The 141,269-nt window shown below is 53.3% G+C and overlaps 1 protein-coding gene across 2 annotated transcripts; it reads left to right on the top strand.

Annotated features, from left to right (window-relative positions):
• The first annotated feature begins 243 nt into the window (after positions 1 to 243).
• On the top strand, positions 244 to 75,055 carry SMAD6 (SMAD family member 6). 2 transcript variants are annotated; one of them, XM_027568785.2, is made up of 4 exons: positions 244 to 2,045; positions 9,567 to 9,623; positions 13,392 to 13,469; positions 74,024 to 75,050. In XM_027568785.2, the coding sequence occupies exons 1-4, from the start codon at positions 1,235 to 1,237 to the stop codon at positions 74,563 to 74,565; spliced, it is 1,488 nt and encodes a 495-aa protein (XP_027424586.1). In that variant the 5' UTR covers positions 244 to 1,234; the 3' UTR covers positions 74,566 to 75,050. The 2 variants fall into 2 exon arrangements, with proteins under 2 accessions (XP_027424586.1, XP_027424587.1); XM_027568786.2 differs by lacking the exon at positions 13,392 to 13,469 and having other exon boundaries at positions 74,024 to 75,055.
• The last annotated feature ends 66,214 nt before the right edge of the window (positions 75,056 to 141,269 follow it).

Raw genomic sequence — 141,269 nt, forward strand, 5'->3', positions numbered from 1 at the left:
CGCAACGCGGGCCAGAAAGCGGGCGGTGGGCGCTGTCAGGCTCGGGGCGGGAGTGCCGGGGCGAGCGTGGGGCGGGAGCCCGGGCTCGGCCCGCCCCGGGAGCCGGCCCCTCGGAGCCTCGGGCCCTGCAATGGGACGTGTTCTCCTTTAAGAGTTAAGAAACTTGAAACCTTGTTTGCGCAACAATCAGCGCCGCGGAGCCGCCAAAGTGTCTAGACTGGCATATGATGGGAGGCAGCCAATGACTCCGCGGCGCTCCTCCGGGGGCCCTCAGTGTGCGTTTGAGGAGAACAAAAAAGAGAGAGAGCCGAGCGGGGGAGCGAGCGAGGGAGCCGAGCCGAGAGAAAGAGCCGCCGGGCGCTGCCTCGCCAGACCTCGCAGGGACCGCGGGGCCACCGGGAGGCACTTTTTGTGGAGGGGGGAGGGGGACGACCTCTGCAGCCGCGGCGCCCCGGGCGTCCGAGCGCAGCGTGGGGCGGGCTGCGACCTCTGCCTCGGTGGATTGCATTTTTAATTAAGGATTCCCAACAGCTCTTTGGGATTTTTACAGTTTCCACTCATGTGTTGACACCCGCGTTCAGGAGAAACTTGCTCCAAGTGCATCTAGCGCCTGGGACCTGAGACGGAGTTGGCTTTTCGTGCATGCAATTCCAGGATTTTGGTTTTGTTTGGGGTTTCTTTTTCTTTCTTTCCTTTTTTTTTTTTTTTTTCTTTTTGCAGGGAGTAAGGAGGAAGCTGAGGGTATCAACAAACCTGCGTTTCGGATCCTGCAGGAAAAGCCCATGTAGTTAAGCGCTTGGGTTTTAAAAGCAGGGCTGCCCCGACACCTGGGGGGTTCGGCGCGAGCGCTTTGTGCTCATGGACCAGCCGCGCAACTTTTGAAGGCTCGCCGGCCCATGCGGGGTCTTTCTGGCGGGGCGCCGCCTGCAGTCCCCCTCCGGCGCCGGGGCTGGAGTTGCTGAGTAGCCGGGCCGCCGGGGTCCATGTAGCCGCTGGCCCCGCGCGGACTGCGGCTCGGCGCGCGCGTGTTCCCCGCCGTCCCGGCCCGGCGAGCTCCCTCATGTTGCAGCCCTGCGGCGCCCCTTCGACGACAGGCTGTGCGCGATCTGCACGGCGCCCGGCGGCGGAGCTTCATGTGGGGCTGCGGCCCGCGCAGCCGGCGCCTCGCTGAGGGAACGGACCCCCGGTAACCGGAGACCGCCTCCCTCCCACCCCTGGCGCCAAAGGATATCGTATGTTCAGGTCCAAACGCTCGGGGCTGGTGCGGCGACTTTGGCGAAGTCGTGTGGTCCCCGACCGGGAGGAAGGCGGCGGCGGCGGCGGCGACGACGAGGATGGGAGCTTGGGCAGCCGAGCTGAGCCGGCCCCGCGGGCACGAGAAGGCGGAGACTGCGGCCGCTCCGAAGTCTGCCCGGTAGCCCCGCGGCGGCCCCGGGACGCGGTGGGACAGCGAGGCGCCCAGGGCGCGGGGAGGCGCCGGCGTGCAGGGGGCCCCCCGAGGCCCATGTCGGAGCCGGGGGCCGGCGCCGGGGGCTCCCCGCTGGACGTGGCGGGGCCGGGAGGCCCGGGCTGGCTGCCCGAAAGTGACTGCGAGACGGTGACCTGCTGTCTCTTCTCGGAGCGGGACGCCGCGGGCGCGCCGCGGGACGCCGGCGACCCCCTGGCCGGGGCGGCCCTGGAGGCGGCGGGCGGCGGGCGGAGTCGCGAAGCCCGCTCGCGGCTGCTGCTGCTCGAGCAGGAACTCAAGACGGTCACGTACTCGCTGCTGAAGCGGCTCAAGGAGCGCTCGCTAGACACGCTGCTGGAGGCGGTGGAGTCCCGCGGCGGCGTGCCGGGCGGCTGCGTGCTGGTGCCGCGCGCCGACCTCCGCCTGGGCGGCCAGCCCGCGCCGCCGCAGCTGCTGCTCGGCCGCCTCTTCCGCTGGCCCGACCTGCAGCACGCCGTGGAGCTGAAGCCCCTGTGCGGCTGCCACAGCTTCGCCGCCGCCGCCGACGGTCCCACCGTGTGCTGCAATCCCTACCACTTCAGCCGGCTCTGCGGGCCAGGTGAGCGCGCGCGCCGGCGGGGGCTGGGGGTTCCCCTCCCCGCCCCGTTCCGAGGCCTTTCGGTCCGGGGCACCGCGGGCGGGCGGAGCTGCGGCTGCACCCGCCGGTGCCCCTGGAGGCAGGACAGCCCGGGAAGTGGGTATCAGGGCACACGTGTCCAATGGCACCTTCTTCTTAAGACTCGGGCAAACCTGCAAGGGTATGCATTCGAGTTTTCTCTGCAGCTTCAGGGACCAGTGTAGGCTGCAACTTCATAGACGGTGAAAGAGGAGGGCAGGCCTAGGAGAAGCCGAACACGAGTGTCGTCCAGTCCCCCGCCTCTTTTCCCCCCAGTCTGTGCCCAGGCCTGTAGCATTTGTGTACCTATGCTTATCCCTATGCTGTACTTTCCTATATCCAGGTAGATACAAGTTGTGAAATTGGGCGTAGACAATTCATGTCTAGAGACAAAAGTGTTCATAAATTGTCACACTGGTTCCTTTGTATAGTTTGGAGCAAAGCTCTCTCAAAGTGGAGACCACCTTCTTGCCCTGATTGCTCCCGGCATCCCTTGGGTGTCAAATATCAGGGCCCCCGCCCACCTCATCATTGTCAGTTCTGTGTCCAGTTTTTCTAGAGTTGAGGGTCTAGAGGTGGAGGAGGCGAGGAAGCCAGATATTAATTTTATTTACCTCTGCGAACTGCCTCCCTTCTTTGTTCTCTTCCTGGGATTTCCCCGCACACACCCCACCCCCAGCCCTGCTTACCTGAGCAGGCCCTGGGTTCTGGAGCAGAGGTGAGGACAGGTGGAGGCTTCTGGCAGGCCAGAAGCTTGCAGTTCCCCTGCTCTGACCTCTGCACTGCAGGGCTCACACATTTCAGCCCATAGCATCTTAGGGGTCTATGCATCAGGTGGCATTGGGGGTCCTGTGGGGGTGGGACTGCTGGAAGATTAAAGGCTGTTGGACCTGGGAGGGCTCTGAGCTCCTCCAGTCTCTGTGCCCTCTGCAGAGTCAGCATCTAGCCTGGGAGCACATAGACGGTCAGATCACAGATCTCCGGACTCCCAGTGTGGGAGGGGAAGGTGGGCCCAGGACTTGTCCCAGATGTCTTACTCACATGTAGGGTAGTGGCTGGAGGGGAAAAGCAGGTGTCTCCGTGGTTCCTGAAGAGAGAGCACTAATGGGGAGGGAGGGAGAAGGAGCATTGACCTGGCTGCCCTGATCCCCACACGGTCACTCCAAGCGGGACTCAAGGGCTTTTGGCAGTTCCGGACCTGTGGCCCATGGTAGGCTTTGTGTGCCCCTTGTTCCTCTTCTGGACAGCTTTTCCTGGAAGTGGCTTCGTCCTCTCTGCCACCCTGTCTCCTCCCTAACTCTGGGGAGGGGGGCCCTGTTTGTGGTTGCCCTGTCCCCAGTCATTTTTGTTGCGTGGGAGATAATTGGTGGGGCCTGCTCTGTGCTTTTAGCAGGCCTTGGCAACTACTTTCTCTCTTACCAGGTCAGTCTGCGCACAGATATTTGTTGAGCACTTCCTCTGTGCCAGGCATGGTGCTGGGTGCTATAGCAGGGAGAGTGGAAATATGAGTAGGATCCATGCCCTTAAAGAAACATAATCTTCCCCGTGGAGGTGGGGCAGAGACGAGGGAAGAAGGGCCAGGTCATTGGGTCTGAACTATCAGAGCGCTGTGGGATGTGTAGGTAAACAGGATCCCCTCCAGGAGCTCCATAATTCTATCTGGAGATGGGTAGGGGAGGTGGGCAGAGAGGAGGAGGAGGAGAGGGCCAGCTGAGAGTCAAGGTGCCAGGCAGGCTCAGGTGTGTGAGCCGGAAGGGATGCACACCCCTCCCTCCCTGGATTAGAAGTCAACTTAGGTGGTGGCTCGGGTTTGGCCGACTTGGGCGGGTACAGCTGCGGTGGAACAGTTCTTCCCAAAGCCCTGGTCCCAGGGTCTCTAGTAAGCTTGACCTTGGATGAGTAACCTCCTCTCACAGTCTCCCTACTGGTGAGTGGGTGGCTCTAGGAATATTCTCCGCATCTAATTCTGGACTGAGCATTGGTACTTGACTCCCTCCCTCATCCCCAAAGGAGGCACTGTTGCGTCTGTTCCGTGCCTCTTTGCCAGCCCTCCCTGCTCCCCCCATTCAGGCCACCCTGGGGGCAGTTGGGAGGACTGATGGTCTGGGAAGAGTTTTCAGTAGGCGCCAGGTTGACCCTCTCGCTTCATCCCCTGCCTGATGGCTTGGGCCGCTGGGACTGAGAACTAGGGAGCCCTTTGCTGCCCACCCCACCCCTGCTGCCTGGCCGCCAGCCTGGCTCCTAGAGCTGGGCGGGTGCATAGCTGGAGCTCAGCCGTGCGCATCCTGATAAGGAGACTGCTCCTTCCAGGGCTCTGGGGGAAGAGGGCTGGGGCAGTGGGGCGGACAGGCAGGCAGATAGACGGATGGACAGACACACTCAGGGAGGGCAGGCACGTAGCTGGAGGGTACACCCGAACACCCAGCAGGCCAACTGAGGGGCACCCCACCAGTCACCCCAGTGCCCCCCAGACCCCCACAGGGAGCCCAGGTGGCCAGGAGGCCCCTTTCTGGGCAGTGCTGATCCCTGCTGCTCAGAGCGAACCCTGCTCCCATCCATCAGCTTGCTTTGGGACACTGGGGCCAGTGCCCCTCTTTGGGCCTCTTTTCCCACGTGTAAAGTGAGGCGGTGGACAGAATCCCTGGGGTCTGATGGGCGGTTCCAGGGGACCCAGGCCTGCCTCCCCTGCCCTGCCCTCTCCCCCATGCTTGTCTCAGAAAGTGGGCGTCCTCCCTCTGTGCCCGGCTCTGTCCAGCACCTCCATCCCCGTGGGAGTCAGGCCCTGGCTCCCCTGCCCTCTTGTGTGTCTTTCTGTCCCGGGAAAAGCCAGTTCGCTGAGCTCGGTGCCTATGTGGACGGAAATGTGGAGAAATACTTTAATCACAGTTCTAACCTGTGTTTATACAGCTCCTTTCTCCTGAAAGTATCCATTAACTTTGGAATAAATCTCCTGCTCTTTGCTCCACCACTTTTTTTTTTTCTGTAATTATATTGAGTAAATTACTATTATCCAAATTGCGCCAGGGAAAGAGACGGAGCGAGAGGGAACTTCTAAACGACTGGAGGAGGCCGCCTAGGAAAACACAGGGTTCCCAGGCCAGGACTATAGGAATTAGAATGGGCTAAAAAGTTTTCCTTTTATTTGGCCTGGCATTATCCCTTTGAAATGAGATCAATTTCAAGTTGGGCTTCCAAGCCCCTGCCCCGCCCCTCTGGCGGCCCCTCGGCCTGCCCGCCCTGCTCCTCGGAGCTCCTCCTTGGAGGTGAGGAAGGGGTGATAATGTGCAGTTTGCCTCTTGCTGGCGCCAGCCGGCTGCGCTGTTTATCTGGCTGCCGGGGGAATCTGGGCAATTAGGCTCTGCCGGCCTTAAAGCGCCAGGAGCTCCTTTTCTGAGGCTCCCAACCCGGGCTTGGGGGTTGAGCCTTCAGGTTCTGGGGGTGGAGGGGACGGTTGCTCGGGAGGCCCCCTGCCCACCCACAGCCACCCCTGGGAGGCCCCGGGATGCGTGTGGATCCTTTCCTAAGGGAGATGCTGGGCTGCAGAGATGGGGGTGGAAGGCACTGTCCCAAACTGAAACATTACCAGGCGCTGGGAGAGGCTGAGAACTCTCCTGGCTTTAGAGTTATGGTCTAGATCCCAAAAGGCTAAGTACCCCCTGGGGGCTAACCAGAGGCTAGTCTGGGCTGAGCTGAGCCGAGCACTAACCTTCTGGTACGCTCAGCCCCTGGCTGATTGCTTACTTCTGAAGGAAGTTGGAGGAGATTCCTGAAGTTGATGCCTGAGGCTGGAGTGTCTGATTCTCTCTCTCTCTCTCTCTCTCAAGTCCATTTCTTTTAGAGGGGCCCTCAGGGTTCTAGGAGCTCTCCCCTTCAAGTTTAGAGCATCTAAGTTACTACTGAAAAATCAATACAACTTCTGTAAGTGCTGAGGTAGCTCCGAAGAGGGGACTGGGTAGAGGGCCTGGAGGCAGCCCACACTTACTCTTCTGACCTTTTGTCTCCTACCTGAGTACCCGCCTTGCGCACCCGAGTTAATGACCTGGGACTCCCCTCACCCAGATCCGTGGGGCCGGGAAGTGTTGGGAGTGAAGTGGCGGTGGCCAGTTAAAAGTCGCCCAGGACTGTTCTTGGAGCATTATTATTATTCCTAGTAGTCAAAAAATGGAAAAAGTCTAAACATCCATTAGCTGAGGAATGGCTAACCAGATGTGGTATAGCCATACGATGGACTGCCGTTCAGCCATAAAAGAGTTCATAGATGCTACAGCATGGGCGAGCCTGGAAAGCATACGCCGAGGGGAAGAAGCCAGACACAAAGGGCCACATACTATGTGATCCTGTTAGTGTGAGATGTCCAGAATAAGCAGATCCATAGGGACCGGAAGTAGATTTGTGGTTGCCTAGGGTTTGGGGGTTGGAATAGGGACCGACTGCTAACGGGACAGGGCTTCTCTGGGGTGAGGAAAATGTCCAGTAATTACATGGCGGTGTTGGTCTCACAACTCTCAATATACTAAAAACCACTGAATTATACACTTTAAAAGAGTGAACCTTAGGGTATGTGAATGAGAACTCAATTGTTTGAAGAAAAAAAAAAAGGTAACTCGGTATTGGGTCCCCACCTGGCCTTCTGCTTTGCTTTGCAGAAGTAAAATAACATCTCCTGCCTTACTGTGTGGCCTTGGATAGGTCCTTTACCTGGCTGGACCCCAGGTGCCCGAACCAGTTAAAAGGAGCAGTTGAGCTGGGTGAACATGTGACATTATAAATCCCTGTGTCTTGGGGTGGAGTCCATAAGCCTTCATACTTTTTAACTTGCCCAGGATGGAATTTAGCATTCAGCTTCCAGCCTCCAAAGTTGTTCAGCAGTTCTGTGTGAACCATTTTGCTGGAGCAAATGGGGGCCTGGTCAAGTCCCTCCTAAAAGCTTTGCAGTTCCTCACAAGCTGGTGTGAGGGACATTTCAAATTTATAGATTTGCTTTCTGCCTCATTCACATTAGGACACACCCAGCCTGGGAGTGGCCGTGGGTGGTAGGAGTCTCGGGTGGCTCCTTCAAGAAGGGACTTCGATAGCCCTTCTTCCCTCCACATTGTGGGTCCCAGAGAAACAGCCCCTGGGAGAAATGCTGGGGTTGGTGACAGTGGCTTGACTCCAGCTGCCACTGCCCATTGCTGCCAAGTTTCACTTTTGGGGGACAGATCTGGGAGGCCAGTTGTCCAGAGCACCCCACCATGTGTGGCCTGAGCCTCAGCCAATCAGATTTTTGCAGAAGCAACCCTAACACAGGAATTACAGGCCTTCCGATAAGTGAGTGGGGGAGTGGACGGGGCATGAGGCCGGGGAGCAGGAGCCCTGGCTTCTGGCTGTGGCTCTGGTTGTCCCACCGGTTTGCTGTGTGTCCCCGGGGGAGTCACCTCGCCCCGCCAGGCCTCTGTGTTCACTGTACAGTGGGCGCGCCTGCCTCGGTTCTCTTTCCCTGTGGAGCTGTAGCCCCACTTGCATTTTGCCTCTTGTCCTGAGAGGCCGGTCCTCACTCAGGTCTGGTCTCTTGCCCCTCCAAGGCCCTGAGGACCAGTGGGCCAAGTGGCTCCTACTGAAGGCAAATAGTTCCCTTCCTGGAGTCTTGTTGGGGGGCTCCTTTGGGTCAACCCTTTCAGCCTCTAGGTCTTCGTTCTCCACACCTTTGTCTGCAGAGGCCCCCACCTGTCCATTATCCTGGTCACCATCGTCTTTGCCTGCACATGTTCATCGAGCGCTTTCTGTGCACGTGATGGACTGATGACTGGGGTGAAGGGGTGTAATACGGGGTGCCTCCTGTTGCCTGTGTCCTTGGGATGTAGAGCAGAGTCAGGGCCTGGACCCCGAATCCAGTTCCACCATGATTGGCTGGGGGGCGGGGTGGGGAAACTGGGTTAAGTCAGTCTTCTCATCTGTAAAATGGGGATGAGAATGGCCACCTTATTTATTTTTGAGAAAGGACGAAATAAGAAGTGCCCAGAAGTGTGATTAACCACGCTGTACCTAAGATCCAAAAGAATGCAGTTACTTACAATAAATGAAGTTGAAAATGCCCGGTGTGGAGAAAGACACAGGGTAGGCATTCAGCAAATGTTTGCTTCTCTCCCGGTGGCTCTTCCATGATTCACTTTTCCTTCTCCCAAACGCCTGTCCACAAAAGATTCCCTGTTTCTAGACCTCAGAGCCTTGACTTTGTTGAAGTAATTTCAGGCTGGAAAAGCCGGGTGGGGAAGAAGTGAAGCTGCATTGGGTGTGCAGAGGAAAACAAACGCTCCTACAACGAATTGTGCCTTATTATAATTGCGAAGAACACTTATTACCCCTTGTGTCATTACTGATACCTGCCTAATAATAGTTATTACCGCTTTACTACCACTGAGAGTTTGTTTTCGTTTGCGATTTGATGGTGTTTAGTTTCATTTAGGGAAAATGAAGGGTCATTTCATTCATGCAAATTGTTACTTAGTTTAGCAAATTGTTACTTCCCCTAAAGCAAGAGGCTAAGGAATTCTTCTGAAGACAAAATATATGTTGTTAGGGAGGAGTATTTTAGGCAAATGAAAGGAAACCAAAAGAAAAATACCATAGACAATAAGGAATCACAGAGGGTCTGAGCCGGGAGGCCATGGAGAGCTTGGGGTGCACCCCTTCTCTTTACAAAGGGGGAGATTGAGGCTGAGAGCTCGCTGGAAGTGACTGGCTTAAGGTCTCCCATCTGCGAAGCTGGGCTGCCTTCCTGGGCTCTAGCCCGTCTTGCCCTTCTCCCTGCCCCCGAAGAATGTCAGTTGTAATGCAGCTTATTTGGAAGGAAAGGAGCTTCTGTGTCTCTCACACTCAGTTCTGATTAGAGTTGCCAAATTTAGCCAATAAAAGGACAGAATGCCTAGCTGAATTTGAATTTCTGATAAAAACAGCGCGTAATCTTTTAGTGTACATACGTCCCAAACAGGGCGAGGGACATACGTATACTAGAAATTATGCCACATACATCCAAACTTGAAATTTAACAGAGCATCTTGCGTTTTTTCAGGCAGGTATCCTAACTCTGACTCTCTCTGCACCCAGGTTTCATTTGTTGTAACGACAACTGTTAGTGTTTGTACAGGCACTTTTCCAGAGTACCAAGAGCTGTTTTACGTATATTATCTTCGTTTGCCCTCCTGGCAAACCTGGCAGGTCTTTATGATTATAATCCCTATTTCAGAGCTGAGGAGACAGGCTCAGAGAGGGGAAGTAACTTGCCTGAGGTCACACAGCCAAAGGAGGCAGATGAGGGCTTGAGTCTGGGTCTGTACCCCAAGCCTGTGGCCTTCCCCGTTGGGAAAGAGTTTCCTGGGGGCTGGGCTTATTATTTGAGGACACCAATCATCAAAAGCCAGGTCGAACCCCCAGGTGTGACCTCCCCTGCCGCAGCCGTGACGTGTTGTGTCTCCTGTCTTCCAGAATCACCACCACCCCCCTATTCTCGGCTGTCTCCTCGCGACGAGTACAAGCCACTGGGTAAGTGTGTCCTCCTTCCCACCCAGCTCCCTTTCAGTCCGGGATCGGGGTGGCGGGGGGGGGGGGGGGGGTGGGGGTGGGGGGGTGGGGGCGGGGAGGGACGGGCAGCCTCAGTGCCGAAGGGCTGGAGGGAAGGAGGGGGCGCAAAGCAGGCCTGGCTGCCTTTGCGATGGGGCAAAGTTTTACAAACACACCTACACTTGGGCCAAAGCAGACCCAGGCTCTGCAGCGGGCTATTTACATCTTGAAATTCCTCCGCTCATCATTAACCTCTCTGTGACCTTTAAACATGGGCCTGTGGGAGATGAATGGGTTTTGGCTTAAGCACCTCATTCGAGATGGGTTGGTGTTTCTCCCTTTTCCTCTCTCCCTCCCCCAGCCCTCGGTTGCTCTCCTTTTAGTTTGCGGTAATTAGCCCTATGACAGATAGGTAGAGCATGAAGTCACCGTGGAGAGGAGTGGTGTGCTTCTCCCCGTGTTAAGCCAAGAAGTTCACCTGGGCAGAAACAACAGTTGGACCGTGGAGACAGCTTGTGTATCAGTGCAGGAAGTCGCTGGCATGGTCCGTCCCCTCCGTTAGCTCAGTGGAGGTGGTCATCGTTTTAGGCAGGTCCCATTTGGAGGTAGGACGGGTTTTCTGGAAAACCTTGGGGCTAGACGAGCAGCTCAGATTCTGGAGTAGAGGCATGTGGTTTTGAAAGTGGTGATGGCTTGTTTTCTGGCCCTGCTGTACCCTCCAGTGGAGGATCCCAGGGGTGGGGCCAGTTAGTTTGGCTTTACCAGTACCAGGAGAGCAAGTTTGTTTCCCAGGCAGTTCCCGTGGGATTCAGGCTCTCAAAGCCAGCTAGCACGCAGTGATGCTAATACATTCCACCAAGTGGCCACAAGAAGTGGGTTCGGTTTTGTTTTTGGTAAAAGCCTCTTCCCAAGTAGCCTGTGTCAGCATCGTCTGGGAGGTCACTCCTAAGTGTCACAGACTCTCAGGCATCCAGGCCAGTTTGCTTTCCAGGCCCCCCTGTGGAGTCAGAAGCGCCCCCCAGGTCCGCTCAGGAGTTTGACCTCTTCGGTCGAGGGGGACAGAGGCTGTCCCATGACGGTGTGTGAGTCAGTGGTTTAATGATGGCAACTTCCTCATTGTTTCTCCCCATGTCTGGTCATCCCGTGGATGGAGGAGCTTTTTTTAGTTCTCCGGGGAACCGAAGAGGTCATCTGGTGGGACCCTGTCACTTCACAGATGACGAATCTGGCTGAGGGATGGAGAGGGCCCCCCAGCTAATGAGCAGCAGGGCTGAGGCGGAAACCCACGAAGCAGCCCCCTATTCAGCTCGGCCGTTCTCCATCCCTCCCTCATGGGCCTGTCTTAGCATTTCCCGAGTCAACATAATTGCACTAGTCGCTTAGAAGATCCCTAGTTCCACTAGAGGAGGAAAAAAAAAAAGCAAACAACCCAAATGTTCTCAGTAAATGTAGCCCCTCTGTTTGAATGTCAAGAATCGTTGCCCTGAGGAATTGCGGGTCAGCCTGTGATAAAGCAGCAAAAATCAGGACAGCGCCTGGCCCTGCAGAGTGACCATTTGGAAATCAACAGGTGTCGTGGTTATTTTACAAATGGGACAACTGAGGCCTAGAAAGAGGAAGCGACACCCGCTGGTGGTTACACAGCTCAGGAGTCTGCAAACTACGGCCTACCATCTGTTTTTGTATGGCTTGTGAGCTAAGGATGGTTGGCACTTTTTTAGATGGTTAAAAAAAAAAATTCAGAAGAGTACTATTTCCTGACGCGTGAAGATGACATGAAATTCAAAGTCTAGCATCCATACAAAAAGTCCTGCTGGAACATGGCCGTGTTCCCCCATTCCCACATCGTCTTTGGCTGCTTCTATACTCCAGCGACACAGTTGAGTTGCTGTAACAGAGATCCTCTGGCTCACAAGGCTGAAAGTTTTATTTATGACGGGGGCCCTTTGCAGAAAATGTTGGTGAGCCCTGATTTTTCTGACTGGTGGCAGAGGTGGGACTCAAACCTGGGACCCCGGCTTCCAGACAGGGTCCCTCCATGGGGCTTGAGCAGTGATCAAGGTGGGGAGTGTTCTTTTCTCCACCAGCCACTGCCCTGCTTCCGATGTCAGGGGTCACTAGAAGCAGTAAACGGCAATGCACAATAAGGCCTCAAGAGCCTTGAAAGGTGGAAACCATTCCCACTCCGGGGACCCTCACTCACAAAGCTGTCCACGTGGGCTCCCTAGCGGCTCCCTTAGAAATAGGGTTCAGCCTGCAATGATGTTACTTCAGACAAGAAGTGGCAGCAAGACTCAGGGCGCTGAACACTTCGGGACCAATAGATATGAAAAGCAAAACTCTCTCAAGAAGTTCCTGCTTGGGCATTGTGGGCCTTATTTTTATTTTAAAGAGATTTTCCATCTGTCCTTGTTTCCCTCCTAACACGTTTTACCAGCAGATAACTTTTTCGTGCCCCGATAAATAGTCTGAGCTATTTTTTGTATTATTTTCTTTTCCTTGCATTGTTGCTTTTTCATAAACAAAAAGTCAGTTCACTTCTAAGCCTCTGTGATCACATGAGACCAAAAAAACAAAATAAAACCCAGAACACCCAGTCAGCATCTGGCAAGTGGGAAACAAACAAAACAAAACAAAACAAAAACCCCAAATTGGTTAATGTTTCATCTTCCCGTTCCCTAAACCTTGTGGTAAAAGGGGGGAAAAAGATCCTACGGGATCGAATGGAGTTCTAGCTAGCCAGGGTTTCAGTCTCAGGAATCCCCAGCTTGGAGTGGCTCTCTTGAGCCAGGTGGGACCAGCTGAGCCAGACCTGGGTTGAGCTGGGTAAGAAGGTGACGAGCTGTCAGCCTCACCGACCATGCCTTATGACTCCTTCACACGGACAACACCTCGTGCCTGGGAGTGGAGGAAAAATTTTGCGAGTCGGCCTGCCCAAAAAGGCACCGGCTTGTCTGGGTAGCAGCTCAGTGTTCCAGAGAGAACGTGCAAAAGATTGTCCTCTCCCCATCTCACTCACTGCACTGCAGACAGAAAACAAATAATGCGCACCATGTGAAGTACTTAAAATTACTTAAAAAAAAAAAAAAAAAGAATGCCTTAAAAAAACAAAACAAAACAAATCAAAAACACAGTCCAGGCATTGAAAGTTGCTCTGTGAGCAGGTTTGGATATTAAGGAATGGAGGAGGGAAGAGGGAAAAAAAGTTAATCTGGGAGCAAATGCTTGAGCCCTTAATTAGAGGGGTGCGAGTGCGACAGAGTGAGGGTGGCTGGTAACTTGTTAAAACAGAGCTTGCCCAGCTCCAGCAGGAGGAAGGAAGGAAGGAAGGAAGGAAGCAAGCAAGAAGGAACAACTTGGAGAATTTTAATGGTGGTAATTAAGTGCAGCAACTATGAATTGTTTAGGGGCTTAATTTAACCTTACCCACGGAGCCTCCAAGTTGCTACTTGCTCAGTCCCCTTAACTTGGGTTATTTCTGTGGTCAGAGTAGTTGAGACTTTTTCAGGTGCCAAGACTGCAAGAGTCAGCATTTTCCAGAGGAGTTCCAGGGCTGGCTGGCCTGGTCTCGTGTGGTCATGGGACGAGGTTACAGAGTGGCATCAGAAAGCTGGGAGGGACACGGTGCCCTTTGCAAGCACTTGCGTGCACACACACACGCACACGCACAACACACACGGATGCGTGAGAGAGAAGAAGAGAGAGGAGCACTCCACCGCCGACTAAGTTGTCTTTCTCTTTCCTCCGTAGATCTATCTGATTCCACATTGTCTTACACTGAAATGGATTCCACCAACTCCCTCATCACCGTCCCGGGTGAATTCTCAGGTTGGCGTTTCTGTCCTTGCACGGTGCTGTTGTGTTGAACTTCACAGAAGGGGACAGGTGGGGGCGGGGAGCTTGATGGAGGCCTTTTTGATTTCCTCTCTCCTCTTCTTTTCCCATTTCCTCCCACCTCTTGGATTGGAAGACTCACTGTCTTCGTTGCCGGCGTCCTTGGGGTTAAGAACGATCTGCACGAGTGAGATCTAAAGTCGGTCACTTGGAAAGTGCCTGCTGGGCCACGTGCCCACCAGTTGTCTCCACCTTGTCTCTCGTGGGACTGGTGAAAGCCCAGCACGGCCCTCCATCCCTCTGTTGAGCAGGGGAGCCTCTTGTCCCAGCTGCTGAGAGGCCCCAAAACGCATGTGTTTGTATACCTTTATCTTTGTGGCTTTTTCCTCCTGTCCACACTCTGGGGAAGGACAGACATGGGAGGTCAGAAGAGGGGGAAGTCGAGTGGGTAGAACGAGCTTGGGGGAGGGTCTGGCAAGCGAGGAGTTTGCCGAAGGCTGGTGGTTTCCATGTCTCTCCCTGAGCGGTGGATGCTGGGCTAGGAAGCAGAGAGAACCCCAGTTTGGAGTCCCCCAAGCCCCTGCAATGAAGAGTTGGCCACAGGGATCCTCCCATTCCTGAGAATAGCTAAACCTAGCTTTCCTTAAGAAACGGGAGGCTGGCCGTGACCTGGGGTCATCGGGGGCCAGGAGGGACTCTGGTGCGGAGGTCTGTGGGACCCTTTGGGAGCATGGCGGGTGGGTGTGCTAGGAAGACAGCTGGGGCCTGCGGCCTGGGTCTGTGCTGCGTGGCGTGACAGCCACTCAGGCTGGTGCTGCTTCCCAAGTGGGCATGGCTGGCTCCCCGGGTGAGCGCCTCTGTTTGTGTGCCTCTGAGCTGTCCTCTCCCTGCCCCACCCCCCGAGGCGTAATGGCCACAGCAGTGACCATAGCTGTTTATGGAGTGTTTCCTTCTGACCATGTCTGCTGCTCCGGCCCTGTACATGCATCGTCTCAGAACAGCAGTAGAGTAGGGGCCCCGGGTCACATAGTGGCAGAGTCATTCGCCACCATGCCCCTGTGCTCCTGACTGCTGTCCCGTTCCCCCTTTTCTGCCAGGGCTGAGTGTACCTCCAAAGCTTCCGTTCCCCCGTGTGTAGTTCTGGCTGTCATTCTGGCCATCCTCTTGCCGTGAGTCTAAGGGGGGCACGGTGCTGGCTGCGCATGGCTGCCTGGCCATTTCCCAGGTCTGAGCCCTTCCCCATTCATTCCGTATTCCATCAAAACCGTGGGAGGTCAAAGAGGTACGCCTGTATCAAAGATGGGAAAACGAGAAGCTGGAGCAGGAAGTGACTTGCCCAGGGTCCTATAGTGGGTCCCCTTGCCTTCTGGTCTCTGGTAGCCCCTCTGATTGGGGTTTTCTTCTGTGCCTTTTGGCCCCTACTCGGTTATAATGCCTTTCCTTGAACGACCGTACCAAATGAGCACAAGAAGTTAATATTTTAATCCATTCTTTTTCTTCTGTGCCTATAATTTTGAAGCAAGAGGCTTAACAGTATTTCTGAATGCATGATTCTGTGCCCCTGCCAGCCCTCAGAATGTATTTAATTTAGGTGGATTGCATTGGCATGGGTCGTCTAGATGGATGGGTAATTTTTCCACATTCTCTGCTTCCACCCCCACCCCCCGGTTAATGGTGGAAACTCCCATTTGCGGAGATGCTTTAGAGTTCCACAGTCGGGGTCCGTTTGCAGGTATAGTCTCTTTGGATCTCTGTCCTCCCAGAGCTGGCTGGGTGTGTGGCTCAGTCAGGAAGGAGCAGACCGCAGAGCATCTGCAAGAACCAGGAGAGAGTGCCTTCTGGAGGGCCATGTCCAGAGACCCTGGGGGCTGTTAGATTTGGCGGCCTTTGGGGCCCCGGGGGCCCCCCACGTCTGGGATGACCACCCAGTCATTCTAGAGCACTGGGTGGTACTGGCCAGTGAGCAGATCCCTGCTGCTCTTTACTGTGGACAAGGCCTGCCTGGTTTGCATGAGAAAATTTGGCGTCCAGTGGCTTGGAATTCTGAGGGGCTGAGGGAACTGGGGAGAAAGTTTGGGGTTTCAGGTGTGGGGGTGGGGAGAATCAAATGGGGTCTGCTGGGCTTTGGTCTGAGGTCGAGATTGTCTCAGGAGGTGGGTGGAGCATTCTCCATGTGGTCACCCGGGCACCTTCCAGGAATGTCACTCATCTCCTCCCGTTCTGGGGGCTCGCTGGTCAGCTTTTCCAGCTTACTTGTGCTGTGGGGTTCAGAGGACCAGTGGGTTGGCACTGCCCTCGCCTCCTGGGAGCTCCTAGGCTTGGGGCTGTGGGAGCTGTCACCCTGAGGACAGGCTCAGGGAGGGAGGCGCTGCAGGGTGAGGGCAAGGCCCAGAGGGGTGACAGGTCTCAGTGGATGAAGGCGGGAGTCATCGGCTGGGATGGAATGCGGGGCCTGCCCAAGGGCAGGGCGGGAGGTGAGGTCAGAAAGCTGACGGGCAGAATGTGTTGGGCCAGGCCAGGGTGTTTGATGTTTTAAGGACAGGTAATAACCGCTGCTACTGACAACAGTTGACCTTATTGACACTCAGTACTTAGCGCTTTGCTAAGAGCTGGTCATTCTCCATCTCATTGACTCCTCATGGCAACCCAGTGAGATGGATGTGATTCGCCCTATTTTTATAGGGAAACTGAGGCTCCCTGCTGGGCCAGCTGCCCAAATTCCTGAATTGTAAGTGGCAGGCTCCAGCTGGGAGCCTGAGCGGTGTGACTGCCCAGCCCTCCTGCCCTGAGGGTCCTGCCTGGCATTCCGCAGCTAGGGTTCCCATCCCCCTCCCAGAGACACACCCTGGTGGGGGATGGGGGCAAGGGAGCTTGATCAAAAGAGGCTGGGGACAGCCTGGCCCTGTTTAAGAACCGGGGATGGGGTGCACAGAGCTCAGTGCTCATCCTTGTCACCACCGGGCAGGGTGGTGCAGACCACCCCTGAGCCCACACCGGCCAGCTTCCCCAGCCCCTTCTGTCTCCCTGAGTCCCGAGGGGCCCCTGTTCCTGAGAGCCTGGCCCCTCTCTTGAGCAGAATGTCTGCAGCCCCGGGACAGAGCCCACTCGGTTGCCTGGCACTGTCAGCCTATTTTTATCCAGCTCCAAGGTCTCTGCTTCACTTTCCTGTCCTGTTGTTGAGGCCACTTTAGGGGGATGGTGGGCATTCTGAGGCGCAGTCACGGCTGGGGCAGGCAAGGACGCTTGGGTAGGAGGACAGGAGGGGGTCTGGTTGCAGCGCTCTGCCGCGTGGTTGACAGGACACTCATCTGCTCTGTTGAGCAGCTCCTAGGTGCATGATCCCTGCTACACACAAGACTGAAGCGCCGAGGGGACAGATGACTCCACCAAGATTGCTCAGTGAGGGGCAGAACACAGAGCTTCTACTAGATCTAAAGACTCTGACGCCCAGAGTCTTGAAAGCCCGGAAGTCCCTTTTGGGGTGCCTTCAGAAGTTTGACACTCTGGATTCCTGGCCTAACTCAGGGCCTGGGGTGCTGCCTGCCCTTGACTATCTAAAGTCCCCTCAGGCTCTTCCCCCCGCCCCCCCCCATGGCAATACTTCTGTCTTTCTCCTTTGATTTCAATCTAGTTTGGGGAGGACAACAAGGTTAGCTAGTTAAATTCACACTAAGGTGTGAGTGGCTGGGAGACAACCCTTCTTGGCAGTGTGAAGGTAGACTATGCCATAATTCATGGAATTGAGGGACGAAGGGCCACATAGGCATGGGCATTCTGAGGAGGGTTGAGGGAGGAGGGCAGGGTTCTCTTGGCTCTCGGCTGCTCTAGGCTAGAACAGAATGAGCGCCACACAAGGAGCATTAGGCCCCGGGTGAGGAGCAGCCAGATCAGGCTCCGTGCTGGGTGCTGAGTGAGCGTTGGGCCGTTAAATGAGAGCCTGAGGTGCTGTGTTGCTTTAGAAGCCAGGCTTGCTTCACTCGCATGCCATGGGGCTGGGGGGTGCAGCACTGCGCCGGCTCTTTCAGGAACCAGTGACTCCCCTCTGGTATCCTATTCTAGTGCCTATTGGATAACTGAGCGCTTTATTAAGCACCCACTGTATGCAAGGTGTGGTGTAAGCTGCCAGTCATAGGGACTGAGCTGTCCCTCTGGCTGACCTTGGATGTGCGTACTGGTATCTCAGTCGTCAGCGCATGCTGTTTCTTTAGAGCTGTGCCAGTGAGGGTGAGCCCCTCGTTTTTATTTTTTATTTTTATTTTTTTTTTTTAAAGATTTTATTTATTTGACAAAGAGAGAGAGACAGTGAGAGAGGGAACACAAGCAGGGGGAGTGGGAGAGGGAGAAGCGGACCTCCTGCGGAGCAGGGAGCCCGATGTGGGGCTCGATCCCAGGACCCTGGGATCATGACCTGAGCCGAAGGCAGTCGCTTAACCGACTGAGCCACCCAGGCGCCCCGAGCCCCTCGTTTTTAGAGGGAAAGGTCCAGTAAAGGCAGGGAGCTACATAGGCTCACATAGGGGGGTTGGGAGCTCAGCTGCATGTGGGTGTCTTTCCTCGACCAGTCAGACTGTAAGCTTCTCGAGAGCACAGTCCATTCTCTAGGATTCCTGCATTCTGTACACGGGCAGAGTTTGGGAACGGAGGCTCAGAGAGGGTAGGAGAGTGGCCAAGGGCCACACAGCAGGCATAAGCAAGTGGAGCCAGGTCACAACCTCGGCGGGTCCACACTGCCCGGACACCTGCCTCCTTTCATCTCTGTGCTCTCTGAGCAGGCACCCTCTGGGGTTGGTGCTGTCTGGTGTTCATCGTCAGCGCCTACAGAAGCTGGGAGACGGGCACTGGTGTACTGTGTCCTGCTGCTTCCTCCTTCTAGGGATGTTAGATGCTCTCCTCAGACTCTCCCGTCTAAGAGACCCTAGTGCTCCTTGTTCTCCAAGGTGCTCAGTTCAGTTCAGTTCAGTCAGCGTGTGCTGAGCCTCTTTAGCAAAATCGGCTGAAGAGCACGGGCTGTGCACCATAGGCCCTGGGTTCAAGTCCCAGCCGTGCCCTTTCCTGGCTTTGGGACTTTGGGGCAGGCCCTTAACCACTGTGGGATCAGCCACGGCTTGGCACACGGCATATGGTAGATGTGGCCACGACGGCGTGGCAGCCGCTCTGCTTACAGCTGGGAGCTCAGAGACACAAATTACATGATCTCTATCCTCGTGGTACTCACAGACAGGGGAAGACACGGTGATAATGAGAAGTAGTAGAAGAGGCAGTCTAGAGGAGGAGGAGGTTAGTGATTGACTCTTGGTGTGGTAGGGAGGCAGCCCAGAAAGACTTCCTGGAGGAGGTGATGTCCAAGTTGGGTTTTATGGGATAAATAGGAGCCTACAAAAGAGACAAGGTTTGGGGGTGGGTCGATGTGTTCCGGGTAGAAGAAATAGCAGGTGCCAAGGTCTGGAGGTGTGAAAACAGCCTGAGGCTGAAAAAGCAAAGGAATTTAGAAGGGTTAGGAAGCAAAGCACCAGGTGTTGGTGGGAGATGAGGCACGGGGAGGCCAGGGCCTGGGTAATATTTTTAAAAACTTTTTATTATGATATAGAGTGTATAGGTTAGTGTCCAGCTCAGTTTTTACAAACTGATCATACCTGGGTGACAGAGCCTGGGTGACCGGCAGAGCCTGGATAACATTGCTGTCACATGACAGTGCTCATGGCCTGTAGGTCTGGGGTGCTGCATGCCAAGTGGGTGGTTTAGGAGGGAGCATGGGAGGGAGGGCGGGGGGGGCGGGGGAGTTTTAGCTGCAAAGAGGGTTTCACTCGGTTTTAGAGAGCAGAAAGGAAGTCTTACCTGGGGTTCGAGGCAGATGGTACCCTGGCATAAATAGACTTGAACCCAGATCCGTCCCCATGGATTCAGAGCTGGCTTTTGGGTGTGGCCCACACTTGCTCTGCCTACCCCCCAGGTCAGGCTCCGGCCTGGAGATGGTGGGCCAGGACTGACGCTGAGCTCCCGGGTCAGGAGCAGCTCGCCATGTCCAGTTCAGAAGCGGCCCCAGACTCCTTGCCCTCTAGTTCCAACATGGGCAGCATTTGGAACTTGCATCAAGCTTCTCCCATGTGTTTTTTTTTTTTTTAGCTTTGACCAACCAAGGGGAGGAAAAAAAAAAAAGCCTTCTCTCCTTAAAAACTCCAGGGCAGGTCACACAAGGACCCATTCTTCCTGGGCTGGTTGTGTGAGGCTGGAGTAGAGGTGGTGGGGGGCGAAAGGCAGCAGTGACTGGGGACTGCAGCAGTCCCGGGAGGACCAGGCAGTTGTGGGGAGGGGTGGGTTCTGGCCAACCTGGTTTGCCAGGAAGCAGTGTAGGATGGCAGGCAGCACGCTGGAGTGGCTTCCAGGCTTGGCTTGGAGCTTTACCCTGTGGTATGACCTCGGGCAAGCACCTCACCTCCCCAGTCTCAGTTTGCTCAGCTGTATATTGGGCCACTGATCTCAGGGGCTCCTTGGTAATGCTATGTTCTGGGCAGAGGGTACCGGCTCCTGGGCCTCGGAGTTGTGCACGGAGCTGGGGCTTCTGGCCTTCAGTATCTGAGGTTCCCATCATTGTCCCAAAGCAAAACTATGCCTGGGACAAGGCCATGCAGAGGGAGGAGCTCGGTGTCCTGAACCCCCCCCCCCACCTCCACCCCCGGAGCACTAAAGCTTGGGGACTGGAGTAGGGGTACACTTGGGTGATGAAGAATCCAAGGCCCAGAGAGGGCAACTGATGTGCCCGAGATCACACAGCCTTATACCCTCTTGGGTCCCTGACAAAGGAACCCAGGGCTGGTGTGTTTCCTGATGGTAGGCTTTGGGATGACAAGTCCATGTATTGATCATTTATTAAGAACCTACTGCATGCCAGTGGCAGGTGATATAAAGTGAAGAAAGCCTGGACCTTCCCATGTGGGAGCTAATGGTCTAGAAGGAAAGGTAGGTAGCAAGCAAAGCATGGTGAATGATTGCTTATGCTCAAGTGCTGTGGAGATACGGGTGAGGCTCAGCACCAGCACAGAAACATCAAGAGCAGGGGATGCTGTTGGGGTGGGAATGGGCCGTTCAGGGAAAGCATCAAGGAGAAAGTGATTCTGGGTTGGGTTTTGTAGGATGACTAGGAGTTTACCAAGAAGACAACAGGATAGAGACAGCATGTTGGATAGAAGGAACAGCTCGTGCAGAAGCAGGGAGGTGTGCTGCAGCTGTGTGTTCTGAACTCATTTGTGGCTAGAAGGTTAATATGTGAGAGATGGGGGAATAGGGAAAGATGAATCCAGAGAGATTGTCCTGAATCTGGAAGAATGGAGTGGAACAGATGGACTGTGGTCATCGGGGCCAGAGGAACTCCGGGATATACTTGACTCTGGACCTTGCCTGGCATCCAGCATGGGGCCTAGTCCATAGCCATGGGTCACTGTAGAATAAATGAATGAAGGAATAAATGAGTTTTTTTTTTTTTTTTTTTTTTTTTTTTTTTTGCCTAGGACAAAGGGATCCAGAGTGAGAGAGAACACATAAGATCATAACACATGTTTGAGAATCACAGTTAATGCAGAGCTCTGTGTCAGGCTCTCTCTAAGTACCATGCCTGTATTCATTCATGGAATCCTCCCAACAGCGCTGTGAGGTCGCTGCTTTTAGTAGCCAAATTAAAGGAGAAGTAACAGGCTCAGAGAGGTTGAATAATATACCCAAGGTCATCGCGCTAGAAAACAGTAGAAGTGGGATCAGAACTCAGGCCGTCTGGGGGATTTCCCGTGTCTGGCACGGTGCCCTTTCTGCCCCCTGGAAGATGCAGGACTGACATGGTTCTTGCTCCTCGTGCTGCCTCTGTGCCCCCGGGAACCCAGGATCTGGCATGAACAATGCTCACCAGGTCCTTGGATGGCTGCTGGCTGAATACATGAATGACCGGTGGCATGGCGGGGGTGGGGGGGCAGGTTTCCGAGAGGGGCTGTTGGGCCAAGGAGGAGTCCCGTTCCTGTCACGGGTCGTTTGGCTCGACCTGGAGACAGCCAGTGCCTACCCCTCTCTACACCTCGGGCAGCCTCTATCTCCGGGAGAACCAGCAGGTTTTCTGAGGAGACCTGAAATTCCAGAAAATGCACTTGGTTGCCTCCAGCCTAATCACAACCATCTGTCTGCCGGGCTCTGTGGCTCGCCTTCCCCCTGTCCCCGGTGGCACGCTTTCCCTGGGCGTCTCTAACAATCAGGAGCCGCACTCGAAAGTTTCCTTGTCAGGGTAGAGTGGCTGTTGCCAAGAGCTCCTTCTTTGATGCAGAAAATATATCCTGAAGGTACTCTGTCAGATGTTTTTATACTAAACATTCTCCCTCCATGGCCCTTGGCTGCCAGGGGAAGCAGAGATGCATCGCTTTCCCAGTTGCCCTTTGTGGAAAGAATTCTTGGTGTTTATGGGCCCTTTCCCCCACACCACCCCTGTCAGGGCCTGGCAGCCTCAGCCGAAGAGGGGAAGGCCTTGCGGGTGGCATCCCTGCAAAGCAGGGGCTGCTCTGGCCTGAGGGAGGGACACTACGCTTACCCTGTGGTAGAAGCTTCTGGGTTTGGAAAAACAGAGGTCTCATGTCTGGAGCAGACCTCAAAGCCGCTGCCCCAGACTGCAAGGTGAATCATTGCCAGGACTTTAATTGACCTTTCAAAGGAGAGGTAGGAGCTCAGAGATAGGAGCCTGGAAACCATTTTAATCTCTCGGAGTTGTCCAGGGTTGTGCCAGCACGGGACAGAATTGGGAGCTGCTGGGCTGTTGGGCCTTCCGTGCCAGGTGGGGGAGAAGGTGGGGAGGTGGGCTCCAGCACACAGCCTGGCATTGGGGGCGGGCGTGGGCAGCTGTGGGCAGCAGGAGTGTTAGGACGGGGGTGGGGGCCGAGTACACCTGTTCTGGCTCTGGCCCTGGCCTCTTGGGCTGAACGGGCTGAAATGGGGGCACCCAGAGGCACCTCTGTAGACAGGCTGTCCGCGTCAGCCCATCAGGACCGTGTGTAGCCCAGGAAGTCCCAGACCGTGTCTCTCCCCACCCCTCCGCCTGTCTCTACTCACGTTCCTCGATCCTCTCGTCCGCTGCCTTATGTCTGGCGCTGAGGAGATATGCTCCCCAGCCGCCGTGTGGGGGCCCAGCCTTACACTCAGTGGCTGTGTGGGCTTCTGCAAAGTGCACATCTGCCCCGGGCCTCAGGTTCTGCCCTGCTGGGCCGAGGGATATGGAGGGTCGCTCCAGCTAGGCAGGAGGGGAGGGGACGCTTTACAAAGCAAGGGACTCCAGGCTGCTCTCAGGGGAGCAGGGGTTTGGAGGCCCAGAGAGCTCAGGGCCTGGTGTGCAGTAGATACTGGGATTGTGTCTGTGATTCACCGAAGGGCCCCACCCCCCAGGGTTTAAAACAAAACAGATTTCACGGGGATATGGCTTCTTCGCACCCCTGGACTCTCTCAGCTCATGTTGTCTGTCTCAGGCTCAAGGAAACCCTGATTTGGGTTGGGGGAGCCCTGCCTCTGGGGCCCCCCACTGCTGTTTGACCTGAGAGAGGAGCCGAGGATGGCAGAGAGGGCCCATCTCCTTCTACCAGGCTGCCTAGCTGTGTCTTAGCTGCCTTGCCCTCACAGGGCAGAGGCCGGACAGAGCCCCAGGGGCTTCCTTCTGAGTGTAAGCCTGGGGGTAGGCTGGAGTGACCCTCCATATCCCTCGGCCCAGCAGGGCAGAACCTGAGGCCCGGGGCAGATGTGCACTTTGCAGAAGCCCACACAGCCACTGAGTGTAAGGCTGGGCCCCCACACGGCGGCTGGGGAGCATATCTCCTCAGCGCCAGACATAAGGCAGCGGACAAGAGGATCGAGGAACGTGAGTAGAGACAGGCGGAGGGGTGGGGAGAGACACGGTCTGGGACTTCCTGGGCTACACACGGTCCTGATGGGCTGACGCGGACAGCCTGTCTACAGAGGTGCCTCTGGGTGCCCCCATTTCAGCCCGTTCAGCCCAAGAGGCCAGGGCCAGAGCCAGGTAGTGCCCTACCTGGCCGGGGGCCAGGAGCCCCAGCTCCCACTCCTGGCTCTGTCCCACATCTCTTGGTGAAACTGCTTCTGTTCTGCTTCTCCATCTGTAAGATGAGTCAGTTGGTCTAACTCATTGGTTCTCAACCCTCTTTGCGCATTAGGGTTCCCAGAAGAGTTTTCCAAAAGCTCAGACTGCATTCTGGAATGGTCGGGGAGGGACAGGCCATCAGGATTTTTAAAAAATCCCCAGGTGATTCTAATATGCCGCCAGGTCTAAGAACCCAGATCTAGAGGGACCTAGAGCATCCAGGCCATCTTCCCCTCAAGGCAGGAGCCTTTTCTGTAGCTGGGCCGCCAGCCTATACTTGATCACTTCTGGGGCTGGGTGCACAAGGCATCTTAAAACAGGTGTTTTAACTTCCAGTTTTTGAGTAAGAAAACTGAGTGTGGGAGGTGGTTAAAGTGACTTGCTCAAAGTCACTCAGCTAGAGGTGAGCAGACGTCTGATCAGCTTCTCCACGAGGCGGGTGTAGCTTTCATCTTCTGTAGCAAGGCGGATTCTCTGATGGCTGGAGGCAGCCCCACCTGAGCCCTTCTGCCCTCCTTGTTGCCCTGACGCCTCCTTGGTGTGAGTGAGTAGCTTTACTAAAAAGTAAAATGTGCCAGTCAGCTCTGCCCAGGCCTGCTTCTGGACCTTGAAGTAGGGCGTACAGTCAGGTGTATCGATGGTGGGCTGCTCGGGGACCCAGCAGGGCAGGGGTGGAAAACCCAGGCTTTGGGGCCAGACAGACCTGCAGTGTACATCACTTTAGCCTCCCTTTTGCAGCCTTATTCCACTTCTCACAGTGGGCCTGGCAACACTTCATGGACGCCACGGAGGTCCCACATGTGGGGTACCTGGTGTGCATTTGATTTTCTGTAAATGGTGATGAGGTGACTTGGTAACCAAGTATCGGCATGCTGGATAGGATTGCACGAAGGACAAGGTCCCCAAGGTGGGGCCTTCTCAGGAAACTTAGAATCTAATTGGAAAGATTGGGGGAAAAAAAACCACTTCCTAGAGAGGCAGTTACGGTAAATGCTGTTTCCTAAGGGAAGAGTGTAGGCTCGGAGACCACAGCTGCCCAGGGTGGCTGCAGGGGATGCTGGGAGTGGAGCTGGGGCAAAGGTCAGATGGAGGGTTTCACCAGGCCACAGGGGAAAGGGCACCCCAGGTTGCGGGGCCTGCTGGGCAAAGGCAAGGCCATGTGAAGATGCTTCTCTGGGAATGGGAGTGACTCTGGCAGGGCAGTAAGAAGTGAGGCCCATGGCAGGGCCTTGAATGCCACTTTGGGGACGGCCGGACTTTTCTCTGTGGTGGGCCATGGCTGGGTGCCCCAGAAATACTTTTGGTTGATGGATGCATTGACTGTATCCTTAGAGGATGGGTTTGTATGGCCCAAGAGTATAGAGTTTTGTTTGTGTAATGTAAACTTTTTATTGATGTATATAATATGTCTGCAGAAAACCACATATATCACAAGTGAACGGTTTTTCCAAACTGAGCATATTTGTGTTACTATTGCCCAGATCAAGAAATGTAATGTGACCTCAAAAGCCCCCTTTCATGTCCCTTTCCAGTCATTTCCCACCCAACCGCCCCCTCCGCATGGGTAACTGAGCTCTGTTCTGACTTGGAATACCATAGGCTCATTTTCCTGTTTCTTGAAGCTGGTTACAAATGGAAACCTATACTCTGGGCTCTTCTTTTTTCCTTTGTCTAATTGAGGTATAATTGACATATGCCGTTGTATTAATTTGAGGTGTGCAGTATGACTTGGTGTATGTATATATTACAAAATCATTACCACATAAATTTGGTTAACATTCATAACCACCTAGGGACAGATTTTTTCTTGTGATGAGAACTTTTAAGATCTACTCCCTTAGCGACTCTGTGAAACATACAATCCGGTACTGTTAACAACGTTGTACATCATATCCCCAGGAATATTTATCTCAGGGCTGGAATTTTGTACCCTTCGACCACCATCCTCCATCCCCTGCTTCTGGCAGTCACCAGCCCACAGAGCCTGTGGGCTCTTTAACGTAGCAGAATGTTCATGAGGCTCATCCGTATTGTTGTGAATACCTGAGGTCGCTCATTCATTGTTGGATAGTATTCCATGGGCACACACCATGGTTCTCCTAGGCTGACGTATCCATCTGACTACTGATAGGCACCTGGGCAGTCCCAGTTTTGGGCTCCTACCCATGACACGACAATGAGGATTCTTGGATGAGCTTTTCTGGGGACATAAGGACATCTAGCTGGGAGTGGAATTGCTGGGCTGTGGATTACATGGGTGGTCAGCTTTATTCCAGGTGTTGCCGGGCTGGTTGTACCCTTGTAGGATGAACACTTGGTTCATCCCACCCATTTTACAGATGAGACCGGAGAGGGGCGGTGCCGGGCCTGACCTTGGCCCCACAGCTCCCAATGGATTCGGGTTCACAGCCTACCTCCCCGCTTCACCACTAGGGTAGGATTTTTAGCTCTGTGCCCTTTCCGAAGGGCCTGGGTGGTGCACTCTGGGAAAAACAAAAAGGAGAAAAGAGTGAAAGGAAACCAAACATTGGAAAAGAAGTGTGTTTCCAATAAACCGGGCCTTTCACCGGTAGCCAAACTATTACATTCCTGTGCCCCGGGAGCCGCCGGGCGGGTTTGCTGCTCTGGGCTGTAAATCTTGCTGGGCGTCGGGCTGGGACTCTCGCATCGTCCCGGGGACACACAGACAGGCAGTGTCCTTCGGGGCCTGGGCTCCTCGGGCGTCGGGGTGACCTGTCGTTGTTTGGGCGGGCTGGCTCTGCCCTAGCGGGGCCTCTGACAACAGCGCAGCCGAGCCCTTCTGAGGGAGCAGTGTGTGAGTTACCGTAAGAGACTTTTCTCTGCCCGCCCACCCCCTCCCTTTCTTGGGTGCTTTGATGGGTTTGAGGTGTTTATAGGCTTGATTCATGACCGAGTTACCAGGGTTTTCCACGGAAATAACTTATTAAAGGGGCCGTGCACACAGCGACATTGAAGTCTGCAGAGGGGCGCGCATCAAAGGCGGCCCTCCCGAGCCAGGCAGTTCCACTGGCCACTGCTCAGCTGCGGCCCAGGAGGGGCAGGAGGGGGGCGGGCCTCGGCTGCAGGAAAAACACTCGGGCTTATGAAAACACTCCCCAGACAAACCCAAATTCAGGTCTACGGGGGGAAAAAGAAAAAAAAAGAGGGGAAAGTGAAAGCCCAGCATTCCGGGCCAGCCTTCCGTTGGACCCTCCTGCCCAGATGTGGGGACACATGTGGGTACCCGGCTGACACATGGTGCCCAGACCTTCTGCTGTCATGCCTGCACCTCCCCTTGGCCCAAGGCTGTTGCTTGGAAGGCAGTGCCGAGGCTGTGGGCTACCTGCTGCTTTTTGCCAGGGATTGGCTGGGGGAGACGTGAAGGCTGGAGGGATCTTTTGGTTCTCCCCTTCCGGAGGGCTCCTTTCCTTTGATTTAATCACATCTCATTTGCCCGTTGAGGCTGACTGAAAGCCTTCCTTTTCCAGGAAGCCTTCAGGGATTGCGCAGCCCACAGTGGCTTCACTTTTTTCCCCTCAACCTTCGGTGGTTTTCTCCTCCATACCGTTCCCTTGCCGGGAGTCGACTTGGCTTTGAGTTTATCCCCTGTCCCCGACCAGACTGTGTGAATGCCTTCTGGACAGGACCTGGGTCTGCCTCTGTCCGTCAGGGGTGTGACCAGGAAACTGTAGCCCTGGCCCCTGGCATAGCCCATCTCGTGCAGGAAGACATGGTTTGGAGCCATTCCCTGAAACTCAGTCCTGGCTCTTTCACAGAAATAACAATTGTCGTAGAAATAGTAATAATAATGGCCAAAATTTGAGGGTGAAACATGTGGCAGACATGGTACATGTTTCGTGTTCCTTATGCCCTTTCAGTAAGGTAGGTTGTGTTACTATGTATCCCATTTTATAGATGAGCAAACTGAGGCTCACAGGGGCGAAGTCATTTGCCCCGGGGGACAGCAAGCTAATTAGTGGCAGAAGTGGGGTTTGAACCCAGATCTGGCTGACTCCAGAGCTTGTGTCCTTGGACAAGCCGCTACCCTTCTCCGGGTGGAACCACTCCCTCCGAGTTCACCGACTTGTTGGAGAAACAAGACAAGCCCTCATGGGGCTGCATAGGGTTTAGTGTTTGTTTTGGTTTATGAAGATGTAATCTGTATACAGTAAAACTTTTTGAAAGTGTACTGTTCTAGGAATTTTGACAGTTAATGTAACTGCTGCCACACAGTGAAATGATATAGAACATTTCCATCACCCTGAAAAGTTCCTTGATGTCCCTCTGTGGTCAGCCCTTATTCCCTATCCCCAGCTGCTGGAAACCCCTGATCTGATTTCTGTCTCTTTAGTTTTGCCTTTTCCAGAATGCCCTACGAATTTAATCATACAGCAAAGCAAGTAGCCTTTTGTACTTTCTTCTTTAACTCAGAAAAATGCTTTGAGATTCAACCATGTTGTTTCATGGATGGACATTTGGGTTACTTCCAGTATTTCTCTCTATAAACATGTGTGTTAGGGTTTCTGTGTGAGTGTAAGTTTTCATTTCACTTGGGTAAATACTGAGGAGTGGGATTGCTGGGTGTATGGTTAAAGGAGTATTAACTCTATAAAAAACGGCTCCACTGTTTTCCCAAGTGGTTGCACCATTTTGCAATCTTACTAGCAGCATAGGAGAGTTCCAGTTACTCTGTCCTCACCAGTGCTTGGTGGGGTCAGTCGATTTTTACTTGAGTTATTCTAATAGATGTGCAGTGGTGTCTCATTGCAGTATTAATTCACATCCTTCTATGATGTTGAACATCTTTTCATATACTTATCTTCTATCTATATATCTTTGGTGAAGTGTCAGTTCAGATCTTTGCACATTTTTTTCTATTTGGTTGATGGCTTTCTTATCGAATTTTGAGAGTTCTTTATATGTTACGGTTCTCTGTCCTTTAAAAGATACGTGTTTTGTAAATACTTTCTCCTAATCTGTGGCTTGTCTTTTCATTTTCATAATGGAATCTTTTGAGGAACAGAAGTTTTTCATTGTGCTGAAGTCCAATTTATTGTTTCTTTTCGTGCTTTTTGTGTTGTATAAAGAACTCTGCCAAACCCATGGTCATAAAGGTTTTCTCCTATGTTTTCTTCCAAAAGTTTTGTAGTTTTAGGTTTTATATTTAGGTTTATAATCCATGATAAATAAATTTTTGTATAAGGTGTGAGATAAGGGCCTAGGTTCTGTGTACGTGTGTGTGTGTGTGTATGTATGTGTATGGAAGTCCAATTATTCTAGTACCATTTGTTGAAAAGACTGCCCTTTCTCTTTTGAGTCATGTTGGCCCCTTTGTCAAAGATCGGGTGATTTTACATGTGTTCTCTTTCTGGACTCTGTTGTGTTTCATTTTCTGCCTGTCTTTCCTTTTTCCAATACCACACTGTCTTGATTACTGTGGCTTCATAGTAAGTTTTGAAAGCGGTTAGCATGAATCCTCTGGCTTCGTTCTTTTTCAGAGTTTTGGCTATTCTAAGCATTTGCATTTTTCTATTAATTGTACCATCAGTTGTTGATTTCTACAAAAAGGCCTGCTGGGATTTTGATTGGGATTGTATTGAATCTATACATCAGTTTGGGCAGTATTGACATCTCGACAAAATTGAGTCTATCAATGAGTATGGTGTACCTCTACGTATATTTAGGTCTTTGATTTCTCTCACCAGAGAATACAGATCTTGCACATCATTGTTAAATTTTTACCAGGGTAGTTCACATTTCTTGGTACTTTTATAAATTGTAAATCATTTTCCAATATTACTAATATATATAAACATAGTTTTTTTAAATATTATCTTTATAAGCACAGGATTTTAATGGCTTCGGTGCTTGGTATTGGGTGCCATGTTTCTGAGGAAGAGCCGCAAAATGGAGATTTTTTTTTTTTTTCCCCTGGACTCTCAGGATTATCACTTCTGCCCCATGACATTCCCTAAGATGGTCAAGTGTGAGTTTATCCTACTAGGACATGTGGCATCTTGGGTGAGTTGCCACAGCCTCAGTCTGTGAAATGGAAAGCAGTGGAGAGAACTGGATCAGATGACCTGGTGAGATCCCTTCCAGCTCTGAGCTTGACGTTCACACAAACTACAGGGTGGGAGCTTTGGAAGGGAGCTGAGTCCTGAGCCGAGGGAACCCTGTCCTTATTGCACAGAACTGAGAGGGAAGGGTTCTTTGCCTGGGGTCGCACAGGGGCTGACCCTGACCAGAGGATGGGTCTCCTGTTCCCAAATCCAGTCCCTCTCCCCTGGTACGGATGGGGAAAGGCAGCCCAGCAAGACAGCCCAGCAGGAGGTGACTCCACAGCTGGGAGGGAGGGAGAGGCTGGGGCGGCGGCCATCAGTGATGGCAGCCACGAGGCTGCCAGGCGCTGTGACCCTCAGAAGTGGCCAGTTCACGTTTGGCTGTTTTCAAAGTATAAAAGCACCGTGCTTGGAAATGCGGGTTTTGGCTGACCTCACCGCAAGTGTGGAGTTTAAAGGCCTTTGTAACTCTTTGGTTTGGAACCGGGTCTGGGCATGGCTGAGGAAAACACTAGAACCCATTAGTGCTCGTTCCAGTTGCTCTGCCTCGAGGAGAGGGAAGCAGCCTCCTTTCCCCCTTAGCACTGCGGACAGCCCAGGAACCTGAAGGGTACAAGCAGGTGTCAGAGGGGAAGGGAGTGGAGGTGAGTCCTCCGCCATCAGGGACCCAGCCTGGCCTGGGTTGGATGGTGCCCGGAGCAGCTCGGCGTTTAATGCCTGTTTGCTTCCTGGCCCCTCTCTGAGTCATCCCATTTTACAGATGAAGAAACTGAGGCTCAGAGAGGTTTCATTTCTCTCCCAGAGTCACACGCGGAGCAAGTGAAGGAGCTGGGACTTGGACTCAAGTTTTCTCTGAACTCAAAAGCTGGTGGGACGGGGAGGAGCTGCTGATGGGCACAGGCTTTCTGTTGGGGGGAGAAAAATGGCCTGAGTGTACTCAGTGCCACCGAACTGTACATTTAAAAATGGTTAAATGGTGGTTAATTTCATATTATGTATTTTACCACCATTAAAAAAGAAAAAAAGCTGGTGTGCCCCCACCCATCCATGCTGCCTCCCTCCAAGCAGCCTCCTCGGCCTGGGCGAGTGTGGGCCATCGCACCTGGGCCTCCTGGTCGGTGGGCCTGCCCGGGCTCCAGGCAGAAGGGCAGGCAGGGGCTTTGGCCAGTGGGGAGCACAGCTGGGTTGGCTGTTGCACGCCATCCTCCCCTTTAAGGATAGAGAGAAACTTAGACCCTGGCAGCATCCCCAAGAGGATGCTGGGACACTGTCCCAGAGCTCTCGATCTGCACAAAAGAGGTGGGACCCGGGGTGACCATGGCTTGCTGGCCACCAAAACCATGCCGTAGTCCAGGGCTGGGCTGGAGCCAGAGCGGCTGCCCTGGTGCCCGCCTGGTTGGCCTCTGGTCTCTGTCCCTTGGCACTGCTGACAGTTAAGGCTCTTTCCCCCACAAGAGCCTTCCCCCTTTGGGAGGGAAGTCAGGGAAGGAAGTCAAAACCTAACTGCCCCTATTTTTTAGAAGTGCATAATGAAGGATGTAGGGGAAATAATATGAGGTACTTCAGCCAAAACAAACAAGCAAATAACTAAATAAAAGGGGCTGAATGAAGCCATCTTCATCATTGTTGAATCTGAGAGCTAGCTTAGGTCCGGCTCTTAGAAGCAGAACTTGCGAGGGGGATGTGGACAGACGTGGCTTATGGGGGGGGCGTGTTTTCAGGAGAAGTGGGTGAGGGAGGCAGGATGGGGCAGCAAGGATGTGGCCTCAGCTGGAGGCTAGCCTCAGCCTCACCCATCAGGAGCTCTGGAGCTGGAACTGCGCTGTGAGCCAAGGGGTTAGCCTTCTGTTCCCGGGTCTGTCATTGGCCTTCAGCATGCACATGTGTGTAAACACACGCACCCCCCCCATGTTGGGGGGCTATAAACGCCTGACCAGGACGATCCTACCCATAAGGGGCAGCTGGGAGCCATTAGCGGCCCCGACCTCCCAGTAGCCGGGGATAAAGCAGAACCGGGGTAGGACAAGCAGTGGCACCCACTACATGGGTATAGATGGGAGTCTCTCGTTACCTTGGGTGTATGGTTGAAAACTTTCATAATGGGAAAAAAAAAAAGGGAACTCCCACCTACTGCATGCTGGCTTTATGCCAAGCACCTCACTGCCTTCCTTCACCTGGGTGACTTCCCTGATCTGAATGGGGTAGTCGAGACTCAGAGACATTGAGTAGCCCTAGGTCTAGGGGTTGCCAGAGTGAGCAAATAAAAATACAGGATTTCCGGGGCGCCTGGGTGGCTCAGTCGTTAAGCGTCTGCCTTCGGCTCAGGTCACGATCCCAGGGTCCTGGGATCGAGCCCCGCATCGGGCTCCCTGCTCGGCGGGAAGCCTGCGTCTCCCTCTCCCATGCCCCCTGCTTGTGTTCCCTCTCTCTCACTGTGTCTCTCTCTGTCAAATAAATAAATAAAATCTTAAAAAAAAAAAAAATTACAGGATTTCCAGTGAGAGTTGAATTTCAGATCAACAGCAGCAACAAGTTATAGTGGAAGCATGTCCCACGTTGTATCTGGGGGAAAAGTTATTTGTTGTGTACCTGAAATTCAAATTCTAACGGGCATCTTGCGTTCTACCTGATGCCGCTGTCTAGGTCATGTATCCCATAAGGTGGGGAGCTAAGATTTACACTCCAAGTGGGGCCGACACAGAACGCTTACATTTTTCAACCCCAATGGGCACAGCACTCACAAAAGGTGTTTGGAGGCAGCATCTTTCCAGGGCCTCATAAGGGTGCCATCGACAGCAGAGCCCGTTAGAATCATGTGGTCGGCTCTGGAAAATTCTGATGCCTGGGCCCCGCTCCAGACGAATGCAGTCCGAGTCTCTGTTGGACCCCTCCGCCTCCGGTACTTATTTAAAGCACCCCAGGTGAATGGAAGATGCAACCAGGGCCAAGACTTATTGGCCTGTACCCCCAGCTCTCCACGTGCATGGACGTGGAAAGGAATACACCAGAGGCCAAGAGGGGGCCCTCTCGTGACCTGGAACATACCCCGGAGCCCCTGGCCCGTGTTGGGCCCAGGAATGTGTTTGGGAGAGGCAGGGAGCCCGGCCCTGTTCGTCACCTTCCCCAGTTCAGCATCCTTCCACGGCTCCCTGCCACCCGCCGGCCGAAGTTCGGCTCCAGACTGCCTGCACGCCGGGCTCTTTCATGGCCCCCTTGCCTTGCTGTTCCCTCTGCTTGGAACGCCCTGCCGGTCTGTTTTTGTCCACCTGACCAATTCCTCCTCTTCCTTCCCGAGGTCCAGCTCACATGCCACCGCCTCTCTGGAGCCTGCTCTGGCCCCCACAGCAGAACCGGTCGCCCCGTCCTCCATCACCTCATGGCAAAGACTCAGGGATAGCAGTCCACTTCTGCACAAGAACAAGCGCGGGGTCTGCTTGCCCCTCTCACTGCTAGCTTGGTACTTGTCCATTTCCGATGGTTGTGCTTGGCACGGCGAGGCACTTGGTAAATGGGTGTTGAATTGGAGGGAGAAGGAAGGATTTTGTTGAGGGAGTGGGGTCCCATCTTTCCTCTTGACTCCGTCGCCCCCAGGAGGGTCCCCTCTTTCCTGCTGCTCATCTTGGCTGACACTTAAGATCATTTGCCTGGAGCCTAGGCCCTGTGCAGCCCAAAGGTAAACAGGTTTATGATGACTTGAGGGGAAAAAAAGCAAGTGAGCCAGGAAGTTGGGCAGTGCCAGCTGGGGGCCTGGGTAGGTGGAAAAAGGCCCCTATGGCAGGCGCTGAGCCTTGGAGCTGGGCCCCAGCGGCCTGGGCTGAGCCTCGGCTTCCCAGAACTCCTATGGATAAACACGGAAGGAAGTGAGGGGGGCAGCCTCCCCCTTTCTGAAACAGGCCCTGGCTCAGGAGGAGGCTGAGTGGCTGGGGAGGCGGGAGGGGGCCAGGACCCCACTTAGGAGAGGCTTAGGGCTCTTGCTCTTTTGGTATTAAAAGAATGGCTTTTAAAAAAATTGTGGTAAAGTACACATAGCATAAAACATCGTTTTAACCGTTTTTAAGTTTTAAGTGTCCAGTTCAGTGGCTTCAAGTACATTCACGTTGTTGTATAATCACCAGCGCCATCCATCCATGCACAGAACTCTTCGTCTTACAAAAGGAGGATGGGTCTTTGAAGCCTCCTCTTCAATTCTGTTGAAAATGTAACTGAGGGATGATTTTTTACATCACCAGCTAGGGGCATGTATAAATAAAACAGCCTCCCTGCCCCCTGGGAGCTCTTATTCTTGGGGGGCAGAGAGAACCACAGAGCCAGGGGAAGTCAGGCAGGAGAGGTTGGTGAGGACACAGCTGAACGTGTGTGGCAGGGGGACGTGGCTGGGCTCGGGCTCCGAGCGTGACACCAGGTGATGGCCCATGGGCCACTCTTAGCATTCTATCGGTTCATGTGAACACTGGGGGTGGTGAGGCATGAATCAGGTGTCCCAGCCATCCAGGAAGTTTGGAAGGAGAACAACACAGCCACCTTGCAGAGCTCCCTCTGTGCTCGGGCTCCTGCCTCGTGTGTGTATGTCCGTGCTGTGGTGACACCGTGCCGTAGAGGGTGACACTTGGTGACACGTCCTCTGCCGCCTTCCTCGGGGACCGTCAGATTAGAATCGCTTTTCCACGTTGCACCCCCACGCTTCCAAACATTTTCTGGCAGCCTTGCCTTGCCCAGGGAGCAGTTCTGTGTGGGGCTTTGTCTGCCTGTCGGTGCAGAGGACAGGCTCTGAGGAGGGACCGAAGAGCGGAGGGAGCAGGCCCCTTCTTTTTGAGCAAGGTGGTGGACGGTGGCCGCCAGGCATACTTAGGCGGCGTCTTGGAGGCCACGTGGGTGTTCCCGCGGGAACCGCAGGCCCTCACTTGGTTGCAGACGGAACCCAGGTGTGGATCACTCGACCTGGCAGCCTTGAGGACACTAGAGGTGGCCGGTGGATGTCTGGCATCATGTGTCCATCTTCCCGGGGTCTCACATGGCCACTCGCAGGGCCTCCTGCAGAGAGAGCCTTACCCCAGCCATTGGTGTCCCAGAGTGGCTCCCTGGTCATTCGCCTGGAGGCAGGTGGCGCTGCTCGGGGACGCGGGCGTGCCACGCGGAGGGCCCTTGGTGAGGGAGGGGGCCGGGGAGGGCTGCCAGCGACATCATTTTGGTTAGCTTAAAACTCGTGGCTTTTGTTTTCCTGAGAAACATATGGCTCATTATGGAAACTCTGGAAAGCATAGAAAAGTGCCAAGAGACGCAGGGAAGGGAACCATGATCCTACCCTCCAGAGATAATCTCTGTTAATATTTGGCTTATTCTGTTTAAATTTTTTTTTCTGTTAAAAAAAATACAATTTTGGGGCGCCTGGGTGGCTTAGTCGTTAGGCGTCTGCCTTCGGCTCGGGTCATGATCCCAGGGTCCTGGGATCGAGCCCCGCATCGGGCTCCCTGCTCTGCGGGAAGCCTGCTTCTCCCTCTCCCACTCCCCCTGCCTGTGTTCCCTCTCTCGCTGTCTCTCTCTCTCTCTCTCTCTCTCTCTCTGTCAAATAAATAAAATCTTAAAAAAAAATACCATTTTGTGTCCTGCCTTCCCCCACAGCATTATATAAATATTTTCCCGTGTCATTAACACTCTTCATAAACGTTCTTTTTCATGGCTGCGTTCTATTCCAGCCTAGGCTTCTATCAGCGCTGACTTAGCAGCTGGTAAGTCGGACACCTGGCGCCCCCCCAGGTGGGAAGATGAACTCCAGCTGTGAGGAGCACCCTGCCCACGGGGTGGGCTGGGGCTCTGGATCCTTGGGTCCTCTCTTGGGTTCTTGCCATTCCTCTGGGCTGCATTGCTCCTGGCCTGCGCCCGGCCCCAGGGAGGTGGACATCCAGCCTGGGTAGCGTGAGTCACTGCCTCCTTTGAGCTTCCGAAGCCCTGGGCATGAATGGTGGGGCTCTCCCAGGAAGCCTTCCCTGGTCACCCCACCCTGGGGTGACAAGTGAGTGTTTGCCCGCCTCTTTGAACTCCCTGTAGGGAGGAGCCTTCACGCACCCTGCTCAGATTGTGTGTTTACGGGGTGAGCGTCCTCCCTGCCATGCTTGGCCTCTTCTTGCTTCACAGAGTATTGGCTTTAGAGGAAGGCCTTGCCATTCTCTAGCTGTATGACTTTGGGCACGTTCCATAATCTCTCTGAGTCTTGGTTTCTTCATCTGTAAAATGAGAGTGATAATGCCCTGTTTGCCTGGTTGTTGAGTAAATGAAAAGAGAATATATCCCAGGGGCCCAGTGCTGTCTTAGGGAACGTGGTGGGTGCTTGGTTAAGTGGTGAGGGTCAGCAGTGAGATTGTATTGACCCCTCATCTCCCCTTTCACCTGCAGGAATGAGCGGCCCTGTGGTGGTGGTCGGGGGCGGGGGGCGCGGAATGGTTGACCTGAACTGCAGCTGACCTAGCTACAGTTGAATGAACTATCTTTGCTCCCTTTTCTTCTGCCCACACTTTGGTTGGGGAAACTGAGGCCACCCTGAAGTTCTGCCTACACTCCATGACTCTTAGCAGATCCCTTGAGGGTGGCTTAGGAAACATCTTTAGGGATTCAGGAACACACTGGATACATCAGTTGGGGAGCCAGGGAAATTAGCAGTAACGAGCTCATTTCGATAGCAGTGAGCTGAGTCTCTCTCCAGCTGCCAGACATTTATGAGGCTGGCTGGGTGCCGGCGGCCTGAGGCCTCTAACGGCCCTCATCCCTCTGCCTTCCGGCTGGAAATAATTCGTATTTAAAAAATAACAATAATAAAAAAAAATCTCCATCTCCTCTGGCTTTCTGATTCCTTCAGGCCCAGGTGGGGAGATGGTGGAGGTCTTTGCTCTGTGAACTCTGTGCGGGGCAGCAGACAGGAAAGGTCCCCCAGCTTCCCCTCCCTTATCTGCCAAACGGTAGGGTCACTCCACCCATCTGAGCAGAACTGTGAAGGGACTTTGCCTCACAGTGACCCTCACTGTAGTGGACCCTGCTCTTAGTGAGGGAAGGATTGTTAGAATTCCAGTAGGATCCTGCAAGGGCTTTGGCTCTTCTTCCTGCTCCCGGCCTCAGTTTCCCCATCTGTCAAATGAAGAAGAGATCGACAGGAGGATGTTTAACTTTCAGGCCCAGCATTATATGGAAACCAGGGTCCCGGGGTTGAGAGTTTCCAGTCCTGTCCGGGAACTGTAATTACCTGGGGCATGTGTTAAATGCAGATTGCCAGGCCTACTGAGTCAGAATCTCCAGGGTAGGGCCCAGCAGTGAATATTTCTGGGGTAATTTTAAAAACTGATATTAAGTTAACCTAACATACAAGTCACTATGGTAAAGTGTGCAGTTCATTGGTTCTTGGTATATTTTCAGTGTTACACAACATCACCCCTATGGAATTCCAGAAGGAATGTCCATTTTGAGTAAGGGCCCCCAAGACGTTCTGTTGCCACCCATCCCTCTGGGGACCTCTGAAAGCCAGTGTCCCTAAGGGGTTGAGTTGGACCCTTGGGTACCAGGCAGTGAGGCCACTCCCTACTGAGGGAAGCAGGTGTTCAGGACCTCCGTGAGCTAAGGGGAGGGGTCTCTGAGAGGAGGGGGCCAGGTTGGGGGAGAGGAGTCCTGTTTCCCCCCAACTTCTGAGGGGAGCAGAGGCTCTTCCCCCATCTCTGTCCAGTGCACGTCATACCTTGTAAGCCAGTGAGTCCTCCCTTACTCAGATCTTGTGACCCTTTAACTCCAAGCTTGGGATTCTGAGGGTGGCTTGGGGCGGCTTTTTGGGCTCCCAGCCAGGACCTTTGCGCAGTGATGGCCTACGGGGCTCCTTCCACCCCAGGGACACCCTTTCCTCTTTCTCAGCCCACCTCTGTGGGTGTCAGCATCCTCTCACTGCCCTGATCACACACCCCTGCTCCAGACACTGTGACCCACCCACACCATGCCCACCCTCTGTGAATTCCCCTCCAAGCAACTTGGGGCCCCTGGGAGCTTCGCCCCCAGCAGACAGGACTTTGTCACGGGGGTCAGGGGCCAAGCTCTTTCCCTGGGTGCCCTCAGCTTCCCGTAGATGGCACAGGAGGCTCCGCCCTGGCCAAGGATGTATCTGGTGGTCTCGGGCAGGCCACACCCCCTCAGGCAGCGAGATCCTGCACAAGCTTCTCTGCAGCCCTGATGTTTGTGGCCTCGAGGCTCCATGGGGTGTCCAGCTAGCCCCTCGGACAGAATGGGATTCAGCCTCTAGCACTCTTGGCTAGGTGACCCTTCCCCTGGGGAAGGGGTGGCCAGATGGCTCTGTGCCCCTTGCCCGGGGTACCTCATGGCTCTCAGGGTCATCGTGGGTGTTTCTGACCCTGTCCACAGTCAGTGTCTCTTTCTGAGCCCCCAGCCTGACTTAAGGAAGCCCCATAGATCAGTAGACATAGCCTTTGCCTCTGCAAAGACCTGGCTGTGCCTCTGGGCTTGGGTGCTTTTACTGAGATCTTGCCTGAATCGTCTTCTCCAAAATTCTTTTCCTGGGAGCTCTGGCGGGTCTGGCAGTCCCTAGCAGCCACCCCTCCGTCGTTCACATGTGGTGGGCCACACACCTGCTTACCCTTTCTCTCCGTGGGCCTCAGTTTTTACATAGGACATCCCTGTTCCTTTTTAGCCCCGCCCTTCCATGAGTCACCACTGCCCTGGATGTGGCAGCTCCCCAGGGAAGGCTGAGTGGATGGGTGGACCCACCTGCAGGGCCTTATTCCCGCGGGATTCCCAGAGTCCCCTGCAGTTTGCAGTGAGAACGGAGCAGCTGAGAGTTCACTTTCTTAGAAGGGTTGGGGGCTCCGTGGTGGGGCAGTTTTCTCCCAGGGTGCCACCCAAACCCCCACTCCCAGCCAATCCCACAAGGTTGACTTGGGTGGCATTCTCTTGGGGTGGCTGGCGGTAGGGCTTGGAGGGTGCGCAGAGGCCTCTGGGCTGGCATGGAGTCAGTTTCTGCATCTGTAAAATGGGTCTCTACCTGAAAGGGGTTTTGTGAGTGTGAAATGAGATGATGCATGCGAAGACCTGAGCAGATACTGTCTTCCTGGTGGTCAACAGCACTGATGTCCTCGTTATACAGATGAGTGAAGGAGGCTCCCAAAGACATCCCGTGGCTTGTTCATACAGCCCCTAGGTGAAGGAGCCAGGCCCAAGTTCTACCCATTGCAATAGCACTTCCTCTTTCTTGCCCCCCCCTTTTTAAAGTAACACATGATCAATGCAGAACATTTAGAAAACAAGCACGAAGGAAACACAAGTTATCCTTAACTCTGCCACCCTGAAAGGAAATCATTATTATTTTTTAATTAGCTTGCAATATTATTTTTCTTGTTCTCTTTCTTAGCAAAGACAGGCAGCAGAAATCTGCTCTATACAATGTGTTGCCAAATGAAAAGAAGGAAGCCACACAGAGTGCATATAGCTGGACGCCTGGCAACATCGAGAACATTTCCTTAATTCGGCAAATATTCTGTGTGACTTTTAATGGGTGCTTAGTATTCCATCTCATGGCTGTGCAGTATTTACTCACCAATCCCCCGGGCCTGGACATGGAGGTTGTCACAGCGATTTTTTTTTTTTTTTTTTTTTTTTTTACAATCATAAATACGGTGGCTTGGCGAGCATCCTTGTGCATATGTCTCTGTGCATCGCTGGTTACTTCCTTAGGATAAGTTCCTAGAAGTGGGACTGCTAGGTCAAAGGCCATGCACATTTAAGGTCAGAGTGTCCTCCGGAAAGGCCGTATCCGTTTTCTACCCCAGCAGGCGTGGAAGAGAGAGGGCCCGGATCTTGTAACTCACAACCCTTTGCTATTTCCAAACCGTGAGCCCAGAAAGAGTTGGAAAAAAAAAAAAAAAAAAACCCACTGCGCTGGGAGCGACTTCCTGCCAGAGGAAGGGAGGCATTTGGTAAATAGTCCACTCCCAGTTTTTGAGTGGATGCTCTGAGGCCTGCCTTCGGGCCAGGCCACTCTGGAACATGCAGAAAAGCCGAGAGCTGGTCCGTGGTCCCATCCACCGGGACAGGGAAGGCGGTGAACACCTAAAAGGCCACCAGAGGATGAGCCCCGGGCAGAGGACAAGTTCAGGCTGAGGGCAGGGCCACAGCCGCCTGGGCCATCTCCATCCCTAGCATCTGGTTCAGTGCTTGGAAGGACGAGACGTGCAGTGAATATTTGTCGAATAACAAAAAGCAGCTTGTTACCAACGGAAGCCGGCGTGAGCTCTTTGAAGTAGGGTTTGAGTCTTGTTCACAGCTGGCTCTACCCCGAGCCTAGAGTAGTGGCCGTTCTCCATAAATACTGGCCGGGCAAACCAAGGCTCCGCGGGACGGACAAGTCCAAGAAGTGGCGAAGGGGCGGTCCAGATCTCTGCAAGGAAGTGGGATGAGCCATCATTGGGGTGCTGATTTTGTGCCCCCACTTCTGTGTAAGCGGGGTAGTTGCCCCCCTGTCTGAGCCTCGATTTTCTTAAGGGCCTAGACTTTGTTCTCAGGGCCCCCTCTGGCTCTCTGGCCGAGAATCTGGATGTCTGTGAACAGGACAGAGGCAGGGAAGGGTGTCGTGTGGCAAGACTTTTGCCCCATACATCCAGTAAGATGGGGACCTCGAGGGTGACGTCTGCCCAGCCCTGGTCCTGCCCCAGCCCTCAGCGGGGCTCTCTCAGGTGGCTGGTGGCACTCCTCTAAGGAGGGGATCTGGAAATAAGGTGATCCAGCGCTCTCCATCGGTGCACACCGATGTTTTGAATAAGGTGGTGGATTGTTTGTTTGAGAGAGGAGAGGCCCCAGCGATACATCCTGCTTTTCAAGTCCTGAGCACCAGCCCCTCCACTCCTCACCCCTGCCCCCCATCCTCCCCCAACCCGGGAGGCTCCTCTGGCAGTCCCAGGCGGGCATGCCTCTGCTCCTCAGCTTGACTTCCCCACTGCCACCCTGCTCCACTCCCCTCCAGGGCCCCACAGTCAGACTGCTCTTGGTGGCTCCCTTCTCCCTCCTGGCCTGTTCCCCTCCACTTGATTCCCCACACTCCCCCTCTGCTTAAGCTAAGAGAAGCTCTTTCTCCTGGAGGAAGGCGCATTCACTTTGGCAAAACACTTTGCCATCTTGGACTTGTAGCCTCAAGATCTGAGCGCCGAGCCCATTTTGTCGGTGAGGGCACTAAGGGCCAGAAAAATGAAGTTTCTTGCTCGGAGCCCCTGGGGTGGCGGCGGCCTAGCACAGGGCAGAGAATTAGCCTGAGGCTGCTGGGGCTCAGGCCCAGCCTCTGCCTCCCGCTTGCTGTGGGACCTTGGACAAGTCCCCTTTCCTCTCTGGGGTCTCAGCTCGCTCATCCACAGAGTGAGTGGGTGCGTGGGAGACGATCTCTTGAGCTCCTTTGCACCCTCTGCTTCTCTGTCTCCAGGTGAGGATCACGTGGCATCTGGTGGGGAGGCCCCTTGCAGTGCCTCCGGGGCCTCGTGGCACCCCCACCCTCCCTTGCTCCCCACTTCCTGCAGCCAGTTTGGAGCCAGAGACAAAGGCCTGCGCCGGGTGGAAGGTGCGGCCAGTGGGGATGTGTGCTGGTGCCTGGCTGGCGGGTCCTGATAAGAGGCCGAGGCTCCCTGTGAATCAGCGGGAGGTGCTGGGAGCCAGGGGAAGATAGGGTGCACTGGCGCCTGGCTCACCAGCCTCTGCCCCCCACCCTCCCCCCTGGGACTTCCCCAAGCACCCTCATACAGTGAGAGGTTTCGTGGCAAATGCTGGACCTGCAGAGAGAAAGGGACACAGCAGCTGTGTAACTTTGGTGACTCCTGTTCTATTACGTGTCTGCAAGGCTGGGGGTTCTCTGGCCCCAGCAAACCTGGGATTCAGGAGGCCCCGTGACCCTGGGGTTCTCTCCTGGCATGTGGGACAATGTATAGGATGGGACGTGTGTGGTTTCTGGAAGCTAAAGGTCTCCCTTCCCGGTGAGCTGTTTCTTCCACATCCTCAAGGACCCTGACTTCACCCTATTGTTCGTGCCGCTGACACAGGGGCTCCGAGCTCCTCTCTGGGTTTGTGCTGGGATGGGGGGTTCCTGGGGTTGGCAGTGGGGGGCCGGGGGTTGGGACTGGTGTGTACCTGCCGATGAAGAGGCATCTGCTCGCTCGCTCATTCAGGGACGATGTCGTTTTGGGGACACCCTCTTGCTACGTGGGAGGCTGAGATGGTGACTGCTCGTGCTTTTGTATCTTGAGTTTTGTCAAACTGAGGCTCGGCCATTTCTGGCTGCGGCTGACTTCATGCCCTTGGTGGGCATGGTGATTAAACTGTCCCATCAGCGATGGGCTTCAATCTGACAGCAGCGGAGGGAGGAAGCGCAGAGGGGCCTGGCCTCCAGACATAAACCATGACGGTGACCCTCTAGTGAATCCAGTGTCTCCCCACTGGGGATTCATGGGACAGTTGAGTCAGAGTTAAGTGTGAAGAATTGAATTCCCCAGAGTTGGGTGGGGGGGGTGACCCCAGAATTCGAAGGCACTGGCTCTGAAGGGTTAATCTTGTTTTTAAAGCATAAATAAGGGAAGGTTATATTCAGGCTACTTTCCGGGAGATGCAAATGCATTTGGATGTTTTGTGTGTCAGTTATTGGTATGACAATAATAATAATGCAAAATTCCTTTGGCCTGGTTTTCAGTTTACAAAGAACAATTCAAGGATCCAGTTGATATTCTATGAGAGGCTCCGGCCAGGAAGACAAAATTCTTAGCTCCACTTGGCAAGTGGGGAGACTGAGGCTTGGCAGAGGGTGCATGGTTTGCTGAGGTCATGTAGCCAGCCAGTGGCGTGTAGATGGGCTTTGGGCCTCTGGCTTTCAAGGCCTGGCCCCTTGCTGTCACTCCCCCCCGCCTCCCCTGCCGGGGTCTCATCTGCCCCTGCTAACGAGCCCATCCTTATTTTCGGCCCCCTTGGTGAGCAGGAAGCTCTGACCAGACTCCTCAGCAACCCCATGGAGGGCCCAGCCTGCCCATCCCAGCAGCGGGGCTTTGAGGGTCCCTGGCCCTGTCCTCTGGGGCGTTCCCCAGTGCTTGAGGGACTTCATGGCCAGGGGGCTGGAGATGCTGTTTACAGAGCCCACTGGGCCACTCGCACCCTCCCATCCGTCTGCTAGCTTTGCTTTTTCACCTGAAGATTATTCACAGCAGGTTCTTCATTCTGGGTTTTTTTCCTGACACCTGGTTTTCCCCTTTAGTCACGTATACTTATTAAAAAGTTGAAAAGTGAGTGGCGTGCATTTGATAGAGGTTGAACAGAACACCCCACCTTGGAATGCAGGGCAAACGCAGGTGACGCGGGCGTCATCAGACAGCGGAGGTTATCCCCGTGGTCACTTCTGCTCCAGCCACCATTTCCTCAGAAGCTTGACTGTAGCCATCTGTCTTGTGTGGGAGCCACTCACCCACCCTTCTCACCCCTGCAGACATGGCCGAAAGTGCCCCCTCCAGAGCCTTTTGGGTACCCCCTTCCCTCTGCCCCAGCACTAGGCCGTGTTTGGAGAGCACACACAGCCACCCCCAGACCCTGACTTGCCCTCCTGCATCCAGACCTCTCCCCACATCATGAATCCCGCCCGGGTTCCATAAATCACCCTAAGAGCACATTCCTTGGGGGATTTGTAAAATAATCAAAATATTTGGGGAAAAGACCTTAAGATTACTTATGGCTATTAGTGGGATCCATATATTTTGGCACCAAGCATGGCTTAATTGAAAAAATATGTGTGCTTGGTGATTTCTTTCTTTCCTTTTTTTTTTTTTTTTTTAATAAGGAGTAAGCCCAGAGAGAAGGGTGGTTAGGGAAAAAAACAGGGAGGAATTGAATATCAAAAGGGTTTGTGTGGAGGAGCTGTTTACAGAATTGTGGAAAATATAATGCTAAATGGAAAGTAAGCCCTGCCTATATAGTCCGGGATTATTAATAGAACTGAATTACCACGCACATAATGAACCTTTTAAGAGACCTGGGACAGCTTTCCCCGTTGCAAAACTAGTTTCCTTCGAATAGCACCATTCACACTGCTAAGGGCATTGGGTTACAACAATAAATAAAAATGAACAGTGCCCTGAGAAATTCAAGGAATGCACAAACGTTTCAGTGATTTAGTATGAGAAAACACTACTTAAACATTTAATTGAATCGCGCACTTTCATCTTTAAAATGTGAGCGTTTGAACTGCCACCTGAATCTTTCTCTTCACTTCATTAGATTGCCAGCCTCCTGGGGGGAGGGGTCGCGCTCCCGTCCCTCCCCCGGCTTTTCCCCTTCCCTGCTGCATCCCAACTCACTTTTGCCCGAGATCATCAGGAAAAGGAGACTGGCCTGGGAGTTTCCTTGCAAAGCTGTAGGGAGAGCTGTAGAGATGAGGTGAGCTTTTCCAAATGCCCTGACTTGGTGTTTGCTTCGGAAGCCGGGGTCAGTCACCACCCCTCCCTGAGACTCAGTTTCTCCTCTAGTTTCTCCTCTTGAAAGAGAGGCTTGGATTAGATAGAGCCTCTGGATCTTTGTCCCAGGACACAATGCCTGATGCCCAGGTTCCCCAGGTGCTAACGTGATGCCTTCCTGGTTAAAAATGATTGGGGTAGGAGCTCCTGAAGGCCCTCCCGGGTTGAGGCAACCAGAGGTCACTGACACAGTGAGTGGCCCCGGGGCCCCTCCCGGGGCTGGGCCATGTGCTTAGTGCTTGCTACAGGTTGCCTCATTGAATCCCCTTAGATTAGGGACTTTATGACTCTAATCCCGGGCGGTGGCCTGGGCTGATACCTGCTGAAGGCGGCCTGGCCCCACGCCGCGTGCTGGGGTTGAGTCTGTGTGTGCGCACAGTGGTTCCAAGTTGCCCGGAAAGCGGAGCCGGCGAGGGCCTGCTGACACACTGGGCTCGGCGTCTGAGAGAGACGGGGAGGATCATGGGTCTGTGGCACATGTGCCACACTTGGCCAGGGCCTGTGCTTCGAGGTTAATGTGTATAAATGAGAAGCACACAGAGGCACTCCCTTGAATGTTCACTGCTGGCGGGGCTGTGGGTCGCTCCTCAAAGATTAACCAGGGGCCCTTCCCGGGTCCCTGGCCCGGGAAGTCCGGGGCATGCTCTGAGCTGCTGTGGGGGACACAGAGAAGCTCTGCTCAACCCTGCCCTTGAGGGGCTCCTTGTAGTCGGTTTTCACAATAAGACAGGAGCTGTGTGACCTTGGCCAAATCATCTGTCAGTGACTCATAACCTTTCCCTAGATGCCTAGGAACGCCCCTGGTACCAAATGCCTCTTTTTTGGTATCTTCACGAACTGTTTTATGTCTCACCTCCTAGTTTGAGTGGGGGCTTCTCAGGACAAGGGCGAATGTTCCATGTGGCCAGTGACTACTCAGCGAATGGGCACTTATGGGCACCTCTCAGGAGCTTGGCCTGTGCCTGGCACGGGAGTGCAAAGCAGAGAAGACCCAGCCCCTGATCCTGTGGCACTTCCTGTCTCTCCAGGAGCTTGGGCTTGGAAACGGCTCCTGCAAGCTACGTGTGATATGCGTGGTGCCCAAGCAGGGGTTTTCTTAGCTTGGCTGTTCCCAGAAGCAGACCCTGAGACGAAAATTCGAGTGCATGGTTCGTAGGGGTGAGGGCTGAACTCAGGAAGCGGCAGCAAGGAGAGTGGGGAGGGGCAGTGCGGGCAGCACAAGGAAGCCAGCCACCTCTGCGAGCACTTGGAGATGAATCCTGCTGCAAACTTGGGAAACAGTATCCAGCTCCCCTCAGAGTTATCCCACCCGAGGAGCGAGGGAGCTGGGGCATTCATCCTCCAGGCCTGGAGTGTTCCTTCCTCGCACTTCGCAGTCGTCAGGCAAAGCAAGCCCCTGGTGGCCAGGGCGTGCCTTCGGGCAGAAGCAGGTGTCGGCATTAGGAAGTTAGGCCATGCCCTGGCTGCGTGGGGGCTGAGGGGATGTGGGCAGAGCGCCAAAGAAGCTCAGCTCGTTCACCCAGTGTTTCTTGAGCACAGGCTATGCGATGGCAGGTGGGGTGGGGTCTGTCGTTGCCTCTTCTGCAAGAGGACACCGAGGTTCATAGAAACTAAGCCTGAAACCCAGGTCTCCCGAATGCCTGGGCCACACTGCCTTCCTGACATGACAGGTGTGTGTCAAGGTCAGAGCAGATTGCAAAGCCGGCCTGGAGGCAGGGCGGAGGGGAAGCCCTACCCCGGTGGAGATGGACCGGCATGTTCTCTGGCTGTGGCACGCACCTGTCTCAGGCAGGTTGTTGCATCAAGATATGTAGCTCGCTCAGGGCCTTATGCCCTCAACTTGAGCTCCTGGTTTGTGCAGTCTGTATCCTCAGTGCCTGAACCATGCTGGCCATGGAGCGGGATAGCCATGCTGGAGGGGCTTTGGCCGTTGGCCAGCTCAAACCTTTGTTTTCTTGGGAAGAGGAAATGGTCCCAGAGACACCAGTGACTTCCCCGAGTCACACGGTGACTTATTGACAATTAGAAGTTCAGCCAGGCCCTGGATGGCCAGCTTGCTTTTCTTCCTACTCCTTCCGTAGGAAGCTGCTATGTAAAGTATGTTTTATTGTAGTTGATTATAAACAATAAAAATCCCTTGCATTTAATGGTGCCTTTTTTTCTTTTTTTGGATGGTGCCTTTTTTAAAAAGCAGTTTACAACCCAGCTTTTCATTTCCTCCTTAGGAAAACTTGAGGGGCAAACCGGCATCACCCACTTTCAAGCTGGGGTAATGGAGGCCCAGGAAGCTCACCTGGCTCGTGGGACACCTAGGGCAGTGATCTCTCGGCCATACACGAGACTCAAGTGGGTCAGGTTGGCTGGGGCCAGTGCCGGAAGCTTTTCCTGTGAGGTTCCCTCCCTGCTGTCTGACAGAGACAGACGTTGTTGCGGGGAGGGTTCTGGGGAGAAGGCCGTGGGCCGGTGCTCAGAAGACTGGGTTCAAGGCTCCTGCTGGCCCTGGCTTGGTGTTGTCACTGTTGGGCGTCCTGTCACCTCTGTGCTCTGAGTTCTTTGCCTAGGCTAGATGGTCTCACATCACTCCCCGCTCCCTGCTGCAGCTCTGGCCTCTTCTCTCATAAGGCTCACAGTTAATGGAGGCAGGTACATGATTAAAGATGATGTCCAGCAATGTGTCATAAAGGTTTGAACGGATTGCTGTGGGATCCTAGCAGGGATTGCCTAGGAGAGAGTGGGAAGGCTTCGCGGAGGAGGTGACGTTTCACTCTGGGCAGGAGGCAAGCGAGGAATACTCCAGGGAGAAGGTGTCGGGGGATGACAGTAGCATTTGCCAGACATGTCGCACATGCGTCATACTTTCTGCATGTTTTCTTAGAGCATTCTTACAACAGACAACCCTGGAAAGGTTGTTCAATTACTACCATTTTGCAGATGAGGTCACTGGGCCCCAGAGAGGGGAGATAGCTTGTTCAGGATCTCAGGATTGGGTTTTAAAGCCCCTTGGCTCCCTCCCACCTCTTCCCAGCCTCCCGTGCCACTGCCACAAAGGCCCCAGGGCCTGATCAGACCTTCCTGGCACTTTTAGGGTCTGAGATCTGCAAGAGGTGGTGAGGCTGTGAGCAGTCCTGTAATAGGGCATGCCCAGGGTGGAAGGGGACGGTCCTAGTGCCCATCTTGGTACCAGCCACCTCATCCCCCCGCCTGTCCTGGTGTCGTCCTACCTGTGGGATCTGGACAGAGTTGGGCCTTCTGTGAGTTGGGCATCTCTAAGGAGCCCCAGAACCCTCAGCAGCACCCCTTGGGTACCATCTCCCCACCTCCCTACTCCTCCTGCCTTGGCTCCCTTGGGAGCCTCTGACGTACGCCAGGGGCAAGCAGGTGTGGGCCTCGGCACGCCTGCCCCTCGCCTCAGCCCCTGGGCAGCCTTTTCTAAGGGTCCTGCTTCATGGGCCTGAGATGTCAGGCGTCATTCAGATGTCATCCCACCGACAGGGTACCTGAGGCTCTAAGAAGGGAAGTAAGTGACTTGCTCGAAGTTCCACTGTACCGGAGACTGGGCCGAAACTGCCGATGATCCCTGGCCAGGAGTGACCGGGGTGGACCTCTAGCCTGTCACCATGGTAGGATGGTTAATGGGATCCGGTACTTGCCCCCGCCTTGCACAGCTCAGGCACCCCCATTCCAAAGGTCCTCACAGACTCGAGGAGGAAACTTCCAAAATGTTTCTCTCCTCTTCCTGCAAGGGCTTCATCCCTCTTGGAGATTTGTGGGGATGAGGTTTTGCTGAGGGAAAGTGCTCCAGCTGGGTGACGCTAGACTTCCATTTCCTCACCCCGCTTCCTGGCCCTGCCCACTTTCATCGTCAGGGGTCCTAAAAGGCAGCATGGGGTGTGCTTGGGAGCTCGTGCTCTGGGGTCATGTGCCAGTCTTGCCGCTCCCCATGGCTGGTCACAGGCTCATCTGTCCTATAAAAGTCGGGATAATGGTAGTCTGACCTCAGGGGAATGATTTAATAACACTTGAATGTAGTAAATGCTCCATAAACGGGTGATATTGTTATCTGGTCCTCTGAGACCCCCCCCCCCCCCCCCCCCCCCCCGTCTCTCTCCATCTGGCTCTGTTGTGTTCTGAGGACTCCCTCAGCCACGGCCACTCTCACCGAGTGGGCTGGCCCCTTGCTTCTGCTCTCCTGAAATCAAAGGCAGGGGTTAAGCTCAAACTCCTACTTGCTCAAAGGTCAGAGTTTGCCAGGCTGCAGGTGACACTACCTGTGGAGTGGGAGGGCCCTCGCCGCCCCTGCAGGAGGACTTGGCTACCGGTTGCAGTAGATGGCGGTTCACACTTGGTTCTTCCCTGACCACCTTCGGCTTGCCCCCAAACACACGCAGCGCACCCCGAATCCTCACGGGAAGTACAGTGGGCGGGACTTGGCAGGAGCTCTATAAATGCACGTGCCTGCTTTATTTTCTGTCCCTCGGCCGTGATGTTATCGGGTGGGTGCCTTCTGCCAGGCATTGTAGCGTGGTGCGGGCTAAGTGCCTACTGGCTGTTGAGCACGGAGTTGGGCATTTTATACAGAGTGTCTCCCTTAATCCTTACCACCGTGGGTTGGGGGGAGGAGTGTAGTAATTATAATCCCCGTTTTACAGGTGAGTTCACTGAGGTTCAGAGAAAAGACCCATGTCATTGCACATTCACTGAGATAACAGCGCCAGGGTTAAAGGTCTGTTTGAGACAACAGTGCTGAGAACAAGATGAGCCTGTATGGATGGCTCCCTGCAGGTGGAGTTGGGGGGCAGGGGAGCTTCTTTGGTTTGGGGGTGCAGTGTGTCTCATCTTACCAAGGAGGTAAGACTTGGGGCTAGGGCAGGGCTACTTTGTTCTTATCCCTAATCCCCCCTCTGCCACTCCCGCGCTGTGTGACCTTAGGCAAGCCCCTTTCCCTGTCTGGGCCCCTAAGGATTGCATACTCATTCCGTCCATCTTTGGATTTTCTGGAAGCTCCAGCAGCAGATCAGTGGTGTGCAGAAAGGAACTGTCTCTTTATTGATTCCAGTACTGTCCTTACTCTTCAGAAGCTCCTTAAAGGTGTGGGGGTCATGGCCCAGCCCCGAGGGTCACGTTCCTGTCGAGCAGTCACCACCAGGCCAGGGATCCGACAGAAATTCCTGTTTGCTCACAGGAAGGTGCCCGGCAGGCCCTCATGGATTCATGGGCTCTGTCAGCACGAGTGCAGGGCCACGCCCGCCCCAAAGCCCACAGACCACGGTCACTCTTCATTGTGAGGCCTCAGTTTCCTTTTTTGTCCCAGGAGAGGTGACACCTTGGATCTGTGGGTTTTCAAACTTTCGGGGTGCTGCTACAAAGCATGAGGCGTGGAAAAGCTGTACTTTTAAAAGCACCTTAGACCCTGGGCTTCACCGTGACATTCCGTGTGGGGCGGGAGGGGCGGGCAGAATTGCACCGCTAAATAAGAGAACACATTTGAGGAACCAAGTAGATGATCCGTTACCGATCCAGTCTCTTTTGATGATGAGCATATTATTCTGCTAAGCTCATCCTTGGATGACCCCCCAGGGAACCCCAGAGCAGGAGGCTGGGGTGCTGGGTGGAGGATGTAGGGCAGGATCCGGGATTGCTTTCCAGCCTGTGAAATGGCCACGGTCTGCGTCCCTGCAGAAAGGCTCGCTGGGCTCTAGGTGGAAGAGCCCACAGCCCATCCCTGGGCTTCACAGGTGCTCACCACTAATCTCCCCGCACTGGCCTGGGTGAGCAGCCACACCCCCCCTCCCCATTTTAGGGACCAGGGGCTGAGGCCCAGGGAAGGAGGAGCCCCAGCCCAGGTGAGGGACTGGGTGAATGGCAGCACAGGGTGGGTAATCCCTCCTCCCTGGGTACACGGGGCTCAGCCCCCACCTCCCTATGGGGCTTCAAGCCAGGGGAACCCACGGTGGGGTTAAACAGAAAGGCCTCCTGGAGGAAGAAAAAGATTCCCAGAGTTCTGTGCTTCAAGCCGTTTTGGTAAAAAAAAAACTAATTAGAGGTGACAATGGTGACTTTGTCTGTGTGCTCACTTTTTCCTCCCTCTTCCCCACACCTCCCCCTCTCTCTGTCCCTCATTTGTTACATCCATGGGAAAACTAGGTAACGTTATAATTACTGAAAATATTGTGGGTCCGTGGAAGCTAGGGGGAGGGGCGTGCCTGGGAGTGCAGGAGGCCCTTTAAAAAAAAAAATTTTTTTTTTTTTTTTTAGGTTTTATTTTATTTTTTTCCTTTTGTTTGGAAACGGAGCCCTTTGCAGTCATGCTGTCACAGTTAAAATAAGGTTTAAATTACAGGCCAGCCCGTGGCTTTTCCCCTTTCTTTCAGAATTTTTGCCAACTTGCAATTTACTTAATGAAATCCTGCTATTCCGTTTAACGGGGATATTTTTTGCAGATGTTGATTTAACTTAGCTTTGCAAAATATGTGAACTGTACCGTTTCTTTTCCTATTTTTAACGGTTTCAGGATTCTAGTTCAGCAACTCCACAGGCTCTGCCATGCCAACAGCGGTGTTTACTCCCATCCCTTGAAAATATTTGTTTTCCATTGCTCTGTCCGCCCTCCCCTCCATCCCACATACCCACAAAGGGGAGGGGTCCCCCACCACAGCAGAATCTTCCAGTGGAGACTCAATCAGGTTTAGGAATGGGTGGAATTGGGTTGATGGAGCTGGAAGGAACATCAGAGTCTCTTGTAGTCCGAACCCCTTGTTTTCGAGAAATGGACGCTCAGAGTGGGGAAGCGACTTGCCTCAAGTCACACAGCAAATTAGGAGCAGAGTGGCTTGAGGCATAAGCTGGCTCCTCTGGACAGAGGTGAGAGTGGGGGACCAGGGGTTCTTGTGGCTATTTTGGCTGTTTCTTCTCCCTAGGAAGAAACTTTTCTCCTTCTCCCAGGAAGCTCTGGGCTTACCCCTCCCGAGTTGGGAGGGAAGTCGGCTTCATGTCTATCTGAGGCAGCTGTGCGTAGTGGAAAAATCCCCCACTAAAAGTCCTGAGGCTCTTGGGGTTTGGGGCAGGGCTTCTGCTGCCAACTAGCTTCTGTGACTTGGGAACATTGCTTTGTCTCTCTGAGCCTCAGTTTCCCCATCTGTACCGTGTGGGCGGTAGTCCTTGTCTCCCAGACTGTTGCGATGATCTCACAGAGGAGGAGGTGGCTGTGAGAAGGTCTAGCATATAGCACAGCAGGTGTCCAGGGAATGCGTTTATAAAATCCTCAGCCCCTTCCAACTTCGATACCCAGAGTAGGACCTGGGAGGAGAGGTGTCTCTGGGTGTCCAGCAGCTGTGTCAGAGACAGCAGGAAATGCCCCTTCCCTTTCCACTGGGGACCTCCTCCAGCCACCCTTTCCTTGAGGAGGAGTCACCCAGAATGACAGGGACTCACGTGGAGTCAGGAGACAGTGGACAAATGATTTAGCACCGTGGGGCAGAGGCCCACAGCCTGAGCCAGGGCATCATCCCTGCTGGCTCCTGGGGGGGGGGGGGGCGCGTCCCACCCCCTCAGGACGGGTCTGTCCCTGACTCCCCAGGCGGGGCGGGGTCCGGGGGGCGGTGGACTGGTCCATCTGGACTCTGACTCCTCTCAGGGCCTGGCGCACAGTCTCTTGGAGGTCTCCTGCTTCTGGAGGGAGCCGAAGGCCGGTCTGGGGGTGGGGCTGGCAGGACATCAGGGCTATCAGTTCCGTGCTGGGGGTGCCCCGAGCACACATTCCGCACACACGCCCTGGATGCCGGAATGTTCGCCGAGCTGAAGGAAATGCTGGCAAGACAGCGGAGCCTCGGGGAGTGCAGTGGGCTGGGCACTGGGGCCAGAGCCCTCTGGAAACGTGGAGATGGCCTGGCTGGGGCCAGGGTGGGAGGGACGGCCGCCGGGGCCGCTGGTGACCTCAGGGAGCCGTTGCCCAGTTTCTGGTCAGTCGGAGAGGGCCGGGACCCTCCCTGAAGCAAACTGCGCATTAGATCAACTCCATTTATATAAAAGTTGTTGTCTTTGTGTCTGCGGGTGGGAAGGAAAGTGTGACTGGAACTTTTGTTGACCGAATTCATCATACGGATCCTTGTATGTTCATGACTCTTGGTTCTTTCAAACTCCTTTTTGTTGTTAAATATAAAATCATGTGTCATTGCACAAGTCCTAGAGTTATATTCTCTTTATCTAAAATTCAGAATACACTGATAGAGCAGAAGTCTTCCTCCTTCCCCCCCCCCACTTTCCTCCTGGGAGTTAACAACTCTAAACAACAAAACATGGTAGATTTAAACAAACCAACAACAAACAAACAAAAATGGGTAACCATATGGCAAGTCCACAGATGCTAGGGACAATAAATGTGACAAAAGCTCTCAACCATATGCTGGATTTCCAGAAGAGACACACCTAGACAAAATTATGTAAGCAGGTCAGAACTACAGAAAGTGGAAAAGGAAAGATAAATACCAAAAGAAAACAGGCACAACAGTATTCATATGAGAAGATAGAATTCCGGGCGAAGAGCATTAAAAGGAACCAAGAGGCAAAATTTTACGCACCGATCAAGGGTTGGCAGACTTTTCTGCGAAGGGCCAGATAATAAACATTTTCAGCTTTTCAGGCGCTGCCGTCTCTGTCCCGCTCTCCACGCCGCTGCTGTGGCATCCACAGACAATGCGGGAGACAATGAGCACATCTGTGTTCCAGTAAAACTTTATTTATAAGAACAAGTGGTGGGCCGAATTTGGCTTTTGCTGACTCCTGACTTAGATCAAGGCTAAAATGGTCAGTAAAATATATAATAACCAAGAACCTTTATACACCGACAGCGTAGCTTTGAAATCTCTAAATCAATGATAGAAATAAAAAAAGAACTTGACAAGCCCTCAGAAGATTAGGGCTTGATGACACAGTGCTTTCAGAAGTTGACAGATCCAGTAGACAGAGACACAGAATCGTGAACAACACTATAAACTTGTTGGTAAATATGTATTTCCAGATGCTTGTGTCACTGTACCGTACCAGGTCTTTGCTCATGCCTTGGGTTTTTTAAACTAGAGTAGTCTGTCTCATCCTCTAAATGGGCGTGATGAATAAAGATCAGGAGAAAAAGCCCCCTATCTTCAGCACTGAGTGCTTTGTACGGTCTTAGAGTTCCCACTTAACAAAATCCACCTGTCTTCTCGTATTAATCACACCCAGTTGTAGCCAGCGTTCCTGCCTGTAATGAGCGAATGGTCTTTTGGGGTGTGGGGTGTGCACCCATGAAACAGTGGGGAACCATCAGGGCCCTGACCCTCCTTGCCCACCACCTTTCCGTGGCTCACTGTGCCCACACCACAACCCAAGTGCTCAACCCCAGTCGTATATTCAAGGTCTTGCATGGTCTGGCGCTAGCCAACGTCTTACGTTCTTTTTTTTCTCCACGAACCTTTCTGTGTTGTGTGATCCGGCCGCAGGAGGCTGTTTGTGCCTTGTCGTCCCCTGTCCGAGCGTCTTGGCCCAGGCCAGTCCTCACCCCCAGAGCGCTGCTTTCTTTTCCCTCCCTTCCACCCCCTTCTGCTCAGCTGTCCTTCTCCCCTAGATGGATTTGGGGGTCGGGCCTTCTTGGCCTCATGCCCTCATTTATAAATGAGCGTTAGGGTGCGCTTTTGTAACCGTATCCTCACTTCCCTGGACTTGGAGCTCTGAAGGCAGAGGTGCGACTGGTCTCCTGACACCCCAGGAGAACAGTATTGTACACAGCGTAGGTTCTAGAAGGTGCCCGAGGGAGGAAGGCAGCGTCTGTGGAGAGCCTCACGGCCTGCTGCACACCCACTGGGAACAGGGAGGTCAGACTGAATGTTTATGCATCTTGGCACCTCCTTGGATTGGCCAAGTGGCCTCAGTTCTCTCCTTGTCTGTTAAATGGGGCACTAACAACATCACCTCGTAGGGTTGTGGTGGGAACTAGGTGTGCCGGGCACACGGTCGGTCAGCTTGCAGGACACGGGGACTATTAGTAGGGAAGCCTCCACCCAACGATTCTTTATTGTGGGTGCTCTTGATCCCATTTCGCAGATGGGGAACCTGAGGCCCAGAGAGGCTAGGGCCATTTGTCCCAGACCCACATCTAGGAAGCTGCAGAGCTGGGATTTGAACCGAGGTCCTGGATTCCAAGTCTCACGAGGAGGTGTGCCCTGCCCCGAGGCTCTGTCCTCGCACACACCCAGACACACTGAGTCAGGGCCATCCGCGGTGGCTCCAGAGTGTCGCCTTCCCTGCCGGTCTCCCGGCCTGGCGCTGGGACCGCCACGTCTGTCTGATGCTAGGAAGTCCCTTTGGTTTGGTCTCCTTCCTGCCCCTGTCATTCCTCCCTCGAGGAAGCCAGCTCTCTCACTACCATGCCAAGCTGTTGAACCCTCTACTCTTGGGATCATGACATATCAACCAGAAAAGGGGCCTCTTAAATCTTGTTAAAAAGCATAGGTTCCTGGGCTCCACCCAAGACCCATGAATCAGAAACTCCAGGGGCGGGGCCTGGGAGTCTGGACACAAGGGCCCAAAGTAGGAGGAACACAGGCTCTTTTAACCCTTTTAGTTTTCAGGGTGGGAAGCTGGGCCTTGGGACGGGGTCCCCATTGCAGGGAGGCCCAGTGAGCCTGGGGAACTAGAAAGCCCTCTCTGGACCCTTAACATGGGCAGTAGCTGCTGCCCCTTCCCAGTCCTATCGCCACGCCTCCTTCCCCACCCCCCAGGCTTGAATCTCTAGAAGCCCTGTACAATGGAAGTGGTTGCGAACGGGTGTGCAGAGACCTTTCTGGAAACGCAGGCTCTGCTCACAGACTTCCTGTGTCTTACAATGTTATCTTCAGAATAGGAAACTTTGCCCCATTTTTGCAACGCACATCCTTTGCCTGAGAGTCTGTGGTGGTGCCGGCCAGCCGGGGCGGGTCACTCCTCAGGCAGAGGTGGGGGTTGCTCTGACAGCAGCGTGAGGAAGGACTCTCTCCCTGTTACCCACAAGAACAAACAAACAGACCCTTTTGCAAAAATAATTCGTGTTGGCTGGCCTCGTCACGATTATTTGTTCCTTGAGCCCTGTGGTACCGAGGACCGAGTCTTTCCTCAGAGACAGGGAGCCCTAGCTGTGAGGCCTGGCCCCGCTGCCTGACCTCTGGCAAGTGATTTCTGCTCTCTGAGCCTCAGTTTCCTCTTCTGTAAGGGGAGGGCGTTGGGCCGAATGGTCTGTAGCCCTGATGTTTAGCAATTCCCCAAGAATCCTTTGATTGCCCCTCACTTCCTCCAAGTTTCTCTTTGAAATAAGCATGAGGTTGCTCTTAGACAGTATGTTCCCTGGCAGTCTCTAATTTTCAGAATTTCCACCAGTCCAAGAGTGGCGTGCCCCCCTCACCCTCAACTCCCAGACCTTCACAGGACCCATTGGGTTGGTGGGTGGCTTCCCCAGGTGACAGAGTCCATCCCGACTTGGGAGCAGGGACGCGACCCTCCGAACTCACGGGGGGTGGGGCCTTGCACGGGCTTGCAGTTAGCCACAGGCCCAGGCCGGTGCTCACCTCCTATAGGCCTGCTGCAAAGAATGTTCATGCTGTTTCTTTTACTCCTCTCAGACTGGAAGTCTTAGGGAGGGCTATTTCGGTTTGAGGGAAGAAATATGTGCGTGGAGCCCACTAAATAACTTGGAACTGACCAGAAGGAATGATGTTTACAAAAACAAGAGTCTCTCTGATTTCCTTTGACATCTCTGTCATCTTGTCCTCGCTTCAGCCTCCAGCACTTCCTTCGCCACGGAAGGACCTGTCCCTCCAGGGACCCTGTGTTGTTGCACCCGTGCACACAGTAGGTGCTTAGTGAGCATCAGGGAGGAGCCAGCCTCCCCAGCAAGGGCTCTTCTCGCATCTCTGTGGTACTTCTGTTGGCTGGACCCCAAACCCACAATGAGTGGTTCCTGAAAACATCCGACCCACTCTTTCCCCTCAGGGAATTTGCTTTCAGGGTTTTGGGGTGGAGCTCCACAATGTTCGGCATCCCCCCCCCCGCCCCCCGCCGGGCAGGGCTGCTGTCGTGGCTGGGTGGGAGCGGTCGGGAGGGGGCGCTTTGAGAAGGTAGAGAGGCTCAGACTGGTGGGAATGACCTGCTAGGTTGTGGTTCTTGGTGGGTTTCTGTAAGTAGGTGGGTCCATCTGCTGGTTTTACGGTAAAGGCCAAGAGGAGGGCAAGGGTTGAACCACGTCCTGCTCAGATTCCAAACGTCTGGACGAAGATCTTTCGTCTGTGGGTCAATGACAGAGCCCGTGGTGTTGGCGGCAGAATGTCTCTCTGGTTTCAGGATGCACACACGTGCAAGCCCCTGCCTCAGTGTTTTTGTTGGTCTTAACTGATAGTAGCTTTTGAAGCCCGAGAGGGAGGTGCAGAGGAGTTGGGGCAGCGGAGAAAAAGCGCCCACCAGTACGCCTGGCTTCCCGGCCCCACAAGCTGAGTCCTCCCCAAGGGACTCAGTAGAGAGAAGCCCCTGCTGGCCTTGGGAGCCCCTCCTCGGCTGGTACCATCACCCAGCGGATGCTGTCAGGGTCTTGGTGGTCCAGAAGACGTCTGAAACACTCACAAGGCCAGTAGCTGCAGTCCCCCTGTGGGCGGTGGTCTCAGGGCAGGCGGGGGCGGGGGCGGGGGGGGGTGCTCTGTGGAACCCTTCCAGAACTCGGGGGCAGAAGGTGGAGGGAGAAAAAAACTCTTCTGGCCTGGAGGCTGGGCCTGACTCCCTGCCCAAGGTCAGTGCTGCTCACAGGGGCTCTGCATTCCTCAGGGGTCCTTAGGCTGGCAGGCTGTGGGGTAGCGCCAGGACAAGAGGCACCCCAGGGAGACTGGCGGCTCTGGGTCTCCCTGGCACGGCTCGAGCCCCCACGTGCCCGGACACACAGGCGGTTGCTCCTGACTCGGTGGCCTTGGGGACCCGCCCGGCCGGAACCTGCCATTCCCCCGTCAGTGCCGCCTCCCCGACTTGGCAGGGCTGACTGCTGGAGCTGGAGCGGCCCTCGGTATTTCCAGCTTGGCCCCCTGCCTGCCTCTCTGGGGCCTTGCAGTCTGTCCCTCGCAGGCCAGGACCAACACACCCTCTCAGCTTGATGGCTTCCCAGCCTCACCCGGGGCCTCTTCCTGCCACCCCACACTCCTGGGCCTCTCACCTTGCCTGCTGCTCCCCAGAAGACAGTATCGATGCCCCAGAGTGGAAAATGCAACTGCCTCCCAGGGAGAAAGCATGGAGCCTGGCTTATGTGTAAATCACCAAGGAGGCCACGACCGGCCTTGGTTTACCTACTGCCGTGGGCGCCTGAGGGGCTTGGACACGTGGTGGCTCCCCATCCCCCCGGCTGGAGCCAAGGGCCACCACTCCTTCCTGGGTGGCCGCTCGCTGAAGGGCCCCGGGGGTGCCGGGGGCTTGGCCGTCCAGGTGGCTTCCCAGCTATCTAGAAAGGGAACAGTGACAACTCAAGCACGCCTCACCGGTGCAGGCAGATTGGATGGTGGGCGAATGGAAAGGCTGTCTAAGAAACCAAGTTTTGTGATTTTCAAATACCACGGACTGTGATGCTAACCGGATAATGTTTCCTGTTGGAGGTCATTTGGAGATGTGCTTGAGTGAATAGATAAGTGCGATTTGTAATTGGTATGCCAGTTGTTTATACAGTCCTCGTAGGATAAACAGTTCTCCTGAGCCTTATTTATATTTTGCATTTGTTTATCAAAACTTTTTTTTTTTTTAACTTCAACCCAGCTGCTTTCGGAATTATTACAAACTCTGGATTTATGAGTCCTAATTAATGGTACTTTATTGTATGTGCACAATAATTTGTCTTGGCAGCATACGTGCTTTATCCAAAAGCCTCAGCGCTTAGGGTAAGGGAAGCCCAAAGTGTCCCTTCCTCCTCAGAGTGTCAATGTTATGTGAGGACTCTGGGGACAAATCATGTGTCTTTATCAGATCAAAAGCAGACGTGTTATGGAGTAGATGAAGCGTGAGATTTCAAAGGTCTTTCCTAGACCATACCGTCCAGTGTGGTCCCCGGAGCTTGATTGGCCTGTGGACACTCCAGGTGAAGTTGGCATACGGTGGGCTGTGTAGGGGGCCAGTGGAGGAAGGAGAAAGGGAGGAAGATGACCAGGGGCTATACCCGATGGCACTTTCCAGCAACAACGGATGTTCGTCCTTTTTTCATGATCTGATGTGCTCCCTCTACCATTTTTGTCCTTCACCGGTGCCACGGCTCACCATCAACGTTCTGCCAGCCAGCACTGGCGTGAGCCTTTCCACATTGCTTCCAGTCAGGAATGGAAGATCCTGCTTGGCCCAAGGACGTGGCACTGGTTTCAGGAGACCCGTGCTCTGATTCCACAGCCGGATCTCACGATCACGGGGGGCTACAAGTTCACACCAAGGGTGGTCACCTTGTTCTGTGGGTGCCCAGGTTTCCTGGGGCATTTACCCATGCAAAGGTCTCCCAAGGACTTGACCCAGACAAAGATGGCCCCACATGTCCATCTTCTTCCTCACCGTCCCTGCAGACGTCTGGATGACTTGAATAAACCTGAGCTCAAGTGTAGCGTCCCCTGCCTTCTGTCACCCAGCTGCCTGTCATTCTTCCTCCAGTGAGGGTAGAGCAAGAGAGCAGAGGGAATTAGAGGCAACACTTTCCCCAGCCCAGCCTCTGCTGGCCTCTCAGCTTCAGGTCTTGGGGTCCCCCTTTCTGGCTAGTGAGTATTATCACGGGAGGGCTCACCGTTATCCCCTTCCTGCACACACGCCCACACAGACAGCAGCCTTGCATCTTCTCCCCATGGCACAGACAAGAAACTGAGGCATGCCATGGTTTTAGGGTGATGGTGGCACCCAGCTTGGGATGGAGCCGGAAAAGGAGTCTGCTGGGGGTTTGGGTTTCGTGCTGTTATTTTTAACTCTGGTTTTAAGCGTCCTTTCTTGCAGCTCTGGCCACAAGATAGGGCTGGGATGTTGTGCGAGGCTTGATACCACTCAGTGGGCCTGGCCTGTGAGCTCCGACTGACCGAGGAGGAAGCGGTTAGGTGGCCAGGAATGCAACCTGCGCCTCCCAGATTAATTAATAATTGAGAGCTGGCCCCCAGCCAGGCGGAGCTGCGAGAGATACAGTGAACAAAGAGTGGTTAACTACAGTGGGGGAAGGAAAAGTTTGACTTTGCCTGTGGCTAAAAGGGAAATTCACAATGGCCATGATTTATGGGCTGAATTACTTCGGATCCTCCTTAGTGGGCCCAACGTGGGCATGCACTCCAGGAATGCAGACGCTGGCGGCCTGCAGGGCCATTCGTGCCCACTGGAAGGGAGGAGGAAAGGGTGGGGGGCTGTGTGGCCGGTGCCAGCCTCGGTGCAGGGGGCGCGAGGCACACCCGTGGGCGACAGCAGGGAGAGGGACTGCCCTGGCCGCTTGGCCGACCTGGGTCTAGGCTAGAAGCTGAGTGCCCGCTGGGACACACTCTTTGAGGAGGAATGGAAGGAATAGTGGGTGTGGAGTCTGGCTGCCTGGAGTTCAAATCCCACTAATCGGGCCGTGTGACCTTGGGCAGGGGGCTTAACCTCCCTGAGCCTCCATTTCCTCATCTGTAAGATTATACCCGGGATTGTCCTCCGGGTTAAATGAGATGCGGCTTGTAGACAGTAGATGCTCGCTAGCAGCTGGATTCCCAGGGAGTGACCAGAGATGAGGCCTCAGTGACAACCCAGCAATGGCAGGGGATGCCTACGGCAGCTGTAAGCAGGATGGTTACTGAGCAGAGCTCTGCTGGGCCCACCACGCGTCAGCGCCAGGTGTGTGCTGCTTGCTAGGGTACAGACACGGTAATTCACCCTCCTTCCCCGAGAGTCCCTTCCTGCCTGCCCATGACTCAGGAAAGACACTCCTTTCTCCCACTAGCACTCGGGTCCCTAGGGCTGCCAACAGCCCTCCACGGGGGGAGGCAGTTCTAGAAGGCACTGGGCATTGCCCTCAGTTGGGTTCAGCCCAGATGTCTCCCTGGGCTTCTTGTCTTTTCTAGAAGAAATCAAGGATTATGAACTGGATCACGGCAAACAAGCCCTATGCCCCTCTGAGCGGAAATGTTAGCCGTGGGAGACCAGATAGAAGCACAGTTGACAGGACCATCGCTCTCGTGACTTGAGTCCTGCTGTGTGAGCCCGTGTGTGTGTTCAGACACAGGCTGAAGGATTACTTTGAGAAATACACAGCTGTTCCTGAGCTGATGGCTAGAAGGAGCGCATCGGCCTCAGAAAACATGGACAAGCCCTGATCCTGCTTCCTTGTTTTAACCCTTGAGGACCAGGGGGCTGTCACCCCACCCCTCTGAGCTTTAGATTTCATAACCTAAAACGGGGTCACTTATGAATGGGCTTGGAGAATTGGAAAACCCTCCACATTTCAAAATAGCATCCCACTGTCACCGTCACCACTGATGGGGGATAGAGCCGCCGTTCTTGGCTTCGGCTGTCGGGGCTGCAGGAGCCACGCTTGCCCTCCTGCTGCTGTGGAAACCAGTATTGGACTGCGGGTTGAAGCGTGGGGCCAGGGCTGTGGGGCTGTGTCCACCTGCTAGCCTGACGGGGTGGACAGACTGGCTCCTTCCCTCCCCTGCACCTCCTGCCCCGGATCCCACAAGCCGGCCCTTGACGAGCAGCTCGGAGCCTGGGCCGAGGCTGCTTCAAGCACGCACAGTAGCACAGCCACAGACAGGAGACCTGGTCCCAAGGGTGAGCTGCTGCCAAGCCCTTTTGCAACATTTCTGCAGGGAACATTTTAAATCTCAGGTTACTGCGTTCTTCACGGCAAATATTAGTATTTAATTGTGGCTTAATGATCTCTCCAGTCAATATTAGTCTTTTGCTTATTACAAAGCCCTCCTGTTTGTTCTAGAAATACACAAGAGTGATCCAGGCAACCCTCACTTTAAGAAAACCCGGCAGGCCGGACTCTGCATTCACTAAAGAGGGGCGGTTTATGTACCGTTGTGTTGCAAAAGGATATTCTAAAGAAAAGGATTTAATGCGGGGATTATTTTTGGACTTGAACGCCCCTGCCTTTGGTACTTTAATTTGGGGGTGCTTATCCTAACCTGCATCTTTAGTGTAAAATCGAGGCAGGTGTGTTTGACTTGCAGAGGTCACATGACACTGTCTTGTTGGTAAATAACAACAGGCTGATGTTAGATGAGGCTTATTTTTGAGAGCTATGCAAATGAGAAGACCAGCCTCCCACCCTGTTCTTCGGCTCTTCCATTCAGAGCCATGCTCTCTGTTCCCTTCACCCTCATTGACTTAGCAAGCCACGGAAGTGAAATCTACCCCCATTGCCACACAGATGACGGTAGGCTGTAGGTGCTTTTGGGGGGGGGTAGGGGGTTACTGAAACAAGCCTGGCGCACAGTGAGCTTATCTGGGATTCCATCACCCAGGCTGCTTCTTGAGGATCAGCAAGTAGGAGTGATGCGTCGCCCTCCCTGCCTCAGTGTCCTGACCCCTCTGAGCGTCAGTGTTGTCACCTGTCAACTGGGAACAGGTGTGGCTGCTCACCTTTTTCAAACCCAGGGAAGACCCATGGATTTGCCCTCCCAGCTCTCGGCTGTAAAACCCATTTGGCACCCCACTGTCGGGAGCTGGGTGCCAGGGCCCAGGGGAGGAGAGGCAGAGCCGAGGGCAGCCTCATCCCAGGCGTGGAGACGCCTGCCCTCCTGACAGCAGCATCAAACAGGATGTGGTCACACCCAGGGACACACCAGGGGAAGGCTTTTCAAAGGAGGTGACATCGGGGTCTTGATGTTTGAGCAGGAGTCTGACAAATGTTGGGGATTAGGGGAGGAAACTGTCGTGAGGGCCTTCACGAACTCCCTTTGAGGGAGGTACTCTGCAAGGGAAACCGGCACTCCTCAGGGCCACCTTCTTGGTGTGCACCACGGGCCTCACTCAGAAGACTGGTGCTCAGGAGGGGCCTCCGCTCGGTTCGGTGCACTGCCTTCACCACTGAAATTCTGAAGCATTTTTTTAAGCAGGCTCCACCCCCCAGCGTGGAGCCCAAAGAGGGGCTTCAACTCCCGGACCTTAGCTGAGATCAAGAGTCGGACGCTTAAGCAGACTGAGCCACCCAGGAGCCCCCGGAATAATTTTTGAACAAGGAACCCTGCGTTTTCATTTTCATATTGATCCCCAAAAGTGTGTCGCTGGTCCTGGCTCTCAGAGATATCGGCATCTGCCCCCAGTAACAGAGCTGTTTGGATTTGTGCCAGTTTTGCAAATTTGCAGATTGGCGGTCTCAGGAGCCTGCCAGATCAAGGGAGAGTTCGGATGGGACAGAGTACACACAGGGTAGGGTGTCCAATGCACAGGGAGCTAAAGGGACCCCAGTGGCAGGAGGTGGTGGGGCCAGGGATTTGAGGGGTCCAGGCTGTGGGGGGGGCCTCACTTGGTTATCCCTCAGGCTGTTTCTATACCGGCACTGGGTTCCTGCCCCTGAGAGCTGAGACAGGCTGGGGTACTTTGCTTTTATGGCTTTTTTTTTTTTTTTTTTTTTTTTTTGGCTAAGCAGAAGTCTGGGGCAGGAGGTTTTCCAGTAAAGCTCCAGTTGTATTTGGGAGAGAAAAGAAAAGCAGAGGTGCCCCAAATTCTCCCGGCTCTGGGAGCCTCCAGGGCAGGAACGTGCCTGGAGATGGGCTTTCCCGGAGCACCCCACCATCTGCCACAGACCGCATCCTGCAGCTCTGCCACATGCCTAGGCTGTCCCCATCTGAACCCCCAAAGGGCCGATTTTGTTCTCTGGGGTCTCGGATTCAACAGGGAAGTCGAGGTTGGGTTGAATCAGCGAATGTTGGCAACTAAAGCTTGAAGATGAAAACCCGGCTTATGGGGCGCCTGGGTGGCTCAGCCCGTGAAGCATCTGCCTTTGGCTCAGGTCGTGGTCCTAAGGTTCGGGGATTGAGTCCCGCATCTTGTGTATGCTCTTGCTCTCTCTCTCTCTCTCTGACAGATAAATAAATAAAATCTTAAAGAAAAAAAAAAAAGAAGAAAAAAGAAAACCCGTCTCAGCTGACCAAGACCCCTGAAGGCCAGGGAGGAGCCCAGTTTGTGTGTGAATTTGGGAATTGGGCCATCAACAGGGCCCACCTGCAGGCAGGGAGGATTGGGGGTGCCCCTTCCCTTCTCATAACTTCCTCTTTCCTGGGGACCCAGGAGGTGCCCAGCTTCATGATCTTGCACAAAGAGTGTTATTTTAGAATCTTTCCAGGGGCAATATGAAAAGCAAGGCTTTCCCACCCCAGTAGGTCTCTGGGTAAGATAACAAACAAACAGATTCAGAGTCTGACTTGGTGACAAGACAAAAGAGGACTTGGAATGGGAGCAAAGTTCAGAGCCTTTTGTTGCAGAAACTGGTTCCTTCTTGAAAATGTGGGCTCATTTTATAAGCTGCTTATCGCTGTCTCTCCCCTCACAGACACTTCTCCGTCCTTCCCTCGCAGGGCCCAGGGAACCAGAATTCTCTCCCCCACCCCGACTCGGTCCCAGCCCTGCTTCCTTGGGGTCTTCTGTCTCTGGCTTAGGTGCCTGGGTTTCCTTTAGGAGGGCCAGGCTGGTCCAGACAGGTGCACGGTGTTTCTGGTGTCGTCTGGTCCCCCAGGCTGATGGCAGCCCTGGGGTGGCTCTCAGAGGCTGAAACTGCCTGCAGAGTGTTGTTAAGAAGGGAGCTGGGACCGGGCACAGAGACCCCGGGAGAAGCCACTCCTCCCTCGGTGCAGGGAGCCTGGAACATCTCGCTGGGGTGGCAGAGTGAGACGGATGCTGATGGCAGCAGGGCCCCAGCTTTGTCCCCCTGGTGGGTCCCCCTGTCCCCCTTGAAGCAGTAGGTCCCGGGGAAAGTGGGGTGGGGGTGGGGGGCAGGCTGAGCAGGCCTGTGTGTTAGGGCCCGGGTGGGAACTTGTTTTCTGTCAGGGGTGCACAAGGAGTTCACTTTTCAGGACTTGTTTGAATACCGCACAGGATAAAGGAGTGGAAACCTTACCCACCTCAGCGCAGGCTGCTACTTTGTTCCACCAGAGATGTGGGGCCAAGCAGGCCAGGGTCAGGGTGCCAAGGCTGGAAGAAAGGCCTTCCTGCAGTGCCCCACGGGCCTTTCCCTAGCGAAGGCCGGTTATGGCCTGTGGCCACCGACTGTCCTTGCACACCCTCCCTCCTAAGCCCATCGAGGGCGGAGGCTCTGGGGACTACCCCAAAGAGCAGAAAGGGCAGCTGAGGCAGCATGGAGGGCCCAACAGAGAGTGTGAGGCCAGCCAGTCGGGATTCCCACCCTGTGTTGCCTTGTGGCCTCTCCAACCTGGGGTCTGTCCTCTGAGAAGGGGCATGATCCCATCTCTTGGACTTGGGAGTTTCTAAAGAGAGAATGGATAAAGAGCCTGAGCGCCCGGCCTCTCCCCCCCCCGCCCCCCGCCCCAGGGACTCCGCTGGGGTTGGTAGCCCTTTCCCAAGATCACCATTCTGCACTGTAACATCTAGAAAACACTCATCGGGTTTTGGACGGGTGGTGGGAGTGTGTGGGAGAAACTATACTAAAAAAACTAAAAAAGTATGTATGTTTGCAGAGCTGTGTAGGGGGCCGTTGGTAGCTGTTCCAAGGCATGCTTTTTGAAAACCCCACTGCCCTCCTGGTAATGGTAAGGTGGGCAGCGTGTGGTGGGGTGGTGGCCCTCCACACTGCCACATCCAGGGACTCCCCCTTTTATTAAAGATTTTATTCATTAGAGAGAGAGAGGGAAAGTGCGCATGCCCATGACGAGTGGGAGAGGGACAAGTAGACTCCCCACTGAGCAGGGATCCCAGCACCCTGAGATCATGACCTGAGTCGAAGTCAGGCCCTTAACCGACTGAACCACCCAGGCGCCCCCAAGGACCCCTTTTAATGTCCAGTCTTTATAGAGCTTTCCCATGCCAGCTCAGAGTGGACCTGGCTGGGTGGTCATTGTGCACTCCCTGTGGCATTACCCTGCTCTCCTCCAGGTTGCAACCACGAGAGTAACACAGAGCCACCTGTCTCAAAGCCTAGATAGTCGAGCTCAAATCCCAGCTTCGCAACCTCCTAGCTGAGGGCTATGGACACGTGGCCTGAGGTTTGGGCCTCGGTTCCTTCATCTTGAAATGGGAATGACTGAAAAGGGTGGTGGGAGTGTAAAGTGACTTGCCAGTATGTCGAAATAGTGCATTTAAAGTGCTTCATATTCTGCCTGGCACATGGTAAAGGTTCATTAAATGGTGGCTGGGTTATTAGTATTATTGGCTGGTTTATTTTATTATCTACCACTACCACCACCACCACTACTACTACCACTACTTCCCCTTGATTCTCAACTCCATTGGCATGTCTTATCTTTGCAAATACCATCACCTAATGTGAATACCTTTATGAACCAACGAGCTGACTCAGTGTATTAAATAATGTATACAAATAATACATAGAGATAAGATTTGTATGGTGGTTAATAATATTAAGAAGAATAAGAACAGCTGTTATTTATGGAGTGCCTATTTCGAACCAGGCATTATTTGATGCCCTTGAAATGAATCCCAGCTGCCCGATGAAATAAGCAATGGTTGCATCTCCATTTCACAGATCGGGAAACTGAGGTCTGGGGAGGTAAAGTCGTGTGCCCAAGATGTCACAGCTGGTGAGTGGCAGAGCTGAGATTCACATGCAGGAAGCTGTGCTCCTGAGCCCACGCTCTTAAATCCAGCCCTATGCAGGAGACACCCGATGGGTCCCGGCCGTGTGGCGAATTTCCACCGTGCCTTGACAAATCACTCGACCTCTTCCGGGCCTCAGTTTTTTGCCTCTGCAAAGTCGTCGGTTTGGGCCCCATAGCCTGCCTGTTTCCTGGCCTCCCTCCTCCCCTGCTGTCATTCCCCCTTGGCACTTCCATCTCATCCCTGTCTTGGGGGGTGGGGGGAGGACATCCCCGAGCAGAGCAGCCGGCTGGCCGACTGTCTGCAGGGGGGTGGCCAGCTCAGTCCTCGGCCCCGGAGACCAGCAGCCGAGAGAGCCCCTGAGGTGGACCCTGGGCAGGCGGCAGCGGTGGCCAGACCGCCCGTGATGTAATGACCGATTAGGAACTTCCTCTTGGAAGCCTGGCTTCCTCTAGGAGCCAGAGGTGCTGGAGCTGAGGTGGGGGGTGGGGAGGGGCGAGTGGGAGCGAATAAGAGGAAACTCCTGTCAGCTGGGCCCTGCTTTTGGAAAGAGTTCAGCAGAGAGGCTCGTTCTAAGCTGTTGACCATTAACATGACATGGCCCCGTGCGCATTCCTTCTCTGCTTTTACTGCCAGAGCCCAGCGGATAAAGGACTGGTCTCCCCCGCCCTTAACAAAGGAAAAAAAAAAAAAGAGCCTCTAATTAATGCTGCATCTCTGGACTTGCTGCAAAACCCAATGCCAGCTTAAAATGACAAAGGAAGGTTAAGTGGAAACTCCTTTTCCCCCCTTAAGTTTGATTACAAAAACTACTTATCTAATGGGCAAACAGGGCTTTTAAAGGGGTGTTAGGTTAACCAGATGCAGGGCCACATAATTACTCCCAGGCCTGGGAGCCGCAGATGAAAAAGCTGCCGGTTGGGCGGGAACTTGAAGCCACAGGCATGACATGGGACAGAAGAAAGGAGCTTTCCAGGAGGGCAGGAGGCCCCAGTGCGACCCGGGAAAAGGGGACTGGAAAAGCCAGCACCTCCCCCCCCCCCCACTGGGGCTCCTCTCTGGCTCTGCCCCCAACTTACTGGGTGACCCTGGGCAAGTCACTCTACCTCTCTGGGCCTCTGAGTCTCCCTTCCCAGCCCTCAGTGGGGTTTGGGTCTGTCTGCTCCAGCTCTGTGCTCCTGTGAGGTGTGGCTGGGTCAGCCCTTTCCATCCGGCCCCCGGGGAGGCAGGGAGGCTGCTGTGGCCCCAAGTGTGGGGGAAGCAGCAACAAAGGCTTTGAACGCGGAGGAGTATGGGCCGCCCAGCCAAGCCCCTGGAGACCAGGAGGACGTGGGGCCCGGCCTGCCAATGCTCTGAGCCTTCCCGTCTCTCTCTCAGAGCCTGAGGGCCCAGAGACTTGAATCTGGGCACGTCTCTGGTTCCCTTCACAGGATGGCCCAGTCCGAGGCAGTATGGCCAAATGGTAAGGGGGGGCATCACGAGGAAAACAGGCTGCATTGCGCATGTGCTCAAGGCTTCTGGAGCGTGCGGCCCACGGCGGAGCACACAGGAACGTGCCTGCCCTTTGTTTTGACAGAAAACTGCTGATTCGAAGAAGCGAAAGGCTTTTCTTGGGATTTCAGCTCTTCCCGCCACCCCCCAGGCTGCCGTCGGCCCCTTGGTGCCCCAGCACCCCCCCCACCCCCCCAAATTACCCGTTGGGCTCGCAGCAGCCTCGCTGGGCAGAGAGGCCGAGAGGAAGGAATGCCAACCATTGGAGGGGCTGGCTCCGGTGTAGGAGAGAGCGCCTGTTGTGGGCCAGTCTCCTCCTGCCCACCGCAGGCGTCCACCACCCTCTGGTGGCAGGAATGTGGGCACCACCGGGAGGCTGGGCCACCCCTGCCTAGTCTGGAAACACAGGGGCTGTCCCCTGGGCCATCGCAGAGCCCTGCTGAGGCCACTCCAAGACAGCCACAGGGGGCTGGCCTAGCAACACGTTTTCATTCTTTCAAGGCCTCATACCTACATGGAAATGCACCACGCTTCCGAGTATAGGTGGTGCGTTCGGACAGCGTGTACACCCCAGTTCCTAGGGTACCGAGCCAGATATCAAACATGTCCATCATTCCGGAACGTTCCCTCACGCCCCCTCCCAGTCATTCCCGCTCCCCAGAGGTAAACCCCGTTCTGATTTCTATCACTGTAGGTTAGTTTTGTCTACTCGAGGATGTTATATAAGTAGAAACAAACAGCCTATCTTCTGTGTCTGGCTTCTTTCACTTAGCACAGTACACCTTTGAGATTCACCCACGGTGTTGTGTGTTTCTCTAGGTTGTTCCTTTTTATCTGTGAGTCGCGTTCCATCGTACGGATGTCCCTTATTTCTGTGTTTCCATGATCTTAGTCTGTTTGGGCTGCTATAACAAAAAAGCCATAGCCGGGGGGGGGGGGGGCTTCAACAACACATATTTATTTCTTACCATTCCTGGGGCTGGGGAGTCCAAGGTCAAGGTGCGGGCGGTGTTGGTGTCTAGTGAGGGCCCAGCTCCCGGTTTGTAGATGGCCGTGTTCTTGCTGTGTCCTCCGGAGGGCAGAAGGTGAGGGAGCTCTCCTGGGTCTCTCTTCTAAGGGCACTAATCCCATTAATGAGGGTTCTACCCTCATGACCGAATCAGCTCCCAAAGGCCCCACCTTCAAAGGCTATCGCACTGGGGGGTTAGGATTTCAGTATCCGAATTCCAGGGGTTCACAGATATTCAGTAATATCCATCCTCCCGTTGATGGACATCTGAGCTATCTGCCAAGTGTGGGTGACTGCAGGTGGAGCTGTTGTGAACATTTACTAAATCGCAGAAGTCTCGAGCTCATGATTCAGATGGGTAGCCTGCGGCCCGGAGAAGATGAACTGCCCGGTGCAGGCCCAGAGGCAGGACCCCTGGCTGCAGGACTCCTGACCCCCCGCCACCGCCCCCCCCCCAGCCTGGGGCCACTCTGCCCCAGACACAGCGCCAGACCGCACCTCTCCTCTCCTCCCCCTCTCCCCCGACCCAGAGCCCTCCCAGCTAGGACCCAGAGTCTGGCTGGGAACTAGGCCAGGCCCCGAGCAGGGGGTAGTGAGCAAGAGTTTCGGTCAGAGTGCGGTCATCTTTGATGTTGTGCACTTGGGTCTGACTCCCTGGTATTTATTTGCAATTAAGGAGCTGGTTCCTAATTAGGTTGATGGCGGGACCACAGCCTTGGAACCACGAGAGGAAAAAGATCTTCTGCAAAAGACTGTCCCCTAGCACCCTGAGCGGCAGCTGGGCTGAGGATGAGGAGCATGGCGGCGGAGTGGGGCTCTGCCACCCTGGTTAGGGCAGAGGTTTGGGGGGCCGGCCTTCTCCCTTGCAGGGAGCAAGCAGGTCAGCTTGTATCGGCCACACTGAGACCCGAGTCCACACGGGTGTGTGTGTGTGTGTGTGTGTGTGTGTGTGTGTGTAAACCGAGCCACAGTGGCCCTTGACTTTGTTCTAGACATTCAGCTATTCCTTGCTCCACTCCTCATTCCTATGCTGGTGAGCACCTCTCTTTAACCTCGGGTTCCAGGCTAGAAGCTTCCCCTCAGTACAGTGAGGGACGCTGCCGTCCACTCTTCTGTTGTACCCTCCCATGGTGGTGACCCTGGGTCATGACCCCCGACATCCCTAAAGAGCCCTGCCTGGCCTTTGAAGGGTTAGGGCCAGCACTGGGGCCGGTAAACAGACAGCTACTTCTTTCTGCACCCGACTGATCTGCTGCTGGAGTTTCCAGAAAATCCAAAGATGGACTATATAAATGAGGCGCTGGATTATGAATAAGTCCATTCTACAAGTGGGGAGACTGAGACTTAGGGACACTCAGGGGCTGGTCCTTGGCCACACATCCAGTCAGTGGTGAGAGCCTTAGGTCCGTCTTAACTCTGAAACCCTTTGGCTCATGTGACAAGCATTGGATTAGAGTTCTAGGGTCCCAAGTTCTGGTCCCAGTTCTGCTATCTGCTGCTGTGTGTGCTTCGGTGAGTCCCCCTGGACCCCTGGGGTGCCGTCCTTGGGGCACAAGGACATTGGATTCAATTAGTGGTTCTCACAGGCCAGTCTCTGTTGTACGTTTTCACTGGTCCACAATGAAAGAGATAAGAAAATTTCTTATAATCTAATTGTGTTAACTTTTACATTTCTGATTTAGGTCCTCTTTCATTAGTATCAAATTATACTTTCTTTTGTTCTAGTGGTAGTTGATGGTCTTGGGGTTTTTTAATAACTCTGTACATGACAAGACAGTAGTAACCCTGAACATTCACAGTCCCTCTGTTAATGTATTGGTTTGTGAAAGCCCCAAGCGTTGGGGCTCCCTGGACAAGATGATGTCTGTGGGTCCCTCAAGCTCTGGAGCCCTAAGAACCCAAGAGCTGGGTGGGGCAGGGAGCCCCGAGCATGGTGATGTGTGCTCACTTGCTGGCTTGCTCTCGGGAGACCTCAGACCCCAGTCCTTGCCCACCATCCCTTGGGGCCCGAGACCACCGGCCCCACCTGTTGGGCAGGATCCATTGGGAGCTGGGGGTGAGGGCAGTGGGCTGACCCTTAAGATGAATTTTAGTTCCTTCCTCCTTCCCTTTTAGCATGTTCTGCGAGCACCCTAGGGATACATGCAGTCTTGGGACAGAGGTAGAGAGGATGGAGGCCCAGCCCTTCCTACTGGAAAGTTTAGACCAGCGGGGGGCACTGACCAGCAGCACAGACACCTGCTCAGGCCTAGGGAGTGACTGCATTGAAGGCCGCAGGTGCATGGGAGGAGGAGACCAGAGAGGGCTTCTCAGAGGCAGCGTCCATCTTCTGGAATTTGAAAGACTTGGCCAGGAGCCCGGGTGTGATGAAGTGTTACCCAGTTTGCTTAACCAGAGAGGGCGCAGGCGAGGCCGGGCCCAGGCAGCTCTGTGGGGTTCATTTCCTAAGCACAGGATCCGATCCCCATGAGGAGTGCTAGAGCAAGGCTGGGACATGGGTAGATGATGAGGGGCATCTGGCTTGGCCGGGGTGGGAGGAGCCAAGAGGAGGGGGACAGGAAGTATCCCCCCCACCTGCCCTCAGTTGCATTACTCTCAACCTCCCCCCCCCCCCCGCCCCCTGACTGCCAAAGTGCGTCTTCGCCTTTTATGATGGAGTGGCTCCGCCCTGGGGCAGAGCTGCCACTTTATGACTGGGTGGCCCTCTGAGCCTTATCTGTAGAGGGGGGTAGCAGTAAGCCTCACTCAGTGAAGCTGCGATGCGCCCTCGGGGAGCCTTTCACGGGGTAGGGGGGGCCTGGAGTGACTCACCAGCTTGTGGGTGAGCACCTCTAGGATTCAGACCGTGAAAGCAGTCTGGTCACACACAGGAACCCTGAGGCTTAGAGAAGGGAGGGGACTTGTTCAGTGCAGGGGCTTCAGCGGGGAGTCTACCCGGAGTGTGGAGAAGAGGGCCCCCCCCCCCAGAGTGTGGCCTGGCACTGAGGCTGGCCCTGGCAATCTCTCATGTGTACCCTCGACCAGCTCACGGCACCTCCCTGGGCCTCAGTTTCCTCACCTGTGAAATGGGCTGGTAATAGAAGTGAACCAAGCCTGTTGGGAAGAAGGTGCCTGGCTGATGCAAGGTTCTCAGTGGTGCGTGTCGTCTCCTGTCACCCAGCATTCTGCAGGCACAGGTGTTTGCTTCCCTCCCTCTCTGTTTCTGGTGCACTAAAGGAACTCTCAACTGCTCATGAGAAGACCGGTGCTGGAGTTTCACAGCCAGGCCAGAATGGTGCTGCTTTCCTACCTCTTGGAAACTGCCGGACCTGTACCGGATGGGTGGATGGATGGATGGATGGATGGATGGGTGGGTGGAGAGAGGGGCCATAGCTTGCAGTGTTCTTGGCTGCCCACCTGCTGGGGCCGGCCTAGTTGCCTGCAACTTGGTCGCCCACCCAAGCTAGAGCTGTTTCTCTACCTGCTGGCCAAGGGGTGAGTCAGCTGAGGGCAAGGACCATGTCTTTTCTCCCCACCCCCCACCACTGGTCAGAACCAGGAGGGGCCTGGAGGGGACTCAGAGGCAAATTAATACATTCTCAGGAGTGACCTGGGGACCTGTGTCTGGGACCTCAACACCAGGCAGAGGGTGAGGGGCACGCTGTTTGGGGCTCTGCCCCCAGTCCAAAGCCGCAGTGGAGCTGGCAGCCTACAGGAGGCCCTTCGAGAAGACGCTTTCCTGCTGGGTGGCTGGGTGGGCCTGCCAGCGCATGGGAGGATCTGAGGGGGCCCTGTCACCCTGCCGCTCTGGGGCTTCCAGGCAGGGCTGGGCTGAAGGCAGACAGTTGACCTCGCCCAGGCTCCTGAATGAAGTTGTTAGCAGTGTTTTCTTCCTCGGGTTTGGTTGGACTTTGATCAGTTTCCCTAGGAGAAGCCACACCATGAAGTGCCTCACTGTGCGCCCATCCCATTCTCAGGAGAACCTCTCCCTCTGTGCATGACCCCCATCCAAGGGCTGTGTGAGAACATGTCCCCTCACGGGGCGGTCACGGATGCCCACCTGCTTCCCAGAACTCTGAGCTCAAAGGAAAGACCAGATGTCAAAAGGTTTCAGAATCTGAGAAGCTGGCCACACACGGGAGCCACAGAGATGGGGCTGCCCAGGCCTCTGTGTGGCCTTCGGTCTGGTGTCAGAAAATTGTTCATCCAGACATGCAGACATGCAGACATGCCTCAAGCTGGAGGGCAAGGGAGTTCCAGTCATCCAGGCCACCCCTTTGCTGTCCATGGGGAAACTGAAGCTCAGAGAGGAGCAGCACACACCTTCAAGAGCTGGCGATCCCTGGAGCCCTTGCGGGGCAATTTACTTTAACATTCGGAGACCCTCAGCTTCCCTGTCTGACGGAACGGGCTGCAGTTTGGGTGAAAATCTGCACTTTGTGCCAAGAGAGCCACCTTGAGGGCTGGGGGGTGGGGGTTACTGGGAAACTAGGCATCATGCTCAAGGCCAAGGCTGGAAACATTCTGGGCTGGAAGGGATTCTGGGGGCCAACTCCCCCACCCCACCGTGCCTTCCTGTGCCCGGGTCCCCTTCAAGTGGTGATTTCCGCCCCCTAATAGCTTAACCCCACTCTGTTCAGGTTGAGGCGTGGACTGGCGGGGCTCAGACCCTGGCCGGGCCACGCACTAGCAGTGTGGCCTTTGGCAGGCTGCTGGTGTCTGCCAAGTCTTGGATCCTCATCTGTCAAATGAGGAGAAGGTGGCCTCGTCTGGGAGTGAGGGGAGGACCCAGTGAGTCAGAAGGGCAGTGTGCAGCACCTGGAACATTGTAGGTGCTCGGTGTTCAGCCCCTCGTGTGTGTGTGTGTGTGTGTGTGTGTGTGTGTGTGTGTGTGTGTGTGTGTGTGTTGGGTTGGGTGGGTTGGGGGAGGTTGTCCCTCTCTCCTGCTAGCTTGAGCTTAGAAAATTCTACAGGCAGGAGCCGGGTGCGGTTCATGTCTGTGTACCCGGTGTGCGTGTGTGTGTGTGTGTGTGTGTGTGTGTGTGTGTGTGTGTGTGTTGGGTTGGGTGGGTTGGGGGAGGTTGTCCCTCTCTCCTGCTAGCTTGAGCTTAGAAAATTCTACAGGCAGGAGCCGGGTGCGGTTCATGTCTGTGTACCCGGTGTGTGTGTGTGTGTGTGTGTGTGTGTGTGTGTGTGTTGGGTTGGGTGGGTTGGGGGGGGTTGTCCCTCTCTCCTGCTGTGTGTGTGTGTGTGTGTGTGTGTGTGTGTGTGTGTGTGTGTGTGTTGGGTTGGGTGGGTTGGGGGGGGTTGTCCCTCTCTCCTGCTAGCTTGAGCTTAGAAAATTCTACAGGCAGGAGCCGGGTGCGGTTCATGTCTGTGTACCCGGAGCCCACAGTGGGCGACTTGCCTTCTCTGTGGGCTCCTAACCTCGGGGCTCCCCTTTGCGTGTGCATAGGGGGCTGTTCTCCTGCGAGTTACAGTTCTCGAGGACAGCCCGGCAGGCGTCGGTGCCCGCAGCTCCCTGAACGCTGGAAACCCCGCCGACCCGCCTCCTCCAGGAAGCGGCGCCACCTCTGCTCCCCTCTGCCCCCCCCATTAACCGCCCCCCGTGCCCTGTGCTTGCCCCGCAGACGCCAGCATGTCTCCGGATGCCACCAAGCCGAGCCACTGGTGTAGCGTGGCCTACTGGGAGCACCGGACACGTGTGGGCCGCCTCTACGCGGTGTACGACCAGGCCGTGAGCATCTTCTACGACCTACCTCAGGGCAGCGGCTTCTGCCTGGGCCAGCTCAACCTGGAGCGGCGCAGCGAGTCGGTGCGGCGCACGCGCAGCAAGATCGGCTTCGGCATCCTGCTCAGCAAGGAGCCGGACGGCGTGTGGGCCTACAACCGCGGCGAGCACCCCATCTTCGTCAACTCGCCCACGCTGGACGCGCCCGGCGGCCGCGCCCTCGTCGTGCGCAAGGTGCCGCCCGGCTACTCCATCAAGGTGTTCGACTTCGAGCGCTCGGGCCTGCTCCAGCACGGGCCCGAGCCCGACGCCGCCGACGGCCCCTACGACCCCAACAGCGTCCGCATCAGCTTCGCCAAGGGCTGGGGGCCCTGCTACTCGCGGCAGTTCATCACCTCCTGCCCCTGCTGGCTCGAGGTCCTCCTCAACACCCACAGATAGCGGCCCGCCGCGACCTGCCCCACCGCCCAGAGACACAGCCCCCCACGGACGACACCCCCCCAAATATCATCTACCTAGATTTAATATAAAGTTTTATATATTATATGGAAATATATATTATACTTGTAATTATGGAGTCATTTTTACAATGTAATTATTTATGTATGGTGCAATGTGTGTATATGGACAAAACAAGAAAGACGCACTTTGGCTTCTAATTCTTTCAATACAAATATATTTTCTTTCTTTTCCTCCTTCCTCCTCTTCTTTATTATTATTATTTGTTTTTGTTTTGTTTTTTTAAAGAAAATGATACAGCAGAGCTAGGTGGAAAAGCCTGGGTTTGGTGTATGATTTTTGAGATATTAATGCCCAGACAAAAAGCTAATACCAGTCACTCATTGATAATAAAGTATTCGCATTATGGTTTTTTTTTTTTTTTTTAATGTCTTCTTTTTAACAAAGAGGGACATGCAGGGCTTCCGTGGGTCTCTGACCCAGCCAGCATCCTGAAACTTGATTTCAGTCTTTTACCAGGGAAAGAGTACAGGGGATAAATTGAGAACGGAGAAAGGGCATATGTTTACTGTTGAGGCCAGAGAAGGTTCTTATGTTCCCTCCTGCCCATGGCTGCACTGTGTCCACAGGATGGGGGTGTGTGTCGGGGTGGGGGGGCAGGGAACTTTCCGGGTCTGATGGGGGAGGCTCAGGTCCGTGCCTCCCATCCCTGAACTGTGCATAAGCTGCAAGAAGACACTAATTCTCATCACTCTGGGGAAATGGCCTGAGGAAGAAAGATACAATGGGCCTCGGGCCCACCTGCCACCTTCGAAAACCCACCTAAGCCCCAGGGTGAAGCTCCTTTTAAGACCTAGACAATCCACTCTCGCACCCCTCACCGAGAAGCTCAGAACTAGGCCATCTGGGGTTGTATTTATGATTTATGCAAAGGCAGGTCGTTTCTTTCTACTCTATAAAAGGGAAAAGTTGAGATTCTGGAAGAGCGAATGACTAGCTCATAACAGATCAGGGTTAGAAGTCACATTTAATTGTAGGACCAGAGCCATATTAAATCAGTTTTCTCTCTTGAGAAAACTCAAAAAAAAAAAAAAAAAAGGCTTCCTTGGCCAGATAACTAAGGGGAATGTTACATTGTATATCTTCTTTCTTGGAGATTTACATTAGCATATTAAGTGCTCAGAGAAGTCATGTGTATTATCTATCACAGCGTAATAAATTATCCTGAATCGTAGCAGCTTGAAACTAACATTTCTTATCTCTCCCAGTTTCTTGTGTTCAAGAATGCAGGAGCAGCTCAGCTGGGTGGTTCTGGTTCAGGGTCTCGTGAGGTTGTAGTCAAGCTGTCGGCCAGGGCTGCAGTCATCTGAGGCTTGTCTGGAGCCGGACGACCCGCGTCCAAGCTCACTCACGTGGCTGTTGGCTGGAGGCCTCCGTCCCTCACCACACAGGCCTCTCCACCGGGCTACTCATGACGTGGCTTCTCCCAGAGCAAAGGATCCGAATGAGAGAGGCCGGGAGTGAAACTGCCATCCTTTATCACCTTAGCTCGAAAGTGACATGCATCTCTTTGCCATATTCTGTTGATCACTGAACCGTTCTTGCTGACGATGAGGGAGGGGCTACGCGAGAATGTGAATGACAGGAGGCGGGGATCGTGGCCACCACATCCTCTGAGAAATACACCGTTTTACTTTGCTTCCCAAAGTTATTTACCAACAGACTCTTTTCCCCATCCCTGCTAATCCTGTCCCCATACCGAGGCATACTGGTGCCTCTGACAGTGCCAACCCACGGACACACCAGGGCGCTCCACACTGAGGCCCTGTCCTGAAGATGCCCATCGGGGATGCCTGCCTTACTGGGGTATTTTTGGTGTGGGGTCAGTGTGGGGGGCACTTCAGGCTCAGGCAGTTAGCAGAGTGCAAGACGGAACAAGGAGCCAGTTCTGTGGGGGGGTCTTACGCCTCTGGTCCTCACGGGCAAGTGCCAGGCTAAGGGTGGCGGAGGGGACAGGAGCAAAGGGGTGACGCCGTGGGCCTGTTAAGAGACCAGGAGGCATCCGTTGCATGCAACACCTAGGAGGCAGGAGAAGGTAGTCTTCAGACACTCATGCTCTGGAGCCAGGTGGCCTGAGTTCATATCTGGTGTCTGCCTCTAGAGTGACCCTGGAGACTTCTCATCAGGCCTCGGTGTTACCATAAGATGGTGTAAGATGGGGCTAACACCGCTCCTGCCCGAGAAGTGGGTTCGAATTGGGAGAAATAAGGACATCACACGATTCCTGGTCCATCATCAGTGTACATCAGCTGTTGGGAGTACAGGGCTGAGACTGGAAAGGGAGGCAGGCCCTCAGATGTCAGGACTAGGAGCTGAGGTGACAGGTGGCCAGGGTGCGGGGTGAGACCCTGGTTTCTGAGTGGGCCAGGGAGGTGATCTGTGCGGGCCTTGGTTTGTTTTTGTTTTTTTTTTAAGATTTGATTTATTTGTCAGAGAAAGAGAGAGAGCACAAGCGGGGAGAATGGCAGGCAGAGGGAGAAGCAGGCTCCCCACTGAGCAGGGAGCCTGACGCGGGACTCAATCCCAGGACCCCGGGATCATGACCTGAGGGGAAGGCGGGCACTTCACTGACCGAGCCAGCCAGGCGTCCCTGGGCAGGCCTTTAGAAAACTCTTTGTAGGGGCTTCCCAGGAGGAGGGCTAGGCTGCAGGCAGGAATGAGTGGGCTGAGACCTACCTGCACCCACTGGGGCCCCCCAGCGCATAGGGCTCGCCAACACCAGTCTCTCGAGAGGGACCGTTTGCTCTCAGAGGAAGCAGCCGGTCACCCCATGATGCCTGGGTATGGAAGTAATGATCACAATCCCCCTTTATCAGGGAGCAAGAGGGACAGGGATTGACACTCCCGCCCATTTCATAGATGAGGAAACTGAGGCCCAGAGCAGGGAAGTGCTTACCTCAATCCCGTAATCGTGGCTGTTTGGATATGACCCGGATTGCTTACTTCCCACCACAGGGTCTACTCTGTGCAGACCGGATAGCGACGTCCTTTTGCCCTGTTCCAGATTCTCAGGGTGCCCACTCAGCCAGATGACAATGATTCTAGAAGGAAGCCTCACGGGCCATGCTGTCCTTCAAGGAAAACTCTCCTGGTTCCCCTGCCAGGCCCGTTCACTCCCTACCGCCACGTTCAGGCCTGAGCCTCCAGGGGCCCAACCCCGGCCCTGCTGCCCCATAGGTCCAGGCCTTGGTCCTCCTCTGGAGCCCTGAGCTGAGCTGAGCTGTTCCACGTGAGGGTGGGCAAGGAGTCCCTGGGTTTCTCGTCAAGGCAATGACTGGTAACGGGCCCTGTTGGTGAGCCCTTTCCACACGCTAAGAACTGTTCGTGCCCCTGGTTTCTAGCGGCGTCTTGGCAAGCATGGTCTCCGTCATGTCTCCTCACAGATGGAGAAACCGATGCTCACACGAACACTGTCATTGGCCCACGCTCCCTGGGAAGGAACAAGCCCTCTGTGTCAGAGGCCAGCTGGGGCTCCTCCTGGGGGCTGCTTGTCACCGGCTGTGTGGGAGCAGGCCTGTCCCTTGGGCAGAGTGGCCAGCATGGGGCGCTGGGTTCCGGGGCCCCGGGCCGTCGACCTCACAGCTCTTCTGCTCCCAGGCCTGCCCCGTCCCGCGGCCTCCTCCCTGGGCCTCCTGCCCCGCTCCTGCCTCTTCCAACCTACTCTCCACCCCAAGTGATGCTGTGCGCCCAAACCTGGTGGTGCCCCTCCTCCGCAGGACGGTGACCTCCCTGATGACTCCCTGTACCCTGGGGGTGGAGAATGCCCTCTTAGAGTGGCCTGGGAGGCCCCGCCCCGCCTCTACCTGGCCAACCCCCTTCAGTCCTTGGGTGGCCGCGAGTGTCAGGGAGAGGTGGCGGGTCTGAGACTCCCCTCCCAGCCCCTCAGTTTACGGGTGGGGAAACCGAGTCCCAGACACACGAGGCTCAGGGGCCGAGGTCACAGAGGGGCAAGCCCCCCTCCCCCCCACTCCCAGTCACGGTAAGGTACTTGCAGTAACTCTGCGGTTTCCCCCAGACCACCCAGGGATCCGGTGACTCAGGCTCTAAAGGAGGCACTTTCTAAACAAGGCCCGGTCTCTGGAGAGTGTGGTGGGACCCTGGTCCCTGCAGGCCCTGGGAAGCGAGGTGGGTGCGGCTCACTGCCTCCAAACCCGAGCTCAGGCCTGGAAGGGGGACGGAGGGATTTCCTGCTACCGCTAGGCTTTTAGAGAAGGGAGTCCCTCCACTGCCCGCTCTCTCCGTTCCACAGCCCACCCCCATCTCCAGTCCCTCCCCTGCTTTAGTGCCTGGGGGGGTGGGGGTGGGGGTAGAGGGGTTGATCTCGGAGTGAGGGAAACAGAGGAGTGAGCCTGGAGATCTTGATCCATGCTTCAGGTGACGAAACCCAAGGCCCAGAGAAGGGTGTGAGTAGCCTGAGGTCACACAGCAAGTTCAGGGCGGAGCTGAGCCTAAACCTCAGGTCTCAGGACTCCTGGTCAGGCGGCTCCCTGTGTGTTCCGGCAGATTGCATCCGTGCTCTGGAGGGCCGGCACACACCTCTGTTCCGCTCCGAGAACTCCCCTTATGCCCTCCTACCCCTTTCCTGGAAGCTCCCATCCCCCACCCCCCACTCACAGGGTTCAGGGGGCTTAGTGGCGGAAGCTGCCTTGTCCCAGTCCTGACTCTGCTGCTTACCAGTTATGTGGTCTGAGGTAAGTTACTTAACCTTTCTGTGCCTCAGTTTCCCCATATGAATACTAATAAGAGCACTCACCTCCCAGGATTGTTGGGAGGACAAATGAATGAACGCACGTTAGGCACCCAGAACTGGCTTGTGTTAAGCTCTCAGCAAGTACACTTACAAACTAAATTCACTAGTATCATCTGGGGCCTGGAAGGTAGCTCGGGCTGGTAAGGAAAGCTCTGGCTGGGGACTGAGCAAGTATTAAGAACCCAAATCCAGATCCCTTAACTTGCTGTTGGCATCGGGCAATCACTTGACCTGTGCGAACCTCTGCTTCCTCCGTGAGAAAGGACCTACGTGATCCACTGGTACATCTGTCATCGGGGACACCGGGGGTTCCCCCAGACACCTGCTGCGGCCTCTTCCCTGGGCCTCCCGCCCCGCTCCTGCCCCTTCCAACCTACTCTCCACCCCAAGTGATGCTGTGCGCCCAAACCTGGTGGTGCCCCTCCTCCGCAGGACGGTGACCTCCCTGATGACTCCCTGTACCCTGGGGGTGGAGAACGCCCTCTTAGAGTGGCCTGGGAGGCCCCGCCCCATCTCTACCTGGCCAACCCCCTTCAGACAGCACCTTCCGGATCTCTCTCTCTCCTGCGCCTTGGGCCAAGCCGTCCCTCCTCCTGACCCTGACCCCGCCTGCCCAATCCAAGCTCTGGTCACATTGCTGCCCCTTTCCTCTCTCCTGGAAGCCAGAGAGCTCATGTCCCGTTTGCCACCACGGCCCTGGGTCAGCCCCATGCTGGGCACAGAGGATGGACTCCCTGGATGTTTGTGGAATAAAAGGGTCACAGAGGTAATGGATGTGGGCGTGTTTGATAAACTCTCAAGGACCCCGTGGGCATCCAGAGGGGTGTGTTTATTATTCTCCTGTGTCTCCATGACAACTCCAGCTGGCTTCCCCTTCCAGGCCCCTGCGAACCCTCACTTATCCTCACTCAGGCTCCAGGTTCTGGGGACTCGTGTCCTGCAGCCTTATTCTACCCTCTCAGGGGTGTGGTAGTAAGAATTCCTGGTTTGGGGGTGGGTATTCCTTTGATGGCTTAGAATATAGACTCAAAGAACGTCCAAACTGGAAAGGTCCTCGGAGTGCCTCTAGTTCCGTCACTATCACAGAAGTGAGGTCCAGCGAGGGACAGCATGCCAACCGGGGTCACACAGCGAGACAGTGGCCAGTGGGGGCCAGGCTCATGATTTGGAGCTCCTTCCGAGCTGGCCTCTCAGCGATGCTGCAAAGGTTTCGGTGAAGCCGGCACCGGCCTGAGCAAAGCAGTTGAGAGGCAAGAAGGGTAGAGGTGCAGATCATTTTCGGTGTTGTCTGTATTTGTGGTATACAATAGACAAAGCATAAAATTGGCTAGTTAAACCATTTTTAAGTATACAGTTCGGTGGCATTAAGTACATTTGCATTGTCATCCAACTATCACCACCATCCACTCCTAGGATGTTTCCATCTTCCCCATGCTCTTTTTTTTATGTTATTGTGGCAAAGTGAGCAGACCATAAAATTTGCCATTTTAATCATTTGTGAAGTGTACGGTTCTGTGGCACCGAGTGCATTCTCATCGTTGTGTTTCCTATGCTTTTTAATAAAAGGCAAATGAAGACAAAGTTTTAAAATTCTCCACCCTGGGATTTAGAGGCTTTGGCTGACTTCTGGCAGCCAGATGACCCAGAGGAAGCTGTGTGTCACCTTGGCCTGGTCAGGGGGTTGGCTGCAGGTGCTGGGGAAGGGGCTGTCCGGTCCAGGCTGACCATCACCAGGGATAGAGGCTGGAACAGCCTCACAGCCTTGCTGACTGTTTGCAGAGAAGCTCATGGTGAAGCTAGTGGAGTGTAGATAAAATGCCTAGAATTTCCGACTGTGCCACCGGGAGCCTATGGGCCAAGCGGGGGAGGTAGATGGCTTTTAATGTGACCTCCCTGGACTGGAGGAGACCTGGCTGAGTGAGGCTGTGAGGGGGCCCGCATTCTCTTTGGGCCTCAGTTTCCCCTCAAAAACAAAAGGTCTAAACTAGATGGCTCTCTGGTGCCTCTAGAAAGTCCCTGCTGTGCACCGCAAAATCTTACGAACCAAGAGGGGCAGCTGGGGCCGACTTTCAGGTTGGGCCTCCTGAGAGGTTCTGGGACGGTCGCTGCTGGCAGAATATTTACTTTCTTTGGCAATAGTAATAATAATGTTATCATTTCCTGAGGGATGTGCTATATACTACACACTTTGTATCATCTCATCTAATCCCTATCCCTATTTTATAGATGAGACTCAGAGAAGTTAAGTAAGTTGCCCAAGGTCACACAGCTAGTAAGTATCAGAGCTAGGATTCCTACCTTGATCTCTCTGGTCCTGGAGCTGGTGTTCCTACCCCCTGCCCTGCAAGGGGCAGAATTCAACTTGACTTTGCTCAGCTGCTGAGAATGTAGGCTTTGAAGGCAACTCCCTGGGCTCCAGGCCCAGCTGTGCCTCCAGCTTAGTAACCTTGGGCAAGTCACTTAAAGTCTCTGAGCCTCAGTTTCGACATTTGTTAGAATGGACATAAAAATAGTACCCCCCTCACAGCGGGGCTAGGAAGATTAAATTAAATGAGTTTATGTGTGTGAAGCAATTAGAATAGGGCCTGCTGGTAGTGAGTAACATTTAGCATTTGTTGAATTTTTAAATATTATGTTTGTCACCAGCTTTTTTTTTTTTTTCTTTTTTGGTCAGTTTTGTTTGAACCGGCAAATTGGAAATGTTTATTTTTAGTAGTTTCATTTTCTATTCCTCATCATTGAGCAATGAACGAAATGTAGCTTTAGGAATGCTAGAAAAACACACACACAAACAACGCCGCATGTGTGCACACAGCCCTAAACGCGCTTCCCTTATTGTTTTAACAAAAACATATCCACGCATGATCTTTTGTAGAGGAGCGAAAAAGTCTCTTCCATAGGTCATTCAGTGTTGGCCAAGTTCCTTAAATTGTCTAAGATGAGGGGCACCTGGGTGGCTCAGTGGGTCAAGCATCTGACTCTTGGCTTTGGCTTAGGTCATGATCTCAGAGTTGTGGGACTGAGCCCCACGACCAGCTCTGCACTCAGTGTGGAGTCGGCTTGAGATTCTCTCTCTCGCTCTCCCTCTGCCCCTCCCTGTGTGTCCTCCTACTTTCTCTCCCTCAAATAAGTAAATAAAATCTTTAAAAAAAATTGTCTAAGATGGGCAGCATTTTGGTGTTATTTTTTTAAGATTTTATTTATTTTTATTTGAGAGAGAGAGAGCGAGCGCGCGCCCGCACGAGCAAGCATGCAGGAATGGGGGGAGGGGCAGAGGGGGCAGGAGAGATAAGCAGACTCCCCGCTGAGTGCAGAGCCTGAAGCAGGGCTCAATCTCATGATCCTAAGATCAGGACCTGAACCGAAACCAAGAGTTGGATGCCTAACCGATTGAGCCACGCTGGTGCCCCATTCGGGTGTTTTCTAAGTATGCGTATAGGAAGTAGACCCTTCGGAAATGGACTCCCCCATGCCTTGTTTCTTATTCTCCTGTACGCATGGAGTGAGGATGGTTCCATTCCTGGCCCTGGCAGCAGCTGTATTGACTTTAAGAATCCTCTGCTTTGTGCTGCCCCAAATATAATGTCAATGCACATCAAAAACCACATCAGATCCCCAGAAAGCCGAGTGGCGCCGGGTCTGCCTTGGTGACAGGCCTTGGCTGGCTCCTGGGCTCTCCTCACTCTGGGGCTCCAGGGGACTGAGGTGTGACCCCCGGGGCCACTTGGCCTCATCTGGGACCACAGTCAGGATCTCTGCCAAGCTCTAGCCATGCTAAAGGGTGTCCCCGCCGTGGTTTGCAGGGAAGAAGACGCAGCTTGAGGGTTTTAAGTTGAGGAATTGTCAGTTCACACGTTTGGGATCCCATTGTGTTTGAGTCCAAGCCTGGACGGTCCCGGGGGTGCTCCGCGAGGGGAGGGCTCTGGCTGGCCTGGCTCTAGCCCAAGCAGGCGGTGTCGTCGGACATCTCCTGTGACCGTTTCTAGGCCGTGGGGGTGGGCTCCCAAGGGACCAGAAGAAGACACAGGCCTTTGAAGTAAGTCTGCTCTTGAATTTGCCAGGGTTGGGGAAGCAGGAGATACTTGGGATCCGACATCCACAGAGCGGCTGAAGACCATCTTTCAACACAGAGATTTTGCCACTTTCACTGTCAAGCCTTATGCCCCAGAGCTGCTGCTGCTGAGGATGGAGGGCCACCTCTGGAGAGAAGTGAAAGCCTGCAGAAGAAGGTTTGAATCCCGCCTCCACCATTTCCCAGTCTCCATGACCTCGGGCATTTCATGTGCTTCTTCTGGACTTTGGCCTTCTCGTACATGAAATGGCAATACCCTCTCCCATGTAGGGACCAAATGATAAAGCATGGAGCGTTGGGAAACAATTCTCCATGGGTCTCTCTGGAAATCCTGCAAGCAAAGGCCTTCAAGGATACATGACAGCCAACAGCCTAGAAGGTGCCCCTTTGTGCAAAGGGCAGGCGTGTTGACTACCCAACTGTCCTAAAAGTTTGGGGTTCCTGAAGCTTGGGGTTCCTGAAGCTCAGGGTTCCTCCCCTATAAAGCCCCCCACTGAGTGTGCAGGTGTAACCTTCTCTCTTTGCACATGGAAACCAAGGCAAGCGTGGTGCTCATGCTATTAGCTGTGCTATGAGTAATAGAGACCTGTTGTCTCTGACTCAGGAATCTGGGGTCCTCTGCCAGCATCCAGGAAAGGGGGCAAGCAAACTTGTTATGTTGCAAATAGGGTAAAATCTCAGATCCTCACAGTTCTTGACAGTGATGAGGATGGGGTGCTGGAAGGGGAAAGATGAGGGCGTCACAAGACAATGAATGGGATTTGGGGGGAAGTCCATGAAAATCAGTAGCAAACATGTTGACCAAATTGTATGGCCAAGTGGGCAATCAACGACCCTCTGTTTTACTGCCTTTTGATGAGCAGGAACTGGGGAGGTGGTTGCAGGCTGAGCACCAGGAAGAGGCGCAGAGAGTGGCCCAAACTGTGCCCTGGTTGCGGCTGACTCTCCTTCGGGTGGTGGGATCTCCTCACCAGCCTACAGCCGGTCTCACCTCCTCCCCGTGCCAACAGCTCTGACTAGGACTGCCCCGGGGGGCAGAGGAGCTGCTCCTTTCAGGCAGCAGTTTCAGATGGGCACTCACACCAGGGGACAAGAGGGGAATTCACAACCGCTGTGGGCAGAAACCAAAGGGGTTCTTAGAACTTTGGCTGCTTCACTTGGAGACAAGAGGGTGGGTGCATCACACTGGCTAAGGAAGAAGGATGACCTGGCCCCTCTTGCAGTCCATGGTGCCAACTTCAGATCCATTCAGAGACAACAAGAAAAGGTCTCTCGGCGGGTCCTGCTGCCATAAGGGAAAGTTGACCTTCTTGGGGAAATTAGCCCAAGACAGACAAACTCTCAGAGGAAACCCAAGGCTCTGGGGTTGGGTTTGTCCCGATGGTGGCCACTGACTGCCATGGCCGTTCTGCCTTGGTGCCAGCTCTGCAGAACCGAAAATGGGCACTGCCACTCTGCTCGGTGGGTGGAAGTCAACGTCCTCACGGCTCCAGCCAACACTCCAATCCATGAAGCTCTGTGTCTTTTTCCTGTCCTCTGGGTAGAGCCCATGACTGGGTTGTTTCATCTACCTCTTGGAAAACCAGAGGCTGGTAGATGGAAGCCACCCCTCCACGGGATCACAAACTGTGGGAAGAAGTTGGAGCTGCTGATTGAACTGGGTGCGTCATTCCTGCAGATGCCCCTGCTGAGGGCGTGTGGTCTGATGAGACCGACTGCCCCCCCGCCCCCGCCCCCGCCCCCGCCCTGGTTGCTGCCTGGACCCATCACCCTGCCAAACTCGGCCAGACCCCTCCCCTCAGAGACCCGTACAAGTAAGGGACTCCTTGCTTCTACGCTGCACGCCACGCTTGGAACTCTCGCCAAAAGCTGACCTGGCTGCCTCGCGGTGGGTGTGTCCCCGAAACTTTGACCCTGTCTTGTGACTACAGGCGGGTGCCTCCTTGCTGTTGACACTTTTCCAGGTTATGGTGGTAGCGTTCCAGTCTGATTAGCCAGCCAATTCCAGCTACAACACTGTGGCCCTTGAAACGAATCGTGTCATGCTTTCAGCTCTCTGGGCCATTTATAGGGTGACTACGGTGTGCCTTTTACCCCGGAGGGCACTCCACAAAGGGCTGACAGGCAAGGGGTTTGGTGACCTTTCCCACACGCTCCCATTCGCAGGGATGGTCTTGGTGAGTCAAAGTTCCCCACTCAATTTCCCTCACCTCCTCTTGGTCCAAACTCCTGACTAAGGCATCATCGACTGTGGCTGTCCCCAGAAAGGGCTCATCTGCGGCGCCACCTCCTGGGGAATGACCAGGATGAGAAGCGTGATGGGTTATAGAAACCTGATCTGAGAATGTGCCATTCTGCCCTAACCATTCCCGGACCTGCTACTTCTTAACATTCCCCGAATAGCCAGCCTCATTAACGCAACCTTATGCTTGGTAGTCTGGCCAAAGGAGGATTCAAACTGAATTCTGGTTAAATGTTATAAAAAATGCCCTGTCACTCTTGCACCTGGTCCTTCTGAGAGAAAGGTCTGGGTACAAATAGGTGTGACTGGAGAAAAGGGGAAGTGTAGGGGCGCCTGGGTGGCTCAGTCAGTTAAGGATCCGACTCTTGGTTTCGGCTCAGGTCCTGATGTCAGGGTCGTGAGATTGGGCCCCACGTCGGGCTCCAGGCTCAGCGAGGCGTCTGCTAAAGTTTCTCTCTCTCCCTCTGCCCCTCCTCGTACTTGCTCGAAATCTCTCTCTTTCTCTCTCTCTCTCAAATAAATAAATAAATCTTAAAAAAAAAAAAAACAATGGAGCGGTATCGGCCCTAGACTAGAATTCACTGGCCATGGAGGAAAAGCAGAAGTCCCAGCACCTGGGAAGGGAGCACCTCAGACGTCAGGGCCTCCCCTGACCCGACCCACGGGCCGGGCCCTGTGCAGCCCCCCACACTCGTGCCTTCCGTCTCCCCACAGCTGGGTTAGCCATCCCCCGCCAGGCAGCTCCAACTCTGACTCGTTAGCCGATTTTCTGAACCTTCCTCCCCAGCCACGATGTAGGAGAAACAGCATAAGGTAGCCCCAACCCGAGCACCTCCAGATGTCTGCCCTGGCCCACCCCCACAGCACCAGCATCCGCTGGGGCTGACGGATGCCACCTGGCACCTGCTGTTGACCGGCAGGACACACTGGGCTGGCTAGTCCTGGGGGGGTAGTCTCTCTAAAATCAAGGTGATTTGTTACACAGCGATAAATAACGAATACACCGTCTGTGCTCCTGTTTCACGCTCACCATGATGCCTCGGCGTCTGTGGGATGATGCCTGCACTATCGATGAGAAGCAAAAGCTCAGAGAAGTCAAGCCGTTGCCTAAGGTCCCACAGCCAAGGGGTGGTGCAGGTTGTAACCCGGTCTACCTGCCTCTTTTTTTTGTGCTTTTCGGGTTGTACCTCGCTAGTTTTCCCTCCTCCGAGGTGCTGGGGAGGCTGGCCTCAGTTTCTTCATCTGTGAAATGGGTCTAAGACCCCAGACAGGTTGCAAAGAACAAATGAACTCAGGAGCAGAAAGTGCTTTGGAAAACTAGAGGTACGGATGTGCACACTGATGTGGTCTGAGACAGGAACCAGTAGGAGAGAATGAAGGGCTTGGTGGAGGGCCTGGGATGGAAAGAAAGCAGAAAGGGCCAATCAGGCACAGGGCCTGGGCCGGGATTCCCTTATGAGCTGTTGTCAGCTGTGATGGAAACTGCCTTCCTGTGCCCGAAATTCTGGACAGTCCTCTGGGGTAAGCGGTGCCTTTTCTGGACTCTCCCTTTAAAACACTCATCCCCTTTAGGGCAGTGGGACTGTGCCTACACAGCCTGAGCCCCTCCCACGTGTGGGAGGCGTACATACATTATCTAATGGAATACTCGCACTGGACACTCACTAACCCTCTTTATCTACCTGTCTCTCCCATTTTACAAGTATGGACAAATGAGGCTCAGAGGAGCTCAGTCATTTGCCTAAGGTCTCATGGGAGGTAAGGGACTGAGGCAGGGTTTGGATTGAGATTGTGCTTGATTCAGAGTCTGGTTGCCTTTGGGCTTCTCGGTTTTTTATGCACCTGGCTTTCACCCCCAGAGAAGCCAAGCACTCTGAGACTGGGGCCTGGGCGCAGGGGGCCCAGAATCCTCCCCTGTGGGTGGGATTCCAAAGTGACTGGCGGCCAGGTGCCCACAGGCTGAACTTCTCTCCTAGGAGGGACTGAGAGGGGCAGCCCCAGACCGCCGTGGCTCTTTGTACATCATAACCTTTCTTTGACGTCGCTACAACTGTCTCATGATGGGTCCCTCCATAGGCCTCCAGGAGCTCCTTTTCTTCCCCTCCATGCCTCAGCCAGAGGGATCCTCTTAGAACGCAGCCCTGGCCAAGTCCTTCCCCTGCATAAAGCTACCTGTTGCCTGCCCACCGAAGTCCAAGCTCCTTACGGGACATACAAGGCCCTCCTTGGTCTGCAGACCCGCACCCCATCTCGGTGGAACCTGTTCCCTAAATAAGAATGTTCCCTAAATGGGCCGGGCTGATTTGTGACTCCAAGCCTCTGTGTATGCTGTTCCCTCTTTCTAGATGCCCCTCACCCGCTCCATTGCCTTGATTGTCAAACTCCTTTCTATTCATTAGAAGTGGTAATCCTTAGGCAGAGTTCATGTATTTATTAGGAGGCACACGCACGTGGTACAAGATGGCATATAGTGAGGATTGTCTCCTCCCTCCCTCCCTCCCCCCGCCCCCACCCAGCCCCAGCCAGCCAGACCCCTTTGGGTTACCTGTTTGTTGGCTGCCTTTACGTCCTTTAATATCTTCACTCCTCGGTGCTTCGGCTGACCTGTCCTTTCCTCTGGGACCCATCTCCTGACGGCTCCCCCCTCCCCTGGCCCAGGTCAACCCTGACAGCTGAGTCTCACACAGCACCCAGACTTCCCTCCCATTCAAGCGGTTTGTGGCAATTCTCTGTGGCTGGCTTGGGAGCTGCTTGAGGGTGGTAACTGTGTCCTGTTGGTTTCTGGGCAGAGTGAATATAAGTTGAGGGTACGGGGCAAGCGTGTGTCTTCCGGTGCCGACAGCAGAATGCCCGGGGCTGTGCACTTCCCCAGGTCCCCTTGTGCTAAGGAAGGGTGAGCCGTGCTGGGAACACGCGGGAGATGGTCGGGGGCGGGGACACAAGAGAAAGCTACACCCTCACCTCGCGCTATAGAGCAGAACAAATTCCAGATGGATGAGACTGCAAAATGTGAAAACAATGAAACCATGAAATAACTAGAATAAAATGTTGATGATTTTGATCTCTGGCTGGGAAGTGCCTCTCTAAGCACAGAGGTAATGGAAGAAATTATCATGGAAAAGATGTATATATCTGCTTGCTTAAAACTGGGAACTTCTGTACATCCAAACATACCATAGATGGAATTAAAATAAAAACAAATATGTAAAGAGCACTTGCAAATCAAAAAGAAAGAAAGTCTAAAAACCTCCATCGAGAAAACATAGGCAGTGGACCTGAAAAGAAAATTAACAAAAGGAAAAATGTAAGTGACTAAGTTTATGTTTATGTTTCAAAGTAAGTAACCTCGTTAGAAAACAAAAGATTCGTTTGAAATAGCGAGATGGTATTTTTCACTTATTGCTTTACCCAAACTCTATATACGTCAAAAGATAGTGCTCGATGGGGCTGAGATAAAGTGAGACGAGCAGGATGAAGGCTGTTCTCTGCTGATGGCGCTCTAAACAGGGCAGCATTCAAGAAATCAGTTTCTCAATACAGCTCAAAAGCCTTAAAGATGTTTATGCCCTTCGTTCCAGCAATTCTGCCTCTGGGGATCTTTCCTGAGAAATCTTCTTCTTCTTCTTCTTTTTTAATATAACAGCAAAAACTCTAAAATATCCAGTAACAGGGAACTCCTGAAATGATGGCACATCTATGGGACAAAATATTACACAGCCTTTAAAACTCATGCTTAACCAGAGCACCTGGGTGGCTCAGTCAGTTGAGCATCCAACTCTCGGTCACGATCCTCAGGGTCCTGGGGTCGAGCCCCGAAGCATGGGGCTCTGTGCTCCTCGGGGAGTCTTGCGGATTCTCTCCCTCCCCCAGCTCTCTCTCTCTCTCTCTCTCTCTCTCACACACATAAATAAATAAATAAATCTTAAAAAACAAACAAACAAACTCATGCTTAACTGTTAATGGCAATTGCACTTGGGAGGATGGGAGGGGAGATCAAGGTGCAAGGGGGTTTGTTTTCCTTGCACTTTGTATTTTTCTGGACTGTTTGCCGTAAGTGTGCGTATGTGCTTTTTTTTCAATTAACATATAATGTATTATTTGTTTCAGGGGTACAGGTCTGTGATTCATCAGTCTTAAGTGTGTTTTTTTAATGAAGAAAAATATGTTTTAGAATTATTTTTAATTATTTGGAAAAGTTATCATGTTATAAGGCAGAATGGAAAAAAAAAGCAGGTGATAAACCTACATATAGATAATAGGATACTTCACTTACTTATGTATGTAGATGATGCAGCAAGCACAGAAGTCAGCCCCCGGCTCATACAAAGCACCGGATGTGTGCCTACACATTGTTATTATCAATGCCTATATGTATATATATCATATACATATGATATCATATCATATGCCTATATGTATACATATAAAATATAACTATGAATATTTCTGGGTTTATATATATAATATAACTGAATATTTCTGGGTTGTGGAGTTAGGGACGATTTGCACATTTTTCTCTTTTAAAATTTCCCATATTTTTCAAATCTTCTGTCGTGAGCATGTATGAGCTTCATTATGTCATGTTAAACTTTAATCTAAATTATATAATTATAAAAGCAGATTCTCCAGAATAAATGTGGCACCAAAAGGGATTTGGCATTAAATCTAAATTAAACATTTATAACTGCCAGGGTTGAAGTTCTGCTTAATTGAAATCCGACTGTATGAAAGGATAATGAGCGAATCCTCACATTTCTATCATCCCATAGTGCATTTCCACACTCGACTCCCTCCCTTGACCCTTGTGGCCCACCCTGCAAGGTACTGAGATTAAGGGAACCCCACAAAACACAATGGAAAAAATGGGGACACACACACACACACACACGCGCGCGCGCGCGCTCGTCTCCTGGGCCTTGAGGAAGCCACAGTGCTGGAGGGCTTCCATCTTGTGTAAGCCCCGCGTCGTGGCTTTAGAAGACCGGGACACAGCATGCCTTTCTAACTGCCCTCCCCATGGCCCAGTAGGCAGTGGTGGGAGTTGGCAGGGCAGGGGGGGAGGAGAGGAGGATGCCCCCAGTGCTCGGGAGGTGATGGGGTACACCTCCACCTCATTTGGCTCTCAGAGAGGACCCCACCCTGCCTAATGAGGCTCCTACCCTTCCAGACGCCCCGTAGACCCACCTGTGTCAGCCCAACAGCGGGTTTGGCAAACAGGTGACATGTTCTTGAAAGAACAGAGGGCCATGTCCTGCAGGTGTCTCCAGGTAACTGCTTTCCACTCGTTCAGTGATCGGATTCATGTGCGATTTGTTTTGGGGGTTCTTGGGCTGCAGAGGATTCTCCGAGCCTCAGCACAGAAACCCCAGTTCACAGGTAGGCTAGGCCCTCTGTGGGAAACTGCACGGACGGCACAGGCAGGACTATGGGGCAGTGCTTTGCGAGACATATCGGTCATACGCACTGGAGGTCAGGCCACGGAAGAGAGTTTAGAAGAGAGGAATAATGATGATAAGAAATATTAAAGCATCTACCATTTACTGAGTACCTATTATATGCCACATATGCTCTCATTAAATTATTCCACCGTCCTTGTGAAGTAGGTGGTGTTCTGCCCCCTTTATAGGTGGTGAAACTGAGACTCAGTTGAAACGACCTGTCTGGATACCCGGCAAGCAAATGGCAGAGTTAGAATTCAAACTCAGATGGTTCTCTCTCCCAAACCGATGTCCAGAACATACCTGGCATATGGTGTTGTCGGAGTGAGTTGTTTGAAACAGATGGACTTAATGAGTATCTACTGAATGCCAAGCTCCAGCTTAGATGCTTTTATATAGTATCTCATTTAATCCCCAGAACAGCCTCTGTGGGGTACGTGCAATTATTGTCATTTTACAAATGAGAAAACTGGGGCTCAGAGGTGTGTCCAAGATCACATGGAACCAAATAAAGGCCTTTTTACAGAAGCTTTATGGGGAGGATGAGTCAGGAGCAACCTGGACCCAGGATCAGAGCCCCCAGAGCCGGAAAAGACTGGGGAATGGGCCCGGCGGCTCGTGGGACACTGTCTCCACCCACAGGAGGCCTCAGAAGGTCCAGGGGTAACTATGGTTTGGGATAAGCCCCACCCCAGCCACGAATACCTTCCATATCGTGTCATGAGGGTTAAATGAGATCATGCACGTGACATGCGTGGAGCGACCCTGGGCTCATGGGAGACACTGGCAAAGGTGAGGTCCCGCTTCTCCTGCCCACTTTCCCTTCCCTACTGGCCTCCATCAGTGGGTCAACGCCCCTGGGGGGCTGGAAGACCAGCCCGCAGCCCACCCTACCTGTCCCTATCCCTGACCCACACCAGTAGGTCATAAGGATTCATGGAATGAGAGCCAGCTGAGCTGTTTCCTGGCTCTTTGACCTTGTGCGGCTCACGTACCCTCTCTGGGCCTCTGTTTGGACTAACAGGGCGGGCTGGGGTAAGGGGGTGCTGCCTGGATGCTCTCTGGGAGCCTCCTGAGACCCGAATGGGCCCCCCACCCCTGGCTCTCTCCCCTAGCCTGTGCTGCCATCGTGCTGAGCCTGGGGACAGGCAGCTGCGTGCAAAGGCTCAGGGGGCCAAGGCAGTCCCTGGGCCATGGCCCCCGGGACTATCCCTGAAGGCTTTCTCAGAGGGACAGCCCCCAAGCACATTCCAGGTGACATACCATTTTCCTTTCTCCCATAGCCCTTGGCGGGGCCCCTCCCACTCCAGCAGGGGCCGGGAAAGTGACTCAGCTCCCCAGCCCCCTCCTCAGACTCACACACTCGCAGCCTTGCTTTGGAAAAAGGGTGGTTTTCATTTCTTTCCTTTTTCTTTTTTTTTTTTTTCACCCTTCAAACACTCTTCCTTGTCTGTCCCTGGGCTCTTTCTCCCACGGGCCTCCCTGGTCTGGGCCAGGAGTCTGTGGGCAGCCCTTCTCCCTCCTCTTCTGGTGGAGGGTCCCGCCGTCAGGGCGGGCTGTGTGGCCCTACTGTGCGTGGTGGGAAAGAGGCCGGACTCGGGAGGCCCTAGCTGGCCCCCTATTATATTGGCTTCTATTAAATTGAAACACATAGCACATCTATTACACAATAAACCACAGCTATTTCATGGATCAAATTAAGTTTTATTTGGGCAAATTACAACCTCTCCTACAGTCGTGCCTTTGTGAGGCCATTCCTTTTTAATAAAAGCAAGCATTTCTGGGGCTGGCCCGGCTGGACCAAAGCTCCGTGGTGGGCTGGGGGCTCAGGCCAGGGCTGGCGAGAGGGTGGGAGTGTGTGTGTGTGTGAGAGAGAGAGAGAGAGAGAGAGGGAGAGAGATGGGATGGGAATTCCTGGGGCCCCCCTGGGGAATGGGTTTGTCCATCTTTTCCCACTGCCTCCCCATCCTGAGGTTACCATGGAAGTCTGCAGAGAAGTTCTCATTTAACAAGAGAAAGGCGGCGGCGGCAGCAGCAGCGGGGAAAGCATTTCCCGGAATCCAGGAGGAAGCGTGAGTCACCGGGCCTGCTAAGTGAGTCCTTCGTGGCCACCGCGGTCCGGGCCCAGGAGGCCTGGAGCTCAGGGCCAGCCACCAGGACTGCACCAGGCTGCCCGCATAGACATGCCCACTGCCCAGGCTGACGCAGGCTCTAGGAATGCAAACAAAGGCGGGCGGAGGGGCCTTCTGAGGGCCGGGGCGCTGGGCCAGAGACAGGAGGGGGCAGGCTTGGAGGAGAGGCCTGTGGAGGGCCCTCGGGCCTCACAAGAGCCCCTCGCTGGCATCCCTGGAGCCCAGGCTGGTGGGAAGGCTCCTGCCTCCCGGGGTGACCCGGCCTAGCCCCCCACCCCGCTCTGGCTTCCAGGCTCCTCCTCATCGGGCAGGGGCCGGAGTTGTCCCAGATCGGACACGATCTCATCATGGCCCCCTGGACCAGCAGCATCCGCACCACCGGGGAACTGGTCAGAAATGCAGATTCTCAGGCCCTACCCCAGACCTCCTAAGTCAGAAACTCTCGGGGTGGAGTTTTACCAAACCCTGCAGGTCATTCTGATGCACGGGCAAGTTTGCGGCCTACTGCGCTTCATGATCTCTAAGTCACCTTCGAATCCACATCTGCTGGTTAATTCATTCAAAAAAATTAAGAGGTAATGCTTACTGGGAGCCAGGTTCCCGGCTAATGGCTTTACACGTGCGAACTCATTTCATTCCCACATCTGCCCTGTTAGGGCAGGTTCTGTGATCACTTCTCCAGTGTACAGGTGACCCAAGTGCTGCTTTGGAGTCAGAAGCCAGTGTTCTGGGATCCTGGGGTGATGGAAGGCGCTGGGCCCGACGCACAGACTTGGCCCGCCCTGGGTAACTGCTTTATGCGGCTGACCTTTCCCTATGTAGCTGGGTAGCTTTTCCTAAGGACCCTTCAGAGGCTGCTAGGCCATCTCAGAGGTGGCGGTGGGGAGAACTCTTACTCCAGAACTGCGGAATACAGAGGGAACCAGGCAGGTAGAGTGAGAGAAACAAGAAGGGACCGGAGGAAGCTGGGCTGGAGAGACGTGGGGCCTCGCAAATTCTTGTTCTCCAAGCGCGGTTTCTCGACCAGCAGTAACGACATCCCCCAGGAGCCGTTAGACAGTCAGAGTCTTGAGCCCCGACCCAAACTTACTAAATCCAAACCTGCATTTTAGCAAGATCCCTGGGGGTTCCTGTGCATCTTCAAGCTTGAGAAGCACCAGACACTCAGGAGAAGCACTGGGTAGGGCACCGAGGCATGTCCCCAAGCCCCTAACTGCCACGGAGGGGGTCAGGGCACGGGATCCGGCATCCATACCAGCCTGAGCCCAGCTCCCTTGGGGCTCCAGCTCCCCATTTAGCGCCAACATCCCCTCAGTAAACCCTGGAGCCCGAGGGTGCTGGGCGGGAGACGTCACTCCTTAAAACCCACAGCCGAACCAGGATAGTGGGAGGGACTCTGCCTCTGCCCAGTGTCCTCCTCCCAAGGTCAGGGATCTTCACTTCCTCTACCCGCTCTTCCTGGGTTCTGCCATTTACTGATGGTGAATCTTGCTGTAAACTTCTTGGTGCCTCAACTTTCCTTTTCTGTGAAATAAGAGTAACAATATTTCCTAGATGATGCATTGTGTGTTGTGTAGATTAAATCAGCGGATACAAATAAAGGACTTACGGCGGTTCTTGGCACATAGCTCCATTAACACAAGCCCTTTGCGTTCGGCCTTCCTTTGTTCCCTTGTCTGTGCGGCCCTTGGGCTGGGGGGGCGGGGCTGGAAGAAAGAGGGTGCTGACGGAGGAACACTCAGCGCCAAGGCAGGGCAACTGGCTTGGATTCCGGGGGTGACAGGGCCTCCTGCGGCGACAGAAGGAAATGTGTTTGTAGGATGCCTGTGATGTGCCAGGCTCGGTGCCAGGCATTTCCCTCCTCTCCACAGTGGAAAGTACTGCTCCCTTCCCAGCTGACAAAGTCTTGAGGCCCCAGAAGTGCAGTGAGCAGCCCAAGGTCAGTCAGTGAAGGGTGGAGCTAGCACTTGGTGGATCTGCCCGGCCAGCCTGACCTCAGTCTCACACCCACTTCCCATGGCCGCATGCTTCTACCTTCCCTGCAGCCCCGTCTGGTCCCTCAAGGAGGTAAGGGGATCCAGGAGACTAAAACTGGCAGAGGAGTGGGAAGGCTGATAGGGCCTGGGGACATGGCTCGTGCTTTCCCTAGGGCCTCAGTTTCCCCAGGGTGGTGCCTCCTTCTTGCAGGAGCAGGGCACGTGTGCCGAACGGACCTGTCACGGGTTGAGCTGCTCCTGGATTTACTCTGCCAGCACAGTTTGCCCGTCCCTCTGTCCCATGATTGGATGGCAGGCATTTGGTGGATATGTTAAAATGCCAGCAAGGGGGGGAGGGTACCTCTGGTTTCAGCTTTGATGCATGAACAGCTTGGAACTGGTCCCTCCCATCCTCACAACAAGAGAAAGCTGAATAAGCTAAAAGTCAACAGCTTTTAGATGCATCAGAGAATGAGGGTCGACGGGCAAACTGGCCCTCAGAAACCTGGCGAGAGGGGTGAATACGGAGAATCAACCACGATCAGCTTATCTGAAGCAGAAGCCACCAGAGCCAGTAACTCTTAGGAACACTTAAGTGGTCATTTTTTATCCTCCCTCCCCCCAGTGATAATTTTAAAAACACATTTTTGAGGTGGGATTGACATGCAGGAAGTTGTGCGTATTTAGCACATACAACTCCATGAGTTTGCACATAAGTATGATCCGGGAAACAGCCAACACCATCTATGCTATATACATCCCCATCGTCTCCAAAATTTCCTCCCGTTCTCTTTATTAATGTGCTATTATTATTGTGTTGTTGCTATTAAATGGCAATTTTGATAACCTGCTGGAAGCTGAGTATGGACTGGGTTGAAAGTTACAAACTTGGCCCACTCCTAGGCACGCCCATACTGTCATGGGCTTTACCCCCAGGAGCCCTACGCAGTTCACATGGTGAAGATCAGAGAAAAACCCCTTCTGTTTTGGGCAGAAGAAATAAACACTTTGAAATATGCCTAGAGCTTTTTCCATAACAAAGACCTACCCTTCAGAAGAAACTCCTTTCCCAGAGCCTTGTCTGATCAGGGGCAGGACAATTAGACAATCCCAGACCTTTCTAGCCTTCCCGTGTCATTTAAGGGGAACAAAAAAGGGCTAAGATATGCTTCTGAAGGTCACAGCCCAGGAACTCAGGCCAACAAAAAAGTCTGAGATTTAATGATAAAAGAGTACAGAACAATTCCCCTCCCACATTTACCACCAACGCAGCAGGTCTTCGGTGTACTAACGGTGGATTACAACAGAAAGAGCTGCAAGACACAGATTCTCTTTCAGAAGAAGTTCTTAGGGAAACCCAAAGACAACAGGGCAGGAAGCAAACAAGCAAGGAAATTCTAGGACGCCGAAGCCGCTGGCACCTACGGCTACCACAAACCTTAAACATAGTCCAGCTCTCAGCCAAATTAACATAAAGCCTCATACTAAAAGCCTAATTGCATTGGTTCCTATAACCTGATATATCACATCTAGCTTTCCACAAAAAATTCTAAGGCATGCTAAAAGGCAAGGAAAAACACTCTGGAGAGACGAAGCAAATAATGGAATCAGACTCAGCCATCACAAAGACTTTTGGAATTAAACAGATGGGAGGTTTAAAATAACTATGATTAATATTCCAGTGGAAAAAGGAAATAACATGCAAGAACACGTGGCTAATGTAAGCAGAGAGATGGAAACTTTAAGAAAGAATCAAAAGGGAATGTGAAAATCAAAAACACTAACAAAAATGAAGAATGTCTTTGATGGGCCCATGAGCAGAGTGGGTTGACCAAGGAAAGAATCAGTGAGCATGAAGATATGTCAGTAGAAACTTCCCAAACTGAAATGCAAAGAGAAAAAAGAATGGGGGAAAAAAAGAAAAGAAACAGAATATCCGAGAACCGTGGGACAATTATAGTAGGTGTAACCTGTGTATGATGGGAACACCCTGTCACCAAAACTAAGGGAATCTGTCACCAGTAGGCCTGCCTTCCAAGCAATGTTAAAAGAAGTTCTTTGGAGAGAAGGAAAGTGTGTAGGTCAGAAACTTGGATCTATATGGAGAAAGGAGAGTATCAGAGAAGAAAGAATGAAGATCAAATAAAATCTTTTTTTATTTTATTTTATTTATTTTTTTTATTAAAGATTTATTTATTTATTTGAGAGAGAGAATGAGATAGAGAGAACATGAGAGAGGGGAGGGTCAGAGGGAGAAGCAGACTCCCTGCCGAGCAGGGAGCCCGATGCGGGACTCGATCCCGGGACTCCAGGATCATGACCTGAGCTGAAGGCAGTGGCTTAACCGACTGAGCCACCCAGGCGCCCAATAAAATCTTTTTTTAAAAGATTTTATTTATTTATTTATTTTAGAGAGAGAAAGAGAGAGAGAGAGTGGGAGTGGAGGGAGGGGCAGAGGGGGAGACGGAGGGAGGAGACTTAAGCAGACTCTTAAATTGCTTAAGTCTCTTAAACTGCTTCAAGTCTTAAGCAGACTCCCCGATGAGCGTGGAGCCTGACACAGGGCTCAATCTCATGACCCCGAGATCATGACCTGAGCCAAAAACCAAGAGTTGGATGCTTAATCTACTGAGCCACCCAGGTGCCCCTTATATTTCTCATTCTTAATTGATCTAACGGATAACTGTTTGAAGAAAAAATGGCAGAAATAGTAGCCAAAAAAAAAAAAGTATTGGGTGGTGATAGCCTTTGGATAAGTGAAATGAATACCAGTAAAATTACGAGGGATGGGAGGGAGGGGCTGGGAGGGTGGAGCGTATTGCTATTAGATGTCATGAAGCAGTACTGTGCTATTGAAAGTAAACTTAGATTCGTTGTAAAGGTATGTTGCAAACACTAGGGCAACAACTAAAAAATTTTTTAAAGAAATTTAATTGGTATACTAAGAAGGGGGAGAAAATGAAATCACATAACACCAGATAAGGCAGAAATAGAGGGGAAGATTAAGAAAAGAAACAAGTGCATCAGACAGAAAACAGTTACGAATGTGGTCGGTACTAATCCAACTATATTTGTATCACCTTAAATATGAATGGTGTAAATATACCAATTAAACAACAGAGACTATCAGAGGGATTAAAAAAAAACAAGACTCAACTATCTGTTGTCTACCGGAAGCCCGCTTTACTATTGATTGATTGATTGATTGATTTTTTAAAGATTTATTTATTTGAGAGCGAGAGAACAAGCAAGCATGGAGGAGGGCGGAGGGAGAGGGAGAGAGAGTCTCAAGCAGACTCCCCGGTGAATGCGGATCCCAGTGCAGGTTTTGGTCTCATGACTCTGAGCTCATGATCTGAGCTGAAACCAAGTGTTGGACGAAGCCCACTTTAAAAATAGAGGCACATACATGAAAAGAAAAGGAGTGGAGAAAGATATACCATGCTAACACTAATCAGAGGAAGCTGGAGCAGCTACAGTCATTTCAGAGTAAGCAGACTTCAAAACAAGGAAATTGATCAGGGATAAAATGGGCATTGCCTCATGACAAAAGGATAAATTCTTCTAGGAGATAAAATAATCCTTAACGTGCATGCACCTAAAAGAGAATATCAAAGCACATGAGGCCAAACACCGAAAGAACTGCAAGGAGAAATAGACAAATCACCATTATTTTGGGGTACTTCACACCCCTCTCTCAGTAATGGACAGATCCATCAGTAAGGACATAGTTGAACTAAACAGCACCATTAATCAACTGGATTCAGTTTATAGAAAACATCATCCAACAATGGCAGAATGCATATTCTTCTCAAGTTCACATGGAACATTCACCAAGATAGACTACATACAGGACCATTGAACCCACCTTCACAAATGGAAAAGAACAACATCTGGGTAACATCTGGGGGATGGGCATTTGGTTCCATTTCCTAAGATCCCAAGTTCTTGTTTAGGGAACAGGGCCTCTGGAGCCCGATAGGCATGGGGTGCAATTCTGGCTCCATCACTCACCTGCTGTGTGACCTTGGGCCAGTCACTTAATCTCTCTGAGCCCCAGGTCCTTCATCTATAGAGTGGGGATGATAATATTAACTACCTCATGGATAAGATGTTACAAGGATGAAATAAGACATTCCACGGGAGGTGACTGAAGTCTTCCTCAACTCAAGGTTAGGCCTCAAAAAATATTCCCTGCTCACTCATGGTGTTAGTAAAAAGGAAGGAACATGGTACAGAGCCCTTGCTGGTACCACCCCCTGCTGGTCACTGGGAGACTCAGACCTCAAACATGGGCTCCCCTCCAGGGCTTCCACCAGGAGATGCATCACACTTCCAACCTTGGGGAGTGGGTGCCCCTGGCTTCTGGCAGGTGGGAGTGCAGTGTGAGGCAGGCTCAGCTGAATTCAGGGGTGCAGGGTGGGAAGGGTTTCTGACAACGGGGCATTTGAGGTAGCCTCCAAAAGACGGGTGTCTTTCTAAACTGAGAACACAGGCTGAGCAAGTGGAAGCATGGTGGTTTCCAGAACGAGTGAGCAGTCTGGTGTGGCTCATGGACTGCACAAAGGGTCATGGCTGAAAAGGTCAGGGTGCAGAGGTTACTTGGCCCAGTCATCTCATGGCGGAGATGAGCAACCTGAGGCCCAGAGAGGGAAGAAGGGACCCCCCACCCCAGTTGTCATACTACACATGTTTCTATGTGGGACCTAGCTGAACTTAGAGAATGAGAGTTTGGATTAGGGAGAAGGATAATTTAGTGATGACTGAGATTGATGACGGATTAATATGTGTTAGGCACTCCTGTAGGGGCTTTCCAGGAATTACGCGATTTTATTCTTAAAAGTAACCCTGCGGGGCAGAAACTGTTATTCCCATTTTATCGTTGAGGAAACAGGCACCAGGGCTTTCAGGACTTTACCAGACGCTGTGGAGGCCCCCTCTGCACCCACTCCTGAATGTCTGTCTTCTTTGCTGGCAGAGCAGCAAGCTGTTCCTCTGTCTTCCTTATCCCACAACTGGAGGTTCCCAGGGCAGGCTCTGGTCTCAGCTCATCGTGGAGATTGGTTCAGGGACAGGACGGGATGCCTTGGCCCTCCTGTAAGTGGAGGGAAGCTAGGGGAATTCTGGAAGGAGTTCCTTGATTGACTGAGAGAGATGGGGTTTGGTGGGCGAGCTCCATGGAGCACCTCTGGACACTGTGGGGTCTGCATGTGATGTTGGAACGAAGGCAGCCACCTTAGGTCCATGAGGAGACACGTCTCAGAACAGTTTGATGCACGCAAGATGGCAGAGCAGAGGCAGGAATTAATGGGGTCCTGGAAGATGTGGTTGAGCTGCTTGAATTAACTAAACCCAGATGCCATTCCTCTCATCTCCTTGACATATGAGCTCTTACATCTCCTGTTTGCTAAGCTGGGCGCGTCAGGATTTTCTGCTCCTGGCCGCTAAAAGCCTTCTTGTTGGTCTAAGGATGAACCCCAAACCTCTCCCCATGTCATGCAAGGCTCAGACCCCTGAACCGTGTTTCTTAGCAACATCCGCTGTCTAGCGAGAGTCGGGGATTTGCTAACCCCAGGCTGGGCCGTGTTCTCTGGGGCCTCCGGGCCTTTGCACATGCTGTTTTCTCTGACTGAAGTGCCCTCCCAGGTGCTGGTTCTATACACCGCCTTTTCTCCCGTGAGCCGGCTGCTCCATCACCTTCTGTGCAGAGTCTCACAGCACCTGTCATCACCCATGTTCTCACCTGCCAGTGTATATATCTGGCCCCCTCTCCTGGACTGAGTTCTGGACTGAGGACAAGACCTGTCACATTCATTTGTGTGCCCTTGTCATCCAGTGCAGGGCCTGGCCTATAGCACATACCCTCTACATGGCTGTGGAATGAATATGGTGCGGGGGCCCTCGGGGGTGCCCCCGTGCTCACACGGGCCGGGGTGGGCAGCGCCCAGCTCAGCAGCCGTAGTAACAGCAACCATCACGGAGCCGCTCGCTCACTGGGGCCAGACGCTCCGCACACCTCTCTGTGCTCTCCGGGGTAGCGCCCGTCGCCTGCTTTTACGGATGAGAAAACCAGGCTGCAGAGGGCTGAAGTGACTTGCCCAGAGCTGGGCTTTCAATGCAGGGCTGATGGTCTTTTGTAAAGTTAAAAAAGTAATGTACTGAATTGTGTGTATATGTTATGATTGCGCGTGTCTGTGCGGGTGCTTGCAGTATGATGGTAGGAATACTGGCACCCTACTTCTCCAATTTTCTCGATATTTCTAATTTTGTTTCAGAAGTATAATGGGGAAAAATAAAAAATATATATAGCCCAAGGTTTAGAGAATTAACATTAGACTGGGCTGTGTGCCCTGAGGGCGCCACTTTCTTAAAGATCCTTTGGTGCAGCAGGGAGCCCACATAACTCCCTACTCCCAGGATGCAGTCTGCACTGTGCAATGTCGAGGTTTCCTGATGCCCTGACTTCTAATCTGTGCTTTTCTTGAGTTTGGAGACGTTTTCATTTTTATGCACCTCCCTCCCTCACTTCCTACCCTCCCTTCCTCCTTTTCTTCCTTTCTCTCTTTCTCTTTTTTTAAGGTGTTTTTTTCTATCTTTAAGTAATCGCTACACCCGATGTGGGGCTCGGACTTACAACCCCGAGATCCAGTCTCACGCCCCACCGATTAAGCCAGCCAGGCGCCGGTCTCTCGTTTTCTTTCTTTCTTCCTTCCTCTCACTTTCTTTCTTTCTTCCTTTTTTGCCAGGCAGTGCAGATAAAGAGCGAGCATTGTTTACATTTTTTCCGGCACTATTTAAACTTATTGTACTTAAAAAAGGTCAGATCATTAGGTTGGCAGGGTGTGGATAGGGAGGTGGGAGAAAACTCAGCTCCAAAAACACACCCCCCCTCTTTCTTATTTATATAAAACTTTGTTCTGAAGACTTCTTTGGGGCTAAAGAACAAGCACACAAACAAAATCAGGTCATGACCATTGTGCTCTCTGCCCCTCGCCCAGCTGGACCCTGGGTGGAGCCCCAAGACGAAGGTCTGGAAGCACCAGGAAACAGAGCCAGCACATCTCAGGAGGGGGACCTCATGTGCCCTGGCTCGGGCTCAGAAGTAGAGAGAAATAATTGGAGGGGGTAGCCAGAGTCCCCCGAACCCAGCATCCCCATGCTCAGAGAGGGGAGTCCCCAGTTCCCTCCTCTGTGAAATGAGGCCATTGTGAGATCCTGCCAGGGCACACATGGGCCCAGTGGGGGGCGGGGAGCACCAGGTCCCCCCAGGAGCCCAGGCGGTGTGGGCCCAACTGGTCTGTGAAGATGCGCCTGGGGTGGGCAGGTCAAAAAGCATGTGTTCCGAGAGATCCTTGTTCTGTTGGTGGCTTGGGAGCCTCGTGCCTTCTGTGAATCACTTCTTCTTACGGGTTGGGTGTTTGTCCCACATCAGTTGAAGTCCTGGGAGCCCCCGATGCCAGTTTCTGCTTCCTCCCCGGGGCGGCGGCCAGCAGCCACCGGCCTGTCTGTGCCGTGTCGAGGCGGTGGGAGGGACAGACAAGGAGACGCAGGGTCCCCCTCCCGGGAGAAGGCCCTGCCCTGGACCCACCGGGTGTTGAGCATCTGGCGCGAGGCAGTGGAAAGAAGTCTTTCCTGGTATCAGAAGCCCCAAGCGCCTCTCGGACCTGCCACGAGACTGCCTGAGCCCCCTCAGCTTTCAGCTTCCACCCTAAGAAGTGGGGCATCTGGCTTGAGCGTCACGAAGGGACTTTGAAGCTTCACCGTCCTCAGGGGAGGGCCGAGACGGCCAGGGGGAGGCGGGGAGCTGCGTTTTGTCCCGCCAGGCCCTCCCGTGTGGTCCCCCCACATCTGGCCCTGCTCCTCGACAGGGTTCGAGGCAGTGGCAGCTACTGGTTAACGCAGACCAGATGCAGCCCTTTCCCCGGACACGCTCAGCGGCCTTCCTCCTCGCAGGCCTGGGGGATATGGGAGACTCCACGGAGTTTGGCTTTGGAGCCCAGAGGGGAAACCACAGCCCCATTAGGCGAGCACATCTGATCTCCCTGGGAGGAGGGAGGCGACCGGCCTCAGAAAAGGGAGAGACAAGTTGGAGGCCACTGGCTCTGTGGGGAACAGTTTTGCCTCCCCGCTGAGGACGGCGTCTGGGAGCTCCAGGGAGGGCAAACCCAGCATGCTTAGCCAGAACGGAGGCCTGACCTCAGAGGTGCTGGGCTCCCCGATCCCCGGGGATGGTGGCAGAGGCCAGGGGCCTCCAGAGAGGAACTCGAGTCCCCTGCGAGAGCTGGACACCCACCAAGGAGGATTCTACGTCTCGCCACCCCTGCCATGAGAGCGCATATGTTGAAAGATTTTATGTTGGCGAGACTCATCGGGAAAGAAGAGAAATGCCATCGGAAGGGAATGACGGCCTCTCCCTCTTCCTCCCCGGGGGGCAGACCAGGCAACTGAGTTTGCACAAATCAGTGGGAAAGGGTTCCAAGGTCACTGCCTATTAAGATACCCCAGCTTCTATCGCTTGCCCCGTTGGGTAACTTTGGGCTAATAATTTATCATCTCCAGACTCAGATTCCCATTTGGCCAATGGAAATAATGAGCCTTAGGGGCGCCTGGGTGGTGCAGTCAGTTGATTGACCGACTCTTTGGTTTCGGCTCAGGTCATGATCTCAGGGTTGTGAGATTGAGCCCCGTGTTGGGCTCTGCGCTCAGCACAGGGTCTGCTCGGGACTCTCTCTCCCTCTTCTTCTGCCCCTCCCCCCAGCTCATGCTCTCTCCCTCTTTCTCAAATAAATAAATAAATCTAAAAAGAAAAGAAAAGAAAAGAAATAACAAGCCTCACCTCGGGGGTGGGGGCTATTCGATGTGCATAGAAGAGACTTGCAGGGCTCAGTGGAGGCAAGTCAGTGTTACTCCCAAAGGACATGGATTAAATCCTCCTTTCCTTTTTCTAAATAATCCAAGGCCATCATAACTGCCCATCAGTACTGTGGTCGGTAGAAGTAAGCGAGACACCCCCAGGGGCGGCTGTGGTCCCGGCTGAGGGGGCCAGTCAGCTGGCTTCGTGAACGTAGCATCTCCAGGTTTGAGTGACGGCTGGGGCAGGCACTTTGAAACTGCCTACACTCAGCCCCGTCATGACCATCTGTGTCAGCCCTTCTAGCCTGAAGTTCTTTCTTTCCAGGGGTGAAGGCTCAGACAGGGCAGTGGACCCCCAAGCTTCTGCTCAGCGCCCACTCACCTGCGTGCTCTGGGAAGGTTACTTGGCTACTTCTGTGGGGTGTAGAACTGATTTGCTTGGTCACTTAGCAACCTCAGTTTCCTCCTCTGTGAAATGGGGACAGTAGCCACGTCAGCTCCCTGGGTGGGGGCGTGTTATGAGGGGTAGGGAGAGTGATCAGTGGTTGGCTCATGTGATCCTTCCCACTGTTGTGGGGAGAGACCTCAGGCTCAGGGCATCAAAGGATGGGAATGCAGAGTGGGCTGTTGCCCCCGAAGATCAACTCGTAGGAGAAGGGTATATCCCCATGCGTGGGGTCTAGGAGTGGGTGGGGCAGGTTCCCTATGAATTTAGGATTTGTGGAAGGAAAGAGATTGGGCTTGGTAGTGGACCTTGAAATAGACATAATGAAGCCTTTTCCAGTCTCGCCAAACCTTCCAATGGGTCTCCATCCATGCTCCCCTTCGTTCTCCCTCTCATTTGTCCACCTGTTCATGCAGCCACTCATTCCATGAATACTCTGTGAGCACTGTCTTTGTGTCTGGTGCTGGGGATACCATGCTGAGTATGGGGCCTGCCCTCCTGGAGCTTTTGCTTTATGTGGGGGAGAAAGACTTTCGCCAATGAGTCGCACACATCAGTAGAGATTCACATTTAACAGGTGCCAGGAAGGAAAGAGACGGGGTGTTGGGGAAGTGCCTAACAAGGGCCACCTCCTCCCAAAGGTCAGGACTTGCTGTGTATCTGGCAGTGACCTAAGTCCTTGATGTTGACTCACTGGGTCCTTGCTGTGTCCATGTGGGCCATTGTCATCTCCATTTTACAGGTGAGAAAACTAGGCGGACCCAAGATTTCAATTGTTTACCCTAATTCTGTGCCATGGCCATGGGGCGGGGGGGAGAGAGGGGCCTTCCCTCTTCCTTTTCCACAAATGAAGCAACTGAGACTTTAGTGGAAGTCAAATGTTTTTCTCAAGGTCACAGAGCTGGAATGGCTGAGTTTCCTGGCTCATCTCCTCCAACCACACTCCAACCAACTTGGCACAGAATTTTTAGCCCAGTGAAGATAAATCAGCCAGCTAAAGTTGGAAGATTGATTATATTTATGTCCTCACAATTTTTCACCCCTCCCTGTATCCACACGCTTTGCTCAGTAAATCTGCAATGCTCTGCTACTGGGGTAGAATGTTCTGCAGTCCTTGGCTCTGGACTCCGCCCTGTGATTTGCTTTGGCTGATGGGACGTTAGCCGACTCAGTGCAAGCAGGGGCTTTGCAAAGTTCTTGCACATTTCCCCTTTTGCCCGTCTCCTCCGCCACATGACTTTCCTTGATGAAGAGAATGTGGTGGAAGTGACTCTGCGCCCAATCCAGGTGTAGCCTTAAATGGCCTGGGCCTTCTGCTTTCTCTCTCTCTTTTGGAAGTCGGACACCATGGAAAGAAGCTTGGGCAGAAGGACAAGGACGAGGAAGCATGTGGAAGGTGAGTGGAGAAACCCCAGCCCAGGGACCTTGAGGGAGGCCTCTTGGACATTCGGAGCCAGCCGAGCTCCTGGCTGAACACAGCCACGCCGATCGCAAGTGAAGCCGGGGCTCCACGCAGCTCACCTGCTGAACCAAGAGCGGGACTAGAGCACTGTCATTTCAAGTGCTGAGTTGTGGGATGTTTTGTTACGTGGCAGAGGTGACTGAGACAGGTGGCCTGGCAGATGCCTAGTTTCTGGGAGTCTCTGGGACTTCTCACCTCCTCCAGAGCCCTGAGCTCTGTTCCCATGGTTCCTAGTGGCAAGCAACTGGCAAGCACTTTTCTCCTGTTTTATTCTTGCCAGGGAAGGGGAGGGAGGGGAGTTGTGTGGTTTCCTCGCATCCCATTTTGAAGGGGCTCCTATGACAAGCTAGGGGAGCTCCTCTGATAAGAATAACAGACTATGAGTTTGGACTCTGGCCAGTCAGACTCCTGGGATTTAAGTCCCAGCTCTGCCCATTTCTAGTTATGTGACCTTGGGCAAGTTACTCAACCTCCCTGTGCCTCAGTTTCACATCTGTAAAATGAGGTCAATGCTCACACCTACTCATTGAGTTCCTATGAGGATTAAACGAGGTAATGTACACAAACTCTTCAAATAGTGCCTGACTCATCATAAGCCCTTGACAAATATTATCTATTGTTTTACTACTATTACTTCTACTACCACCACGACTCCCCTTGCTGCTGCTTCTAGGAATAGCAGGTAGTAGATTCCAGGGATTCTGAGCTGGATAGTTCAGTGTTCTTGACCTGAAGGAGCTTCCAGTCTCACCAACTAGGAGCAGTGCTGACACCTGAACAGGTACGTTGCAATACAGAGGGATAAAAATAAAAACGGGAGAAGGATCAAGTCTGGGAGCGGTTTGTCCTGCCTGGGAATTAAGAAGGCTTCCTAAGGGAGGTAACAGTTGAGCTGGGTTTTGAAGACTGACAAGGAGTTTGCTGGCTGTATCAGTTAGGTTTATGCTCGGCTCTGAGTAAAAGCAACCACCACCACCAAAACAAAAACACAAACACAAAAATAGCAGTAGCTTAAACAAGATAGAAGCTTATGTCTGACCCTAGTAGAAGTCTGGTGGTGGAAGGCCCAGGGCTCCTAGGCTGCTCCACAGTAGCAGGCACCCAGGTTCCTTCTATCTTGCTGTTCCAACATGGATAGTTTCCCCCCCACGCTCTCCTCCTGCTGCAAGAGCTCCAGCAACCCGGCTCCTTAGGGACACGCCCAGATGTCTACACTGCACTCACAAGCTATTGTCAAGGCTTCATCCCATGGCCAATCTAATTGCAAGGGGGACTGAGAACATTTTCTTTATTCTGGGTGACCTTGTGCCCAGCTAGCTAAGAAGTGGTTATTCCATTACTGAGGGGGATGTGGGGACCCCCCCTAGAACCTGGAGGTCTAGGTTCCCACGAGAAGGAATGGCATGTCCAGAGGCCTGTGTATGTGGGGCACATGGCTGGTTCTGTCTTCACCAGACCTTCAAAGATCCTCATTCCTTCTCTGCGGAGGCATTCACGGGTTCCTCATGGCCGGTTCTGGGGACTTGCATTTCCACCAGCCTCCTGCCGGGCAAGCACACCCATTCCCAGCTCTCCTGCTGCTCCGGAGGCTCCCTCCCACCCAGTTCCTCCTGGGAGAAACTGAGATGCCCTTGAGGAGCTTGAGCTCACTGAGGAGATGGAGCTGCTGAGTGGAGGGGCTGCAGAGAGAGGGCCCCCAGGCCAGGGGAAGGCTGTACACAAAGGCCGGGAGGTGGCTTGGTGTGCGCACTTGGGTGGCCCTCGAGGAGAGCCGTCATGTTCGTTCAGGGGGTCTGAGGCCTCAGGGGCTTGAGGGATGAGAGCTCTCGTCCCTACAGATGACATCACACCTACGCGGGTCGTGGCAGGTTGGGACCATGGAGTCAGTGCTCTTGGAGAAGAAAGGGAACCACAGTGGATGGCATCTTGGAGCGGGCAGGACGAAGCACAGGGCCAGCTCGGGGCTTGGAGGCAGAGGAGTGGGACACTCACGTGGCACAAGTTCTAGGCATGGAGCTCCAATTCAGCCTTGGACATGCTGGCCGACTTGAAGCCTCAGTTTCCCCATCTGTCAAGTGGTGATCCACTTCTCAAGGGCATAATGAAGGTTCTGGATGGTGGCTGGGAAAGGCCTCGGCAAGAGCTCAGGTGCTGGGCACACATGTGTGTCCTGTGGAGATTCTGCTTGAAGGGCCTCGCACAGGGCGCCTTCTCAGGCCTGCGCTGGGGCTTCCCAGGCCTCCGCCCCTGGCCACCTGCGCACCCCTTCCTCACCTCCCAGCCTTTCCTATCCCCTTGGTCAGAGCTCCGGATGCAGACTGGAGCCAGGCCAGGATTCTCTGCACCTGGGGTGTGGGCGGAGGTGGCCGAGAGAGCTGGACAGCCCCAAGTGCTAGGTGAACACTCAGGCAGGACTCCTCACTCACACGCGCACGGGGAGTAGGCAGGCAACCAGGGTGCAAAGGGGCTCAGGGGGTGGCAGCCTCCGGGCACGCAGCCTGTGACACGCTGGCAAGCACGTGCCCACCCGATTCGAATGAAGTGTTTTTATACACTTGACTACAAAGCAGAGGGGCAAGTTGGAGGCTTTGTGGTCTGGATTCCCAATCACGGTATCTGCTCTGTGCGGCTTAGCGGGGAGGGTGGGTGTGTGTTTCACAGACCGAGAACATCAGCCAGCCCGGGGAAGAGGCCATCTGCTTTGCTTCTGTGATGGAAGGTGGGGTGGGGGTCCAGGGTGGGTAGAATCTGGAGCATACAAGAGACACCTATATTTGTTGTTGTTGTGCCTAGTGTTGTCCCTTTGCTGGAGCTGCTCCACACCCTCATTAACCACACGTTTCCAGTGGGATTTGCCACATTGATTCTCCCCAGGTGGTGAGCACCTGACCCACGCTGAGCCAATCAGTGTCTTCTGCAGAGAATTTGGAATCAGAACCAGAAGACCTCAGCTAAGGCCAGCTGTCTTCACACCTAGAGGCCACGTCAGGCCGGGAGCTGTTGACGGACCTGATTTCCACTACTGACCGGAGGAGTGGACCGAGCCGGCAGACACGGCAAGGTAGGAGAGGGAGGGGGCCTGGCTGGGCATCCACGGGGCTCCCAGCCCTGACAGCACCCTTTCCTGAGGCGCACTGGGTCCTGTGCTGGGATTCCGGGAGACACCCCCGGCTCCTTTCAGGGACCTCCCTGCCCCTCTCTCCAACATTTTCTTTTTCTTGCTCCAGTTAGTGTAGGTGAGTTTCTGTTGCAATGAAAATAATCCCACCTGATATAAGGAGGAGCACAGTGAGATCTATTTTTATATGACTGCCACTCCCTGAGCCAGCAGCTTCACCTGCATGATTTCTTTAGCTCCTTATGAGGACTGTGAGGTAGGTCTTGTTATTTCCAGTTGGTGGGCGAGAACACTGAGGCCCACAGAGGCTAGGCGACTTGCCTACAGTCACACAGCTGACAGGAACTTGAGTTTGGGCTGGCTGATTCTAGAGGTAAAGTAGACCTCCTGTGCACTCAACCCACCTGCTGTTAGGGGTTGCATTTGAAAGTCACTGGCCTGGGAGTTCTGCTGGGCCTCCTGCACAGCCCATGAGTCTGGGCTTATTGGGCTCTGTTCTATTAAATAAGTGTGTACATCTCGAGAAAGAGCCCGCTGGTTGGGCTTTAAGTTGTCAGTACTGGGCTGGAGGTGGCCTCCTGGGGGAGCCCAGGCAGAGCCCAGCCGTACCCCTAGACCAGGCTGGCTAGTAGAGGAGGCTAATACTATGTCCTGCCAAGGCTCGGAGGCTGCCTGTGAGTAATGGCCCTGGATAGCCTAGGGCAGAAACGGTCCTCCCCGAGACCCCAGGTGGCCGTGACCTTTCCTCTGTTTTCCCTCATATTCACTTTGCCCTTGTTTGGGTTCTCGGGCTGAACAACCATGCAGGGCAAAGCTGACACCTGAGATAGGCTTGGCCCCCTCCTCCCCAGGGGTGGGCGGTTGACTTTAGAGGGTCAGATAGAGAGAGATGACCCAACACGGGCTGGATCATGGGAAGATATGGGTCCCAAGAGAAATAGCAAGGGGCTTGGCAGCTCCAGGAGGCTCAAGGAAGACTCTCGGGTATAGGCCTAGCTGTGTGTAGACCCGTAGGCTCTCCAGAAACAGGGACCAGCCATCCCTGCCCTTTGAAAATCTTTTAAAGTTCATTCATTTGAATTCTATGAATGTAGAGTTTTCAAAAGAAATGGAGTCGTACTATATTATATGACATACACAATTTGTTTTTCCGCTAAACAGATTACGGACATTCTTCCAAATGAACAGAGGTCTGAGTCATTCTTTTTTTTTTTTTTTAAAGATTTTATTTATTTATTTGACAGAGAGAGACACAGCGAGAGAGGGAACACAAGCAGGGGGAGTGGGAGAGGGAGGAGGCCGCCGAGCAGGGATCCCGATGCGGGGCTCGATCCCAGGACCCTGGGATCATGACCTGAGCCGAAGGCAGACGCCCAACGACTGAGCCACCCAGGCGCCCCTGTCTGAGTCATTCTTGTTAATAGTTGCCTAGTAGTCTATAGACTGGACAGCTTAAAAAAAAACTCAGGGCTGGTTTCATTGTGAATGTAGATATAAGAATTCTAAGTAAAATATTAGCAAAAGCAATCGAGCACAACAATAAATGAAAAGAATCCTTCATAATCCAATAGGAGTTTATTTTAGGAATGCAAGGATGGTCAGTATTGGGAACTCCACCAACAGTGTTCATTACATCGACAGTCGAGGGAAACCATGTAATTCTCTCAGTGGACAGTAGACCAGGTTTGCATGCTGACTGGCAGCCCTTCCTGATGAAGTGGTGAGAAGGAAACTGAAAGATGGTCAGAGTATTGCCTAAACCCCAAGAGCCAACAGAGGGGGATATATACTAAAGACATTCTCGTTAAGGTCCAGAGCAGACAAGGCTCCAGGGTCCTCCGTGATTATTAGTCCATGTCGTCCCAGCTAGAGGCCCGGGGACAATGACTGTGAGTGGGGCAGTGGTGGGGAGAAGCTAGTGCCCAGAGGCCTCTGGGGAAGGCCCACTCTCTGGAAGCCCTCCTACCGGAGGTGAATTTACCCAGAAGTTAAAGAAATTTCAGCCTCAGGGCTCCTTACTTGTGGCTGTCCCTTCAAAGTCTCTGTGACCAAGTCTACATTCATAATTTGGTGTTCTTATTCTTACAATACTTCAATAGTACATGGCTCAGGCCCCCGCACCTGGACCCTTCCCTGACTCTAGTTCAGCACCGCGACCCCCCCCCCCCCCCGCCACGCCACGGATTTTCATCATGGCGCCACCTCAAATCCCCAGCAGCCAGCCTGGGCCTGTCCAGGTGTGCAGAGCAGACTGTGGAGTGAATGAATGAGGAAACTGGAGGAATTTGACTTGTCCCAGGTTACTCTGTGGTCTTTGGCAGAGCCAAGACCAGAGCTTGGGTTTCTGCTTGCCTTGTGTGGGGCCCCACCCACTTCACCACGCAACTGCTTGGCTTGGTTTTGCCCCAGGACGTCCAGGAGATGCTAAAAGCCATAAAGAAGGTTGAATTGCGACCTTTAGTGACTGGAGGGACACCCATAGGAGGAAGGATACTCAGGCTGCCCTGTGTGTGGGGCTGCCAGCTGTGGAGACAGAGAGGTGATGGTCTTGGCCCTTGTGCTCCTGACCTTCTGCCCGCAACCTCCTAGGGTCCCTGTAGCCAAGGGGCCTGGGAGCCACCTTGCAACAAGCCCACTTACCCTAATCCTCTCCCTGGGGCCTTCAAGAGCGTGTTGAGTTTCTGACACTGCTGGGGCGGGCTTGAGGCAGTAGGGACAGGGAGAACAGGTGACAAACATGGCCCCGTGCCCTCCTTTCTGAGGCTGTATTGTATTAAGTGAAAACAGCAGCTTGGACAACAAGGGGACCCCATTTTTGTAAAAATAAATGTGTATTTATATGTGTGTATTCACATGGGCGAACATCTAGAAAGACATTCACGGAAAAGTTAACAAAAGTAATCTCCAGGTAATGGAATCCTAGCGGGTTTCTTTTTTTATTTTTCTTTCAGCTTTTCTGTATTTTCTAATTTTTCTAAAATGATTATGTATTACTTGTGGAGGGGCAGCAAAGAGCAGTGTTTAGGAGTCAGAATGGGGGGCAGGTGCCTGGGTGGCTAAGGTGGTTAAGCGTCGTACTCTTGGTTTTCACTCAGGTCCTGGTCTCAGGGTGGGCAGATGGAGCCCCACGTCAGGCTCCCCGCTCAGCGGGGAGTCTGCTTGATGATTCTCTCCCCCTGCCCCTCCCCCACTCGCTCGTCCTCTTGCTCATATAAATAAATAAATAAATAGATCTTTAAAAAGAAAAAAGAGTCAGAATGGGGTTAGCCTCCTAGCCCTCCTTCATTCTAGCTTTGTGTGTGTGCAGGGGGGAGGTCACTGGACCCCCTCTGAGCTTCTGGTTATTTATTTGCCAAAGGAAGCGTAGGTGAGACCTTGACAGGCCGCCTGCACTGTGTGGGAAATAATGTCCGACTCCACCCAGGGATCAGATTTAATAGAACTCATCATGGGGCAAATGCACCTGGGAAGCATACGGTACCAAGATTCCTGCTGAAAACATTGAACCTGAACCTAGTCATCAGAAAATGTCAGACAAACTGAACGACACTCTGCAAAGCACCTGGCCTGGACTTTTCCAAAAAAAGGCCAATGGCATGAAAGGACTAACGAAAGAAAAAGTCTGGAGAACGATTCCAGATTACAGGAGATGCGAAGGGTGGTCCTTGATTGGATCCTGGGTAGGACAGGGAAGCTATACAGGACATTCTTGAGACAATGGGGCACATTTGCGTGTGGACAGTAACATCAGATTAAGAGTATGAAAATGTTAAGTGTCCTGAGTGTCATCACTAAGTACGGCTTGTGTAGGAAGATGTCCTCCTTCTTAAGAAATAGTTGCTGAAATACTTAGGGGGAAATACCATGATGTTGGCAACTAAGTCTCCACTGGGTCAGAGATAGAGTAAATGTAGCAAAAATTAAAATAAATTAAGTTAAATTAATTAAATTAAAGTAAATGCACAGGGCAGGTCTCAATAATCACTAGCCACTGCTCCATCCGGCCTAGAGCTGCCTCTGCCCTGCCTCCTCCCTGAAAGGCCTCTTTTCTTTCCAATCTCTTCCCTGAGGCCCCTTTTCCAGAAGAGGTGACGGCAGAGGAGGATCTGGGAGAATGGGAGGAATCAGACCGTGGACTTCTCCTGAAATTCCAGGCTTCCCCAGACTTAGGCTCCAAACAGCCTCAGCCCACCTCCATCCACAGGCCCTGGGTCCTCACTCATCACACAGACAAACCACGCACTCTTCCCTCCCTTCCAGTCTGCGCCTACGGTTCCCTTGGCCTAGAATGCTATCGTTCCCTGTCCTATCACCTAACCCCACATTACCCTTCAAAGGAAGCCCACTGAAGTGTTCAGAGACCTCCCTCTCTCCCAGCCCAGGGAAGAAGCATTCCTTCCCTTTCGCTGTTACTCTGTACAATGCCTAGTCATCCTGTTGCCTCCATGAGCCCGGGAGCTCCAGTTTGCATGGACTGGTGGCAACCCCCCGGTATCTCTAGGATGTGCGGAGTGTCTGAGCCCTAGGAGACACTCTACACATGTTTGTTGACAAAAAGTCTAGGGGCCAGTACGAATCTGCTACCCTTTTGGAGACTAAATACATGTGGCTATATTGATAGAATAGAATACTATGCAGGTGCCAAAAGAATGACATAGATTGGTATGGAACAATCCGAGACACAATAGTAAGGGAAAGAAGCAAGTTGTACTAACCGTGACTGTAGTAAAGCTACTATTTGCGTTAAGGACAAAAAGTGCCTATAAGGTGCGAGCAAAGACTGCCTTAGGGAGGAGAATGGGGGGCTGGGGGGATAGGGAGGGAGTATGAAGTTTCACATTTGTGTCGTGTGTATGTGAACCTATGAACAAATTTTATGATTTATAATAGGGCTCCCCCTCTTTGGGGGAGGTGGAGGGAAGCCCAGGAATTGGGTGCTGAGGGAAAAGGGGAGAAGCAGGTGAGCACCCCCCTAGGTGGAGGAGAAGCCCGGGCTGCCTGCCTGTGGCTCTTGCTAGAGGATCCTCACCCTGAGCCCCTGGCAGTGGAGCCGCACAGCAGCCTCCCAGAATCCTCAGCGCCATGGGCATCTCCCGCTTCTGTGATATCCCATCCCCCAGGCCCGCTGGGCCTGCAGCTCCTCATGCCCCCCACTGCCACGCCTCTGCCAGACTTGCGTCCTCGCTGGAAATGCCCTGCCTCCACTTCCACATGCTAAGTCCTGTCTGGCTTTCAAGGACCCCTCGATTCCTGCCTCTGCCCCGTGTTCCCTTGCCCACGCCCCCCCCCCCCCCCCCCCCCCGCCGTCAGAGGCCTTCCTCATGCCATCTTGCTGCCTCGGCCCTCAGGGTTTGCTATCAAGTCCTCAGAGCTGAGTGGGCCCAACTATCAGAGCAGAAGGTGGGAAGAGCTTCTAGAGAATTCTGGCTCCGCTGGCCTTTTTCAGGCCCAAGGCTTCCTGCTGCCCAAGCCCTCTGCTTGTTCCTGGTGTTGGGACCGTGGACGGCCAGCCTCAAGCCTACACTCCCCTTTCACCACCCAGGGAACGGTGGGAATGTTGTGCCTCCTGGAACCCCTTTGCATGGGGAAAGGACCAGAATACGTATAACAAGATGCAAAGAAAAATTATTTTTGACACTGGCTGAAATGATTAAAACAGTGGGTTAGGAAGACTTTATTCAGGAACATTGGGATAGCTGGTAAGGCTATCACAGTAGGGAGAGAGACCAGGCTCCACTCTGGACACAGCAAAGACAGCTGGGGATTTATAGGCAACAAGCAGAATAAGGGGGCAGTGGATAGAACATCACTAAGAGCTGACATCAAGAGTATGGGGCTTCTTACTAAACTGACTTAACAAGGTTCTTACTGAGGGCAGGAAAGGGTGTTCAGATATCCAGGGTCGGGGGGTTCTTGCTAACACTGGGCTGGGCGGGCCAAAGACACAGGATGAGGCCTAGTGGAAAGGAGGCTCAGAGGAACCTGTCTGAGGTTTGGCCAAGGAGACAGTCTTTGTCACATGTTATGGGATCTTGGGGAAATTCCCCTTTTTACAGGCAAGGAAATGGGGGCTCAGAGAAGTAGCCCTTCTCCTGAGGCCTGCTTTAGTCCACCTTCCCCTCCAAAGGCTCAGCCCCGAGCCCCCTGCTGCCTTTGCCGCTGGTCCATGGGCCACGGCGGGGGGGCGGGGGGGGCCTCTGGGCTCCAGGCCTGACCTTGCCACTGACTCATTGCCACGTGACCCCGTGTAAGTCCAGCCCATCTCTGGGCCTCTCAAGATGACCCAAGCACAAAGCTCCTGGAGTCTTCTGGCCAAGCCACAGGAGCTGGGGGGCGGGGGGGGGGGGGGGAGCCGGGTGGTCCAGCCCTGGGACGGGGCAAGGCAATAATTAGCTGAGCGCTCCTCTGGAATGTTAAGTACCCAGCCCTGGAATGCAGCGCCTGCTGGCTGCAAATACCACCCCCTCCCCATCAGACAGGCCCTGCAGGGAAGATAAAAATCAGGGTGCGCAGACACTGGGGACCCTGTCTCAGGAGTCCTTGGAGCCTGAGCATGTAGCACTGCTCTCTGACCTCCCCCGGGATTGCCCTCCATTTAGAGCTCCCTCCCTCCGAGGACTTTGCTCAGAGTGGTGGGGCGCCTCCACGATGACCCCCAGTGGCCCTGCCTCCTGGTATTCATGCCCTTGTGTAATAATCCCCTCTCTGTCGGTGTGGGCTAGGCTTCGTGATGGCCTCCAGCAAACAGAATACGGCAAAAGTGATGGAATGCCACTTCTGATATTAGGTTACAAAAAGACCTTGGCTTTCATTCGGGGCACCCTTTTGCTCTCTTTGAATGAAGCCAGCTGCCATGTGGTAAGCTGCCCAGGAGAGAGGCCCATACACCAAGGACCTGAGTGGGGCCTCTGGACAGCAGTCCGAGAGGCTGGCAAGCTCCGTGAGGAAGTGGGGTCTGCAGTCCAGCAACCCCTGAGGCACCAGATCCTGCCAACGAGCATGGGAGTGAGCTTGGACAAAGACCCATCCCTGGTCAAGCTCGGACGACTGCAGGCCCGGTCGCCCGCTTGACTGCGGCCTATGAGAGACCACGAGGCAAAGGGCCAGCTAGGCCGTGCAGACTCCTGACCCATGGACACTGTGAGATAATACATGTAGAGCTGATGCTTTGGACAGTGGATAATTGGTGGATCTACGGACACAGACATAGGTTTTTATGGAGATATGGATTTGGATACGGATACAGCTGCAGGTGCTGGTGGAGGCAAAGATACAGAAGTGAGGTCCCTACAGGAAAAGGGCATGCTCCTTCCCTCCCCCTCCCCCTGCCCAGGATGTGGGTGTAGTGGAGAGCCAACTTGGACACATCAAGATGGCAGACAACAAGGTAGGAGGGGCCTGGGTACCTAGACAACCTCCGGGAGTAGGGTCACTGTCCCCATCCTGGACAATTTACTCCTGGGTCACCCTAGGAGAGAGTAAACTCCACTCTGACTTGGCTCTGACCAATCCAGCACGCCCCCATGTTCCCCAGCAGACAACAAGCTCCTTGAGGATAGGGACAAAGCCTCCGTCTTTCCCACCAGAGCTCCCAGAACATAGTCTAGCAAGTTTCAGTTCTGGTTCTGCCCTTCACTGGCAGGCGGCCTGGGGCAAATGGCCTCCCTGGCTATTTCCTCTGCTATACAATGAGACTAAGAAACAGTCTCACTAGATTGTCATCAAGCTTAGTGAGATGCTGTGTGTAAAACACTTTGTTAGCCCTCTGCTGGCACCTAACGGGAGCTAGATCAATGGTGGTTATTATCAGCTATTAGTTTTCAGAAATCTGATCCCGTCCCTTCCCACCCTGCTTTACACCAGTGTTCCCCATTTCCCTTAAGATAAAGTCTAAATTCCCTCCCATGACTCATTAGAACCCTCTATGCACCAATTCTGCCCACCTCCCCAGTCCCCTCACTCATACTTGGGACAACACAGCCGGAGAGGGTTGCTCTGGCCCCCCTTCTTTCCCAGGGAGCTGTCCTAAGGTCAGAATAAAAGGTAAGCAATGTGCTAAATCCAAGTGACCCTTGAAAATCTTTTAACCTGCCCCAAAGTACAGCACCTAACCTAGCATCTCTCAGGAAGTCCAACACAATTTTCCTCCGGTGTAGAAGCACATGGCTGTATCTTCAGCTGAGCACCAAAGTAGCTGCTTTGTGTCTAGGGGCCTCACTGGACCAAAAATACGCATCTTTAATCAGTGAAGTCACATTGGGAATGAAACGTTCATGCGATGCTTCTCTACTGTACATTCAGTCCCATAACATGCATTGTCCTACCTCCCAGCATGTGCACATGCTGTTCCTTCCACCCCCAATACCTTTCCTGCCTCCCCCTCCACTTGGCCTGGCCAATCCTTATTCCTCTATCAGGGCTCTGTGCAGGTGCCACTTCCCGAGGAGAAATTCCCTAACTACCTGCCGCCCCCTCCCCACTTGTCTGGCAGGCATAGTCCCCTAAAACTCCTCTGCCCTATGCCACAGGCCGCCCACTGTGTATCACTGCAGGCCGCTTGCTGGTTGGACTTTTCCACCCAAGTCCTTGCTTCTCTCTTATTCAGCGCTCAGACCACAGCGCCCAGCACAGAATCAGGTGCAGAGAGGTGCCCAGTAAATGCCTGCAATGAATGGACCCGAGAGTGACCGCTGGTCAGGAATGCCTTTGCTTCCACCATCTGGCATCCTGGGGAGGGCAGGAAGGGGACAGGGGCCACCGTGGGGGCCTCTCCTTCCCCATCGTCCTCCCAGACCCTTTCCCTGCCCAACAGGGCGCCACTGGCCTGTCCCACACCCTCTCTGCCGCCTGCCCAGTGACCTAATTATTGTTTTTTCTTCCAGCCCCGCGGAGGGGAAAACAGAAATTCCTGGTGGATGACACAGGCCCGGCGGCCGCCTGAGAGCCGAGCACGGGACCGGCTGGGCCGGCTTCGCCCGCCCTGAACCCGCCGCCCGCCCCGCCATTAGGGCCGCGGGAACCCGTCATCAGGCTAAGTACAGAGCGGGTGGCGGCCGGGCGGGCGGGCCGGGAAATTGCCGGTTCCCGCTGACCTGCGGGGCCTGCGGGCGCCCCGAGTCTGGGGGCTCGCGGCGGGCGGGCGGGCGGGCCGGGGGCGGGGGGAACCTCGGGGGTTGGCGGGCGTCCACGAGCGGCCCGAGGCCGGTTCTCCTGTCCTGACCACGGGGTGGCCCTGCTGGGGCAGGATCCCGGGCCACGCTCAGGGGAGGGTCAGGGTGATGGTAGAGGGTGCAGGGGTGGGGGTGGGGGGCGGCGCCGGGCGGGGGCGGGGGCGGGGCGGGAGGAATTCGGAGCGGCTCGGCTCAGGGTGTGGCTTTCGAGGCGTGAGGCCAGAGCCTGGTGGCCACACCGCGACAACACGCTGCCAGGGCTTTGGGGGCCTTTGGCATCTCTTCTCTTTTCTGGGCCCTGCCCCCACTCTTAGAAGGAGCACTGGGCTTGGAGCCTGACCGCCAAGGGATCGAAGGCCCTAATCCTGATGGACTGCTTAATCTGCCACTCACCCTCCGTGGGTCTTTGATGCTGGAGGGAGCCGCAGTTCCTCCATCCATGAAATGGGTTAACAAGGGCTATGGAAGAAACGAGAGGTGCATGGGTCTGCCCTCTCCTCCATGCCCAGCAGATAATAGGTGCACCATTTTCTTTCACTTACTGGGAAAAAAGGCATTCAATCATGAATGCCTTCCATCAGCAACTATTGACTGCACGCCTACTATGTGCCACGCGCTGTGTTAGGCTTGGGGGTTATAGTGATAAATAAGACAGATAAAATCTTATTCTCAAGGGAGACAAACAATAAACAAATAAATAGACACATCAGACAAGATAGTGCTTCCGATGGTGATTGGTGTTATGGTATAAAGGGAAAAGGCATCATGGGGGGGGGATTCTATTTTAGACTCAGTGGTCCTAGAAGGAAGGTCTTCATGGTAAAATGCCCTTTGGCCTGAGACCTGAGTGAGGTGTAGCAGTGAGCAAGGCCATTTTCTAGGGGAAGCCTTTTTGTTCCAAGCAAACAGCAGGTGCAGAGGCCCTGGGTCCCCCTCCCCACCCCTTGCCAGCAGAAATAGTCTCTCAAGCTCCTGGGCTCCTGACACACAAGATTGCCCCTTTCCTCCACCAGTCCACAGGAAGGAAGCGTGAAGAGCTGCTCTTGAGTTAGACCTGAGTTTTAATTCTGGCCCTGTTACTCCCTGGCTGTGTGACCTTGCGCGAGTCACTTGATCTTTCTGAGTGCTCGTTCTTGCAATAATGGTGTGTTCCTTGCAGAGCTGTGTGAAGCTTCAATGAGGTAACGCTGACGTGTTGTAAGCCCAGGATGCATGGCCAAGTGAATGGTCTGTGGGATCCCTGGGAAGACCTCGGTTTCTTCGTCTGAAAATTGGGTCTCTTTGTGGCTTGGAGTGAAAAGCAGACTTACCTTGGCCCCGTCTTGGTGTCACAGGGAGACAAGTCGTAGAGCAGTGAGCAGCTTGGACAAACTCTGGGAGAAGGTTCCTAGCTAGTGGTCTGATGTTGGTAACCTTCTGGAACTCAGAGCCCTGTTTCTACAAAGAGAAGCAGTAGAACACAGCTCCCCACCCACCTGCCTGGACTGTCCACACCTCAACCAGGCACTCAGTGAGGTTCAGAAAGGAAATGTCCAGCAAGCGCAGGTCAGGGCAAAGCTGTGACCCTGGCCAGGTTCATGGTTCATGTCCTTCTTCTCTTCCCTTGGTTCCGTCTCCCTGCCTCCCTGGATGAACTTGTTCTTCCTTGGGAAAAGGACAGGAGGTCAGTCACTTCGCTCACATCTGAGCGGGGATTTCAGTTCCTGGAGATAGTTCTGCCACGTTACCTCATTTGACACACAGGGAATCTGAAGCCCAGAGAGGGCAAGACTTTGCCAGAGACACACAGCAGTCCTGGGACATGAGAATTCACGGCAGCAGACCTCTGTTCCAGGGCTGTTTCTTCGCTATACTTCATGGCCAACTTCTACCCATTTTGTAGAAGGAAGCAACTGAGGCCCCGAGCCATAATGTGAATCGGCAAAGGCTTCCCAGGCCGGCGAGTAGCAGTGAGGAATGAAGAATGTATTCTAAGCAAGGGTAGATAGGGATGGGGGAAATAGGGACTTTTCTGGATCCCTTATATCATTCCCAGCCCCATCTATTTTAAAGATCTCTGAGCCCCAGCAAGGGAAAAGGCATTTGGGGAGATTTGTGGCCATTGGCTCCTCCTCCTCACCCAAGAATCAAAAATTCCCCTTACCCTGCCAGATGAGCCCAGAAGGTGCCCAGATGCACGTTGTTGCCCTTGTCTGTCTGGCTCCCATGAGAATTTGCTGTGACGGTTGAGCTGTGGCAGGGCCTGGAGGCCACCGTGATCAGACCGGTACTGCCTCACCCCACTCAAGGGCTCTAGACCGATGCCCTGTTGGGAGCCTTATCTCAGGACTTGAACATCAGCCTCTGGGACTGCAAACACAGTACCCTCTGGGCCTGTGATTTTTGTCAGTAGCTGCTCCAAGGGGTTGCTGTTCATGCATTCGTTCATTTACTCATTCATTTGCTAATTCATTCATTCACTCATTCATTAACTCACTCATTCATTCATTCATTCACTCATTCATTCATTAACCCACTCTTTCATTCTTTCATTCATTCGCTCATTCATTCATTCAACAAGTATTTCCAGAGAGCCTCTCAGGTGCCAGGCCTGCTCTGCCTGTTGAAGGTGGAACAGAAAGCAAGGTGGTGAAGCCTGGGCTCTCTGGAGCTCACATTCTGTGATGGAAGACAGGCAAAAAACAAAGACACACAGGATATTAGGTCAGACAGAGTGAAGATAGAGTTTCAAAGGTAAGGGGACAGCATGTGATGGTGGTGCTCTCTTACACTGGGTGATGGGCAGAGACCACAACCAAGTGGGGGATGTGCCATGTGGGCGTCTGGAGCAAGAGGTTCTGACTGTGGGAGCTGAGGTGGAAAGGCCATGAAGCAGGACATGCTTGGCATTTTCAGGGGAGATAAGGAGGCTGATGTGACTGGAGTGATGGGGAGGGAGAGGGAAGAAATGAGACTGAAGAGCAGAGGGGCCTGGACATCCCCAGGGGCCAATGACAGAGCAGGCCTCCTGAGTCACCCCTCTCCTTCCCCTTTTATTTAGCTTTCTTCACCCTTGTACCTGCTTTACCTGTTCTAGAAAGCAGGATTAAAAAGATCGACAAGAAAGCTGACCCCTCCTGAAAAGAATTTGGAGTCAGGAAAATCTCTCTGGATTCCAGACCAGGCCTCGCTACTTAGTAATTCCGTGAGCTTGGATGAGCTGCTTAAACTCCCTGAACCTCTATCTCCGTATCTGTAAAATGGGACTACACATACCTACTGTCTAAATTAGCTGTGAAGGCAAGTGTATGCTCACCTTCCGACCCAGCAGGCACACTCCTAGGTCCATAACCAAGGGAAATAAATGTGCATAGGCCCAAAAGGCACTAAGGGGTTCCTAGGGGTTGGTCACAGTAGCCCCAAAGGGGATCAACCCCAATGTCCCTCAGCAGAAGAGTGGCTGGATAAGGTACGGTATTGTCGTGTGATGGAATATCACACAACATTAACAAACTGTGGATGGATGTGACAACAGGGATGAACCTGGCATTTCGCTGCATGAAAGAAGCCAGACACGAAGGACAGGTATGTGGTATTCCATTCATAAGTTCGACCACGGCTAGAGCAATCTGTGGTGGGAGAGCCTGGGGTGGCAGTTCCCCGTGGGGGCTGCTGACTGCGAGGGGGCTTGAGGGAAACTTCTGGCCTGTTGGAAGTGTCTTCTATCATGATCTGGTTGGTGTCACGCAGACTTACGTGTATGTGAAAAGTTCACTGAACTTGAGTTCCTTGAACAATTTGAGGTCGGTGTGCATGGTGCTGTATGTTCTATTTCAGTAAGAAGGTAAAAAGGAAAAAACCCGTGTACCACCCAGAAAGCTGGTGCAGAGTGACTGAGAGTGAGAAGGTAGACATGCCTGTCTCAGGACAGGCACCGGGGAACATTCCCTACTTCCCCAGTGCTCTCTGAGGGACAAGGAATGCCCTCTGGCCTCCAGGCCCCTGGTTCATCTATCCTGCCGTGGACCAGGCTTCCCTGGGGGTCCGATGATGCTGTGGGGTGCAACTGAGAGGTGGAATGGGATTGCATTTCTTTTCACTTTTTGCCTTTTGGTTTATTTATTTATTTTTTTTTCTGGTGCTTTGCTTCATGATGATAGTCTTTATAATCTTTATAAGTCTTTATCATTATTGAATGTGGCAACTAGCTGCAGGTCAGGTCTCCACGTTTAATGTGTGGTAGAGACCCAGAGTGGGAAGTACTCTGCTTTCCAGGCCGGCAGCCTATGAAATAGTGTTGAGAGCAACCCCCTCCCTCTGAGATGGGCAAGAGTCCCTGGCTAAGGGCCCCAGGACCCCGGGTTCACCTTGCAATGGAGTGCCAAGCCCCAGCCCCCTATAACTCTCATTCACCCACATCCAAATCCCCCAGGATCAGCTGGCTGGGGACAACTATGCTACTTCACCCCACCCCCAAGTTGTGGTGCCAAGCCCAGAGAGGGCAGTGACTTCCCCAAGGCCACACAGGAAGTCTGCAGCAGAGCCAGGCAAGCGCAGGGAAGGATGGGAGGCTGAAGGCCTGGGCTCCTGTGCCACCAGCCAAGCTCCCCCCTCTGTTCACGGGGACAGGGCCCCTCCTGAACAAAAGCCAGGATGTCTGAGTTGCCTCCTGCTCCGAAGAGGAAGGAAGCATATCTATAGTATTAACGGGGGGAGTACTTTTATTATCAACTTGGCATGGAGAGTGGGCTTCTCTGCCAGGTGCTGTGAACCCATCACCTCGGCCCCTCCCATCTCAGAGCCACAATCCAGGACCCGCCCGCCTCGCCTTTGTGCCATTCCTTCTTTTGCCTTGTATAGAAATACCACAGACTGTCCCTGTTTTCAGCCTGCGTGATCTTGGTTTGAGTCCTCCTGGGGGTCCTGGATGTGAGGTGGGGAGGCCTGAGGGAGGGAGAGGTTCCAGAGGTGAGCGTGTCCCAGCCCAGGGCCAGCACTGGAACTGATCTGCTCCCCTTTCTCACCTGCCTTCAGGTGTCCGTGTCAATGTCACCCCCTCAGAAAGACCTCCCCTGGCTGGTCTGATGTCCCCCACTCTCCCAGAGCCTGTGCTGTCTCTTCACACCCTTACCACTCACTGGTGGTTCTCTATGCACTGGTGAGATTGGCTACGGTCTGCCCTTGCACAGGAGGGCAGGCTCCTTGAGGGCAGAAGCTGTGTCTGCCGTGGTCACCTCTGGGCCCCGGGCGCCCTGCTTGAGGGCAGACTGACCGGATGAATGAGGAAGATGTGCTCTGGCAGGGAAGCAGACAGCAGGTGAGGGTGCCCAGGAAGGAAGCGTCAATCTGGGGGGCTGGAGAGTGGTGTCAGGAAGGAGCACTGAGTCTGAGCCTGTGTGGTTGCAGAGGTTCACAGGGAGCCAGCTGGAGGGCCGGAGAGGGCGGGAGGCCTCTCTTGACACCCTGTGTCTGAGAACTCAGGCCCTTCCTTTATGAGCCAGAGGCCTGCCTGGGAAATTGTGTGGGGTCCCCACTACTCAGGGACAGGCAGTTTCTGGGTCCCCACTCTCCACAGGACTCCAAGCGGAGCAGGCAAGACATTCCTCCTCCTTGGGGAAAGGAGGCAGCCCAGGCCTTCTCCCTCTAGGCACACTGGCTCTGGACTGGGACTCTTTCTTGGGGCTTTTGTCAGAGAGGGCCAGCAGCTTGCCCTGGGTCACACAGCAGGGGAAAGGTAGAGGCCGGGGGTGGGGGTGGGGTGGTCTCTGGCTCCCATTGTCTACTGAGCATAAGAGCCTTATAGAGGTTGGTCATCACGTGGCAGGCAGCCCCAACCCTGCATCCTACACTCTCCCCGTGGTCCAACCAGGAGCCCGGTGTCCCCACGCAGTTCCAGGGAGCAAGGCTACCATTATCGGGGGACATCTTCCCTGGCAGTACCTGTAACCCACCTGAACAGCGCTTGGGACCTATGAGGCCTGGCTTCCGAAATCCTATTCTCGGGGCCTTGGGCAAGGTGTGCTCCAACTCCCCTAGCAGCCAGCCTGGATCTTCCCCCAGGGCGGGGCCTCCATCGGGCTGGAGACTCCTTGCTCATGGGTGCCTCGGATCTCAGCTCTCCAGCCCTTTGGCACTGAGTCTCGCCTCAGGACCCCAGTACCCCCAAGGCTGGCTAGGTACCCCCTTATACACCTGCAGCTCCAGGCCAGGCTCCTTTGTAGGCCTGGGGTGCAGGCCCAGGTCAGGCCAGGGTGGGGTCGATCTTCCTGTCCCCCTGGAAGTTGCAGTGGTCTTGGACCATGTCTTTATTCCTGTGCCCCTGGTCCCCATCATAAAACCTATCATAGAGTAGGCTCTTGTGACGCGAAAGAGATGACTCAGGATGTCATTTGAGGGGCTCTAGGAAGAGATTCCAGATCCCCCAACTCCCATCCCCCCTAAATCCCCAGGAGCCATGGTCTGGAATTCCATTGAGAGAGTCACATTCCTTGACATTCTCTTCATGGGAATAAATCAGAGGATTAGTTTATTCTGCTCTTGGGCCCAGAGGCTTAGGAACTTTGGAGAGTCAGACTGAAGATATGAGTGGGGAGGGGTCTGCCAGCCTGTCCCTCAGCCTCTGGCAGGGAAGGCTGAGAGCCCGGAGAGGGGCTGACCTCTGGAGACAGGCTTGGGCTACAGGGGCCCTTGGGGCCGGCGGGAACAGCGGGGCCTGTCTGGGAGGAAGCCTCTGACAGACGCTTTATCAGGCCCTGTCGCCTGTGTTATCTGCGGCTTCTCAGCAAAGAAGGAGTCACAGTCCTCAGCTGTGCTCAGACCACTCCAGGCCTGGAACAAAGCAGCCGAGTCAGCTGGCGGCCCCATGGCTCGGCAGTCAGACCTGTGGGCTCCAAGTTCTGCAGCCCACGTGGGCTGTTCAAGGGGGTGGCCGGCCCAGCCTGGCGACGGCTCGTCTGCTGGGACTCCTCCGCGGAGTGCCTGCCTCGGAGGGACCACCTCCCTAGGGCCTGTCTGCAGAATGAGGATGGGGCACGGGGTCACCCCAGCCCCTCCAGGGCCCAGCTGAAATGTCAGCCACAAAGGACGGGACACAGAGGGGCCTGTCCAGGAACAAGGGCCAAGTGTTGGCGTGGGATGATGGCCGGGGCTGGGCTGGTCAAATGTTTACTTGGAATGGTTCAAGTGGGCACCCTCAGGCCAGGGGGGCAGCTGGCGCCTGGCATGGGGCCCCTCTATCCACCCCCACAGGCTACTGCAAGGATTCAGACCATCCCAGATGGGCCCAAAGCCAAAAGCACCCAGAGGGGGCTGCCGGTCTAGGCCCTGGCACGGTCACTCCCTCCCAGTCCCTGCCCACTGCTGGGGAGAGGAAAAGCTGGGAGGGCGGGTTCAGCCTCTGTCATTCTGGAAGCGCCTGCTTCTCTGGCCACTGGTGAGGCTACCATGAATGGTTGGGCAGGTTGTGCACTACAAAAGGACACCTTACTACTGAAGCAAGTGGACCTGAAATCCTTGCAACTGGGCAAGGGGCTGCATCATCCCAGAGGGTGCTTTCTTGGTGACTGTCTGCTAGGAGGGGGTACTTGGGGACGTTAAGACGATGACATGGTTCTTTTGTAGGAGCTCATAGACTGTTAGGAATGGGGTTGCCAGATATCAAACAGGATGTCCAGTTAGGCTTCAATTTCAGATAGACAACACATACATTGTTGGAAGTACAATTATGTCCCATGCAATATGATGATGTATGAGCGTAGCGAGGGGTGGATGAGGTCTGGTCACAACAGACCTCGCCCCAACACCCCCGGCACATAGGGCCCTAAAGGTCATGGAGTAGACTGTGGGAGACTGAGGAGAGGCCAGCGTGGCTGGAGAGGAGCCCGAGGGGTAACACAGGTGAGATGGAGTGCCGGTTTGGGGTACACGGAGTGAGATGGGGCCACACGGGAGGGTTTGAGCCCAGAGACTTGCACGGTGTGGCAGGCTCCCTCTGGCGGCCGTGTTGAGAATAGGCTGGAGGGGCAGGGCTAAAGCGGGCGGACCTGTGTGAGGTGATCACCACCATCCAGACCAGGGGACCAGGGCAGTGAGCGTCAAGCTGGAGAGAAAGGGCTGATTCTGGACATAGGAAAACGTCAAATGTGTACAAAAGTAAAGAGAATAGTACAAGGAACGCCCGTGTCCCCAGCACCCTCGTCCACCATCATTAGGCCATGGCCACTTTGGTTTCATGGAAACTTTTCACCCCCTCCTGGCAAATGCATTATTACAAACCAAATCCCAGATATCACATTATTTCACCCATAAATATGTCAGGGTCACTGAAAGATATTTTGAAGCAGCCTCTAGGAATTTGCCCAAAGACTTCTAGCAGCTCTTTTTAAAAGGGAGGGGGCCCCTAACCCCACTAGGCACCCAATGCTATGCAACTGGCTTCCCGAGAACTTAGGGTGATTTCTCCTAAAGCTTTCTAGTTTTTCCTCCACTGGGCTGGGTCTTCTGAGGCTTCTTCTCTCCCACCCCCTCCTGTGTGTGCACTCACCTAGCATGATGCTCCTCAGGCTGGGGTCTCGGGACACTGGCATTGACTTTCCATTGGAAGCCCCTGCATTCTCTCCAGACCTTAGAGCAGCCCGAAGGCTCCCCTCTTTCTGGTCCCTTGACAACAGGAATGTCCGGTGTCTGGCATAAAGACTCCCGAGGAGGTCAAAGATACCACTCCCTGGGAACCCAGAAAATGTGTGTGCTCTGGCTGAAGGTAAGGGAAACACACCAGAAGTCACAGGATGAGGTACAAGGACACAGAACCAGACATCGAAACCCTAGTAAGTGCAGGGAGGCTCTTTGCTTTCCAGAATGCCAACCCCTCTAGGAAGCAGCCTGGCTCTGCTTCCAATTTACTAGGAGACTTTGGTTAGATTCCTTTCCCTCCCTGGCCTGGAGAAAGGAACCAATTCATTATGCAGGGTTTCTACCTTTCTCCCTACTCTCAGATTCTGCACCCCCAAAGTCCCTGGGATGGGAGCAGCTGGGGGGCAAAGCTGGACTCGGGGAGAGGCCACTGGGGACATGCTAACTTCTGACCCAGCTGCACACACACATTGAGCCCTGTGAGGCTTGCATCGTATCCCCCGCATTACAGAAGAGGAAAGCGAGGTACAGAGAAGTAAAGGCACTTGACTAGTGTCCCCTAGTTTGTAGGCAGCACAACCAGGCCTTGAGTCTAAGATCAAATGTGTAGAACCGGTGCCCAGGGGCCTCTGTGGTTTTTGAGCATCCCTCCCCCCCACACCCCTGCCGCCAGGGCTGAGGCCCAATTTTGCCGACATAGTCCATACTGTTGGTCACACTGCTGGCTCAGAGCCTCCTGAAGCCTGGAGCTCCTGGCAGCCTCCTCACCATGGGACCAGGAGGCCAGCTCACCTTCCTGTTCACTTCACTTTCTCCACCTAGCCCTCCCATGGCCTGTGCTCAGTGGGCACCAGACACACCAACCAGTTTCTCTTATTGAATCCTCAGCAACTGAGGGAGGTGCTTTGCCCATTTTGCGGGTGTGAAAACTGTATGCTCAGAGAGGGGCAGTGACCCACCCAAGGCCACACAGCTCTACGGTAATGCAGACAGAGTTGAAACCAGAGTTCTCTGAGTCCAGGTGCTCCTTCCACTACATGGCAAGAGCTGGCTTAGAACAGAAACATGTCTCACGACCCAATGCCATTTGGTAGTCCTGGCTTCAGGCATCTTTTTGCCCCTAACTCCTTTGTATTGTTTCATCTGTGTGATCACGCTTGATCTTTCAAATAACCACGAGAGGCAGGTGTGACTACCATTTGGCTTTTACAGATGAAATACCATATGTGCCCCCGGGGAGACTGAGAACTTACAGAATCTTCCCCAAGGCTTGAGTTGCGCTGTTGCTCAGCCCATGGATGCTTACGTTCTTCTAGCGCCCCCTACAGCCTCTCAGTGACATTGAATCACCCTGCTGGGTCATAGAGAAAGTCTTCCTCAGTTTTTTTCTCCCTTTTTAACCCCAAACCTCCCTCAGCTGCCACATCTGGGCCTTCCCCTGACAAGGTTGGACCTACCTTGTCTCTCTGTGCTCCACATATTTAGCAGTAGTTAAAACACAGTTGCCTTCTGTGACTTCATCTTTAAGAAACGCGGATGTTACAGAGGATCCACAAACTGGGGAGGTGGGCACGCTTAAGAACCACAAGAATGAGTCTGGGTTTCCTTCCCCAACTGGGGAGCTCTTTGGACTGAGATTAGACTAAGGGTCCTCCAGGGAAGGGTCTGTGTCCCCTCCACGGCCCCCACACACTGGGATGAGGTCCCTCAGAGCAGCGCTCGGGCAGGGAGTGGGGGGAGGTGGCTGTGGGCTCTGCCCCGCACCTGCACTTGGTTAACAGGCTTTGGCAGGGACCCACTCACGCCTTACCTTGCTTCATCCCCGGCCCCCAACAGTGACCAAACCATATCTGAAGCAAATCTCAGACGTCTTATCATTTCTTTCACAAATACTCAATATTACCTCTAAGAGATAAGGATTCTTTAAAAAAAAAAAAGCCACAATACCCTATCACTCGTAACACGTGTGCCATCATCATACTTAATAGCGTCAAATATCTAATCGGTAGTCAGTGTTCATGTTGCCCTGTTGCCTTCTGAATGCCATAATTTCTTTTTCTTTCTTTCTTTCTTTTTCTTTCTTTCTTTTTTCTTTCTTTCTTTCTTTTCTTTCTTTCTTTCTTTCTTTCTTTCTTTCTTTCTTTCTTTCTTTCTTTCTTTCTTTTTTCTTTCTTTCTTTCTTTCTTTCTTTCTTTCTTTCTTTCTTTCTTTCTTTCTTCTCTCTCTCTCTCTCTCTCTCTTTTTCTTTTTCTTCCTTCCTTTCTTCCTTTCTTTTTTTTACAACTTGTTTGTTTGAATGGGGGTGAAACAGGATCCACCCATTGTGACTAGTGTGTGTGCTGTGTGTCTTTAAGTCACTTTGCTTGGAAGTCACCTGGAATAGTTCTCCTCTTTGTGATTCTATCACTAAGTCCATGCATAGATTCGTTTGCTTCATTTTGCTCTCTGCTTTTATGAATTGATTTAAAATGTTTCAATTTTGTTTATGGCTCCAAAGTCGATTGGACACCATAAAGAATATTCAGAGAGGTCTAACTTTTATTTGTGTCCCCTTCACCCACTCACCCCTCTGCCTAAGTATTAATTTTTTAAAAATTAATTAAAAAAATTTTTTTGAAGTTACATGGGTGTCTCCATGTGTCTTATGTATAATACCTGTGTATGTACATATATAATCCACATCCCTCCCTCCTTTTCTCAGAGGAATGTTGACACAAGAACTCGCAGTCACGCTTGCCTCCACCTGGCTTCATTCATGGAACATCTCGCCCGCAGTCTCGCCTGCAGGTGTCTGTCCGGATCTTCCTTGTTCTTCACGGCAGACTCCTCCGTTGTGCTGATAAGCACAGCCCCCTGCGGATGGGCATTTTCCTTGTTACCTGTCTTGTGCTGTCACAAATAGAATGGCAGTAAAAAGCCTTGGGCTTCCCGTGTTTCGGGACACCTGCCCGAGGTGGTTTACAACAACAACGGGATTCCTGAGTCACAAGTCAAATATGCGCATTTTTGCTAGCTTTGGCCACATTCCTCTGCCGAGGGATTACACCATGTCATGCTGTCACCAGCTGTGGAGGAGGGTGATGGTTTTCCTCACCGCTTCCCAAGCAGACATGTTGCCAAACTTCTGGATTGCTGCCAATCTGATAGGTGGGAAATGGTATCTCAGACTCGTATCCATTTGCATTTCTTTTATTTGAGTGTGTTGATCATCTTTCCTACGGTTCAGGGCCATTTGCATTTCTTTTCCTGTGAATTGTCTGGTAATATCTTTAACCCATTTTTCTAGGAGGTTGTTGGTTTCTCCTTTCTACTTTTTGAAGTTCGTTATAAATTGGAGACTTTAATCCCTTGTCTGGGATAAAGGTTCAAGTATTCCTTCAGTTGCTCATTTGTCTTATTTGTTCATTCATTCGTTCATCCCAAGCCCCTGGATGCTGGAGATACAGTGGCGAATAGGGTGGCGCCAAGGGGCTCCACCACCATGTGCTGCCCAAGCTAGAACCTTGTTCCCATCCTGGATGCTCTTTACCCTAACTACCCCATTCCGTGCTGTCCTTTCTGCCCCTGGACCCCTGGCCTCTTGCCTGGAGACCACCCATCCCCTGTCCTGCCCTGCTCAGGCCCTTGGCATCTTCCACTCTGCGCTCAGCAAGGGCCAGAAATAAGCCCGATTAACTCTGTATCTCTCCCCACATGCCTAGCACCCGATGGATGAGGAAATGAAGAAAGAGTGAGGGAATGAATGAAAGAATGAGTTAATAAATGAATCTTATGAGGATAAAACCCATTTGGCCCAGGAAACCAAGTCAGAGGGGAGCTTGGAAAAGCCCCTTCACGATCAGTTTCTTTATCCCTTGCCTTCTCTTCAGATCTAATTCAAATCAGAATGCCACTCTTTTTTTTTTTTAAAGACTTTATTTACTTATTCATGAGAGACACAGAGAGAGAGAGAGAGAGAGAGGCAGAGGGAGAAGCAGGCTCCCGAGGAGCAGGGAGCCCGATGTGGGGCTCGATCCCAGGACCCTGGGACCATGACCTGAGCCGAAGGCTGACACTTGACAACTGAGCCACCCAGGCGCCCCTACTCCTTTTTTTTTTTTTTTTTTGAAGAATTGCTACTCTTTAAATTGCTCACAGACAATATATTATCTCTGTTATATTATGTCTGTTTCATTTCACGGATTTATTTATTTATTTATTTATTTATTTAAGATTTTATTTTTAAGCAATCTCTACACCCACCGTGGGGCTAGAACTTACGACCCTGAAACCAAGAGTCGCAAGCTCTATGGACTGAGCCAGCCAGGCGCCTCTCATTTCATGATTTGAAAGAACATCTGCTTATTGTCAAAAGTGTGGAAATTACAGGGAGGCACAAAGAAGAAAGTAGATATAACTAAAGGTCCAGAGTAAGCCACTGTGAACATTTGGGTGTATTTCCATTCAACTTTCTTCTTTAATTTACATTTTATTTTTGTCTGTTTTAAACGTATCTGCATATGTATATATACATACATGTACATGTACCGCCTGAACATTCTAGCATACCTCATGGCATTAAACTTCAGCACATCATCATAATTTTAAGTGACCATGTAATATGTCACTCAATGAGTGTATCATATCCTAGCTAAGTTCTTTCTCCGTGTCCTCATCTGTAAAGTGGAGATACTATGTGTGTCTACTTTGTAAATTCCTTGTGAGTGTTAGTTGTGGTCCCAGGCATGGCCAGCACTCAGTGGGTGTTAGACATTGTCATTATTGTTATTACTATATCCTAATTGTGGACATTTAAATTCTAACCTCATTCTATTGCAAATAACTCTGTGAGGAACCTCTCTGGCTCAGGGCAGTTTTGTGGGGGGCCTCAGAGAGGTTGCTCACCCCCACACTCACACTGAGCACAAGGGCGGACAGAGTGAGCGAGGTGTGCCGGAGAGCGAGGTGTGCCGGAGAGCGAGGTGTGCTGGAGAGAACAAAAATTGGGACGGCAGGTATGTGCCACTGGGAGCCTGGAAAGAGGGTAGTCTGGGCAGGGGGGAGCAGTGTCTGCAAAGGCTCAGAAGCCTGAAAGGTATGGGAATTCTGAAGAGCGTGATGGGGCAGCAATGCTTGTCCCTACTTTACCAATGGGAAAGCAACTTGTCTGCCAACAGGGATGGGAACTAGCTTTGGACCACCTGACTCCCTGGCCAGCACTCCACACAGGCCGTGGACCATCCCACCCTCCCGAAAAACGTCTGTGGCTTGAAGGGAGGAGGAGAGGAGAAGAAGAGTTGGGGGAGGAACAGTTTGGGGCCTGGGCAGCTAGTGTGCCTATGAGCTCCAGCCTCATCAAGGCTCCGCTGTCCTGCAAGGCTAAGCTTATCTCCGTTTGCCTCCACGTCTTCTGGAGGCCTCCCAAATGCAGACCCTCAGGCTGGTGACTGGCAGGCCTCCAGAGGCCCCACCCTCACCTCCCACCCCTCAACCCAGCCCCTTGTAGACAAACGCTGGAAAGTCCTGGGGCCCCTGCAAGTTACCAGCCAGAACACATAATTCAGCCGCGGCCTGCCCTGTGTTTATTTTTTAAAAAACTGTGGCCATGACACCCAGAGCTTCTGCCAAGAGGGAGGAGCCTGAGCAGGTCCAGAAAGAGTTGGGGGCTTGAGCAGCGTGAAGGTTCAGGGCCTTCTAGGCCAAGTCAGCCCAAGATGCAGATGCTGACAAGTGAAATTTGAAGACTCTTGCCTGTTACCATTGAAGGTCCACCATTAAAACTGATTCTATAGCATCTCCAAGGCTTTCTAAGCATCAAAAAAATTAGTAATTCTTGGAAAGGAACACTTCTCCCCTTCTGTGGGCTGAATTTGAGAGCATTGTCTCTAATAGCAGCCTCATGGCTGCATGGTCCACACACATGTGTGTAATTCTCTTCCACATACTGAGGAGCTCCTGTCCCCTGTTCTTTTGAGAAGATAGGCCAAGGACTAGGAGATGGCAGTCCCAGGATGGTGGGAGGTCCACACTCTAGGCCTTGGACATTTTCTGCTAAGAGGACTTGACATTTCTCTGAAGAGCAATTGGAAGTTAAACCTCAGATTCAGAACATATGAGTGGGAAGGGATCCCAGAGGTGTTTGGCCTTTCCTCTCATGGGCAGAGGAGTGTTAGGAAGACCTCAGAGATGGAGAGGGACTTAACCACACCAGTTGGTGGTGGAGCGGGGATGAAAACATAGGTCTCCTGATTGGAGTCCCAGGTCTCTGGGACCATGGTGTCCCCCTCCATCCGAGAGTAGTGGGGAGACATTTAGCAGCAGCTGGGGGTGGGGGGTCGAGGGAGGCTCTGAGCCAAGTGCCTGGTGTGCCAATGAGGGGCTTACAGTCCCTCACCCCCCCTTGAGGGGGCAGCTAGAGGCCAAGACATCTGAATCGGGGTGGGTAGAGGGCTGGCTGGGGCGGGTCCCAAGGGCTGTGGAGAACAGGGTGGAGAGACACGGGAAAGTTTCAAGCGGGAGTTACATAAAAGGTTGAAGGGTGGATGGGATCTCATTACCAGAAGAGGAAGAGAAGGGGCGGTCCAGCCGTGGGGAGGAGCAAGGCGACATCCTGAGAAAAGGAGGTGGACCTTCCCACTCCTAGTTGCAGTGAGTCCCTGGGGCTGTAGCCAGGACTCCAGTATCTAGTGTAGACCTCCCACTTCAGGGCCCCAGGATGCCATCTATCACCCTTAGAGGGGGCATATATGTTTATACAGAGATCGGTAGGACATGGCTATTTTATTCAAAAGAGTAAGTGTCTAATGGTGGCAAGGCAGGCGTTGTGCCAGGTGGTGAGGAAAACCCTTTCCGGAGCAGTGGCGGTGTGGTTCCGTGTGTGCTGGTGGGGGGGGCAGGGGGTACTTCTTTCTCAGTCTTCATTCTCTTGACTTTCAAATTGCAGTTTAAGAGCCATCTGTTCACATTCGACTGTTGAGGTGGCTACTCTCTCCTCCTTTCACCTTAATCGTGTCTTGCCACCCCCCCGGCCCCGGGCTCTCTGAGCCTTGGTTTCCCCACATGTAAAATGAGGCAGGCCTTAAGCCCAGTCCAGGCTCTTTGCTGGGATGGCAGAGGCGCCCTCTGGTGGCCATCATGGTCCATGCAACCTGGGACCAGGCTTGGCTCCTTGCCAGTGTGCGGCTGTGTGCGTGAGTGTGCCTGTGTATTGAATGGTACACAGAGGATGTGTCAGGCTTGGGATACACAAAACGCAGAGCTTCCCTGACTCTCAGTCCCTGATAAAATCACAGACAGAGAGGTAGGGCCGTTTAAAACAAAGGCAAACGGGCTCCTCACTCAGTGGGGGTCTGCTTCTCCCCCCCCCCCCGCCCCTACCCCCATCATCTCTCTCTTTCTCAAATGAATAAGTAAACCTTTAAAACAAAGGCAAATACTGCCAAAACCTTCCTGGGGCGGGCCCGGGTTGCCCATTTTGCTAATACACATGGAGAGCATTACTCCTCTGCTCAAAATCTCATCTGGTTACCCCTCTGCTAACCGGGGTATTTAGGGTCCTCCTAAAGGTCCCTTCCTGGTCACCCCGATGGCCTCATTTTTACTTGTTTTCTTTCTTTCCTGTCCCACTTCAGGTGAACTATTCGATCCTTTCCCATCCCCTAGTCTCTCCTTACATTGATGCTTTTCCCAAGAGTGTCCTACCCTCTCCTTTGGTCCCCACAGCATCTTTCAAAAGTTGCCAAATGCTATCTCCCCCAGGAAGACTTCCTGGATTTTTCCAATTGGGTCTGAGCTCTCCTTCACCTGAACATCCTGGTAACTTTGTCTATACCTGTCTCCTTGGATGTAGAGTTTCCCCAGGTAACTCAGGTCGAAGATGTCCAGTACTCTAGCCCCTCCCTGGGAATGGCTCCATGTCTGCTTCGTAACTGAGTCCTTTCAAACACTGAACCCTCCCCACTGGCATTCCAGGCTGTCCTCTGCAGTGCCCTGACTCCCACGAGGAGCCCCCCTCCCTTGTACCCTAGGTTTTAGCCAATAGGGCTGCTCTTGTGGAAGGAGGTCTGGTGGTAGAGGAGAAAGACATGAGACTTAGGTCAGACTCTTGTTGGGTCCTAACCTTCAGAAGGCAAATGGCTACCCAGTAGATAGGCTCCAGCTGCTGAGCTGTGTATGGGAGGCTGGTGTCCGCATGCCCCAAATTAAGAGTTAGACCCCACTGGCCTGGCTCTTTCTTTCAAAGACAGAAGTAGTAACTAGCCCTAATTGTTAATACTTCTGGCTATTTGTAGAAGTCTGCGATTATCAATGTGTTCTGCACTGTAACATGACATTCTCATACAACCCATTAATAGATGAGGAAACGGAGTCAGAGATGCTAAGTAACTCACTCAAGGTCACACAGCTTTGAGTGGGAACGCTCAAACTCAGTCCCTGCTTTCCAAGTGTCTCCAAATCCCGTGTAGTTTCTGGAATGCTCTGCTGTCACTGTGCTTCGCACATAGTAAGTGCTTGACAAACTTCTGGATAATAAAACACAGCCATCAACACATATATAACTCTCTCTCTCTGCTAGCCTTCTAGTTTGCCTCAGTCCCACACGTTCACCTCTGTGTGAGGAAAGAGTCTCAGAACTGGGATTGTCTGAGAGAGCAGTGGCTTTAGAAGCTGAAGGGGGAGGTGGTGCCTATGTCCCAGGAGGGGTGAATTCCTTGAGTCGGGGTGTTAGGGGGTCATGGGTCCTGGGCATGGTGAGGACAGGCGGGCACCTGCTGGGCCACGGTCCCAGCTGGTGTGTGGCTCACCAATGTCCCATCACTTCAGGTGCCACGGTGTGGCTGCAGGGTAAGAACTGGAATTAATCCAGGTTCTCTGAGAAGCAGATGCCAGGACGGGATTAGATGTGCAAGAGCTTTATTAGAGGACATATCTGTGAAGGGAAGGGCAGGGTGCCGGGGGTGCTGAGAGAGCAGCCGAGCATGCTGATCCGGCCCCGGGGGAAGGAGGCAGGCAGATGGAAGGGGCAGTATTTTTGAGTGTAGAGCACTTCTAAGAAAGTTGGGCAAGACCAAGGCGGGGACGGGGGGCGGGGGGGGGGGATCCTCTGGCCAGGGGGCCTGCGGGCGGGGTCCTGCCCCTGCGGGGAAAGGGTCTTCTCCCTAGTCCGGCGTGCTCAGTCCCCGCCGGGTGGGGGGCGCCGCCCCTGCAGGCACATGACCGGGCTGTGTGCCTGGGGTGGAGAGGCGGGCGATGTGGGCGAGGGTGAGGAAAACCCTCTCTGGCGTAGAGCTGGTGTGAGTGCCGTGTGTGTGCGCGCGCGCGCACGGAGGTGTGTGTGTGTGTGTGTGTGTGTGTGCGCGCGCGCGCGCGCGAGCGCCTCTTTCTCGGTGGTAATTCTGTTGACTCCTGTTCACATCCAATTTGGAGGTGGCCATCCTCCCCCCTCCTTCACCTTGACCTTGTCACCTCCCTCTGAGCCTCAGTTTCCCCACATGTAATATGAAACAGGAGGACTTGCTGGTCTTTAAGACCTGAAGGGCAGCTGCTGAAGCCACTGGGTAACTATGCTACCCGGTCAGAGAGCTGAGAGGGGCGTCCTCACGGGCCCCCATAGGCCAGCCCCACCTCACCGGCGTGGCCCGGGGAGACAGCCGTCAGCGTCCACCGCCGGGCGGAGGGAGAGTGTGCGCCTCCGGGTACCCAGCAGAGAGACTGATTGGCCCAGCCTGTGTCACGTGTCCAGCTCCGGTCCAATCAACGATGGCCAGAGGGTGGAGCCACTTGCAGCTGCCCACTCAGCGGGGCTTTGGCACTTGAGCGCCGAAGTGAAGGCGCTCATTTCGGAATAGGGGCGCTCGCGGTGCAGGTGAGGAAGTGTGAGGTGTAGGTGGCACTCAGGCTGGCTGTGTCCTCTCAGTGTGACACACGTGGTACCTCTACAAGGCCAGGAGCTGGACTTTTGTTTTTCCCAGTGCTGGGTTGTGCACACTGCCTGGCCCCTAGGAGTGTCCCGACGGCCCTGCCCTGCTATTGCCCACCCTGAAAGGCTGACCTCTGCTGGCCAGGACGGGCACTACACCGACCCGGTGGCCGCAACGCCAGGGCAGGAACACGGGGATCTGTCTTCCCATTAGCCTAGAAGCCCCTGGTAGGTGGGGACACTGCAGTTATATAGCCCAGGCTTTACTGTTGGGCTCAGATGTGGCTCTTTCACTAACTCGAGCAAGTTCCTTTCCTCCTTAAGGAAGGAGGAACTCATCTGTTTCCCTCATCTGTCAAGTGGGTATCATCCCACTGAACTGGTGCGGAAGAGGCTATGCAGTATGGAGGTTGGGGGCTCAACTTTTGAGCTGATTTGAATCCACCTTCTCCAGTTACTTGCTGTGTGACCTTGGGCAAGTCACCCAATCGCTTGAAGCCTCAATCTCCCCATCTATAAAATGGGAGGGAAGAAGAATTTCTCATTTGTTCTCTAAAAGGTGATGTGAGGATTCAATAAGAGAATGCATGGAAAGCTCTGAACATGGAATCTGGCATCACATCATTGTGAGGTGGCCTTGCTATGCAGTATGCTGGGGGCATGCTCATTCATCCCTTATCCTTCACCTCTTCCCCAGCCCCACCTCTCACAGCACCCTGGCTAATGGGCCAACCAGTGATCAGTGTCTGGCCTACCACAGGGACTCAACCACGCATGAAGAGTGGGAATGCACTGCAGACCTCCTCCCTGGGTGGCCTCAACCTCATCCCTGGGTGGCCTCAACCTCATCCAATCGGCTTTTATGGAGTATTCCTCACCTAACGGGTAAGTCTCTGTTTTGAAGGGTTCCCAGGCATTTCTGCACAGGCAGGATGCATTCTACTGTGTGAACACTCACTGCAGGCTTGGGAGGAGCCTGTCTTAGATGTCTGAACATTTGGATTTCAGTCCACTCTTTGCTACTCACTCCCTATTTGCTCCCCCCCCCCAAATAAAGAAAGATTCCATGAGCTGGGGAGGGAGAGGAATCATGGGGGAAGTAAGAAAAGAGGAGGGATCCTCCAGTTAGGTCTCAGGATCCAAGTAGGGAGAGGCCTTGGGCCCCTGGTGCAGCCAAAGACGTGGGAGGAGCCTGGACCTCCTTGCACCACAACAGGTAGTGGAGTGGAAATGGAAGTTGTCCAATGGGTACACCCAGGCAGATGGGCCTGATGCGGCCTCACAGAATTGCCAGGAGCAGCAAAAGGTTTCTGGGTGTCCAGGAGGGAATCCCGTAACCTGCAGTGGGGTGGACTCAGGTATGTGTTTCTGAAGTGCCCAAGAGTGTGGCACAGACGAGGCACAGAGGGCAGGAGGACCCAGAGAGGCTGAGGTGGAGCCTAGAAGGAGACTGTGCATCGTCAGTGGGCACCAGTGTCTGATGTCTAGATGTCTTAGGGAAGAACAGCAAGACAGATGACCAAAAACTGGATCTCCCTCATGTTCTTCCTCCCCGACCTCAGTACTACATAATTCCCACCCCTACCCAAGAACTGAGGTATAGCCTTCACTAAGATTAGGTGTCCTCCATCCAAGTAAAATGAGGGCTCAAAAAAGAAATATGTACAGATTCATACAGGTGAGATGAGGTAGCTTTCAAAGAGAATTAAGCTAATGTTAACCTTTAGATCTGCAATACTGGACAGCAAAATATCCACATGCTAATTAGGGAAAAGATTTGTGATCCGAGAGTCCTCATTCTAGTCAAGATACCATTAATCCTCTCAGGGCATTTTTGGGGCACATAGGGACCGAACAAAATATGCAGGGAAATTCTCAAACCAAATGAAATCTGGGTTAGAAGAGAGATCTTAAAATAGGGGATGAAAAAAAAGATAGGGGTTAAAAAGTATACAGGAAACAGTAGGAAGGAACGGATACGTTAGCTAAGTCTGAATGAATGATGACATGATTAATTTGTTTTAAGTAGGGATTCTTGAAAGGCCATGCTATAAGGGAAGACCTATTAAGAGTCGGAAATGAAGTATGGAAGTTTGCACTATCCAGTATGGTAGCCACTAGTCACATGTGGCTCCTTACATTTAAATTAATTAAAATTAAATAAAATCAAATTTTCAGTTCTTCAGTTGTACCCACCATTTTTCAAGCATTCAATGGCCATGCATGGCTAGTGGCTACTATACTGGACAGGGCAGTTATAAAACATCTCCACCATTGCAGAAAGTTCTTTTGGACAGTGGTGATCTAAACTGTCAGCAAATCCATGGAGGGGAAAGGATGTTTTGTAGCAGAGAGGATTAAAAGTATTCTAAAGATCTTCTAAAAGGATAGGGGGAAGTGAACAGGCAAAACCAGCAGCAAAATTGAAAAGAGGGTAGAATTTCCAAATAAACAATTGACCATGATGGTGGTTGTGGATTTGAAATAAGGAATAAAGAGAAATTTGACCGAGCCAGAAAAGGGAAAGGAGAAAGAGGGAGGAAAAATATAATCAGTAGTAAATATGAAATTAGGTGGGAGAAATAAAACTAAGTTCACTAGCTATCACAATCATTATGATCTGGATGAATTCCCCTATCAGAAATCAAAGATGCCATTTCTGGTAGATATGTAGAGAAATATCCCCTAGGACAAAACATCTAAAATGCTGGATAAATTTTTTTTAAATATAGTTTTAACAACATTGCTTAGATGAGAAAAAATAAGGGAAATGTCAGTGTTCAGAAGCATCAAGAAATCTTGAGTCTGTAGAGGTAAATACATTTTGGAGTTAGCATTTGCCCAAAGGATGTCGGCCTATTCCTGGTAACCCAAAGTCTGGGTTTAACAGGCTGTACAGCTCATGGCATAGAAGATAATTCCTGGGACCCAAGCAAGGTAGGAAATAATTAAGAAGACCTCTGCCTAAAGCTAGGATCCCAGAGGGCTAGTTAACTAGGGGAAAGAGTGTCCACAGAGATTTGTCTCCCTCTGTCTTCACTGGAGTTGGAGCAGAAGAAAGAAGGGTCTTTCCTGAGAATCTCTAGGACAAGCCCAGTTTCAAGTGGGTGTGGTGCCAGAATTCACCCTGCCTATTGTCCCTGCATTCCCCTGCTCAAAAAAAAAAAAAAAAAAAAAAAAAAAATCTAAGTTTAAAGTATTCCCCAGATGCCTGATGAAGAAGCAATTGCAAATGCTCCCTGGAGAAACACAGTTTAAATCTAGGCTTCAAAGAATTCTCACACATAAACTTCCAAGGAACAGGAGGTCATACTAAAAAAAAAAAAAAAAAAAAAAAAAAAAAATCATTGAACAGAAGAGAAAATAAGCTACATAAAATAAGAGTCAGCAGAAAACAACATTGCTGAATCAGACCAACAGCAACACTGACTGAAGATACTGAAATTATGTTATAGAATATAAAATAATTCTGTGTGGTTTGTTTAAAATAATTAAAGAAGTGATTGAATGTATGACAAAAGAATGAGAGAGAGAGTATCAAAACTGATCAAATGAATTTGAAAAAGAACCACACAGAATTTCTAGAAATGACAAATACAATTGAAAGTGAAGCCTAATAGAAGAAGAAGGTTCTGGGAAAGAGGGAGTACACACTATCTGCTTTGTCTCCTACTGAATGCAGTTATAATCCCTGGACAGAATGTGTGGACCATTGAAAAGTAAATCGTAGTCAATAGATTAGGGAAGGAAACAAGGATTTGAAGTACAACTGAGTTGGGTTGAGTTTCTCATTTTTTCCCTCCTGTATTGGCTGTCCTGGACTCAAAGGCAGCCTGAAATCTGGAAGTGTGTATCATGTATGGGCAGAAAGAGCTTCAGGAGAGCAAATAGAGTTTTCTTTCTGGCCTGAAGAGTAGGAAGGGGGCTCCTAAGGATCAGAGGGAGAAGGAAGTTTCTCTGTTTCTTTTTTCCATCTCACCCATGCCAGCCCCTAGTCAGTCTTGCAGTGGTGGTAGTGGCAATGGTGAGGGTAGCATCAGCAAGTAGATACCTAAAATCCTGAGGAAAAGAAAACCTTCTCTCTATTAGAAGACCTGTGAACACAAGAGCTTGAGCAAATTCCTGTTGTTGTTTTCTCTCTTTGTCCTCCCACTGCCTAGTCCCAGAAACAGATGCAGTCATAAGAAGGGCATAGCAGAGCTGGGAAACTAAAGCCCCAGATTTCTGGCTGGGAACTGGGAGGAAAGGCCCCAGGGAGCCAGGAAGTTTTGGGGTGATTGTGGAGAGGAGAGAGCACCAGAGAGTAATTCCATAACTTTGTGTGTAAACCTCTGGGGTCACTTCCAAACTGTGCATGCATTGATCTGATGCTAAACAGAATATGAAAGAGTTTGAGAACTGAACTATGGGGCAGACCACCACCCAGTTTTCAGACTGGTGTTGCACATGTAGGACACATT

This window comes from Zalophus californianus, chromosome 6, assembly GCF_009762305.2.
Source record: "Zalophus californianus isolate mZalCal1 chromosome 6, mZalCal1.pri.v2, whole genome shotgun sequence".
Classification (NCBI taxonomy): Eukaryota; Metazoa; Chordata; class Mammalia; order Carnivora; family Otariidae; genus Zalophus; species Zalophus californianus.

Coding starts and splice junctions, on each gene's coding strand:
- SMAD6 (XM_027568785.2), top strand. CDS start 1,235: ATGTTCAGGTCCAAACGCTCGGGGCTGGTGCGGCGACTTTGGCGAAGT. Junction 2,046..9,566: donor CAGCCGGCTCTGCGGGCCAG/GTGAGCGCGCGC, acceptor CCTGTCTTCCAG/AATCACCACCACCCCCCTAT. Junction 13,470..74,023: donor CGTCCCGGGTGAATTCTCAG/GTTGGCGTTTCT, acceptor CTTGCCCCGCAG/ACGCCAGCATGTCTCCGGAT.